The sequence below is a fragment of the Canis lupus genome, chromosome 28 (assembly GCF_011100685.1).
Source record: "Canis lupus familiaris isolate Mischka breed German Shepherd chromosome 28, alternate assembly UU_Cfam_GSD_1.0, whole genome shotgun sequence".
Lineage (NCBI taxonomy): Eukaryota > Metazoa > Chordata > Mammalia > Carnivora > Canidae > Canis > Canis lupus.
This window is the reverse complement of record NC_049249.1, coordinates 38,970,985-39,089,815: the sequence shown is the minus strand read 5'-3', so window position 1 is coordinate 39,089,815 and position 118,831 is coordinate 38,970,985. Positions and strand designations below refer to the sequence as shown.

The 118,831-nt window shown below is 50.7% G+C and overlaps 1 protein-coding gene and 1 long non-coding RNA gene across 12 annotated transcripts; one reads left to right on the top strand and one right to left on the bottom strand.

Annotated features, from left to right (window-relative positions):
- Positions 1 to 13,075: 13,075 nt before the first annotated feature.
- On the bottom strand, positions 13,076 to 14,359 carry LOC119866622. The gene is made up of 2 exons (XR_005380790.1): positions 13,915 to 14,359; positions 13,076 to 13,616 (listed from the first exon to the last, which is right to left on the bottom strand). It is a non-coding gene; the product is annotated as an uncharacterized LOC119866622 (long non-coding RNA).
- Positions 14,066 to 111,371, top strand: C28H10orf143 (chromosome 28 C10orf143 homolog). 11 transcript variants are annotated; one of them, XR_005380789.1, is made up of 8 exons: positions 14,076 to 14,491; positions 35,705 to 35,812; positions 35,919 to 35,981; positions 85,523 to 85,771; positions 87,120 to 87,192; positions 91,442 to 91,607; positions 107,510 to 107,629; positions 108,310 to 108,702. XR_005380789.1 is itself a non-coding variant. In XM_038579138.1 (6 exons), exons 2-6 carry the CDS (start codon positions 15,209 to 15,211, stop codon positions 49,873 to 49,875), a joined length of 510 nt encoding a protein of 169 aa, XP_038435066.1. In that variant the 5' UTR covers positions 14,066 to 14,491; positions 15,163 to 15,208; the 3' UTR covers positions 49,876 to 50,425. The 11 variants fall into 11 exon arrangements, 4 of the variants coding, with proteins under 4 accessions (XP_038435066.1, XP_038435065.1, XP_038435064.1 ...); XR_005380788.1 differs by lacking the exons at positions 107,510 to 107,629; positions 108,310 to 108,702 and adding an exon at positions 109,725 to 111,371 and having other exon boundaries at positions 14,077 to 14,491; XM_038579138.1 differs by lacking the exons at positions 85,523 to 85,771; positions 87,120 to 87,192; positions 91,442 to 91,607; positions 107,510 to 107,629; positions 108,310 to 108,702 and adding exons at positions 15,163 to 15,298; positions 49,186 to 49,423; positions 49,865 to 50,425 and having other exon boundaries at positions 14,066 to 14,491.
- The last annotated feature ends 7,460 nt before the right edge of the window (positions 111,372 to 118,831 follow it).

Below are 118,831 nucleotides of genomic sequence, written 5' to 3'. Positions count from 1 at the left end.
CTTTAAAAAAATAAAATAAAACCCAGAGATTGCAATGCAAAGATGCAATAGGAAGTGGGGGGAACAGCGCCTTGCAAAAGAGGATGCATACTCCAACGGCTGTTTTAAACAGAATTATATGTAAATAAAATAGCATAACTATATATAGCTGAACAGTAGCATTTAAAAAGAAAAAAGTCGGGATCCCTGGGTGGCGCAGCGGTTTGGCGCCTGCCTTTGGCCCAGGGCGCGATCCTGGAGACCCAGGATCGAATCCCACATCAGGCTCCCGGTGCATGGAGCCTGCTTCTCCCTCTGCCTATGTCTCTGCCTCTCTCTCTCTCTCTGTGACTATCATAAATAAATAAAAATTAAAAAAAAAATTTAAGAAAAAAAATAAAAAAGAAAAAAAAAAAAGAAAAAAAAAAGAAAAAAGTCTTCAGAAGGATATGCCCCAAAGTGTGAGGAGAGCTTGCCCCCAGAAAAGAGGGGAGTCAAAGGGAGGACCTTCCCTTTTACATCTTACACTTCTTAATGTCATTTGCATTTTTTCAAAGACAGGGACTGGCTTTGTAATTTAAAAAATAATGAAATTGTAATGCACTAGGGAAATGTGCTATAGTGATTCTTTTTCAAAAAGCAGCAGTAATCAGCCCCTCTAATGTGGCTGTTTTAAAAATCCCGACTTTCCCTTTAAATGGAATTTGCTGAGAGCAGCACACACCAGCTACAGAGCACTTCTCCACTTTAGAAAAAAGCGTGTCAGGGAAACTCCAAGATTACATTTCTACTCTTTTTTTTTTTTTTTTTAATTTATTTACTAGAGACAGGCAGAGAGAAGCACACAAGGATCCCAATGTGGGACTCGATCCCGGATCTCCAGGATCAGGTCCTGGGCTGAAGACAGCACTAAACCGCTGAGCCACCCACACTGCCTCATATTCCCACTTCTACCTCCTGCTCTTTCTGCAGCTCTCTCTATTGACATCAACAGGCCTAATGGTTAGAAGCTGACCTCTGAGCTTTAAAATGCTCTGACCTTGGCAACAGAGACCTCTGGGCTGGGCCCTAGCCCAAGCAGTATTTGGCTGTCGCATTTGGCTCTCCCAGGTCTGCATGTATATGTACATGTACATGGTGCTCTTCAGCCTGCCAAGGCCTTCAAGCACGTGTCTGTATTTGCCACTCAATGCTTCCCTTCAGCCGCTGATGTAAAAACATCACCGCCTACCTACACTTTATAGCTAAGGAAACACCCCGACCCACCCCGACCCCGACAGCAGGGAAAGGGGTAGCACCAAAGCTCACCCTAGGCTTTCTCTGATCACCTCAAGCCCACTTGGAGCTCCACCACTGCACCCCGTCTCACCTATGGGCTGTTAAAACCCTGTCCTCTCTCTAAGCATGTTAAGGGAACACTTAACAAAGGAAAAAACTCCTCCTCATGTTAAACTGGCTTGGCCTGTTTCAGAATACTCTGGACTTGGCTCTCCCATGAGCCTCCCCCCCACCCTGTTAGTGCACAAAAGCTCAAAAACTCAGGAAAGCAAGGTTTTGGGGCTGATTTTGGCCTATGCTTTCAATGTGTGTTCATTTCAGGCACTAATCTACTGACCCTATATGTAAGCATCAATTTAGCGGTGTCCTGTTCCCTGAGGACGTCCCCTTTGGGAACCCAGTTAAAATTTACCTTACATGTACCCTGGGCAGGGTCCTCTCCTGGGCTCCCAGACCCTGCTCAGTGAGGAACCAAGAACAACTCTCCCAGGACAGCAGCACAGCCCTGAAAGGGATGTTATGCTTCCCCAAGGATGCCATGTGTCAGGGGCCTGGAATATGGGGACCAGGGAAGCTGAAGTCCTGGCCTGGGAGAGCCAAAGCTCAGACCTGCAGGGGCCTTCCTGGTAGCAAAGTAGCTCTACCCTACGTCTGTGAATTGACCCCGTTTTAAAGGGTATGTGTGGGGGATGCCTGGGTGGCTCAGTGGTTGGGCACCTACCTTTGGCTCAGGTTGTGATCCTGGAGTCCCGGGATCGAGTCTCACATCAGGCTCCCTGCGGGGAGCCTGCTTCTCCCTCCACCCATGTCTCTGCCTCTCTCTTTCTCTCTCTCTCTCTCTCTCTCATGAATAAATAAATCTTTAAAAAAAAAAAAGTGTGTGTGAGAGAGATTGAGGTGTAATTATTTTCCCAGGTAATGACATTACCTCCTAAGTAGGTAAGGAAATATTTTAGCCATGCATTTTTTAAAATATCTTATTATTTATGTATTTAACAGAGAGATAGAGCCAGAGAGCACAAGCAGGGGGAACATTGGAGGGAGAGGGAGAAGCACACTCCCCGGCGAGCAGGGACCCTGATGATGAGGGTTCGATCTCAGGACCCTGAGATTATGACTTGAGCCGAAAGCAGACGCCTAACCAACTGAGCCACCCAGGTGCCCCTAGCCATGCATTTTTAATGACACATCATTCCTTCCCAGGGCCAGGTGATACTCCCTGGCAGGCACAGGGCTGAGTGCTAGGTGGAAACAATAAGCCATGGTGGAGAGGAGTACCTGGTCACTGTAGAGGAGGATGAGGAATTAAACCTTTGCAAACCTCACCCCACGGAGCTGAGAGACACAGGAGCACTGAGAGGGCGAGAGTGAGCCAGCGTTTTTAATGGGCAAAGCATGGCATTAAAAAGTGTTGTTATTCAAGTAAAACGGCCAATGTTTCCTTTCTTTTAAGAGAGACTCTTAAATTCCAATTACTCCGCCCCCAAAGACCAGTTGAGAATAACCCCAACTGGAGGGAATTAATTTCCTTAGGAATTTCACTGTTACAAGATTAATGGAGCCCCCCTGCAGAGAAACAGTAAAACTGTAAGTACAGTAGATTTGCACCTGAAGGATACATATTTTAATTTCTGTTCTCAAGCTGGGATAACATCTTCTGGAGCTACTATAAAAAGCATAAATGAGCACCCGCTTGTCTGCTGAGAACCTGCTAACACGGAGCTCCCCAGGAGGAGTCGGCACCCGGCTGGGGAGGCCCCGGAGCCCCCACCTGCGGCCTCACACTCTGTCCACACGCACTGGTGGCCAGGGCTCCCAACCAGGGGCACGGTGACCCACTGCAGGGCGCAGGGCTGGGAAGGGCCCCAACAACGCGCCTTCCAGAGAGCCCTGATGGGTGGGGACTGGAGGTGACCAAAGTCCAGAGCAAAATCCCTGGAAGATTCCACTAAATCCACCCAAATCCCCAAGCCCCAGCCCTGCACTCACCCTGGCACCGCCCTCTCGGGAGACCACAAAATAGAGAGAACCCTGTCCTCCAGAGCCCTCCCAGGAACTTCATCCCACCACCCATCAGCGTTGCTGGCCCCTTCCAGAATGGGCTCTGGGGAGGGTGCCTCACCAACCGTGTTGGAATACGCCAGCAGTTGGGATGCTCCAACCGTCCCTGACAGCCAGGGACTACCCCGATGGGAAAGAGGGAACAGGCTGTGTGAGGGTTTGTCTGTCAACCCTTAGGAGTCAAGACTTTGATCTCAGCACCCGTCGGCCAATTTTCTGTATTCCTTTCCTTACCAGAAACTGCTTTTATTGGAAGAACTCTATGTATATGCTGGCTATAAAGGTTGTTTATGCTGTCATAGCTAGATTTTTATTGGTTGTATTTTTGCTGCACTTGCTTGAAAAATAATTATTTTCAAAGAAAAGAAGAATTATATATCCAGTAAACTAAATAAGACTCATGTTTATTAGGGACCTCTGACAGCTCCTCAAACGTGAAAAAAGATTTCGAAGCAGTGAATGGACAATTTATGTGCAAGTTTATTTGTAAAACAGATTTCAAGACATACTTCATCTTGGCTGTGCCAATAAAAATACATTCCATTTCTTTTTAGAAGTGTGTGTTATCTGATGGTTCCACAGCAATCTGGTTTCTCCTAAGATACAACTATGTGGATAAGCATGTACCCACTAACCTAATCTAGAATTGGGTTGAACGTTTTGGGCTTGCTACACACGAAAAAGAAAAAAAAGACACAGGCATATCTTATAAGGTGCTCTCACGTATTTATGAGAAATGTAGCTCACAAATCGTAATCCAATTACTGAAATCTCCAAAAACACTTCAGTCGGATAATTTTTAAACTCAGGTTTAATTACTTACATTTTATCAGGAAAAAAAAATTCATCCTGAGAGTTGACTGCCCATTCTCCATCCCAGCATAAATTCTAATCTCCTCTCTTCCACCGGGACGGAGGACCCGGCAGGGTGGCGGATCGGCTGCAGAGCTAGTTCGCAGGCTGTAGGTGGCATCAGCGGCCTCCTCAGCCAGGGCAAGGAGCATCCTTTGTTGAGTGGTTTCTTTATGCGACGTCGAGAGGCCACAATTCAGGATTCACACAAACTGATTCTGTATCTGTAGACCCTCTGCTCACCCACCAAACACGTGCTTTTTCCCTGACCTGCCAACTTTTAGCAGCTTCTGCTGCCCTTCTCAGTTTGATGGGCTACATACTTGACATCCTGAAGCGTTTACCAAGTCTGTAGGGTAGTGGGTGGACACGCCAGTATAGGCTGGGGGGAGAGGGTAGCTGGTGGTGGGGACGACGTTGTCACTTGCACGCACACTGCCACATGCGTGTTTGTTTACCTGAAGGTCCAGGTGCTGCTGTGATCACCCCAGGTGCAGAGTCCAGGGACCCTCGGTTGACAGTGAGTGTTCGTAGTCACCCTGTAGGTTTCTATGCAGCTGCCTATTGTCTGGGGTCAGCCTTCTACATGGAAACCGTATCGTGCGCACCCACGTGCGTCCGTGTATGCATCCTTTACATCCATCTGCTGTTAACTCTCTGCTCCTATTTATGATTCTTGCTTCGATTTTGAAAAACTAAGGACACAGATGAACTTGATATGGTGTCACAAACAAAATGGCTTGGCAATCAGAAGTCATTCTTAAGAAAGCTAAGAAGTCTGGGCCAGGCAAGCTCCTACGGGCTGTGTGGCTCCGACAGCTCACCTCTCGACAAGCACCCTTCCAGAACCGGCTCCCCACCAGCGTTGTCTCAGTGGAACACACAGGCCTCTCTGTCCCGCCGACCTTGGCCTTCTCTGGCAGTCTGCTCTGGCACAGGGATGTCACCACACAGAGCAAACGTCTGGAGTGTCCTGTGGGCACTGTGAGCAGAGTTGGCCCTTCCTACCCGTGGAAGGAACTCAGGGCACAGCAGTCTGGCAGACTGTGGGAACACACACGCGTTCCTTAAAGACGCAGCTCCGCGACACGCAACTCACCGTGACTCATTGCTTCTCAACACACAGCAGATGCCATTCCAACCTGGAAAGCTGATTGGCTTGATTTTGGTTAAATCAATGACCACAATAGTCTTTACCCTTGCCGAAATTCCTCGAAAATCTGCCACAACCACGAGGGCTTCCTGTACCTTCTCTCTATTCTGTGAAAGAGAACAATGACATTCCCTCCCATCCCCAGGTGCAGGGCAAAGGGACACCAGGATTCTGCTTCTAGTCATCTGAAATGTGTATTCTTGAACCTTTTCCAGAGTGGCTGTGTGAATGTTAGCCCAGCACAACGCCCCCCACTAGAGTCCAGTGGGCCGGGCAGAGCAAAAATGCATGATGTTCAAGGCACCTGTACTCAGCCGACTCGGGATTCTCCGCACCTGCTGTCAGCAGCTGCTCTCCAGGAAGTTCAGGGGCAGCTTCAGGGGGGTGGCAAAATAATGACATGATGCTGGGTGCTGAGAACAAATCTGGATTTGCTTCAAATCTAGAATGGAGTCCCAGTTTGGACGGTCTCCAAACTGGCTTGCCCAGGTCAGATTTCAATGGCTGGGACAGTTCTCTGTGAAATCACCGCCGACTTGAAATCTCTTCTTCCAGAACCAAACAAGCAAAAAGGAAAGGAAAGAAAAGCAAACCTCTAATTTTCACACGATGCTTGGGCCCTGTTGCCCTGCGGTATGTGTACAACATAAGCAGGTCAGTATTTCATGATGGAGCAGCTAAGTTTATAGCTCCAGGGGTGTGTCCTTCCATCAGAGTAAAGCAAACTTTGGTGGTAACTCCGTCATTAGCCTACAGTGAAGTTAGTATCTATTATTCACTCATCCATATGAAATATGCTTTATTTTAATTCGAGGAAATATCTCATTTAAAAATTTCAATGCCAACATCCCCTTTCGACTTTCCAACCAAGACATGCATCCTTTTCTCAGCTCGATTGTGTTGAACTACAAAATGTGTAACAAGAGGTAGAAGGGAAAGTCTCCTTCCCACGAGAAGAAGAAGAGGTGTGGGGCCCCAGAAAGAGTAGCCCTTCATGCCATAGGTCTGAGGGAGATGGTGGCGCTAGGTCACATCTGGCCGGTTCTGCAGACTCCAAGGACAGCTCTGCCGGGTGCTGAGCCACAGCCGCCCTAAGGGCTGAGATGGAAGAGGCACAGAGCTAGCTGGCATCCTCGGCCCCTCCGTGGGGGGAGCCCTGGCAGCCCCACCCTCTATCCTACTGTGTTTCATTCCTATTGTCCCCGACTCTCCGGCCTTCTCTCGGGACTGGTGCAGACCGGGAGAGATGCTTTCTACCATTTGGAAGAAATCCCAATTTTCTAGTTTTCCACACAATTTTTTTTTTTTTTTTTGTCCCTGAATCACAACAAGCAGTGACTGGACCCCTTGTCAGGATGCACAGTGGGTTTCTGGCCGCCCAGTTTTCTCACCCCTTAAATCATCATTGCTACACAGGACCGAGTTATTATTGGCCATAACCATATTTACCCTACAGAAATAGGTCCTTTTATGATGGGGCATAAATATGAAATGACACTGTTCTAGAATACCTGGTCACTAACGTGGCAGGATGAAGCTGAATTCCAAAAGAATCCCGAGGCCTAATGATGTCCTTAAAGGGAATGTTCAAAGGGATGGCTGTACAAACCTTTAACGCTATTTAGCAATCTTTATTTTTTTTGGGGGGGGGGTGTCTGTCTCTTATTTACCAGAAGATGTAGTATATGAGCTTCCATGCCTCTGCTTTTGTTTTGTAATTTCAAATTGTATATAGTCAGGAAATATTGCATTCACTGGCAATCAATTTATTTTGATTGATAAAAAGGGGTTAATAAAAACCTCCTTAGAAATAACAAGAAGGGGACAGTAATATATCTCTCGTGGTGCCTTCTTTCGCGGTGCATAAAGAGAGCAAGCTTCTTTACTTCTCCTCGATAAGTCTTCTCCTTTATTTTCTATACCTAGTGAGTCATTTATAACCCTTATTACTTCCAACCCACACAAAGTCATATTTCCACATGCAGGGGTTCTCCTCACTATGTCGTGAGAGCCGAGAGGCCAAAACATCCTATAATTTATATGAAAATACATGCCAAAAATGGATTATCAGACATAACCAATGTGAGCTCGCACACTTGCAAATAAAAAAAATTTAGGATGAAATATAAAACATCATGCTAAAATTTCAATCTATTGTTGAACATAGCATAGCACAGAAAGTACAGAGGTGTCTGGCCCTTGACAAACATCACCAAGTGATTAGAAGCAGAGACAAGTTGAGATGAGATACAATTAATACTTCCATTCAAACAGCAAGTTATTATTGATTTTAGGAGGCACAGTTGTGGTTTATTACTATTTTTATTTATTTACAGCACCTGAGAAGAAAATGCAAAACGACAGACCATGAAATGCTTGTCTTCTGTATGTAGCAAGTGCCTGCACTTACATTATGGGATGGGTTAGGGCATATACACTATATAGCATCATATAAATCTCTAATTTGCACTGGTCATAAAGTCTTTAAATATTAAATAATTATTTGTTGCTGGTTATCCCTGAAGAGCACATTTGCAATGTCAGGATATAATTTAGGGAATTGGCTTAGATCACAAAGGTCTCCACGTAGAGGTATTATTTTGAAAGTTGAAATTCAGTGGGTTAATTTTTTTTTTTTTTTGCCTCAATGAAGTTTTTTGTTTTGTTTTTGTTTTTGTTTTTGTTTTTTTATTCAATGAAGTTTTCTTGGATCATTATAAAGACTGCATTTAGGGCAGCCCAGGTGGCTCAGCGGTTTAGCGCCGCCTTCAGTCCAGGGCCTGATCCTGGAGACCCAGGATCGAGTCCCACATCAGCTCCCTGCATGGAGCCTGCTTCTCCCTCTGCCTGTGTCTCTGCCTCTCTCTCTATCTCTCTGTGTGTGTGTGTGTGTCTCTCTCATGAATAAATAAATAAAATCTTAAAAAAAAAAGACTGCATTTAGAGAAATCCTATACCAAATCTTGCTGTAAAAGAAAAGATAGCTCAAGATAAAATAGCATTAGAACAAAACCATGAGCTCCAGGAAAACAAACATGTGCTGATCTAGAGAGAGGTACATCTCTCAAATTTGGATCCTTTTGGAACAAAACAGCCCGTCCACAGTGAGAGGGCCTTACGAGTGTCTGCACACTGAAGGGCTAAAGACCAAGGCTAACAACGAGGGCCTAGAGGTAAGAGAGCTTGTCATTTCACTGAACATCCCGGCGACAAGAAGTGTCTTTAGCTGATAGCAGCCCAGAAGAGGCAAGAGGGCAGGGGCACCTCTCTTGATGCCGCACAGCTAGCTCTGCTGCACTCACTCGTTCACTGGCTTGGCTCTGAGTACCCGTCCTGGGTCCTGTCCATGCTGGGCGCTGGGGACACACAGATGAACACACTCATAGGGCCTCCAGCGAACAGAGGGTCAGCACTGAGTTCTTGGACCACAGCCCTACACCGACCGACTCAGAGACCCTTCCACTTTCTAGGCAATGGAATGTTTCTGAATGCGTGAGAGAGAGCGAGCGAGCCTCAGCACCCCCATCAGCACTGAACTGTCGCCCTTCCAGGTCTGGCTTTGTGGTGTGCCCGAAGATGGTCTCACTTATAAGATGCTTTCTTGTCACGGACTGAAAGGAAAGCATCATACCGGGGCTTCCATAGGCAGCACACCTTCTGTGTGGGCCCGCAAAACAGGACATCTGCCATATGGCAGCTCTATGCAGGAAACATGGAAGTCACGGTCCCCTGGCCAGTCCAGACAGACGTGGATGGGAAGATACGGATGGCACGACTCAAGGAGGGTGGCTTCTGTGGAGGCCAGGCCAGTCAGAGGGGCACACCGGGAGCCACGGAGGGGAGGCCCCAGGGGACAGATGACAACAGCTGTACCTCCAGCAATGAGGAGAGAAAGGAGGAAAGAGAGAGGCCTGACGTGCCCAGGGCCCTGGGTCAGTGCAGGCACCCGATCAGCCCAGGCTGTAGGGGAGGCGGGAGCGAGGAGGCCGAGACCTGCCCGGTGCTGGCGGGGAGAAGGCCCGTGGCCACACAGTCTGGGGCATGAGCCACCTGCAGCAGAGGTAGGGGTGCAGGGTGAAGACTGCTCGTGCCGAGTTCAGCACAGGTTCACCTTGCGAGGGCCAGGCGGCCTCGGGGTCCTGCATCCTGCAGCAGGGAGCCTGGGAACAGCGGGGAACGAGGCCCCCCGGGAACCGTGGACTAGCGCCTCGGAGCCTGGTCCCTTGGTCTGAAGGTGGGGACAGCCCTGCAGCATCGCCGAGGGAGTCACCGATAGCGGGGACCCCAACCCAGCCCTCAAGCCTCGGAGCCCAGCTGTGGGCCTGGCCCTGTGGCCCTGGCCGGTAGAAAGGGAGCCCCAGGGGAGGCAGGACATCAGGTGTAGGCAGGCGGTGGGACAGCCTGCAGGCAGGGCGGCTGCTTTAGGCCAGGGGGTGGTGCGGCCCCTCTGAGGGGGGACAGTTCAGCCACTGTCTGAACAAGAAGTGAGCCTTTGCGGATTAGGGGGAAGTGTTTCCAGACAAAGATGATGATTGCTATTGTTATAATAATACCTAAAAACAGTGGATTTCAAAGAAAAAAATATAACCCTATACCAGTGCCCAAGAAAGTGCCAGGTATTTCTTTTAACAAGACAGAAATATGGAAAAGAGAGGGGCATTTATTAAATACCTACTATGTGCCAGTCTCTGTGCTAGATGCTTTACGTGCACCGCCTCTTTTACCTCCCAGCAAGATGAGCAGAGGTAGTAATTTTTAAAAGAGGTCATTGGAGGCACTTTGAAAGGGGGGACGATTAAATCCATGGAAAAACAGGCACAGCTTTGCAGCAGCGGAACAAAACTGTTACTCAACCCCCTCCCTACAACACACACACAGACCTCTCTTGGCCAGGCTAGGCATGTCTGTCTGTCTTTATATATTTTCTTTATATAGTTTGAGAGTGAGTGAGAGTGAGTGTGTGAGCAGGGGGGAGGGGAGAGGGGGGAGAGGGAGAGAGTGAATCTCAAGCAGACTCCATGCCCAGCACAGAGCCTGATGCAGGGCTCTATCCCATGACCCTGAGTTCATGACCTGAACTGAAACCAAGAGTCGGATGTCTAACTTACTGAGCCACCTAGGCGCCCCTTGAGCATATTTTTCAAGGTAATCTGCAGCCACTCCTTGAAGCTCCCTCTTTCCTAGAAGGCAATGGATAGGATCAAGCTATTTTATTCCTACTTTACACATGGGGAAATGGAGGCTCAGAAATGAACACTTGCCCCGGTGCACATCACTAGTTAGGTTTTGCAGCCATAGATAAACCAAACCTCCAGAAACTTCCAGTGCTCAGATGGGGACAGACTAGAGGTGGCCGGGCAGCTGCGGTGAATTGTGAGCTGACCATGTACTGTACATCATGCTTGACACTCTGCAGACAGTACCTCACAGTAACTCACTGTGCCTAGGCAGTTCAATGGGTTAAGTGTCTGCCTTCAGCTCAGGTCACGATCTAGAGTCCTGGAATGGAGCCTCAGATCAGGCTCCCTGCTCATCCAGGAGTCATCTTCTCCCTCTGCCCCTCCCCCTACTCATGCTCTCTTTCTCTCTCTCAAATAAATAAAATCTTTTTTAGAAAGGTTTTATTTATTATTCATGAGAGACACACACAGAGAGAGGCAGAGACACAGGCAGAGGGAGAAGCAGGCTCCACACAGGGAGCCCAATGTGGGACTCGATCCCAGGATCCTGGTGGTCATGCCCTGAGCCAAAGGCAGACACTCAACCACTGAGCCGCCCAGGCGTCCCAATAAATAAAATCTTTAAAAAGAAAATAAAACTCCCAGTACCCCATTGAGGTAGGCACCACTATTAGCATCTCAATTTTATACCCAGGGAATGCCTGGCAGTGGGAGATGAGCAGGGTGGAATTGGAACTCAATGTACATAACAAAAGTCATCATTTTAAATATTTTTAAGTGTACAGTTCAGTGGCATTAAGTGACCATCACCACCATCCATGTCCGGAACTCTTCATATCTTCTTAAACGGAAGTCTGCAAGCATTTACCCTAACTCCCCACTCCCAGCCCCTGGGAACCACCATCCATCTGCCTCTGCAAGTTTGATCATTCCAGTACTTCATCTAAGTAGAATTACACTTTGTCTGGTGACTGGCTTATTTCGTTGAGTGGAACAGGTTCCAGGGTTGGAGCAGCTGTCAGAGGCTAAATAATATCCCATTGTATGGATGGAGCACATCTTACTTATCTATTCATCTATCTATGGACACCTGGGTTCTTCCTACCTTTGGCTCCTGTGTCTAGTCCTGCTGTGATCACAGGTGTTCGAGCCCCCTGTTTTGTGTTATATACACAAGTGTAGCTGCAGGATCATAGTTTTATTCTTAATTTTTTTGAGAAAAACCCATACTGTTTTTTTTAAGTTTTCAAGTTTTATTTTTTAATTTATTTTTAAAGATTTTATTTATTTATTCATGAGGGACAGAGAGAGAGAGGCAGAGACACAGGCAGAGGGAGAAGCAGGCTCCATGCAGGGAGCCCGATGTGGGACTCGATCCTGGATCCTAGGATCACGCCCTGAGCCGAAGGCAGATGTTCAACCACTGAGCCTCTAGGTGTCCCGTAAGTTTTCAAGTTTTAATTTAAATTCTAGTTAGTTAGCATATAGTACAATATTGGTTTCAGGAGTAGAATTCAGCCAGTTATCACTTTCATACAACACCCAGTGCTCGTCACAAGTGCCTCCTTCACACCCGTCACACATCTAGCCATCCCCCTCCTCCCTCTATCAGCCCTCACTTTCTTCTCTATCGCTGAGTCTCTCATGCTTTGTTTCCCTCTTTTTTTCCTCTTCCCCTATGTTCATCTGTTTTAAGTTCCACATATGAGTGAAATCATATGGTATTCGCCTTTCTCTGACTTCGCCATACTGCTTTTAATAAAGGCGCACCATTTTGCATTCTCAGCAGCAATGGTCAAGGGTTCTAACTTCTCCACATTTTAGCCAACACTTGTGTTTTTTTTTAATATTTTATTTATTTATTCATGAGAGACACAGAGAGAGAGGTGCACAGACACAGGCAGAGGAAGAAGCAGGCTCCATGCAGGGAGCTGGACGTGGGACTTGATTCCGGGTCTCCAGGATCACGCCCTGGGCTGAAGGCAGGCACTAAACTGCTGGGTCACCTGGGCTGCCCAACACTTGTGTTTTTAGGATAGGCCTCCTAATGGGTGTGAGGTGGTATCTCGTTGTGGTCTTGATTTGCATTTACCCGAGGAATAGTTGATGTTGTGCGTCTCTTCATGTGGCTTTTGGCCATTGTGTATCATCTTTCGAGAGACATCTATGCAAGCCCTTTGCCCATTTTTTAATCAGGTTGTGTGTTTCTCTGATGTTGAATTGTAGGTGTTCTTTTTGTATTCTAGCTACTAACTCCTTATCAGAGACACGATTTGCAAATATTTAATCCATTTTGTGGGTTGCCTTATCGCTGCTGTTAGTGTCCTTTGATGCACAAAAGTGTGTAATTTTGATCTAGTCCAAGTTGTCTATATTTGTTGCTGTTGATTCTTTTAGTCATATGCATGACTCCGATGTCATGAGGATTTTCGTTTTTTTCCCCTAATAGTTAATGTCTGTTTTAATATATGAAAATAATGAGCACCATAAACATCATTTAACAGATGTTTTGTATTTAGCTTAAAAAAATTTACGATATTAATTTAAATAAATACACCAAGGAATAGCAGAGTTTTGTAGACATCTTGTAATTGGCACCCAAATGATTGATGTTTGGTACATAGTGTATTACACCAAATTGCAACCCATTAGATCTATTCCTGTGCTCAGTGTTAAAGAAAAAAATCATCCACGGCACCTGCTTACCCAAGGCCGACTTACCCAGGGGGGCCATTGCGGCAGCTTCTTCCTAAGGGGAAAGCCCCAGTGTTTTGATGTGAGGCTGTCAGCTGGTAGCAGTTTTGGAGAAGGAGGAACTAGTAGGAGTGACACACCATTTTGCTGAGTATTTTGTGCGGTTCTAAGTTCTCCGTGTGTATGGACCTCGGCCTCGTAACATCCTGACTCATCACCACCTTTCACAAGGGAGCACACTGTGGTCGATGAGCTGCCGAACTCCCCGCAGATCCTGCAGCCTGTAGCCCAGTGGAGGGGGCGTCACCCGTTTCTCCAGAATGGCTGGGACCAGGGCTGAGCATCACAAGACACCTCCGCTTGCAGCGACTCAAACAGCAGAAACACAGCCAGAAGTCTGCAGGCTGGTAGGCACTCAGCTGTGGGTTGGTTCAGAAGCTCAGGGCGTTAGGGCCTCGGGGCTTTCCGAGCCGCCGCCCTCCTAGCGGCAGGAAGGCTGCAGCAGCTCCGCGATGCTGATGCTCGGGCAGGAGAACGCCGCGCCCACGCCTCCCGGTCCCTTCAAGCCCACCACTCGGTCCTGGGGCCCAGCCCTCCGCAGCCCCGCTGCACCGCCCGCCCCGCCCAGCCCAGCCCAGCCCAGCCCAGCCCAGCCCAGCCCAGCTGCTGCACCGCCCTGCAGCCTGCATACAAGCCCCCGCCCAGGGCAACACCTACCCGGAGATCCCGGGGCCGCCTCTCTGGGACTACAACTCCCAGAAATCCGCTCCCCAGCCGGCTCGCCGGCGCCGATTGGCTCGCTGCGCCATCCATCAACCACCAACCACCGGAAGACGGCTGCGGACGGCGCGCCACGGCCAATCACGAGAGCGAGGGGGCGGGAGCTCCCCCAGCCGGTCCGACGCTCGGAGTGCAGGCGTGGCGGGACGCCGAAGGAGTCGGTTCTTCGGAGAGCCACGGCGAGTCAGTGGTCGGAGAGTTGACAGGCCGGCCCTGCGCGGAGTGATGGCCTGGGGCAGAAGCCCCGTTTTGCCCAGAAGACTCCGGAGTCCGCTCCGCGGCTGCTGCCCTCGGCGCCAGGCCCAGCGGCCTTCGCCCCGCCCCCCGTCTCTCATTGGCTCCCCCGGGACACGTGGGGGGGGAAGGAGGCGTGGCCACCGCGGCTGGGGCTGGCGGCCTGCGGCCGGCGGGGATGAGAGGCCCGCGGACTCGGGCCTGGGGCCGCATGGCAACCGTGGTGCCGGGCTGCTGGCGACGGCGGAGGGCGGAGGAGCTTCAGGTTCCGGGGGACGCGGTGAGCCTCTGCCCCCCGGGCCTGGGCGAGAGGAACGGGATGGCGGACGCCCCGGACGTGTCCCGCGGGCCTCTCGTCCGCACCCCGGGAGCCTTCCAGGAGGAAGCCAGGCCCGGGTCGCGCCGGCGCCCTCTTGGAGGGGTGGGCGTGGCCAGGGCCCAGGGGGCGTGGCCGCGATGCTGCCCCGCCCCCTCCGGGCCGCGCCTGCGCAGAGGTGCGGGAGCGGCCGCCGTGAGTGCCGCGCTGTCCGGAGGCCCGGAGCTGCGCGCTCGCGGTGACCCTGCCCGGTGCACGGGCTCGGGGTGCAGGCTGCCCCGGGCTGCTCCAGGTGCCGGCGCCGGGCTGGGCGAGGTAGGGCTGCCTCGTGAGCAGACCCCGCCCGGGTGGGTGGAGGGCTTTGAGCGGAGAGCACTGGGGTGAGGCCAGGTGGCTGGTGCAGGCGCCCGGGGTCAAGGGCTGCGTGAGCCTGGGCGGGAACCAGGTGGGAGACAGGAGGTCCTGTGGGGTGGAGCAGCGCTCTCTGACTCCCACCTCCGCTGGCCCGTTGGCTGCTTGTCACCCACCGCCTTTCTTTCGGGTCCAGCTCCCGAGTTCTTCTGTTTCTTCTGCACCTGCAGGCTTGATAAGCCCGGACTCCGGCCCCCCAGCTAATGCAGGCACTGCTTTCTCAGGTGTCGTGCACAGCGCCGCAAGAGTGGGGCTAGTCTCGTACCCTGCATGTGCTGCCTCCCCCCGCACTGCGGGGCCCGAAGCCTGTGTCACATCTGCCCTGGAACGGAAGCTTCAAACCACATAGGCTCCGACAAGGTGGAAGCATGATTCTGCTGCTCATAATGTGTGGAGGGGAGCAGGCCAGGGCAGTGGCATGGGGACCCTAAATACAGGTATGGGGCTGGTGCTACCCAGACTCCCGTGTCCTGCACTCCCCAGTGTTGTCCTCTTATGTGAGGTCAGCGCTAGGTCATCAGTACATCGCTCACATTCCATACAGTGTGAAGTAAATAGTAAAGTGACATGATCGTACTGACATTTTAAGAGCTTATTTTGGAAGCTCTGGGGAAAATGCAGGGTATGGTGGTCAGAGTGAAGGCGAGGAGGCAAGGAGCGTATGGATTACGAGAGGTGAAAGGCTTGGACAGAAAGGACAGGAAGACCGTGAATGTCGGGCAGAAGGCTCTGTATGTTGGAGGAACCATGGACAGGTCAATGGACAGGCCTTGCCGATGGAGCAGTCGCAGGAGGTCAGGGAAGCGGAGTCGTCTGGGTTGGCTCCCAGGGCTGTGACTTGAGCACTTGGGTAGGCAGTGCTGAGAGAAAATTGGTGTGGAACTGGGGGAGAAAAGGAGCTCCTGGCGGGACACACTGTGTTTTCCATCTTTGGGTCGTTTAACAGAGAGGTTACGGATTGAGTGGTTCCAGGTGGATCATCTGAAGTTCACAATAAACTGTTACTGTTCCCAGATTACAAGTGAGGAAGCTGAGATCCAGAGAGGTTAATCAGCGGCTTGAGGATACACTGCTAGCAGGGAAGTAGGGATTAAATGGCACCGGCTGCTTCGAGAGCCTGTCCTCTTAGCCACCGGGCTCTGTAGCCTCCCATGTGGGGCTTTGCAACAAAGTCCTAAATTGGCCATAAAATGATGGAAAGTGTAATGCCACAGGCTGTCAGGGACCAGGCACCAGAGCTCATTATTATTTTTTTTTTTAAGATTTTATTTATTTATCATGAGAGACACATAGAGAGAGGCAGAGACACAGGCAGAGGAAGAAGCAGGCTCCATGCAGGGAGCCCAACATGGGACTCAATCCCAGGTCTCCAGGATCGCACCCTGGGCTGAAGGCAGGCACTAAACCACTGAGCCACAGGGGCTGCCCCAGAGCTCCTTATTGATCAGAGAGAAAGAAAGGCTTACAGGAGAAACCTTGAAGGATCCTTCAGATTGCAATCCTGAAACTTAAGTACCCAGCTTGAGGCTGCAGTACTTCCCGGCTGTTATCCAGGAGTAGTGAGTTCAGAGTCTAATCGCCAAGGTGTGTATGGCCTCCTAATCTGATAAAGTCCTTGTATATATTGCGTTGTGCCTTTGGCCTTTGCTCTAATAATCCAGATTGAGTTCAATAAAGTATCCAAGTCCTTGTCCCGAGTTTTCCGTTCTCTTTCTCTCTCTCAAACACACATGCCCTCTTCCAGAATTTGGTTATGAGAGAAGTACAACCCATTTCCGTCCTCTGCTCACAGATTAGTGGCGCTACACCTTGTGCATTGTAACCACCTGTGGGGTTTTAGAAACTGCAACTGTCAGGACCATCTCTGCAATAGCTTCGCAAGTGATTCTCAGGCAGAGCCAGAGGCAGCCACCTCCTGTGATCCCGAGTGTCCTGATTGTGAAGGGTACCTGATATGGTGACACGTGCTGCAGTTAGGTATCAGTGGGGTCTGGGTTGACGCGTTTTGAGGACCCGTCGTAGAGCAAACACTGTTCTAGGCTCTGCAAAAAGAAAAAAATGATATCTTTGGTTAGATTGACCCTGAGACTTGAGGACATCCAGCGCTTGGCTCTTGCAGGCCCCCTGCCCACGGCACACTCACCACACTACCTGTTCCAGAAGAGAGACGTATGCCCAGAACACCTGGAGTCATGCATACTCACCCTGTGCTGTCCATGAAGTTGCTCCTTCCAGACCGCTGTAAAAAGCAAGTTCTTTGGGGGAGCAACACCCGCCATGTCTGGGCTCACAATTGATTTGGTATCTTTTCCAGTTTTCCCTGGGTTGATCCAAGTTTTCCAGCTTCTGATTTCCTCTATTATACTTTTCTTTGATTCTTTGTCAGTATCCTATAGCAATAGCATATTAGGGTGCATTAATTAATTGGGTATTGACAGGTTTTTCTGTTTATTCTTTTAAAAACATTTTTACCTTTGCGTTTCTTTTTTTGATATATACTTAATAGTTGAAGCATAATGTACAGTGTTATATTAGTTTCAGGTACACAGTGTAATTTTTCATCAATTCTGTACATTACTCAGTGTTCATCATGGCAAGCGTACTCTTCATCCCCTTTGTTTTACCCATCCTCCCACCCACCTCCCCTGTTGCAACCGCCAGTTTGTTCTCTTTAAAAGGGTTGTATTTTTTTTTCCTTTGGTCTCTTTTAGTTTGTTCCTTTGTTCTGTTTCTTTTTTTTTTTTTTTTAATCTTTTTTTTTTAATTTTTATTTATTTATGATAGTCACAGAGAGAGAAAGAGAGAGAGGCAGAGACATAGGCAGAGGGAGAAGCAGGCTCCATGCACCGGAAGCCCGATGTGGGATTCGATCCCGGGTCTCCAGGATCGCGCCCTGGGCCAAAGGCAGGTGCCAAACCACTGCGCCACCCAGGGATCCCCTTTGTTCTGTTTCTTAAATTGCACATATGCAAAAGCATAGAGCATTTGTCTTTTTCTGACTTATTTCCTTTAGGTCAACAGTCTATTCCTATAGTCTGACTGACTATATTCTTTAGGTCAATCCATGTTGCAAATAGCAAGACCTTTTTTGTGGCTGAGTAATACTCCATTGTGTATGGAATCTTTAGCCATTCATCTGTGGATGGACACTTGGGCTGCTTGCATTATCTTGGCTGTTGTAAATGATGCTGCTATAAACATAGGAATACATGTATCTTTTTGCATTAGTGTTTTTGTTTTCTTTGGGTAAATACCCAATCATGGAATTATTGGATCATAAAATTTTATTTTTAATTTTTTGAAGAACCTCCATACTATTTTCCACAGTGGCCGCTCCAGTTTGCGTTCCCACCAATGGTGTACAAGGATTCCTTTTTCTCCGTATCCTCACCAACACTTGTCATTTCCTGGGTTTTTTTAATTTTAACCATTCTGACAGGTGCAAGGTGGAAGCTCATTATACTTTTGATTTGCATTTCTGTGGTGATTAATGATGTTGAGCATCATTTCACATGTCTGTTGGCCATCTGTATGTCTTCCTTGAAAAAATGTCTACTCATGTCCTGCCCATTTTAATTGGATTATTTGTTTTTTTTTAATTTTTTAATTTAATTTAATTTATTTATGATAGGCACACAGTGAGAGAGAGAGAGAGGCAGAGACATAGGCAGAAGGGAGAAGCAGACTCCATGCACCCGGAGCCCAACATGGTATTCGATTCCGGGTCTCCAGGATTGTGCCCTGGGCCAAAGGCAGGCGCTAAACCGCTGTGCCACCCAGGGATCCCTTATTTGGGTTTTTTGGTGTTGAGTTGTAGGAGTTCTTTACATAGTTTGGATGTTATCCCTTTATTGTGCGTATCGTCTGCAAATATCTTCTCCCGGTCAGTAGGTTGCCTTTTTGTTTTATGGATGATCTCCTTTGCTATGCAAAAGCTTTTTGTTTTGATGTATACCCAATAGGTTATTTTTGTTTTTGTGTCCCTTGCCTCAGCAGACATATATAGTAAGAAGTTGCTATGGTCAATGTCAAAGAGGTTGCTGCCTGTGTTTTATAGAATTTTTATTGTTTCAGATCTCACATTTAGGTCTTTAATTCATTATTTCATTATTTTGCACGTAGCTCTCCAGTTATCCTGACACCATTTATTAAAGAGGCTGGCTTTTCCCCATTGTATACTCTTACCTCCTTTGTCATAGATTAATTGACCATATAATTATGGTTTTATTTCTGGGTTATCTGTTCTGTTCCATTGATTTCCATGTCTGTTTTTGTGCTAATACCATGCTATTTTGATTACTACAGCTTTGTAGAATATCTCGAAATCTGAGGTTGTGATACCAGCTTTGTTCTTTCTTAAGATTGTTTTGGCCATTTGGGGTCTTTTTTGGTTCCGTACAAATTTTAATATTATTTGTTCTAGTTCTGTGAAAAATTTTTTGGTCAAGATTGTATTAAATTTGTAGATTGCTTTGGGTAGTATGGACATCATAACAATATTGGTTCTTCCAATCCATGAGCATGGAATACCTTTCCATTTTTTTGTCTTTAAATTCTTTCATCAGTGTTTTAGAGTTTTCAGAATACAGGTCTTTTACTTCTTTGGTTCAGTTTATTCCTAGGTATTTTATTATTTTTAGTGCAATTATAAATGGGATTGTTTTCTTAATTTCTCTTTCTGCTACTTCATTATTAGTGTATAGAAGTACAACAGATTTCTGTATATTAATTTTGTATACTGAGACTTTACTGAATGTTTTTGATACTTGGCCTTTGTTTAGATGTAAGTAAATGATAAAGTTCCAACCTATCATTTTCACCAGTTCTTGGTATTATGAATAGTTGCCCTTAAAATCAAGGGCTGAGGATATCTTTTTTTTTTTTTTTTTTTTGGTGAGGATATCATATTATCCACTCTGCTCTGTTTATAAATTTTAGACCTGCCTTTACTAATGCTTGAAAAATTATCTAGTAAATTCAGCTAGCAGACCTTGTCAGCAAAACCACTGAGACATGTTGATGACTTTACCTCCATTCAAGTGACCCTATGGGGTCTAACTTGTAAAGAGAGAAAATTCAGAGTTAAATTTGCTTGTTTTGGGATGCCTGGGTGGCTCAGCGGTTGAGCATCTGCCTTTGGCTTGGTGTGATTCCAGGTCCGGGGATCAAGTCCCACATTGGGCTCCCTTCAAGGAGCCTGCGTTTCCCTCTGTGTCTCTTCCTCTCTCTGTGTGTCTCTCATGAATAAATAAATAAAATCTTAAAAAAAAAGAAAGAAAAATTGCTTGTTTCATCCTGTAGGATGTAGATTTTATAGCTCATCTGCTAAGCAAGATCCTTAACTATGAGAACTTTATGTGTACTGGCCATGGTGCCAATCCTAGCAAAACCCTTCACTCTGCCTTTCTCTGGTCACTCTTCTCATTCAAGATAATTGCAACCCATGCCTCAAAAACCAAGTTATTTAATTCTCACTCAATTTTAGTTTTAAGGTGAATCTGTGGAGCTACTTTTACTGTCTGTTCTACTCAGTTTAATTGTATTCAGCCACCTTCCCATCTAGATAAAGGGAGGTTTACCAGTAATTCATTTTTGGTTATATCTCTAATACACATGTTCACACCGCCACCTGCATATGGCCTTGATCATTTCTAGCTTTTGGCAAATTTCCTAATATATGACACAGAAAAGTCAAAATGAGGTAACAGTCAGGGGTTCTTTACCATGCTTGGGGGGCTTTTCAGGTGTGTTTGTTGGGCTCAGTAGCCATGGCTGGAGGATCATGATGTGGCTTCTGCTTCTTCAGTTTTCATATGCCCAGAGTCGAGCAAGGCATGTAGTAGGTGTTCAACAAATACATTTTGGGTGATTAATATGTTGAGGGTGTGTGTGTGTGTGTGTGTGTGTGTGTGTGTGTCTAACTGGAAAGAAATGAAGTGAGGATTACACTAAGGCATAGAAATGTTGGTGCTTTCAAACTATCATTTATTTAGGGAAAATTATAATTTGGCTGGCAAAGCCCCAGCAGTGTGCCTCATCATCACCCTCATGGTCACAGCTCATGTCTTCTCAATTTCTTGTGTGTTTATTAGCAAAGCCGTGCTGTTTAGCTGGATTTTTCCAAGTGTACAATGAAGTGATTTTTTTTTTTTTTTTTTGTAAATCTGCAGTTGTGCAGACGTCATCCCCAGTTTTAGAGCATTTCCATTGCCTCGTTTGTACCTGTTTTGCAGGAACTCCATCATCTCTCCCTCAGCTCCAGGCAACTACTAATCTACTTTGTATTTTTCTAGATTTGCCTTTTCTGGACTTTTCATATAAACAGAATTGAATGTGCTTTTTCTTGCAGCTGGCTTCTTTTAGGCAGCATCTTAATTTTTCAGGTTCCTCCATGGTGAGGCATGTATCTTTAGCTTGTTCCTTTTTATTGCTAAGTAATACTCCATTGTACCAATATACCACATGTTGTTTATCCATTTTTCAGTTGATAGACATTGTGTTGTTTATTCTTTTTGGCTATTATGAATAATGCTGAAAATTCAGAAAAGTTATGTGCAGATCTTGGTGTATATGCATGTTTCCATTTCTCTTAGACCAAGAGGACTGGGATTGCTGGTTCCCAGTGCCAGAGAAGCTGCCATGCTGTTTTCTGAGGGGGCACATTCTGCATCCACACTGGCAGCCTACAGAGGGCTCCGCTGAGTCCCCTTCTCTGTTGTCCAATTATCCTCATTCTAGTAGGTATGAAGTTAGGGGTCTCACTGTGATTTTAATCTGCATTTCCCTAGTGACTTGCTGTTGAACATCTTTTCATGTGCTTTTTATTTATTTTTTTTTATTTTTTTTAGAAAAACTTAAGTTTCTTGTTTTTTTTTTAAATTTTTTTTAATTTTTATTTATTTATGATAGTCACAGAGAGAGAGAGAGAGAGAGAGAGAGAGGCAGAGACACAGGCAGAGGGAGAAGCAGGCTCCATGCACTGGGAGCCCGACGTGGGACTCGATCCCAGGTCTCCAGGATCGCGCCCTGGGCCAAAGGCAGGCGCCAAACCGCTGCGCCACCCAGGGATCCCTTCATGTGCTTTTTAATCACTCATAACTTTTTTGGTGAATTATTCAAAACTTTTGCTCATATTTAAAAACAGCTTTGTTTATAATTTACATACCATAAAGTTCACTCTTTTAAAGTACACAGGTCAGTGACTTTAATGTATTTACAGAGCTGTGTAAATATCTCCATAATCTAAATAAAGAACATTTTCATGACCAAAAAGAAACCCGGTTCCCGTGGGCAGTCACTCTCTTTCACCTTCCCCTAGCCCTTAGCAACTACTGATTGACCTTCTGTATCAGAAGATTTTTTATTCATTCATGAGAGACACACAGACGCAGAGACATAGGCAGAGGGAGAAGCAGGCTCCTTGCAGGGAACCGGATGAGGGACTCAATCTCCTGTGACCCCTCAGGATCATACCCTGAGCCAAAGGCAGATGCTCAACCATTGAGCCATCCAGGTGTCCCGAGTCAAACTGTTTTCCAAAGCAGCTGTGCCATTTACATTCCCACCAGCATTGAATGAAGGTTCTAGTTTCTCCACATCCTTGTCAACACTTGTTACTATCTCTTTTTGATTATAGCCATTCTAGTGGTTGGGAACTGTATCCCATTGTGGTTTTGATTTGCGTTTTTCTAATGACAAATGGTGGTAAATGTCTTTTTATGTACTTACTGGCTTTTTATATATCTTTGTTGGAGAATACACTATTCAAATCCTTTGCCCACTTAAAAACTTATGTCATCTTGTTGAAAGACTGCTTTGTATATTCTGGACATGTCTTTTTTATTTTTTATTTTTTTTAGGATTTTATTTATTTATTCATGAGAGACACAGAGAGAGAGAGAGAGAGAGAGAGGCAGAAACAGGCAGAGGGAGAAGCAGGCTCCATGCAGGGAGCCCTACACGGGACTTGGTCCCGGGTCTCCAGGATCATGCCCTGGGCCAAGGCAGGAGCCAAACCGCTGAGCCACCCAGGGATCCCTGGATACATGTCTTTTAACAAAGGGATGACGGGCAGCCCGTGTGGCTCAGCGGTTTAGCGCCGCCTTTGGCCTAGGGTGTGATCCTGGAGACCCGGGATCAAGTCCTGCATCGGGCTCCCTGCATGGAGCCTGCTTCTCTCTCTGCCTGTGTTTCTGCCTCTCTCTCTCTCTCTCTCTCTCTCTCTGATAAATAAATAAAATCTTTAAAACAAAATAAAGGGATAATGTGCAAATATTTTCTCCAAGAATGTGGCTTGTCTTTTTACTTTCTTAATGGTGCCTTTCAAAGCCCCAAAATTTTAGATATTGATGAAGTCCAATTTTTCAATTTGTTTCCTTATAGATCAAGCTTTTGGTATCACATCTTCAAAATCTTGGCCTAAGATCACAGAGGTCTTGTCCTATGTTTCTCCTCTAAAAATTGTATGCTTTTAGTGCTTGCATTTGGCTCTCTGATCCCTTTTGTGTTAATATTTGTGTGTGGTATGTAGATAGGGCCCAAAGTTCCTCTTTTAGTGCATAGACATTGAATCGTGCCCATGCCATGTCTGATGAAGACTGTGCTTTCTCCATTGAGTTGTCTTGGCATCTTTGTCAAAAGTCAGTTCACCATAAACTTAAGGGTTTATTTCTGGATTCTCAGTGCTGTTCCATCGATCTGTGGTTTATCCCCATGCCACTACCACACCATCTGGATTAGTGTAGATTTTATTAAGTTTACATTAAGTTTTGAAATCTTTTTCATACATGGTTTGGTTTTTAGGGCTTCCTGGTTGTATTTTTCAGTTTTGTCTCCCCAGCTGGACTGAAAGCTCACTGAAGACCCAGCTCTGTCATTTCAGGTCACCCGACTTCACCAAGTTAGTTCAGGTTTGGGGATTTCATTTTTTGCATCTACAAAATAGAAATAAAATTCTTACTCTTCCTACATCATGGGGTTGTTACAAGGACCAAATGAAGTAACAAATGTGGAAAGACTCCTAAACTGTCGTTTTTATCATTGTGACCTGACCTATGTGGTAAGTCCATTTGTGTACCTGCTTTCCTGAAGATCTTGGCTTTAATCAGGATGTATCTTCAGTTTATAGAGGACATCATGAAGCTCATGGGCCTATACGTGATCCTCATTAAGTCTACTCTGTTCTTTCATGGTTTTTAATTGGAAATATGAGCGTGGCGTTTCTTTGCTCTGTTTTCTTCCTCTAGGTCGCTAGCCCGCTTGAAATTTAGTTGTCACTCTTGCTTCTGACTGCTGTCTCAGAACGCTCCTCTTCCCCTAAGCCTCCTTGTTTCCCAGCCAGGCAAGGTGGGGTGTGTGGGCTGAGAAGCCCATATAAAGTAGTTTGATAAGTCTTCCAAAGGTGGTCACAGCTGAGTAAAACACAGCATCGAGCTGTAAGATCCATGTGCTGTGAGAGCGTGGAGTGCAGACGAGTCCTAACTTCTGGTCTCTGTCATTGACACTGTGTCAGGTTTCATTGTCCTGAACCTTCCAAGAAAGTGAGCCTCCCAAGAGTGCAAGGTCATTTTCCAAGTGACACTGTTATTGAAGAAGAATCTGTGCTTGATGGAAACCATGCTCTCTCTAAATGACAGTCTATAGGGCCTTATTAATCTTGCTGTTCCAGCTTTCATGGTTCTGTATTTAGGGCTGGTGGACATCCATATCAACCCCTCCAACAGAAGTAAGCTGCCTTTACTGAAGTATATAGCCTTACTCAGCAAACTGTTCCTGGTAACTAGGACTCAGTTAACCAGCATATATATGCATTTCTTTTTTTTTTTTTTAAGATTTTATTTATTATTTATTCATGATAGAGAGAGAGAGAGAGAGAGAGAGAGAGAGGGACAGGCAGAAGGAGAAGCAGGCTCCATGCAGGGAGCCCGACGTGGGACTCGATCCCGGGACTCCAGGATTGCGCCCTGGGCCAAAGCAGGTGCCAAACCGCTGAGCCACCCAGGGATCCCCAGCATATGCATTTCTAATACAAACGATCTTTAGAAAAAAAGACCATTAGTCAGTAAAAATCCCCACTATACCTTCTTAATGAAAGATTAGGGGTGCGCGTGCGTGCGTGTGTGTGTGTGTAGAGACTCACTATCAATGGCATTCTGAGTTCTAATGATTTATGTTGGCATTCTCCAGAGTATGTATGCTTAATTCATGTACTAGTGTATGTATTAAAAATGCTTACTTCAAGGTATTTAGTTTTTTTAAGAACATGCCATTTTCTTGCTGTGCTGATTGAGAGAATACGTGGTGCTTTTCTGTTGAGGTGTTTAGGAAGTTGGCATCTGTTTTTTTTTCCACATTCCTCTGGAGCATAGAGAGCAGGAACAGGTTTCCAGAGGTGACTGCATGTCTCAGCGGCTGAGCTGGCAGCGGGCCTGTACTCTGTGCACTCCTCCTCCTCTTCACTGGCTTACCAATGTGTTCCCGGTGCGTCCCTAAGATGTCCCCAGTCTGGTTCCTACAGTTCTGTTGATTCGTGAAGCCTGTGACACTCCTCCCTCCCCTACGCCCCACTCACTCATCCAACTGGGGCCCATCACTTCTAATAAAGGAAAAAGTCCACAGCAACAAAGGTGGGATCGTGCCTCCTCAGTGGAGGGCACCTTGGCTTTCGGAGACCTGCCAGACTTTTTTGTTCTGTCATTGAACCGACACAATATGTGTTTTATATTTTAATTTATGCATCTTATCAAATGTCTTCTCTCAGCCAACCATGTTCCTATTTCAACTGTTCTCTGGTGAGGTTGCTATTCGATTGATATTCAATTATTGTTAAGTAATGGGGTGTTTGTGTATACTCAGGATTTTAATTTTGTTTATACAGTACAAGTGTCTTCTTAGTTGGCTGGTAAATCTTCATCTGCCTTTATGAAGGCTGACATGTCCTCTCCAGGAGGGAGTAAAAGTGAACCATGTAACACAATCCCAGAGTTAAATGCCTCTGCAGGCTTCATTTTCCTTTGGCCCAGGCCAGTCCATAAAAACTGGACAATTTGCCAAGTAAGTGTACAGGTCAATAGCATACGCAGTCAGCTCTCAATAATCCACAGTAAATAGCAGACAACATGAATAATTTAATCCACTCAGCTGGTCCAGAGCTCCCAAGCAGGTAAGCCCCACATCCCCTAGAGGAGCCCAGCTCTTACCGACTACCTAGGTACCAGCATGACTCCCCCTTTCGCCTGCCATTGGGTGTGGGGACCCAATTCCCCAACCACCTGAGCCACTTAAAGAATGTCAGCTTGTCGCCATAGATGATCACAAGTCTGCTGATTTTACTGTGCCAAATGTTATTGACTCCACACAGAAACGGTATAGAATGTACTTCCACGGTGTTTTAGGTTTCATCCAGAAAGTATGGGTTCTAGCTCAGAGTCACCCATCTGTGCCCCTTTGCTTTTCTTTTGGCATGTCTGATGTTATTCAGAAAGGAGCGGGGACATAACATTGCTGTCAGGCAGCTGTGGTGGTACTGATGGGGGAGGTTGAAGCCTGTGTATAAGATGACGTGGGGCATATTGGATATTTCCGCTTTTTCCCTTTAGTCCAGATTGTGGGAAGTTGGCAGTAAACCAGTTTTACACACTGTGCTTATGTTTACAGTGTGAAGATTGGTTACATCCTGAATAACCGGAGGTCTAGGTCCTTGATCTTCCTCACTGTGTTCATCTGTGTGGGCAGAGGCACAGAAGGCTGCATTCTTTGCAAAGATTTTGAAGATGATGAGTAGGATTCCTTCAGTGTTCAGGAGAAGAAGGATTGGATGTTCTCCGATAGACCAGGAAACCACACAGATGTCAAAGTGAGGTTAATGAGGGAGCGGGGAGAACCCTCCCAGGTGAAGAAGAACACACAGAAGACTCCAGGACTGGGGCAGCTGCTTCACACACAGAAGACTCGGGGGCGGCAGAGGATTCCCACCTCTCTTGGACCTGCCACCTGCGTGACTCTGCCACGCCACATGGCCACTGGGCCTGCTCCACAAGGGTCAGTTTCTCCCGTGCAGATGTGCTGGCTGAGCCACGGAAGGAAGCCTTCTGCTGTGGGGGCCACTTGGCTTTGCAGGTCTTTTTTTTTTAAGATTTTATTTATTTATTTATTTTTTAAAAGATTTATTTATTTGTTTATTCATGAGAGATACACACACACACACACACACACACAGAGAGAGAGGCAGAGACACAGGCAGAGGGAGAAGTGGCCTCCATGCAGGGAGCCCGATGTGGGACTCGATCCTGGGTATCCAAGATCAGGCCTTGGGCTGAAGGCAGTGCTAAACCGCTGAGCCACCCCGGCTGCCCAAGATTTTATTTATTTATTCATGAGAGGCACAGAGAGAGAGAGAGAGAGGCAGAGACACAGGCAGAGGGAGAAGCAGGCTCATGCACTGAGCCTGACGTGGGACATGATCTCAGGTCTCCAGAATCACACCCCAGGCTGAAGGCATCACTAAACCACTGAGCCACCGGGGCTGCCCTATAGGTATTTTTTTATGGTTTATTTTAAGAGGGATGCTGACAGTTTAGAAACTCTGCCACAGAGTGTGTGGGATAGGAAGAGTCTGGAAAGCATCTCAAGTGTGGGATAGTGAAAGGCAGTAGGAATGGTTGGTTGGAGAGGAAGCCTCAGAAGTACCTGAGTGCGATCTGCAAACATCTGGAAGGATGTTTATCTCCTGCATGAGGGACTATTTATTTTATGTTGCTCAAGAGGGAAAAATTAGAATCAGTGGGTGGAGATTATGGAAAAGCAATTTGGCTTAAATCAGTATTTCTTGAAGTGTGGTATACGTACCACCAGGGGTATGAGAGATTTTTTTTTCCTTCATTTTTAAAAACCTTATTTCAAAATAGTTATAGATTTACAGAAAGGTTTCAAAGATATATAGAGAGAATTTAGGTATAGCCTTCAGCTAAACAACTTACGTAATCATAGTACAGCGAGCAAACCGTGAAATTAGCACTGGTGCGGCCCTGTTAACTCAACTGCACCCGACTCCCATCTCGCCAGTTTGCCCACTAACAGCCTTTCTCAGACCCTGACGGGATCCAGGGTCCACATTGCACAGACTCCTAGTGCTTCTTGGTCTCCTCGGTCGCTCGTGACCTTGACACTTCTGATGAATAGTGGGCAGCTGTTTTGTAGAGTGTCTCTCAACGAGGGTTGTCTAACGTTTTCTGTGATCAGATGAAGGCCGTGCATTTGGCATGCAGGCCGCAGAGGTGACGTCCCGCCTTCTCAGTGCATCAGATCCGGGCATCACGGCATCACCATGCTGGTCATGACTGCCGTTGGTGACCTTGTCACTCCATGAAGGTGATTTCATCCACTGTAAAGCCACTGTCTTTTTCTTCCTAGTTAATAAAAGTTTGGAGGAGATGCTTTGAGGCTGTGCCAGTATCCTGTTTCTCCTTAAACTTGCTCACTGATTTTAGCCTCTATGGGTAAATCTTGTTTGAAATGACATTTACTTAATGGTGCTTTTGTATTTTCCTTATTCCTCTTTCATTTGCTAATTAGAATTCATCTAAAAAGAACACTATACGCCCACCCCCCACCCCAGTTGTGTATTCATTTGTTGACACCGTGGTCAGACTCACAGGTACACAGGTTGTTCTCTGCCTCGCAATCCACTGCTGTTGTTACTTATTCCATTGCCCATGTTGTTCCAGCTTTGGCGATGGGGTACTCCTTCAGGATGGGGCGCCTCTGTCTTTTTGATGTGTCCTCATCCTTTTTTTAAAAAAACTTCCTTATTTGGGGTTTCACAAAATGTCTCAGGCTCATCTTGCACTGTCCCCGTTCCGTGCCTGAACTAACCCCTCTCCATGGAGCCTAGATCCCTTCAGCGGGAGGATGGTAGCTAGAAAGCAGTATCTGTGTGCTGGGTGTAGTCTCGCTACTACTAGGATGCCACCATCTCAGTAGACACAGCTAGAAGTGTACGTATTGGCGTATGTATATGCACTAGTGTATATTTTTATTTACACTTCCTATTATGTGCACATGCACACGTCTGTATGTGGTTCCGTGCTGCTGTCTGGATATGTATTGAAAACTGGGCATTCATGCTAATACTTCCAGTCCTGATCCAGCCCCACTGGGTTCTTTTTTTTTTTTTTTTAAGGATTTATTTATTGGATGGGGGAGGGGGAGAGAGAGATTCTCATGCAGACTCCACGCCCAGCGTAGAGCCTAACGTGGGGGCTCCATCTCATGACCCTGAGATCACGACCTAAACTGAAATCAAGAGTCAGATGCTCAACCAGCTGAGCCACCCAGTCCCCCTCGACCCCATCTTTAATAGCCTCCTCCTTCCTTATTTGTAACTTAACCTTTTCAACACAGAGAAACCTGGCTCTCCTTAGTTACCACATATTTACTTACTTATTTAATCCTGGTATGCCAATAAAATAGTTTCAGACGAGATCGGGCGCGTTCAGGGTGGTATGGCCGTAGACAATAAAATAGTTTCAAAATTGCTAATCTTCGAGAAACAGATTTGCTGACTAGATTCAGTATTTCCAGTCTTAGAAATAGTACTTTTCAGAGTGAATGAGGATAGTTCTGTATTTCAATGTAGCTAGGTTATTTGTTTGTAAAATATTTTTATTTGCTATTTTTTGTGTTCCATTTGGGTCTTCTCTCTCTGACATCCTGGTTGATTTAAATTTGGTACTCACTTTTGGGCAGGTGAAACGTTACTGTGGTTCTAAGACTAGAGCTTCCAAAGAACTTGTACCAAGTGTCTGTCCCCACTTTATACCTGTTGTCCCCCTTCTCTCTGACCTTTTCCCACCCACTCTCCGCAGGAAACCAGTGTCTTTAGTTCCTGGCATATCCTCCTGTGTTTCTTTTGTACAGATGAGCAGACAGGTTTGTGTTTTCTCAGACTCCTTCTTTCTTACATGGAGGGCAGCACTGCAGATGTTTTTTGCACTTGGTCACTTCCCCGTATGCCCTGGAAATCACTGCGAGCCCGTCCACAGAGGACTTCCTCTGGTTTTCTCAGCTGCCTGGAGCCGCGTTGCTTGGATGCTTCTCCTGCCTGTGCCCATTTAGGTGGTTTCCAGTATCTTCCAGCCTAACCAGTGCTACAGTGAGTAACCTTGTACAGCCTTTTTTCCCCCACATTGTTGTGGGTGTGCCTTTTGGGTAGGTTCCTACAGGTGTATTTTCTGGGTTAAAAAGTCTCTGTAGCTTTTGTTAGGTATCACCAAGTTTCCTGCAAAATTTGAAGTGCAGGAGAGGCCCATTTCCCTACAGCCTTGTGGGTAGAGTCTGCATCACACTTCAGCATCTTGCCAAGCTTATGGAAGACAAGTGACAAGTGGGGTCTTTTCCTTTGATCTTCTCTAAACGTGAGTGAGCTTGAACTTGTAAACTTGTTTGTTGTCTGTTCATGTCTTTTTCCCATTTTTCTTTTGTGCGTTTGTTCCTTTGTTTCATATATTTAGGGTGGTAGCCTTTTTTCTGTGGTATAGGCTGCAAATAATATCCTCCAGTTTGTCTATTATCTTCTATTTTGTCTAGGACACTGTTTTGTTTCATTTTGCCCTGCAGACATTTTGGTTTTTATGTAGTCAAATTTATCAACTTCTGTTTCGTTGCTTCTGGATGTGGAGTCATTGTGAGAAAGTCTCCCTCTACCACCAATGGCTCACCCATGTTTTCTTCCAGGAATTCTATAGTTTCATTTTCTTCCATTCTTAGAACCTTGATCTATTTGAGGTTATTCTTATATACAATACAAAGTACATGTCTGATTTCATCTTTTTCCAAATGGCTACCCAGTTGTCCCAGCACCATGTATTTATTAAAAGGTCCATGTTTATCACAGTGACTTGTGATAGCAAATTTCCATATACATTCAGGTTTATTTCTGAACTTTTTATTCAGTCCCATTTGCCTATTTGTCTATTAATTATAGAGTCTTAATAGTATAATGTCCAGTAGGCTTAATTTTATTTTTTTATTTTTATTGGTTAAAATATTAATTTAATGAATTTTTTTCTGATTATTGCTTTAAAAGCATTCCACAGATTCTGATTTATTCCCTCAGGGTTTTCTTGGCTATTCTTGCATGTTTGTTTTTCCACGTGACCTTTAGTATCAACTTTTGTAAGTCTGTACCATAGTCCCTTGGTATTTTTATTGGCATTACATTGACTTTATAAATTAACTTAGGGACAGCTGTCATCTTTTTAATGTTAAGTCATCCTAACCAACAATAGGAGATGCCTTTTCATTTGTTCATTTCTGCTTTCATATCTTGCAAGAATGTTTTAAATTCTCCTTGTATAGGTTGGGTGCAATTCCTATTAAATTTATTCCTAAACATTTAATCTTCCCTGTTGTAATTATCTAAAATGAGGTTTTTTCTAACATCTTATTATTTTATATTTCAAGGCAATTTTTGTATGTTAACTTTGTGTCCTATTATTCAATTGATTCTTTTATTGTTTGGGTTGTTTTATCATTGATTCTCTGGGGGTTTCCAGATATATATTATGATATCATCTACAAATAGTGATAGTTTTACTTCCTTACCCATTCTTATGCCTTGGCTTGATTTATCTTTTGTAATTATATAGGGTAATGTAATACCTCTAGGGTAGGGCAGTGGTAAGCAGAAATGGAGACCATGCATCCTTGCTTTGATTTTAGTGGAAATGCCACCAGTCTTTTCCCATTAAATAAAGCTATTGGCATTAGGAATAAAGTATGTATATTTTGTCATGTTAAGAATATAACTCTTGGGGCATCTGGGTGGCTCTGTCAGTTAAGTGTCTGGCTTTAGCTCAGGCCATGATCCCAGTCCTGGGATCAAGCCCCCCATCAGGCTCTCCACTCAGCTGGAATCCTGCTTCTCCCTCTGCTTGCTGCTCCCCCTGCTTGTGCGTGCTCTCTCTCTGTCAAATAAATAAATAAAATCGAAAAAAAAAGAAAAAAGAATATAAACTCTCAATTTCTTTTTTCTGTAATTGTTATAAGTAGGATTTAAATTTTGTCAAAGGATTTTTTTCAGTATCTGGGTAGATAATTGTACATCTTTTCCTTAGGTTAATTAATATGAGGAATGATACTGGATTTCAAATATTGAACCCAGCTTTCATTTCTGGAAAAAATCCTACTTGGTCATGGTGTGTGACTTCTTCCTGTGGTGCTAGATTCTGTTTGTTAATGTTTTATTTAATATTTCTGCATTGATATTTGTGAAGGATACTGGTCCATGGTTTTTTTTCTTTGTTCTTCTTTATCTGGTGTTATCAGCATTACACTTGCTTCATGAAAGGACTTGGGGACTTTCCATCCTCATCAGTGCTCTGGAGCAGTTTATGTAGAGCACCGAACTGTCTGGTCTTGAGGGTTTGGTAGAAGCCTCTGTGAAGCTGTCTGTCCTGGTGCTTCTTGGGGACGTGCCTGCTTAGGAACCTTTGTCTTCTCTGGCTGTCGTCTGGTTCAGCTCTCTAACTACAGTGGGTCCAGTCTTGGTCATGACCTTCTGAGTTCCTTGGGAAGTTGTCCGTGTCAGTGACATGTTAAGTCTGTTTGCATAGAGGTCTATAAGGAGTCTCTTAGGATGTTTTAGATTTCTTGTTTTATTGGTCACTTCCCTGTGTCATTTCTTATTTTATATATTTGTGCTTTCTCCTCTTTTTTTCTTGATCAAGTAGCTGGTAGGTTGTCTACCCTGCTAATTTCCACCCCAACTCCAGCAAAAAACCCGTAAGACTTAGAATTACTAGTTAGCACTGCTGTTTTTAATGGAAAACCTACCCTCCTTAGTCAGATTTTCCCTCAATTGTTTCTTTCTTGAATTTTCTTTTGGGTCACTGTTCTTCTTTCACTAGTGTTTATGAGCTAAGGCTTATTGACAGGGTAATTTTATTTTTTCATTTTTTTATTGGTAAAAATATTAATATAATGAATTTTTTCTCTGATTATTGGTTTATTTTTTTAATATTTTATTTATTTATTCATGAGAGACACACAGAGAGGCAAAGACATAGGCAGAGGGAGAAGCAGGCTCCCTACGGGGATCCCAATGCAGGACTTGATCTCAGGACCCCAGGATCACAACCTGAGCCAAAGGCAGACATTCAACCACCCAGGTGGTGACCCAACTACCCAGGCGAACCACCCAGGTCCCCCTGATTACTGCTTGTAAATGCATTCCATAGATTCTGATATGTAGTGTTTTCTGCGTAATTATTTTTTAAAAATTCTATACTTTTAGTTTGTCCTCTTTCACTAAGAGTCAGTAATAGAATTTTTAAATATCTAAGTAGAAGTGTCTTTCTGTTTTGTTGTTGTTGTCGTTGTTAATAATGTTTACTTTTATTGCATTGTGATCAGAAAATATTATTTGCAGTATTTCTATCTTATGGAAATTGTTAATGTTTTCTTTGTGCCCTAATATATGATGATTTGTAGGGAGGTGCTATAAATTCTTGAGCAAAATATGTGTTCTCTATTATCAGAGTGTAGACTTCACTATATATGTATAAACTCTACCTTGGTTGATGGCGTTGCTTAGATCCTAATTTATTTCTTGTGCACTTGCTCTGCCTTGTATGGACATGGTGTATTCGATCTCCCATTTTTAACATATGCCTCTACACATCTCCTTTGGTGTCCTGTTACTTCTGCTTCGTAAAGGTGGTAATTGTATTTCCTGGTGCCTAGATGTACATGAGCATCATCTCTTCATTGCAGGCTGAGGCTTTTAACATTAAATACATCCTCTTGTGTTTTACACTTTGGGACTTGAATTCTACTTGGTCTGCTTCTCTCTTTTTGTTTCATTTACTTTCGTCCAGCCTTTCACATTTTTAGCCTTTCTAGAATGACTGTTTTAGGTATGTCTCTTGTATACAGCATACAATTGGGTCTTGTTCTGTGAGCCCAATCAAGAACCTTTTTCTTTAAATAGGTAAATTAAGGCTATTAATATTTATATAACCTAAGGAAAAAATGTACAATTATCTACCCAGATACTGAAAAAATCCTTTGACAAAATTTAAATCCTACTTATAACAATTACAGAAAATAGAAATTGAGAGTTTATATTCTTTTTCTTTTTTTTTTTTTTTAGATTTTATTTATTTATTGGACAGAGATGCGCTTTGGCGTTTCTTCATGTTTGTATGGATTTCTCACCCCTTTACTGTGCCTGTCTCTGTTCTGTAGACTTTCCTCTTGGCCTGGCTCGCCGGAGTTTATGACGGCAGGTGTGAGCTGGGGGCACAAGGGGCACATGCCAGGACCTAGTGGCTTTTCTCTTACCTTTTTCTTTGTATTTCACATTCTCTGACTTCATGTTATGACTGGAACATGGTTTGAAGTAGAATTTGTAGTTTCGTTTGGGGGTAACCATAAGAAAGGCAGTGACTGCCTCACCTGCCTTGTCTTCAGCCTCTAGGAGGTCAAGCACTGACCTGAGAAATTCTTCTCAGTGGTCTGGGGGGGCATGGAGTTCAGCATTTTCCAGTTTAATCTCAAAATGCCGTGTAGTCTTTAAGGTGTGTAAAGACAGTAAAACTAGCACTCTAAACCCATGGTATATTGAGTGAATCCAGTAATTAAAAAAAGAAAAAAGACAAGTCAATTTAGAAAATACAAATAAGTATAGATAAGAAACAGATTTGGTATAAACCATGATGATGGTTTGCAGGAGACCAGAGAAGCAGAGGGAGCTGCCGTGCAAGGGCTGTGTTTTCTGAATTGGTGGGAGCTGTCCAGCAGCAGGGCCTGCAGGCGGGCCTGGGGACAACGGATGGACTTCACGACCACTTGCAGAGGTCTTCCTACTTCTCAACTTTGTGTCCCTGAAAACACTATTACCCTTCACAATGCTCAGTCTTGTTTTTTTTTTTTTCTTTTTTTCTTTTTTTAAGATTTTATCTATTTATTCATGAGAGGCACACAGAGAGAGAGACAGAGAGAGAGAGAGACAGACAGACAGACAGACAGATGCAGAGACACAGGCATAGGGAGAAGTAGGCTCCACGCAGGGAGCCTGACATGGGACTGTATCCCAGGTCTCCAGGATCACAACCTGGGCCGAAGGCGGTGCTAATCCACTGAGCCACCGGGACTGCTCAAAGTCTTGGTATTTTGAGAGTGAAAAAAATTTTTTTTCCTTTAGCATTAGAGGATTGCTTTTGTGATTTATCTTCTTTAGAAGGTTCACAGGGAAGCAGAAACCAAGTGCTAACTTTCCCAAAGGTTATTAGTTATGGAGCATGTGTGCAACCTGAAAATAAGTAAAATTAATTTGCTCTTCAGTGTCAGTAAGACAAAGAATTACTTACATGTGAATTGTTTATATTGTATTAAGAAAGCATGTAACTCGAAACTAGGCAAAATGTGTTGAAGCATAGAGCTAGTTTCTTGAACAAAATTGATAGGTTTTGTATATTTCCAATATCACAATAGTTTATTATAAGAGTTGTGACCAAAATTGTTTAAAATGTCTATATTAAATCTATAAAGTGAGGTAAACCCCAAACATTGCTAGAAATAATGAGGTTAAATGTAACTGATGGAACGTGTTCCTGAAAGACGATGTTTAAAGTCACCCCTCAAACGTCCTATAAACTCATCCAGCTCCACAGGGGTCTGTGTTTGCAGCTGAAGTTTGCAGAAGGTAAATCCAATTAGTGCCGAGTGCTCCAGGAGCCTCCTCAAGTGACGTTTGGTGTCTTTCAGAAACGGGCATGCAGGAGAGGAGAAGCAGCCGGGCCAGAGTGGGGCCGAGCCCCTGTGAAGCTCAGTGCCCCAGTGTCCTGCAGCGGCGAGGGGCTGCCACGTGTGGGGGTAGGTTCCTGTTCCCACTAGGCCAGCTATGACCCATTTAAATATTTTAATACAAAGTGTAAATAATCACTTTCTGATGCATCTGCGGCTGTGATTTGTTAAATAGATTCCTCAGAACGGCGGAAGGAGCTGGGCCCAGCCTTGCCCGAGATGTATGGCGGGGGAGTCTGTAAGTGCATTAACCTTCTTGCTGTGACATAAAAGACAGACTTGTTCTTAAATATTAGATCCATAAAACAAAGTTAATAAAAACGGCAATTACATTTCTAAGGACTGAGGGATGTAAATAAAAAGGTGCAGATTGATTTAAGCTTTCCTTGGCATTCTGCTGGGGTGCAAACTGATTTGTTTCCAGCTTGAGATTGGAAAAAAAAAAAAAGAAAATGCACTTAAAATTTTTTCTTAACACAGGGTTCAGGGAAGGGAACAGGGCACCGGATACAGTTAATAGAGGTCATTTGAGGACATCTTGGAGAGAAGCCTTGACCTCAGTTAATTATCCGAATAGGGATGGACATTGTTTTCTTATTTCCCTGTTTGAGCTAGTTTTCGTGTCCCGTAAACTTCACAGAAACCTCAGATTTCAGAAGGAGAAATGCAGTGTTCACACCATTAATTCAAAGTAAAGGAGGTCTAACATGGCGAGAGTTAGATTCTCAGTTTCCATATTGGGCAGGAAATTGTAAAGTATACATGAGTTACTAATACCTGTAATTAATATTTATTAATACTAATAAGTAATACCTGTGTTACTAATTTTGGACTTATTCTAAGAACAAGTTAATGTCTTTGATAACCTCTGTAATTCTTGTTTGTTTCTTTAATTTTAAATTTAGGTTCTTAATATTGTCATAAAATAGAATTACATTTAACCGTCACATAGAAACCAGGAGAATGTGGGTCTGTGTGTGTGTGTGTGTGTGTGTGTGTGTGTATCTGTGTATGTGATCATTTCTTAGATTCCCCCTAAAGAATTTTAGAAAAAAGTATCGCTCTGTTTTTGATGAGCAAAAGGTTGAGTTGGTCAGTTCTAAGATTTTGAATGGGCATATTGCAAGCTACTGTGTTTTACAATGAGAGGCAATGATTTTGTTTCAAATGAAGACCTAACACTGTGCCAGTTATTGCCCATGTGAACCTCTGATCATCTGAAGTCACTGGAGAAATATGAAAACAGAGCTTAGTGTCTGACTCCTTCAATGAAGGCATGCTTTTCTTACGCTTATCTTCTGGAGAATTTCTGCATGTTATGCTGCATTCCATGGTGCAACCCTAAACAATGGTGAAGTCAAAGATTGGCAACTTGAACTTACTGTATTTTAGATTGATTCCTTTAACAGCCAGACATGCCCTGGAATACAAATCCATAATGTTTACCTTGAGAAATATGGCCTCATTATGAGTAAATTGTGTTAATGCTGGTTACTAACTGGTAACCTTCCTGGTTCTCATCCCATTTCCATGGAATGTATCTTTCAAATCCCCCCATCTGTTGGGCAAACACTTGGAACGTAATATGGATTCTTAATGCTCTGAGACGTTGTGTTCTGGCATGAATGGCTTAAAGAAAAAAAATTTGGCTCAAGCAACTGATTGGATCATTTTAGCTAATATTCTGTTTGAACAACAGTTTCTATTTGATTAGGATTTTTCCTTCCTTTGTAACTCCCCAAGCTTGCCTCTGTTCTGTTTCATAGGAAATGAATCTGTGAGCAGAGAACCTATATTGATATGTAAATACATCATTTTTTCCTTAGTGCTCGATATTCTTTTTATCTAAATTTCAGAAACTGACTTTAAAAAATCAGTTTCCCTTTATCTGTAGTTATTCTCAATAAAATTTCACCCAGGCTTGGGTGATTTAATATTTACACCTACTGTTTCTAAAAGTCCTATGTAAATAAAGATTGAAATGTGAATTTGAAAAGTCACACCTCTTGATATTTGAACAGACTATAGCTGCGTATATCTTCTTTTTCTAATAATATGGCTAGTTTCTCTCCTAAGCTTTTAAAATAATAAGACACTATTTTTGTATTCTGGAACATCAGGAGGTTCAGTGTTAAATAAAAAGCAAACAGTATTTTTAGAAATGCAAGATCCCAGGGAGAAGTGCTTAACAGTAAATCACTGATGGGCAGCAATTCCAAATTTCAGAAGACTTTATTAGACACATAGGTCCATTCACAGATGTGCACCTGTGTGCATGTGTGTGCCCTGTCCTGTACCATTGGTCCTGAGTGGACCCAGGGTGGAGACCTGGGGTCAGAGAAGCAAAGGTTGCATCCAGGGGTCTGTAGATCCCTAAAGGGAAACTTGGGTATGAGTCTCACCTTCTTTGGTCCTCCCTCTGATAACCTCCCTGGGAGGTCCCCCCATAACCTCCCTGAGTGTTCCCCCCGGAAACTCCCTGGGTGCTTGCTTCCCCAGGAACCTCTCTGGATGCTTCCCCCAGAACCTCCCTGGGTACTCCCCCCAGAACCTTCCTGGGTACTCCCCCCAGAACCTCCCTGGGTACTCCCCCCAGAACCTCCCTGGGTACTCCCTCCAGAATCTCCCTTGGTGCTCCCCCTGGAAACTCCCTGGCTGCTTGCTCCCCCCAGAACCTCCCTTGCACCTGGTTTTCCGGTGTGCTGCTGACTGGCCAGTCCTGCTCTGAGTCCCCGCGCGGCTGTCTCAGCTCATGCCTGGGCACCTGCTGTCTTTCTCCTCCGGAGCGTTTCCTCGTCTTTAACATGAATTGTTTCTCACCAGTGCAGGGTCTTGGCTTCTCAGGTGCACGAGGACTTTTTCGATTGAATTCGTCCACCTTGTTTCCAGGTTGGCGTGTGGTCCCCACCCCACGTGGTCCCCTCTGTGCTGACTGCCTTTGCGGGGACCGCTGCTCCGCCTGGCAGGAGGACCCCGCCGTGGCGCTCGCTGCTCGTAGGGGCGCCTCCTCTTAGCCCTGCTTCCCCCCGCTCGGGTTACTGACGACCGCAGGGAGACCGTCCCCGTCCTTGCCACGGGATGTGGCGCTCCATCCTCCCGGGTGTCCCCGGGGCCAGGCTGCCCTTCTCTGCTGCCCTGTCTGAGGCTGCGAGCCCAGAGCAGTGCCGATGGCCGGTGGCCGCCCGCGGGACCCTCCTTCCTTCACAGGGGGCGCTGCTCAGCGGGGCCCGGCCCGCCAGGGCGCTCGCTGCGTCGCCGGGTCACTCAGCCTGCTGGCCCCGGGGCCACGGTAGCCCAGGGCCAGGCGGACGCCACGTCGTCTTCTGCAGATTCATTTAATGGGAGACCTACCGGGGCTTCGCGGGTGCTCTGCGGCAATCCAGTGAAGCTACGCGGTGCGGTCGGTGCGGTCGGTGCGGTAGACGGCCGAAAACTAGAGCCAGAACAGATTTCCCTCATTTGCTAAGTGGAGATGCTGTGTTCCCGCTACCATGTTTTCCCAGTCATGTCTGGTCTCTTTAAATTTTTTTTTTTAAGATTTTATTTGTTTATTCCTGAGAGAGGCAGAGACAGAAGCAGGCTCCCTGCAGGGAGCCTGATGCGGGACTTGATCCCAGGAACCCCAGGGTCATGTCCTGAGCCGAAGGCAGACGCTCCACTGCTGAGCCACCGCTGAGCCACCACTGAGACATGGGAAGGCATCCCATGTCCGGTGTCTTGACACCGCACCCCGGCGCAGGAGCCCTTCAGGGGCAGGCCACCCTCAGATCTTACCGGGTTGGCATGATGGTCACCTGCCTGTCTTTTCTCAGCTCTGTTCCCCACCTTTGCTCTGCTCTGCTGGGTGTTGGGGGGACTCCTTGGCTTCTGGTTTCTGACCCTGGACGCTGGAGTGGGGAGGAGGGCGAGATGGAAGCCAGAGCACCTCTCCCTCTGCCCCTTCCTTCCCAGGTACCAGCTCCTGCAAAGCTGTCCCCCTTGGTCCCAGCTCCTGCTGGGCGGCATGAGCTACTGGGCTCTGGACATGCCACTGCCTCCCTCCGCCCTCCCCACCTGGGGAATAGTTGGTGGCCTTGCCCTTCCCCATGTGGCTCTTCTGCTCTTCCACCATTTGTGTGCTTGAAGCCACATTGAATTCGCCACATGGAATACCTAGGTTCCTTTCTGACTGGACCCTTCCTGGGTTAATTACCTAATGAGTGGACAAGTCCTCTTGGGTTTGCTGTTTTAAACATGGGCCTCTGGTTCTTTGTTGCCCTCTCTCCGGTCCCTGGGTCTAGCCCAGCAAGCTCTGTGTTGGGGAGCGTGGCCAGAACCTGCTCCCCCTCGGGGTCAGCTGGCGGTGTGGTGTGCCTGGGCATTAGACTGAGAAAGAGTCAGGTCCTTAATGTTGCTCGCTGGTGTGTGTGTGTTCTGTTACCTGGGGTTAACTGTATTTTATCACCCAGACTTGTAGAGAATTGTCATATAAAGGCCAAAGTGCAAAACATGACATTTTTGTTTTAGGGACCCTTCACCCCACACAACCCAACAAGTTGATTTTGGATTACAGCCCGTTAATTGGTGTTGAGGGCAAATACTATGCGAGTGGTCTCAGTGAGCTGCTGTTCTACTCACTTTTTGACACTGAGATGCCCCGTCTGACTGCGGGGACTAGGGGGTGGGAGCAGAAATCGAGGGCCTGACATCGGGGCCTTGGTCTATGCCTGCTGCCTGGCACCCCTGCAGGGATGGCGGGGCAGCCCACGTGTGATTATTTTGATTCTAAGTGGATACACTCACTTTCTTTGCACTTTTTTATCTCCAAATGGTCGACCTTTAAAATATTTGTTTTATTTTACTTACCTGTCTTATTGATAATTCTCCCTACGTCTGTAGCATCTCTAAACAAAGCACTAAAACAGGAACAGCCCCAGAACCTGTGTGCACGAGCGTCTGCCTTTCTCCTGTGCCGGCGTCGCATAGGGCGATGGCTGTGGCCAAGCTCAGCGGCCCAGGTGTCAAGCCGCGGATGAGACTGAGATGAAAATGTAATGTCCTGACACAGATGAAGGAAGATCGATGTGCAGTGGTCTGGTCTTTGTGTCCTGTTTCAGCAATAGCTAGTTCTTGTCAGTCTTTTATTCTTATGTCCTGAGAGGAGAAAACACAATCAGGTGGATCAAGTGAATTTCATTGATTATTCTGTGAGAATCAATTTATGCTTGTCCATTTTCCCCGGGTTTGTCGGGGACCCTAGATTCATTGAACCCCGTCCATTTACAGATAAGGAGAATCGGGTTCTCCATGGTCGAAGGGCAGGCTGGGGCTCCAGCTCCCTTTGCAGCCCGCCCCTCTCTGCCCCTCTCTGCCCATCTCTGCTCCTCTTGGCCCGGACGTGTGTTGACTGCCAGGCTCCCTGCCCCACACTGGGTGCAGCGAGCAGCTCTAACCCACTGGGAGGCATGCCGTGAGGGCCCGGCTCTTCGCAGACATCACGCCCAGACGCAAGGAGAGCTCCTTGGTGAAGGCATGGCACTGAATTATTATTATCTGGAAGAGTGGCCTGGCCAGGAGAAGAGTTCGGCTGTGTCAGTACAGCCAAGTGTGAATCCCAAAATAGAGGGGTTTGAATAGACTTTCTTACAAAATCTTCAGATTTAGCTTCTGGCAATAAATGTTTTCTCTAGAGTATGGGAACCAAGAAAATAGTTTTTTTTTTTTTTTTTTTAAACTATGTTTCCAGACTCTGAAGGATCCCAGAGCTTTTAGATGACCAGAGAAACAAAACGAACACTTCTTTCTCTATAAATAAAGTAAGTGGAAGTATGAGGAGATGGTGACATGGATTAAAAGTGCTTTAAGGAAAAGGTAATTTAGACTGTCTAGGAGCCTACCAGGCTGTGCTGATGCTTGTGTGCTGCCTTCTGCTCCAGGTGAGAGCGTCAGGTACATGGTCACTTTGGTGAGTGCAGAGAGAAGACAAGAGCATCACATACGGACCCATCCCTGGTGGCTGTTACGAGGTCCTCCTTTGTTGGGGTTGGTCCTGGAATGGGCGGGGGGAGGGAGGCTGGGGGCTGGAATTCTAATGCCCAGAGGCAGATGTGACTTTGACCAGTGGAGGCATGGGAGCCAGAACCTGGAGCCTTGCATAAAGTCTTGAGCCCAGATCATCTCTCTGTACCTTAAGGGGATTAGACATTAAAATAGCAGGCCATACATGGGTGTGGGCTCCAAATCTGTTCTGTCCCCGTGGTACATGAACCAAAAGAAAAGCACGGACACAAAATAGATACAGACTCTTGAAGTCCTTTAAGCCTTGGACAGTGGCAAATGCAGAATCATCCTGCGAGTGCACCTCCACCATCCGAGGCACACAGCATTCAGAGCTGAGACCGTGTGCGTGGAGGATGTCGCCTCAGCGTATAAACAACATAAACAGATCTACCACTGCGGGGCGTGGGGGGGCACCTCAGGAATTATAACGAGAATACAAACCTCCAAGATTCTGAAATATAAAAGAATCTCACTGTGTGAAGTTCACTATAAAGATAATTGTTTGAAATTTCAAAAAAACTGATTAAGAAGAAACAGCCAGGGGTACCCCGGTGGTACAGTCGGTTAAGACTGACTCTCAGTTTTGGCTCAGAGTCCTGAGATTGAGCCCCGTGTCGGGCTCTGCACTCAACAGGGAGTCTGCTTGAAGTTCTTACTCACCCTCTGCCCCTCCCCCGACTCAGGGACTCTCTCTAAAAATAAAACTAAATCTTAAGAAGACAGAGGCATAATGAAAGGAGAGCACAGTGTGGAAAAAAAATTGGAAGGCCGGAAAAAAAAAAAAAACCCTAAAAGTGAGTGATACAATCATTGAAGTAACATAGTTAAAGACAGAATTAGTGAACTAGTTTATCTGGGGAAGTCATCCCAAACAGCTTGGGACGTAAAGAGATGGAAAGTATGAAAGTGTGATTGAGAGAGGAAAGAATGGAAGGTCTGTCAGGAAATCCAGAAGAACAAATTTAGAGAACAGGAGAGGAAGAGATAATGAAAAGGCCTGACTTGAAAAGACTCGTGGCTTTTGAAAAAACAGCAGCTGAGAATTTCCCAGAATTAAAGAAAGACATGTGTAGCCGGATAATTTTGAAGAGGAAGAACAAGGTGACAAAGATCACCCACCTGTCAGATGTCAAGATGCATTACCAAGTTGTAAGAATTCAGACAATGTGCTGTTGGCCGAGGGTTAGGGAAATAGACCAGTGAAATAAGTTTGAGGGCTTTAAACTTGGGTATAACGCAGCTTAGTGCATTGCAGAGAAGGCAACTCAGGTGGGAGCCACCAGGTCCTCTAACTGCTAAGACGTGTGGCCATCTGTATGAGGAAAAATCAGATTAGATCTCTACCCTACACACAGATCAATCCTGAGAGCTGGAGAGAAGGTTAAAGACCCTAAATGTGCAAAGTAAATAAACGGAGAATTATAAAATCTCATAAAGCCACAGGGAAAAGATTGATACACTTGACTGTACCTAAGACATTGCATTACCCAAATTCCTCATCACTGTTCAAGAAGATGCCGTAAAGCAGGAAGACAGTTGTGACATACCAAATGGACCTAGCAGGTTCATGGACAAAGTCTATGAATTGGCATTTCAGAGAAGAGGAAACCAAATCAGCCAGTGAACATAACGGACATTGAGCCTTGCTAGTGATTAAGGGTATCAACTTAAATCATCAAATTAGCAGAAAAAATAGTCACAGTAGCTCTGAAGTGTGGAGGAGGATATGAGACATCCTCTATTGTCTAGTCCACCTCCCCTGGCTTCAGTCCTGCCCGCTTATCCTTTCCCCGCATCTAAAGCATTGCTTCCCAAACTTGAACTCTTTAAAGATGATCGGTAGGAGACTGATGGTGAACAGTGTGCTGAGTCGCTCATTAGAAGCTGATGATGAAAATGTGGGCAGGAATGCGGAGTGAAAGGATCTGCCCACCACCTTGGAAGCCGTGTACCTTGGGATGGTGACTGGGAGATCAGATACCAGCTAAGGGTGGTGACAGGCACTCCCTGGGACCCAGAAGATTCCTTCCTGGGAAGGAACCCTAGCAGATGCCTGAAGAAATGTCAACAAAAAATTATAGTAGCATTGCTTGCTTAGCAAAAATCCAGAACAACTCACCTGTCCAGTAGGACAATGGACAAGTGGATTTGGGTATATTAATTCAACAAAATATACACAATAAGAATGGATGAATTAAGGTAATGACAGGAGGCTGTGTATAGAATGGTACCATTTAGATGCAATATTAAACATGGAAAACGTTAGTATTAACTGAAAGAGTAAGTAATGTTCCTGAGAATGAGAGACCTCAAGTTCAGGACGATGAGCTTATTTCTCCTTAGGGTGCGAGGGCTCAGGATCTGCAGGGTGTATCTCCTGTTCTCCCTCCCAAGCGATGCGGTGCTTCATGAGGGTGTGGTACATTTTTGTACCTTTTTGTACTCCTGGAATCATGGTGGGCGGGTCTTGGGCTTGATGTCTCTGCACATCTGTCATGGATGCGGAAAGACATGGAAGTGGAAAGACAATACAGGGGAAGTCCTGCGGGGCTGCTGGGGAGACGTAATGGATTGTTCTGGGGGCGGGGGGATGATGCTTTCACCGCACACCTCTTGGTGAAAACAGACACCAGAAGACCGTGGCAGGACATCTTTGATGTGGTCAGGGGGTGGGGGGCAGTGCCTGTGTGAACACGTGGGCTGGCTGTGGTAAGCATAGGGTAGGATGGCCGGTGCAGTGGGAGCCCTCCCCACACCCCACCCCCCCGCGGGAAATGTGGATGTCCACCAAGGTGGACTCAGACCAGTAACAGATGAATCGGGAAAGTTATCAAAAAGCTGGATGAGTTAACGTTAGAAAAACTACTACACTGGTAAAAGGAAAAAAAAAAAACCAAATGATTGTCTAAATAGATGCAGAAACAACATCCAGTTACTCCAAATCCCACTCACAATGAAAACTACGCAAACCAGAAATAGAAGTGTTTATCCTGGGGAGGCGTAGGGTTTGTCCTATTTAGTGGAAGCATTTCTGTTGAAGAGGGAAACACAAGTTTGCCTGCTGTTGCCACTTCTGTTTAGTGCACGAGTGTGCGGGTGTGCTGGGTTCCTGACTCTCCAGGGAGGGATAATGCTCTGACCTTTGGCACGTTAAGAAAAAGAAGCAATGGTGTAAAAATTGGAAAGGAAAGAAGTAAACTTATTTCCAGATGATATAATTATCTGCATAGAAAATCCAAGAAAAGCTACAGATAGTGCTAGAACTACTATTCGCCACGCTTGCTGGATAGGAGATGAACACTCAAGCATAGGATGGATGAATGGATAAAGAAACTGTCGTATATATACATAGTGGAATGTTATTCGGCCATAAAGAGAATGAAATCCTGCAACAACAAGGATGAAGCTTAGGGCGTGACGCTGAGTGAGAGAAGTCAGAAAAAGATTCCTCTCATACGATCCCACTTACATGTGGAATTTTTTTTTTTTTTAACATGTGGAATTTTTTTATTTAAAAAAAGAAAAAGCAGCTCATAGATACTGAGAGCAGATTGGTGGATGCCAAAGGCAGGGAATGAGAGGTCAAAAGGTATAAAATGAAAAAACTAAAACAAAAATTTAAAAAGACAGCAGCACCCAGTAAGTAGGTTCTTTAAAGTCCTCAGGCTCCTCACAGGGAAGCCTGCGTGAGACCCCAGCATCCGCTCCTAGTGCCAGTGGCCCTCCACTAGAGCCCACATCCGGAGTTTGAGATAATGCAATGTAAGAGAACAATCTGGGAACCGGATTTTGGACCGTCTGTCCTCCGTGCCTGCTTTTAAAGTCCAGGAAAGCTCTGCGTGCAGTTTGTTTTTTAGTTTTGAACTCAAGGCTTTTCCTAGAACGCGCATTCCTCCGTATCCCCTATTTTCAAAATGACCTGTTTGTCGTCTTAATAAGCTCAACAGTATTCCTCTGTGATCCTCGTGCATCTGGGGCGTGAGCGCTGTCGGTTGGCCTGCTTGGGGCAGGTGGAGCTGCTCCCAGCACAGGCCCGAGCCTGGGTGCAGCCCTAGATCTTCCTCCCCAGCACGAGCACCACTCAGCCTCAGAAGTGGGGAAGGTTATGGGATGCCACCTGGCCTGACTCCACCTCCCCTGACTGCAGTCCCAGCCACTTATCCTTTCCCCCAGTCTGAACAGAGTGTTCCTCAAACTTGATCCCTTCGAGGATAATCAGTGGGAGACATTATAAAGTGCTCATTATTGTTCCAAGTTCCTCGTTCCAAGCTATTGCTGAGTACTGCTCAGTACTGAGCTTTGTTCCTGTTGTCCACTCCCACCCCCGGGAAGGGTCTTACAGCGGTTAGGCTAGGGCAAGTTCCAGAGCCTTCGAGCTATGGGAAAATCTGAAACAGAGGCAAAAAGAGTGATCTTTACAATGCAGTGCCCTTTCCCTTGATATGGGCCCTGCTCTCCACAGCTCCTTCAGACTCAGGCTGACAAGTAAGCCTTCATAGCAAGGTGGAAGGCCAGTTCAAATACAGACTTCTTGGATTTCTTGGAGTTCCATGCTGGGATCTGCTGGGATGAGGGAAAGCTGGCTCCTGGGCACAGCCCAGACTCTGTCCTGCATGACATGGGGCCTTGAGCACATTAAAAGGACAGTCCGGGCTCCTTGTCATCCCCACTCCCACCTCACATAACCCTCTCCAACAAGCAGCTACCCCTTGGAGTAGGGCAGGAGTGGGGTGGTCTGTCCTCAGGAGAATGTACCTGGAGAAAGGCTGGCCCGGGCCCAGGAAGTAGGCTCTGGAACGGGGACAGGGGCTTAGGGTCAGAACATCCCACTGGCCCTGTGGATTCTTTACCCCATGGAGAGGCACAGCCAGAGGGGGCCCTCTGATGCAGGAGGCCCCAGGCGGTGGGCTCACTGGTAAGGTAGCTTGGATGGAGGGAGAGAAAGGTGAACTCTTACTCAGTGGTAATAATTAGGAAACAAACCACATTCACGTTATTTCTTCCGGATGAGAGGAGCAGCGCATCTCGGCTGACTAGAAGAACAGAGCAAAAGCTTCGTGAAGAGTAAAATCTGTTCCATCCCAAGGAGAGGGTGAACTGTATTAAAAGGCAAGTTAGCACTTTCAGAAAAATGTGACTTAGGCTTCCTCAGGTCCGTCCAGTATCCTTTCAGATCAGCCTGCAGGATTCTCTCCGGTATTTGTCACAAGCTGGGTCCGCTAGTGACAGCCTGTCTGTGTACCCGGGCTGTTTCAGGAGCGCCTTGGTTTCTGGGGGCTAGTTTGGTTGGATCTAGAACTCTCTAGGGATTGTCGGTCAGCACTTTGAATAGCCCTCTCACTGCCTTCTGACTTCTGTGTTTGACGGGAAGGCGGCCCGTAATCTGCAGGATCCCTCGAATGCGACACGATGCTTCTGTCTCTCTGCGGGCGAGAGGATTCCTGCTTTGACACTGTCCTTCTGCTGTGTCCACGTGCGGACCGTCTGGGCCCGAGGCCCTTGTATCACAGTATTAGAAATGAAGAAAAGCTGTCTTTAACAAACGTCTTTCTCATCGTAGAAAAATGTCAGAGTTGTATTTTATCAAAAGCCATGTGTTCCCACTGTTTCTTACAAGATGACTTTCCAGCCTGATGGGGCAACAGGGCATCGTCAGTGAGCATGAGACTTGGGGGAAGGCTCCTGTTGAGTCAGAGACGCGGTCAGCGCCCAGACCCCACCTGTCACACTGCAGAGTCCTTGGACCCCACAGCCTCCCTCTAGATCAGGGACAGGATAGGCTCCTCTTCGGGTGTCACTGTGGCTCCGTGCTGCAGAAGGGACCTTGATAATTAGAACGCGTCTAGAAGAGTGAATGGGACGATGTGGGAACCTGACCCGCCATTGGCTGACAGGCTTAAAGGAGCAGGTTCTGCAGGTTCTTTTGTGCTTAAGATCCTGGGTCTGGGTTTTCATAGTGATGTGGCTCTGTCTGTCTCACTGTTTCCAGTCTGGTCCGTTCTGCCTCCAGCACGTCTTCACATAACCCCATTGCGCCACAGGAGGGCGGGTGGGGCCAGACAGAGACCTCTCAGTGAAGACCTTTTTATTTATTATTTTTTAAAGATTTTACTTATTTATTCATGAGAGACACAGAGGCCAGCCAGAGAGAGAAGCAGGCTCCCTGCGGGGAGCCCCATGCGGGACTCAATCCCAGGACCCCGGGATCCTGCTCTGAGCCAAAGGCAGACTTTCAACTGCTGAGCCACCCAGGCACCCCAGTAGAGACCTTTTTATTTTATTTTTTTAAGATTTATTTATTTATTTATTTATTTATTTATTCATTCATGATAGACATAGATCGAGAGAGAGAGAGGCAGAGACACAGGCGGAGGGAGAAGCAGGCTCCATGCCGGGACCCCAGTGCAGGACTCGATCCCGGGACTCCAGGATGGCATGCTGGGCCAAAGGCAGGCACTAAACTGCTGAGCCACCCAGGGATCCCTAGTAAAGGCCTTTTTAAAAAGAAAATTTAGTTTATGAGCCACATGGTGGTGGTGCTGTTGGCAACAGTGTTGATGATGATGATGATGATGGAGGAGGAGGAGGAGAAGATGACGATGAAGAGCATTGTCTGGTCCCCTTCCCACCAGGCCATCCACTGTCCCCCAGAAAGAGGCCCCGTCCTCTGGAGTCTGGCCTCCTGAGCCCGTCTGCTGCATTCCCTGTCCCACAGCATCTCACAGGGAGCTTTGCCAGCTCTAACCTCATATCTGCTACTTCCTGTGCCTGGAGCAGAGCGTCTCATTGGGTGCCTCTGCCTGGAGTCTCACGGCAGGAGCTTCCTGGCCAGAGACGTTTGGGAAAAGCTACATCCCCTCCCCACTTTTTGGAGATTTGATGCATAGATGATCAAAGAACAAGAATCATGGTAAAGACACTCGTTTGATTTTGTTCAATCCAGTGTTTGCAAAACGTCCTTTTGTAAAGGATGCCTGTTACACATGCATCTCTGGGACTGTTTTGGGAAACACAGGCCTGTTGAATCCTTGCCTGTATTCACAATCAGGGTACAGCCTGAGCTTCCAGACAGATCTCCTGTCCCTGCCTGTGTGTGCTGTGAACCCTGGCTTCCCTCATCCCAGATGACTTCTCTAGTTCTGGAACATTCTGACCTGCCGTTCCTATTACCTGGGAGGCCCTCCCCAACCCTGAAAGATTCTTGGTCCTCTCCTATGTGAAGCCTTCCAGACCCCTCAGCAGGGAGAATCAGCGGCCTCCAGACCATCCCCTTCCAATCCACCTGTATGATCCACCCTTGTGACACGGGGGCTCACAAGCCTGGGTGCCACCTTGCCTCCTGCTCACCAGTCCCAGGTCTCTCAGGCTGGGTCCCCATGGCTCAGGGCAGCACTGCCTTCTAGGAAATGGACACCATCGTGGACCAGCCCGCTGGCATCATGATGTGGTCTTGGAGAGCAGGGCTCCCCTGCCGGCTCCTGCCACTGGGCCACAGATCCACACCGCTCTTTGCCGGGATTGTGGCCAAGTGGGACAACGGTTTCTACATGCCGGACAAGACCTCGTTTCACAGTGGCACAGCGTCTGGCCACCTGTCCGCCCCTAGCCATCTGGTCCTCCCAGTTATTTCTGCGGGTGAAGGTGAGGAGGCATGAGGTGAGGTGGGCAGCAGTCCTGGATGCTTACAAACCTGGGTCATTTCCAGAGCCTGGTCCCCCTGAGAGGGGCCACTACAGCGCCTTTGTGATGGATCCCTGTTCAATATTTAGACATTGTACTTTTTAAATTCTGTTTTATGAATATATAAATTATATTTTCACTCTTTTTTTTTCTCATAGCACTGTAGGGGAGAACAAAAATGATGTTTATTGAGAACGTTCTATGTAACAGGCACTGTAGGAAGTGCTTTAAATATCTTTTATTACATGCTAATATATAGTCTGTAAATGTGTATTTACTTCATAAATAAAACATCCTTTACAAGTGGTAGCCCTGTCATCTTAAATGCAGTACTTCGTTCATGTGGGTGAACAGACAGCCACGATAAATTAATTCCCACGATGTATTTTTGTATCATCGTAGGGACATCTTAACCACACCGAGAACCATTAAGGAGCAAGCTGGAAGGTTCCAGTTTGGGTCTCAAGACGTCCATGTGCCAACAAGTGTCAATCTCACAGATGGACCTGGGCACCCACCTGTTGGAATCACCGGTTCAGGAGATCCCATCGCCTACCGCGCTAGAGCCAGGAGGACCCCCATCACCTCATAGGAGCCTTCGGACTGTTGGCACCTGCTGCACCCTTCAGATGTATCTTCTTGACAAGGAAATCATTTGCATCATGTAAAAGTTAAAGAACATTTCAGTGTCAAATTTCCTATGAAGTTAGAGAACCCTGTGGCTCATGGAACCATATCCAGATGTAGCTCTGCTTTCAGACTCTCCAGTAGTTTTGTGGTTGTACCCAGGGCTCCTTATATGCTCATTTTTAATTAAAAGATTTATTTTTATATTTAAAATACTCTATAATCTTAAACTGAATTTTACTAAATGTTGGTGTCCATTCCGTTCTGTGTAATTCCCCAAATGAAGTTATCGGGCACAGGGCCTCTTTTATATTAAAATTGAAATTTCTCACTTTTCTTGGGTTTTCAATGCATCATCTGACTGTGGAGACGGGTGTCACTTTCCCTGGATCTGAAGGCTTCCTGAGATGTCCTAGTACTTACCAGACACGGTCCTCACAAAATCACTGGGTTCCAGCTCCACTCTCAGGCTCTTTACCCTTCCAAGGCCAGGGTGGTGGGCAGAGGCCCTGCACTCCCTGCCTGGTCATCTCATGCCCATGGCCTGTTCCCTGCCAGCGGCTGTCCCTCAGCACCGACATCCGCAGGGCCAGCCCGCCAGCGGTCACGGCATGTGGTCATGGAGGGACTTCACGTGGCGCAGAAGGGCAGACCGGGTGTTGGGAGGAAACCCGTACGACACCAGCTGTGCTGTGGATTATCCGGGATCACAGGGCACTGCTGTGTCGCAGGAAAGAGGAGACTGCCTCCGGCATCCGGGGAGGTCACAAGTCCTGTGGCCCAGAGTCAGGTCACCAACTGCCGGGGATGAGCCAGCCGTCCTCACCAGGATGACCAGGCCTGGAGCGGCGAGCCTGAGGTCTGTGGCCGTGAAACAGGTGCCATCAGGGAGCTTTCTTGTGCTCCTCTCTGCTAAAGGAGACGCGTCGTAATTCTTAGAGAAACCGTGGGGGCGCAGAGCTTCTTAGATTCACAGCATTCCTTTTTGTGCGTCAGCCCGTCCGTTTCGCCCAGATTCACGGGGAGAGGAGGAGGCCGCACGTTTACTTAGTTGTGCTGGGGAACGAGCGCACACATCGCCGCGGCTACTTGGTGAAGAAAGCTTGTTCCGTGGAGAGTAAGCCCCCTGCCCCTTCCTGCCTGGTGGGAGGCACCCCGTGCAGAGCCAGCCAGATGGGGTGCAAGGCTCACGTCCCCCAGGGTGTCTGTGGGAGGGGGTGATGGCCCACAGGGTTTGCTGGGAGCAGAGAGAGGCATGCACGCATGGCCTGGGTGACCCTCGGTGGTCGCCCCTGTGCCCCAGTGCGCGACCCCTCAAACCCCAAAGCGGACACCCCTCTGGGAAGCCAGAGGACAGGAAAGCTTAGAGCAGCAGGGACAATGACAATGGTGGGGTGATGCTGGACCGGCAGCTTTCCCATGAATCCCTCCAGTTCCCCGACTGGGAGGGAACGCTCACGGAAGAGCGAGTCGGCGGGGTGCCCGCAAGGTGCGGCTCCGGTGTTAGCTCAGCATGTTGAGTCTGCTCAGGCCGGGTCACAGACTAGACCACCACGGGGTCCCCGTCCCAGGGCCCATCCTAGCCTGGCCTCCCCCGGCCGGCCTCCCCTGCCTTGCCTCCCCAAGGCGGCCTTTGGCCTCACCCTCAGCTCTCCCGCCTGCCCAGTCCACCTGGGCCCTGCAGCTTGGAGCCTCTGAGGGAAATCAGTGTCCAGGTAAAACTTCTTGTTTGCTTGGCCGTTTCATGACTATACGAGTGATGCTTGTTCGCTGTAGAAGACATGGGAAGCGGAGACAGGGAAGCAGGTGGTGGCTGTGGGCCCGTGTGGCCTGCTGCGGTGTGACAGTAGGGGCCCCCCTGCTCGTTGCAGGAGAACGTCGCGTGGGGTAGTGGCAGGTAGTCCGCCCTGGAGCCCAGGCCCATTGTTTTGACAGCTGCGACACCACGTCTTACCATTTTGCCAGAAAAGGTGGTTTATAAAGTCTGTAGGTAAGTGTGGGGACGTCTTTTCTGTCTTCAAGGTGAAGGCCAGGCCAGGACACCCAGCGTGGCAGGCTCGAAGGCCGCCCACGAAATGTGCTCATCCCTTTAAAGGGCTTCATCGGTGTTTACTTGTCAAAAGAGGAGGGAGAGAGCTGCCCTCGCACCCCGAGGAAGCGGGCTCGTGTTTGTGTGTGCGTGCTGCCGTTACACAACCTTTCGGTTTGTCCTTTAACCCACAATCCGCCGTTGTTTGTATTTGGTGCAGGGACAAAACATGACCACGTCCCTCTTATCCTTTCACGAAATGGGTTTATGGTGGCTTCGACACTGAGAAATTCTAAAACGCCCACTTCAGAGAACTCAAAAGCATGGTTAAGTGGTTAAGGAAGAGATGGTAACATTATTTGAAATGTTTTGCCTCCTTTAAAGATATATTTACAATTTTCTTTCTGAAACATTTAAAGTTATGCCTCAGACCATGCTTAGTACAGGAAAAATTATCCATCACTGAAAATGAAATACAAATATGGAAATCCCCAGAACCCTGTCATCCCAGTCTCGCCACTGACGGTGGCAGTTCCATGTCCGTCCCTGTAACACCGGCTCCGTAAACGTGTACGTCCATAGACGTGTACTTTTTGGTGTGAACGTCATGTGCATGTTTTCTTGGTGTGAATGTGTACGAGGTCCCCTCCTTCCAACGGCTGCAGATCGTCCCCTTGAGCAGAAATGCCCCAGCGCCCCGTCCGGTCCCCACGGAACGTGTGTGTCGCTGCTCCTCATTCCTCCATCCGTTTACTGCTCATCTATCTACTTGCTTTTTACAAAAATTACTGGATAATCATTCTTACACGTTTCCAGAAAGTTTTTCAATTATTTCCACAAGAGAACTTTCAGTGAGACAGAGGGTACATTCTGGTTGTCTGCCCTCCAGGACGTTGCTCCCAACAGCCCACGTCCCTTCTCTTTCACTAACACTCGGAAGAGTCTACTCTGTTCTTTTTTTAAACTTGGAACATTATGAACACGTCTGAAAGTCAGCAGAAGAAACAGTGCTGACTCCGGCTCAGCCCAGGGCCGGCTCGGCCGCCCACCCCCTCCACGCCCCGGAAGCAGGTCCCACACGTAACGTCGGGTCACCGTGCTTATTTCCGTGTGCTCTAGTCTCTAGGCTCTGGTTAAAGCTCTGCATGCTTTTGCAGTTTCATAAATGATTGGTTTGGTTTGGTTCAGTTTGTTTTTTTACGACTTGTACAAATTGGGATCCAAATAAGGTCTACCCATCCGGCGAGTTGATGAGTTCGGTGTCTTCTGATCAAGCATCTCCCTTCTGTTTACCCCCCTTGATTGTGCTTTCAAGAAACTGGTTTGTGTGTAGAGTTTGTGTCAAGATTGTGCTGATCGTGTCTCATGTTTTACCTACTCTTCTGACCGCTGTATATCCTGTAAGTTGGTAGTTGATCTGAAAGCTTGATCAGATTCGATTTTGTTTTTTGGGGAAAAGTTCTTTTTTGATCCTTGGCTTTCTGATCTTTGCCGCTGACTTTTCATTCTTTTAATCTGGGTGTCCTGCAGCCCATTTCTGGTACATTTATTGGCTGGGTACGTATCTTTTGTGTACTTCCCGTCTTCCCACTTTTCTATTGGAGCCTGCATCTTTTTGTTATTTATTTATAAGACTTCTTTATATATGAAGGCTAGTAAGTCTGTTTTTCTCTCATATGTTACAAATATTTTTCCCACTTTATAATTTTTATTTACCATCAGCGATGCTTATGGTACCCGTGGCCACATGGAGGATTACCTGTCATGTCTGTCAGCCTCTTTTTCTCTGGTTTCTAGCCTGAGAGTCACTCAAGAAAGGCCCTCTTTCCCCCAAATTCTGTACATTATTTGAATTGATATGTCGCTATGCATCTACAACTTTGCAAGATTTTTATTTCATTCTTAACATTTAAAACTGCTCTAGGTAGGGGCGCCTGGGTAGCTCAGTGGTTGAACGTCTGCCTTCAGGTCAGGTCATGATCCCAGGGTCCTGGGATTGAGTTCCACGTGGGGCTCCCCGCAGGGACCCTGCTTCTCCCTCTGCCTGGGTCTCTGCCTCTTTCTCCGTGTCTCTCATGAATAAATAAATAAAATCTTAAAAATTAAAAACTGCTCTAGCTAAAAATTTTGGGGGGCAAAGGATGATACATTCAGCTTGATTTCTTCCCCAGATATTAGCCAGTTATTCTAACCACATTTTTCTCCACTGATTGATTGTAAATTCCATGTCTACCATATATGGGATTGCTTCTGTGCTTTCTCTTCTGTTCTTTGATCTTTCTCATCTGGTGGCTGTAGCACTGCGTGTGCCTGTGTGTGTGTGCACACGTGTATGTGTGGGGGGTGCATGCATGTGTGTGGCTTTTTTTATTAAAACATAACACATGCAGAAAAGTGGAAAGTTGGGGTCTAGGCCCAGTGCATGTTCTGGTGTGGACGGGCTACTTCTCCATCGTCCTCGGTTTTTTGTCAGAATGCTCCTGGCTTTTCTCACAGGCTTATTCATCCAAACCAACGTCAGAATCATTTTATCAGATTTCAAAAATAAAAGCCACGTGAGATATCAATTGGATTTCTGCTGAATTTACTGATTAATTGCAGGATAAGCAGTTGCTTTCCAGCACTGAGACTTAACCACTCAGAGACACGGAGTATTTTGCTACGATAAACACTTCTTACATATAAGGGCTTCCTTTATATATAAGGGCTTCCTTTTCTTTCTGTTTTTGGTTTTTGTTTTGTTAGTACTCGCAGCTCAATCCTAGGTTATCTTTTTTCCATTACATTTTCTGATTATAAGTGATTCCAGATCATTTCCTGGAATCTTGCTGTTTAAAACTGAATAGTGCATTTTTTCCCCCAAATGCCATGAGAAGGAAGCTTCTCTGTACTTAGCGACGTCATATGTAAGTGTACCGAATGATCATTTTTAACAATTTAAAACCCTTGGAGGGAATGATTATCCTCACCCTTCTGATGGAGACAGTGGCTTGTGCAAACCAGACTTCTCAGACCCCAGCACCTGCCCCCGGGGAACGTGCTCCTCCAACCACAGGTGGGTCCCGGGGATGGGAGGGTCTCACTAAGATGCAAACACTAGTTCTGGGCGGGTCCCTGAGTTCTGCCTTTCGATGAGCTCCCACGAGATGTGGCCACCACGTTCTGAGAACCTGGGCATCCCTGAGTCCCTGAGAGTGTGAGCACATGGGGCCTCTGTGGAGGCGCAGACAGCTCCCTGCTTCTACGTGGAAAGTATCTCCAGTTTTCTGGAAGAATTTGAATAGTTAACTTTGCCAGATGAGGCAGCCCTCAAACCCACTACCGGGGGTGGTGGTGTCTGGAGGATTGCAGGGTGGGGGGCAGGTGCCCGCCTGGGACTCCTCTGCTTCTCCCAGCACTGACCCTGGGCCTCGGTTTCCTCTTCTGGAAAATGCTTCAGGACCCACTGTGAGCAGTGAGCGGTGGAGTGATGCACGTGAGATGCTCTGACGGCCTGGCGGTAGTGACCGTGACTGCACGACTATGCTCGGGGCCTCAGAGTCCACTGCCCTGAGTCCCAGGACGTCAGTAACGGGGCCTAGCAGCCAGGGCCCCCTCCCCAGCAGGGCAGGCCGCGTGCAGGGCACCAGCCAGACCTCGCCCCGGGCTGGCTGCCCTCTGCACAGGACTGGCACTTGGGATTTCTGTGCACATTTTAAAGCACCTTTAGAAACTTGTGGCCTGGTTCTTTACAAATCCTTATGCCAATTTGGTGAGGATTTCTGGCCAGCGTGCACACGTGAGCTCGTGGCTCTGCAGCCCGCAGGAGGGCAGGGCTGTGCGCGCAGACTTGGCGGGGCTCAGCAGGGCACCGGGGGAGGGGGGGCTCCATGGGGACAGACTTCCAGAGCCTGAGAAGATAAAACAGCTCTTGGGAGTGTGGCGGTGAGAGTTGCGCGACAGCGTGAGCATGCTTAATGCCACTGACGTGGATGCTTAAAAAGAGCACGGTTTAGGTCATGTGTATTTTGCCACAGTGAGAAACCCATCCAGTCAAGGCTTACCAGGACTTTGTGCGAAGTGGAGGCGGTTCTTCCCCTCGCCTCCCAGGATCATCGGCAGTGGCTGGTCCACATGCTCATCACTCATTCTCCACTTCTCTTCCTCCAGCCACTGGAAACCCGGGGATAATCTGGGGACGCAGACACCCGCCCCCCGCCCTAGGTTCCATGGGCAGGTGGCCGCAGAGAGCTGGGGATGAGTCTTCGATCCCCACGTTTGGGGGCACACGGCGCCGGCAGGCGTTTGGACAGGCTCCACTCCCGGCCATGCAGAGCCGTCCTGCAGGGGGTGGCCCTCCCGGGCCTCCCGCCGAGTTACAGGCCGGGTCAGGGGACGCTGGATGGCAGAGCGCTGGGCAGTGACCCGGTGTCGGCCAGGACAACTGCATTGAATGAATCGTGTGGCGGGGGCAGGTCTCGGAGCAGCAGCAGCAGCGTGTGTGGCTCTGTCGCCCGTCTGTCCATCACCGCAGGGACAGCCCAGCTGACAAACGAAGGAGGACAGGGAGTCCAGTCTGGAGCTCTGGGCCTCACGCTGCGTCTCCGCTGGGAGTCTTCCTCAGACACCGGACTTCCTTCAGCTCAGGCCCCTCGGAGCCTGCAGCTTCAGTCCCACAGAGGTGCCCATCTGTGTCCAGACCTCAGCAGTCATGACCTCAGCATCCGGTCCCCAACCGAGCCCCTCAGTGCCCAGCCCCCGTGGAGGACAGCGTGGCGTCAGGTGCAGCCCGGGTGGCAGGTAGGCTTGACTCACGGAGCCGCTCTGGGCAGCCGGGCACGGGGCTGCTGGGTGGAGGCCGCGTGTGTCCCTGACCGGAGGCCGCAGGTAGCGGGGCCCACCGACGGGGCGGGGGGGACGGGCCGCAGAGGGTGAGCTTGTGCCTCCCGCCGCCCCCGGACCCAGCGGGCCTTCTGGCTGACCATCGCTTTCCTCCAGTGGATTTTGGGGCTCACATCTCCTTCCAGAGTCACAGGCACAGTTGTGCTTCGCCTCCGGTGGCTGCCCCACGTGCCCGGGGTCCCTGCTGGCCGTGGGGTCACTGCGGCTTCAAGCCGAGCCCGTGTGGGCCTCCAGACACCCCCCGTCCTCCGAGGACGGCACCCAAGCTCCCAGCCTCCCGGTAGACAGGAGAGTCGGGGGCTCTGGAGGCGTGGGGAGCGCCTGCCTCCCGGAGCAGGAGCCCCGGCACTCGGCGCGCCTTGCCCGGGTCAGGAAGGTTAATTGTGCATCTGCAAATACACGGTGACTCTTTAGCCGAAATTCAGGACAGACCAGATTTGTTTACTGACATCTGAATTTACTTACATGAAAATAGTTACACAAATACAAACTTAAATCACATTTAATCAAGACCTTCATAAAAAAGAATAAAATGACAAGAAAAGTTGGAACCATCAACCGCAAACGTACACATCAATTAGAGCGGTCTTTCTGGTGTTCTGGTGAGACCCACTTACTCGTGTTGCAGGAAAGCCAGTTCAGTGATGATCTAAGTCTCTTTTTTAAACATTCTTGGGATGTCTGGGGGTCTCAGTGGTTGAGCGACTGCCTTTGGCCCAGGGCATGATCCTGGGGCCCGGGATCGAGTCCCGCGTCGGGCTCCCTGTGTGGAGCCTGCTTCTCCCTCTGCCTGTGTCTCTGACTCTCTCTGTGTCTCTCATGAACAAATAAAACCTTAAAAAAAAATAAAATTCTTGACAAGCCTCTTAATGGTCAATTTGAATTAGAAACACATCTTTTCCGCCGTCCCACAGCGTCCCTTCCCCCTGTGCCCACACTGTGCTTTTGGCGTCCTGCCTCCGTGACCTACGTCACTGCCGGAACCAGTGTCATGATGCTTTTCCTCCATGTTCTCTTCTGGAAGTTTGGGTTTCAGGCCTTACCTGTAGGTCGATTGCTGTGTGCTGTGAGACGGGGTGCCGTTTCATTCCTCTGCACGCGGCTCCAGTCTCCCCAGCGCCCCTTGGTGAAGAGACTTTCCCGTTGTGTGCTCTTGGTGCCCCTGTCGACGCCCCTTGACGGCGGATGTGTCTGTGTCTGGCTCTCTATCCTGTCCCACTGGTCTGTGTGCCAGCACGTACATTTGTAGTCGAGAACCGTGATGCCTTCAACAGGCTCAGGAGAAGATGCTCAGCATCACTCGCCATCAGGGAGGTGCAAACCCAAACCACGGTGAGATCTCCCCACACCTGCTGGAATGGCTGTTAGTAAAAAACCAAGACACTGAGTGTTGGCAGGTTTCGTGGAACAATTGCAGCCCCTCTGTGCTGTTGGCGGGGACCCGAACTCGTGTGGCTGCCGTGGAAAACAGTACGGAGGTTTCTCCAAAAATGAGAAATATAGTTACCATGTGATTTGGCGACTCCACTCCTGGGTATTTGAAGTCAGGATCTGTGAAGGATGTTAGCACTCCCACGTTGATAGCGGTATTATTCCCAAGGGTCTTAATGTCCACCAACAGATACACGGGTAAGGAAAACGTGGTCTGTACCCACAGTGTAATATTATTCAGCTGTAAGAAGGAAGCCCTGCGTTATCAGACAGCATGGAAGGCCCTGGAAGACACTATGCTGAGTGAAATAAGCCAGTCGCAGAGGACAAATAGCGCACGATTCCGCCTGAGGGAGGGGTCTAAACTAGACTCCTAGAAGCAAAGGATGAAGTGGCCGGATGTGAGGAGTTGTTGCTCGGTGTATGGCTCCAGCTGCACAAAACCAACACGCTGCACAATGGCCAACAACACTGTATTGCACACTTGAGCCTCTGAGAGGCTAGAGCTCACGTTAGGTGTTCTTATCACAATAAAATTTACAGAAAACAAAACAAAACAAAACCCCCAAAAGTTGACCTGTCGCTACAGCACCACTCTGCTCCTTCTCCCTTTGGGTCCAGATAGCGCTGCCCCGCGGGGAGGGTCGCTCGAGGGTTTTCTGCTGCTCCCGGGGCAGCAGCTCCTTGAGGTTAGGGCAGCACCCTGACAACAGAGCAGGGGGAGGCTTCTCACAAGGACCCTTTGTCTCCCCAGATGGTTCCACTTACAGCGCGGTTTCACTGGCATCCCAGCTAATTGATAGATGCGCTCGAGACCTGTGGTCCCAGAGTCCAGGCTCCAGAGAAGCCCACGTTGGCTGCTGTCCCGTGCAGACCGCAGATCCCCACGGCTGGCTCCGTCCCCTGTCCCCTTGAGTCTCACGTTCCACAGCGAAGTCCTGACACAAGTGGAAATGCTGCCATGTGACCCCCATGCAGCCCCCATGCGTTCTGAGTTGTCTTCTGGAAAACACCATCCTGGACATGGAGGCCAGACCCAGAAGATCTGACTCAGTGTCCCCAGAAGCCCCAAGAGCAGCAGCTGTGGCCTCCACGGCCTTCACAGCCTCCAGAAGTCCCGCGGCAGCTGAGCAGTATTTCATGCAGTCACACTCCACACTAGTCTGAGAACCTCTGGGTAAAAGTGACATTTTGGGACAATTCGTATAGATGATAAGGTCGTACAATTTGCCTCCAGATGTGGTTTTCAGATATGATGGTAATTGTTTATCACACACAGGATGTCCACCAACATCCGACTGGTGTTAACAGACATGATTGGAAAACCTTCTTAGGATGTGTATTTTTTTCCTCAAAGTCACTGCAAAAATTTTGAAATACTCCACTGATACTTAATTTCTCCATGAGGCCGTTGGGGCTCCTCTGATCCTCCAGCGTCCTGGTCTGAACTCCTCCTTTAATCCTGTATTCTCGTAAGAATGCTCATAATAGAATACGGGTGGTGTCCGGATTTACCTGCGCCTGATGAGACCCGGCAGACCTGAGGCCGCTCACTGCTGGCCTCCCTGCGGCCAGGCCAGGCCTGGGGCTCCGGCCCCTGGTCGCTTCCTCTGGGGCATTATGTCTTTCCCCTACCTGTCCTGGGGAAGCCCCGAATGTCGGGAGGCTGTGGCCGGTATCCCACCTCCCCCCAGAGCTTGAGCCCACAACTGGCCTGTGTGCAGTCCACAGAGCCCCGGTGCCTCACCTGCTGGTGCTCAGATGCCAGAGCTGCATGCCCAGCTCCCTGTGGGATGGGCCCTGACGGCTCCTGCTGCCCCTCACCTACAGATGCTCAGACTGCAGTCACCTGCAGGTGCTCAGACTGCAGAGCTGCATGCCCAGCTCCCCATGGGATGGGCCCTGACGGCTCCTGCTGCTGCTCACCTGTGGGTGCTCAGACTGCAGAGCTGCACGCCCAGCTCCCTGTGGGATCAGCCCTGACAGCTCCTGCTGCTGCCTGGGACCAGCTTCTCCCGTCCCGCCCGGCCCCTATTCCCACAGGTTCCTCCCAAGGGGCCGGGCCGCTCTCCCTGGCACAGGTGCCCTTGCCTCGGCCTCTCTCCCCCTGGACCTGGCAGACGTCAGGACAAAGCAAGTTCTGTAGGGTGAGGAGGATGCTGGTGGCCAGGCAGAGAGAGGGTGGACAGCAGGGAACGAGTTCCCGTGATTAAAGGAACCTCAGCTGCTGCTGTCATGATTAACTAATTTAAAAATCTAACACAAATATAACCCGGCATTAACACTTAATTCTGGTGAGAACGTGCGTGTTGTGATTCTCTGTATTTTTCTTTTGCTTTTAGGTATTTCTTAAGATGTTCTTTCAAAATTAACTTAGAACAAGGAGCACACTGGCTTAGTAGTACAACCCAGGGTCTGTAATTACGGCCACGCTGGCTCTGTCCATGCACGTCCTGGACGCCTCCACACAGCAGCTGGGGGAGTCCCCTCACAGTCCCCCGAGGCAGGTAGGGTCACCCGCTCCGGAGACAAGGAGGCGGGTGCCTGGCTGGGGCCGGGGCGCAGGTTGGTGCTGGAGCAGGGCTTGCCCCTGGCCGAGGGGCTGCACAGCTCCCGCCTGCCTTCACACCGTCGTGGTTGCCGCACGCTCTCTATGTTGAAGACACTCTCTGAGAATAATTATTAAAAGGGAATCTGAGTGCTAACTCCTGTTTCTTTGGTAGCTTATGTGGACTGAATTCAGATGTCCCCTATGTTATTTGAGGTAGAAAATGTCAAGTGTTGGTTTGCAAGTTTCTTTAAAACACATTGTAAAGCTTTATTACGGTTGCCTTTTTCTTTTCCATATTTTGCCTTTATTTGGTGGCTGACGTGACTTTTGTATTTCAACGATGATGACAAGGTCACCGTGCCGTTGCCACCGTATCCAGTCACACTGGCTCAGCCTTCAGCCTAGCACTGCCCCACGCCCATCCACGCAGGTGCTCCTCCCAGATGCCCTGGGGGAGGCTGGTGGCTCCGTGACCCCCCACGGCCCCGAGGCAGGTACTGTTACCCATTTTGGAGACAAGAAAATGCCAAACGTAAAACTGAATAGTGTAGCTGAGCAAGGTTTGCACTGGGCTTGAGTGGACGGCGGGGATGGTGCTTTGCTCAGTGGTACCCAGTGCTGGCACCCAGATGGGTTTGGTGCCCATCTGCAGGGTCAGTTTGAACGGATTTTAATGACCTTTGAGAGTTTTGAGAGCTCCTGCTGCCATGAAGCCTGCGGTGTGCTTGGGCTGCCAGGCCCTGTGAGGCGTGTGAGCATCCTGAGGGGGTGGGGGGCCCCGAGGGTCCCCTTCCTGCTCCTTGGCCCTGTGCCCACAGCTTCCCGGGAGGCATCTTTCCAGGTCAGGGTCCACCACCTGCCCCTGGTCCTGAACTCAGCCCTAAGCTGTGTCTCCTGTGTCTAGAATGACCCTCTCCTGGGTGAAAGCCATACATGCAGGCTGAGAAAAGTACGGAACACCTGCCGCAAGATTTGAACTCACCCCTAATTTTATCATCGATCATCCCTTTCTAAGTGTTGCTGTTTCCCTCTTTCTCAGCTTTGACCCTGAACAGTAAACAATCGAATACCTGAATTTTTCATTTAAAATTTTAAGCATTTCTTATGACTTTCAGATTCTCTAAATGTTCGGGTTTTTTTTTTTTTAAGGATTTTATTTATTTATTCATGAGAGACAGAGAGAGAGAGAGAGGCAGAGACCCAGGCAGAGGGAGAAGCAGGCTCCATGCAGGGAGCCCGATATGGGACTCGATCCCAGATCACACCCTGAGCCAAAGGCAGACGGCCAACCACTGAGCCACCCAAGTGTCCCAGATTCTCTAAATGTTATTTTAGAGATGCCCTCAAGGTCAAAAATCCCAGACTCGGCTCAGCCAGAGGAATGCTCTCACTCCCAGAATTGCAAGTGGTGCTTACTGTGTGTCGCCTGAAGACTTGTCACTCCAGCAGCAGAAAACCCAAATCCCCCACCCCCCAACGATGTCTGCTGAGTCAGCAGCTGTCTCTGGGGTGCCAGGGGGGCTCAGCTCGTTGGCCATCGGACTCTTGGTTTGGGCTCTGGTCACAATCTTGGGGCCATGGAATCGGACCTGGCATTGGCTTCGCGCTTGGCTGGGAGTCTGCCTGAGATCCTCTCCCTCTCGCTCCCTCTGCCCCTCCCCTGCTCGTTCCCTCTCTGTCTCTCTCAAATGAACAGATACATATTAAGGGAGGGAGGGAGGAGGGGGAAGGCGGAAGGAAGGAAGGAAGGAAGGAAGGAAGGAAGGAAGGAAGGAAGGAAGGAAGGAGGAGGAGAGGAGAGGAGAGGAGAGGAGAGGAGAGGAGAGGAGAGGAGAGGAGAGGAGAGGAGAGGAGAGGAGAGGAGAGGAGAGGAGAGGAGGAGAGGGAGGGAGGGAGGGAGGAAAGGAAGGGAAGGGAAGGGAAGGGAAGGGAAGGGAAGGGAAGGGAAGGGAAGGGAAGGGAAGGGAAGGGAAGGAAAGGGAAGGATGGTCAGTCGGTCTTTGGCCACCATGAGAGCCAAATGCCTCTGCAGCGACTGCAGGCTGCCTGGGCACCTTCCTTCCAGCGGCTGGGGAATAGCAGATCCCTGGGCAGGGCCCCCTGGCCCAACGCGGGCAGACCTGGACCTGCCTGCTGTGTCGCCCACCACCCTTAGGGAGTCACCGCTGGCCTGGACAGCACACTCCGCGCATGGGAATGAAGCAAGCAGCAAAGACAGGGCACAGCAGGGAGAAGGGGGCTCCCGCCCTGGGCCTCCTGCTGCCACTGGCCGAGGGCTGGTGGGGCCTGGGAGGGACACGGCCATCGCAGCCCGTACCTACCCCACTGTCCTCCAGCATTGACACAAACTATGTTGGCCTGGAGAGGAGGCAGCGGGGCCAGAGAGCCGGCCACCAGACTCAAGGACGACCTTCTCTGGCCTCCGAAGGACAGTCTGATGCATGTCCCGGCGGCCGGGGGAAAGGAAGCACGCTTGTTCTTTAGGAGAAACTGCCTTTTCCCCTGGAGCTAAATCAGAAAAAATACTTCCAGTGGGTCTCTATGTACACGACCTCGAGGTGGGGAGCATCCCTGACTTGGGGGTCGAGGCCAAAGCCACAGCGTTGTAATATGGGTGCGTGAAGGCATGTCTCGGGGCCGGGGTGACGTGGCCGTAGCGTCAGCCATCTCAGCGGAGGCAGGGACAGGAGTTAGAGGAAGTGTGTGGTCCTCTCCCTCCCTCTCCCTCCCCCGCGGCCCTTCCCCCAGCTCTGTGGGGGTCTGCGCTGGCTTTGCAGTGGGAGGGCCTGGACGCCTGGGTTGCTCACTGAGGGAGATCAAGGTTCTTGAGAAAGACACTGCGGGCTGCGGAGCTGTGGGCACTGTCGAGGCATCAAGGCAGCCTCTGGAAGGGCCGGGGTTCTGGAGGCCCCAGGCTGCTTCCCCATCAAGCACCCAGGACCTCCGTGCCTTGACAGACGCGCAGACATCCTGAGTTGACACTCGGATGAGAGGAAGCAGGTTGCCTTTATTCCATATACAACAGGGATGAGATTCACAAGGTAACAGTCGTGAGCACTTGTGCACAGCCAGTCCTTCTCTGGCACGTTGCTCTGATGGGCTCCCGGCCCCCACGACGACACCACGGCCACATCCCGGCCTTGTCTCCACTTTACAGATGAGAACGCCAAGGCAGAGAAGCTGCGGCACGCACACAGTGCATCCCCTGGGGTCACGCAGTGGCTGCTCCCAGAGCCCCCCCAGGTGTCCGCAGGCTTCTGGGCGGCTGCAGAGTCGTGTGGCGCCCAGCCAGGTGGCCATCTCCGGAGACGGACGCGCGTGCCTCTCCTTGCAATCAAGAAGCAAACACCTGAGCGGCGTCCCCCACACCGCCCCCCGCAGAGGGAAGGGGACTGTCCCTGGGAGATGTCACTGGCTCTCAGGGAGATGTGAGGCCCCACGCGGGGCGGAGGCGCACCGATCAAACGCGCCTGGAGTCCACTGTGAAGCTCCGAGCGGGGCTGGAGCAGGTGGGGCTGCCCGCGGCCTCGCTCCCCTGGAAACACGCCCGGCCCACGGCAGGGGCGGCCGGCAGCGGGCACCGCCCGTGGCTCGCACGGAGATGGCAGCTTTACATATTTAAAAGGCGCATGGCCGGCTTCCTATCTGAAGGATGTTTCCCCGGAGAGACCACCACCATTTGATCTATTTTTGATTAAAATGTAAAAATTAAAAATTAAATCAAATGGTAGTAGAACTCCTTGGGGAAAACACACTTCGGTTATGAAGTATTCCCTACAGTAACCTTGAGACTCTTACAGCAGCGTTGTCTCATCCGTAGGTGGTCTCTTTATGACACACATAATTAAAATGAATTGCAGCGAGAACCACCAAACGCCTCCTTCGGCTGTGTGGACTGCGGGCTGGCGCTCCTGGAGCAGGTCCTGGGCGAGGGGACAGGTGCGGCTGCCCGGCCAGGACGGGACCCGCGGGTGCCCCCCGGCCCTTCCCCCTGCCCGGCCTCCCTGCAGTCTCGTCTCGCCCGCCTCGGCCACGGGGACCTCACCTGCTTCTCCTGCTCGAGCAGCCGACACACGTTTCGAGTAACGTCACTGAGTGACGCCCCAGAAGCCAAAGTAGGCGCCGTTGGATTGCCCAGGAATATGTGCTTTGCAGAGTCGAATCTGCAACTTATTTGTTGGCAGGTTGCTTTGTCGGCCCGCCTCGGACTGTAGGAGAGCACATTGGAGAGGTCGAGGGGTGGCCCGAACCTCGCGGCTGGCTGGTGGACACGCGCCACCTTCTGAGTCACCCCTGCCTCTCTGCTATGTGGGGTGTGGCTGGACATGCCGTGGCTGCCAATCCACAATTTCTCGTCTGCATTCATTTTTTTGAAAACTGCTCCAGATGAGAATTCCCAGACCAGAGGTCTGAACAGAGCTGCCTGTGCCGCTGTGCCGTGGTTTCGAGGGTGCCAGGCCCAGACGTGTCTGCAGACACCCGAGGCTGGGTCAGAGGCACGCAGGTGGGGCCTGTACCTCTCTGATTACCTGCTAGGTCCAGACTGCCAACAGTGGGCGCGTGGTGATTCCCCTTCCTGTTCGCGGAGGTGCGGCAGCCGGTAACAGGTGCAGTGCCGTGGGGCCCTGTTCGTGGCTCTGTGGAAGCCGTCACCACAGCGGGTGTGATGTCTCCCACAAGCTCCGGAGGGGAGGGCGTCACAGGTAAGAGCTGGGTGCCTGGGGTCTGCAGGCTGAGAGGCGCTGGTCACGGGAGGCCCAGGAGCTCCGCGCCTCATGTGGCTGATGTGCCGTCGGGTGCTAGGGACCGTGAGGGCCCACGGGGCCAGGTGCCCACGAGCCCGACCCTCGGAGTTTCAGATCCATCCTGGGTAAACTAACAAATTGCTCACCATCTACAAGCTGCAAGCAGGTCCTCCCTGCAGGAAGGAGGCAAAATCTGAAAAGACAGATGCCCTGGTTATGCAGCCGCAGGGCTCGAGCATCCTCTAGTTCAGAGGCAAGGGGGTGCGGTGTCTTCTGGAAGGTCACGAGCACTGAGTGGGCTGGGGCGGCAGGGGAGCCGTGTCTCAGCTGCTCAGGGACCCCGAAGGCGGAGGTCGGTGACACGGGTGGGGGGGTGGGCTTTCTCCCACATGCACACGAGACCCAGCACTTATTATAAATGGCATCTTGTTAAAAATCTGTCTTCCGGTGGTATTTCCCGTGGCTGGCATTTGGGAGGAGTTGTAGATCTTTACAGAGTGTGTGATCTGGCCGGCTGATAAGCCTTCTTATTAGTTTTTAGTATTTTAACAAATTAATTCTCCTGAATTTTCTAATACCAGCAAGTTTATAATGATAACTGATTTTGTTTTGAGTATATTGGCCCTTCAACTCTCTTATTTATTTGTTCATTCATTCATTCATTCATTCATATTTTACTGTTGGTAGGTGCTCTCAAAAACTGTGTGTGGGGGGAAATTCAGACGTGCCCACAGGTAGAGCAGGAGATCAGGCTTCCAGTACGTGGTGCCGCTGCATCAAGCCCTGACTCTGCCTGTCTTGCTGCTTCCCACTCGGGGGATTTCAGTCCTGGGATGTAGGAAGCAAAACCAGGGCGCTGTTTTATGTCATCCTAAAGAGTCCAGCGTGTGTCTTTAGCAGGTGAGGGTTCCTTGGCATCACTTTTACCATCCCCACGTCTCACAAAACAGGTGACTCCCTAATATCATCTGACACCGCTTCAGGCTCACTCTTCCTCCAGGCCCGAGGTCTGCCCGCCTTCCTGCCTGGACCCTCTTCCACTCCTTCCATTGCTGGTTTCCTGCCTGTCCCACCAGCTAGATGTAGGCTTTCTACCTTTGGTTGGAAGCCGGCCTGTGTCCCCCGTAGTTATGGGCATGAGGACGCAGGAGTAGACACAGACCAAGGAGTGGATCTCAGGCATTCGGGGCGAGGTGGCGAGTGGAGGGGCCGGCGTCGGAGGCTCCACATGGAGGGGCGGGTTATGGTGGCTTCGGCCTGAAACACACCAGCCCTGAGACACGCAGGGCCAAGACTGTTCTGGAAAACGGAGAGTAAAATGGATCAGTGGGGGGGCGCCTGGGTGACTCAGCGGTTGAGCGCCTGCCTTCGGCCCAGGGCATGATCCCGGGGTCCTGGGATCTAGTCCCCCATCAGGCTCCCTGCATGGAGCCTGCTTCTCCCCCTGCCTGTGTCTCTGCCTCTCTCTCTCTCTGTATGTCTCATGAATAAATAAATAAAATCTTTTTTAAAAATGGATCACAGTGTTGCTTCTGGAAAAATGAGCTAAAGATCCCACTTACCCATTTGCGAACTCTTCTGAGAATGTAAATTCAATCCAAGCAGCAGAGTTTTTGTTTTCTAATATATTTCCTTGGTCAGTTAATGTAGTTCTGTCCAGACTTCCTGAGGGGCTAATACTTGCAGAATGATCTTTCCATTGACCTGGCGACTAGGCGACTACGCAGTGTCTGATTTAGCACAAACCCTGGTCGGACCCTGAAACCCAGTGCTTTCTCTCCTGTCTTCCTCCCCACCTTTAGCCCCCTCCCGGATGCCCACAGCACCCTGCCTGGTGGGGTGTGTGTGCACGTGTGTGCACTTAGGTATACATGTGCACCTGTATGCATGGGAATGTGTGTGGAAAGCCTGTTAAAATTACACACAAAGGCTTGAGCTTTCACCTCACTCACCCTGTCCTGGAGGCCTTCCCTGTGAACACAACTCACCAGCACAGCTCTGGCTCATCATTTTAGGACAATCAATGATTCTCATAGCCAGGATACTATCGATAGACACTTGGGTTGCTCTTGAATTTCTCCTACAACAAAAACACTAAAATTCCTATGTTAGGGGCCCTTGGTGGCTCAGCGGTTGGGTGTCTGCCTTCAGCCCAGGGCGTGATCCCAGTCTGGGGATCGAGTCCCACATTGGGCTCCCTGCATGGAGCCTGCTTCTCCCTCTGCCTGTGTCTCTGCCTCTCTCTCTGTCTCTCTCATGAATAAATAAATAAAATATTTAAAAATAAATAAAAATGAAATTCATATGTTAGAATATGCAGATCTAATTTACATAGTTACTCTCACATTGGCAAGAAGTTTTAAAAAGCGTAATACTTAGTGCTGGGGAAGAGCTGGAAAAGGCACTCACTCACTCTCGGTAGCTGTAAACGGAGTTACAATCGTTTTGGTCTTGCACGGCAGAGACGAGCAGGTGTTATGACGCAGTTATGGGAGCTTGTCCTGGGCGGCCTGGCAACCCGCTGGCTGGCACAGGGCACCCTTAGCCGGGTCAGGGTGGGGTCTGGGGCTCCCAGCCCGGGGCCTGCTGGTGCTGCCAGCAGCCCCATTTCCTGGTGGCACCCAGGCTCAGACTCTCCAACAGCAGCCCCTGGTGTCCCCACCGAGACATCCACTCTCATCATCCCGGGAGAAGAGACTGAGCAGAGGATGGAGGTTCCCTCCTGGAGCGCACCCTCACAGCCTACCGCCGACTCTGGGGCCCCTTCTCCAGGCGGGCCGGTTTCTTATCTCACACCCTGTGCCGCCGATGCCACGTCTCTCCGTGGATCATCTCTGGGGACAGCAAAGTCAGGTCATCTAGAGTGCCTGGACCCAAACAAAAGAGGGATGAGAGGCCATGAGGTTTCCTAGGGGTAAATAGGCCTCCCGTCGTCTGTGGTTTACGAGTGAGCAAACAGGCCCACGTTGGAAGCTGACTTGAGGGGTCACCCAGATGGGACAGAGCAGCAGGGGTTAGGCACTGTCACCATCCGTTCCTGGCTGCTAGGTGACTAGCTCTCCCGATTTAAGGGTTTCCCAGGACAGGTGATTTCCAGCGCTCACATGGGACATTCCAGGCAAACTGGCAGCAGTTGCTCACTGTGCAGCCTCTCCCAGGCTTCTCCCGGGCACCCCCCTGCCAGCCAGGACCCTGTCTGCAGGCCCTGCTCTCCAGCCCCAAGCCTGCACTCCGTAGTTCACGCCTTCCACCTGGGTTGGCACACCCGCCTCCCCCCTTTGTCAAGGTCGACGCTCCGTGGTTGTGTCCCGACAAGCACTGAAAGGGCGGCAGCCAGGGCCTGCAGATGATAATCAGGACACAGCCCAGGGCCACCCTCATGAACTGGGCAGCCCGAGGCCAGGGCAGGGGGTGGGGAGGGGCTGGGGCTATGGCTGGTCACCCTCTGAGCAGTGGACCCTGCCCAATGCTCCCCTCTGCCCTGGCTGGTCTTTGCATCCCATCATTTAAACCGAACAAATACTAATTAAGGAAAGAATCCCCGCCGCCCCCCCCCCCAAAAAAAATCATTTTCCTGCCAGGCTACATGCCTGCATCCAGAGACAGAGTCTGGAGGAAATGTGAATGCAGGCTAATGAAGACCTTGACTGTGATTATAAGGACCACCCTGCTGGGGCAGAAGCCTGGGCAGGGGCCGGCAGCCAGCATGGACACTCCTGGATGACTTATGACCGAAGTGGGGGCTGTGGCGAAAGTCGGGGGGCCAGGCATCTTTCCTAACCTTATTCTCCAGTGAACGTGTTTCTCTTTCCGCGACAACACGCAACTGAGGATTTATTCCCAATAAACGAATGAGAAGTTCTGAGCTAGAAACCCGAGTCAGTGCTGAGCCTCCACCTGGGGCGCTCCCGCCGCCCACCGGCCCAGGCATCTGGGGACCCATGCCGTCCCTCCGTGTCTGCACCTGCTGGAAGCCAGTGCCGCACGTTTCTCCCTGTCACCAAAGAATTAAAGACAACATCTCGGGTAGGAAGCTATTGTGGAGGGTGGAAGTTTCTGACCAGGCAAATAAATTGGATTTAAGTATATTACAGTCATAATCTTTTTCTGCCTCTCTCCAGACGGTCTCTGTACATGGAGAAATGAGAATGTATTCGCAGACAAAGCGTGACCTGAGGGAGAAGCCTGCCGGAATCTGGATTTTCAATAACATAAGACAATAAAGCTTAGACTTCTAACCTGCTGCAATATGGTCAGAGTATAAAGAGCTTAGCTGCTAATAAAAGGGCAGGGGCTTCCCCTCATATCTGAAGATCCGGACCCCCCAGAAGGACACTTCATAAAGATCGTAACGGGTTAGCCGGGATCACACAGACACGAGGCCTTGTTGACTGATTGTCTGACAGTTGTCACCTATGGATCTGATATTAATAAGTCCCGTGTTGATTTCCTCGGGGTATTTTTGTCTGTGTAATTGCACATCTTCCTGTTGTGACCCTACACTGGGTGGCATGTTGCATGCATGTCATTCCCTTTTTCCTGGGGTTTGCCCACTGTGAGGTGGCATCTCCCTGAGTGGGGGAATGAACTCGCAGCACCTGGACAGTGGTAAGGGCGAGCTCTTGGAACCCAGGACAGAGCACTGAGCCGCCTGCTTCTCCCTGGGGGGGGGGGGGGTGAGCCCCCTGACACCTTCAGCAGGAGGGGAGCTGGTGAAGTTCGGGATTGTCAGTTTTTCGGGATTGTCTTCTCTGAATTTGTTTGCCAGTTGAATACTTTGCCAGGGGATTAATGGGTTGTCACATGGTTCCCCAGACGGTGTAATTGAGGCAAAGTACATGAATCTACTGCATGAATATAATTACATGAATGAAGCTGAGGGACAGTAGCAATGCTTGGTTAAAAATCTTTGACATGTAAAATTCCACTGAACCAGCTAGAGAGCTGTGGAGAATTGTAACAGCCAGCAGCCTTTATGACTACCCATCCTTTCCCGTGGTGCAGAGGGCATTACCCTGACCTGCCCCCTTCCTTCCCACCCAGACTTTCTGGTGGCCCCAGGGTGGGTCCATGCCATGCTCTTTGATATCATCTCACACTTCAAAATGACATTGAGGCCAAGTGTTCCAGAAGATTTCAATTCTGCTCATCTCAGGTGCTGCTTTCTTCCTCTGGCTGTGCCTCAGAAGAGCCCACACCTTTCATATGGGACACATCTCTGCAGAAGTTTTCATTTCTGGGGCAGTCCCCAGTGGGGAAAGGCAAGTGTGGGAAGCTGGATGCTCTAGGACAGGACTGTAGACTCTGCTGGGCACCATCCTTCTGTGGGAACCCTGTCCAGGTCCATGTAGAGAAGGGCTACTCAGGGAAACACACACTTAAGTAAGCTGCATACCTGTGTGCATCCAGGTTGTACTTCGGGACCTCAGAACACTTTCCATAGTGGTTAACACCAATTACAAAGCCATATCTGCTTCTCCCTTTGATTGTTGAATCAAAGACCATTGAAATGTAGTGTGTTTGCAGTAACACAGCCATGGGGAGGCTGATGATGAGCAAGGGGCCACACCTCAGGTGAAGTGCTGGATAAAGTGTTGGGGGCCTGAAGACAAGCCTGCTGACCTCAGGGCCAGGCTCTTTTGGCTGCCAGGAGCTGATACTGAGCCACAGATCAGGCCCACAAAGACCATCTGGTGCCCTCCATCCAACATGGAAACTGCTCTTACTGGTGCTTATGGTCCTGTGACAGGTGGTCCTGGAGCCTGAGTGGTACCCATGACCTATTGATCTTGGAAGACTAGAGTTCAATACCCAAATTGGTTCCTGGTCAGACAGGCCTGATGTACGAGGTTGGTGTCAGACATGCAGCTCACTGGCTCCATGTATCTTCCTTAGCCTCAGGTTTCTCCTCAGAATATGGTAATGACATGGGTGCCATTGGGGGGCAGGTCAGCTGAATTAATCACCGTAAGAGTGTGGTCCTTGGCCTTTACAGGCAGTGTTACAGGATTAATGGTCTTCATCCCAATTCATATGTTGAGAGTCCTAACTTCTAGTGCCTCTGAATATGATTGTATTTGGAGATAGAGTCTTTAAAGGTAATTAAGGTTAAATGAGATCATAGGGTGGTCCTAATCCAATATGACTATTGTTCTTATAAGAATAGGAAATCAGGATACAGACACAGGGAAAACTGTGAAGACACAGGGAAACAATAGTCATCTATATACCAAGGAGAGGGGCCTCAGAAGAAACCAAAAATGTTGACACCTTGATTTTGGACTTCTACCTTCCAAAACTGTGAGAAAATAGATTCCTGTTGTTTAAGCCACATAGTATGTGGTATTTTTGTTATGGTAGCCTGAGCAAACTAATGAAGGCAGGATTGCTCACAGCTGCCTCTGCCCTCAGCCTGGAGAGAGTTGGCCTTTTGTTCCTGCCCAGGGGCCTCCTAGCTTTGTGACAGATGGGCAAAACACTGATGTGTTAGAAAAAAGCATAAGTGTTTGGCCAAGTGAACTCCTATGGACCTAGCCCTCTTGTAAATAAAAACTACAAACTTTGGACCAAAACAAACAACCAAACAAAAAACAACTGTACCCAAGTCTCTGGTCAACTCCTGAACTACACATGCTTTTAGGCAAACTCAGAGCAGCTGAAATAAAGCAGTTCTGAACTATGATTTGACCTGACATGAAAGAGACCAAGTTTGTGGTTTAAGTTCAGCGAACACAAAAACAAAAACAAACAAAAAAAATCAACATTCTCTGGAGGATTAAAACAGCCCAGAATCTCTATGACGTAACATTCCCAATACATGACATTCCAGGATACAATCAAACTTGCTTGAAAATGTGATCCAGCCTCAAGAAAAAAGTTGACTGAGAACAATGCTAGATGATCTTAAGATGTTGGAATTAGAAGACAAGTATTTTAAAGAAGTTATTATGAATGTATTAGATAAAATATGCTGGCAATGAAAGAAGAGATAAGAAATCTCAGCTAAGAACTAGAAGTTATAAAAAAGAATCAAATGGAAATTCTAGAACTGAAAAAAATACAATATCTAAAACTAAAAATTCAGTGGATTGTCTTATTACTAAAATGGAGATCATAGATGAAAAAGTGCATAGACTTGAATATAAATAAGTATCAATGTCCAATCTGAAGAAGAGAGAAACTAGATTAGAAATAATGAACAAAATGTTGGGAACAGCATCAGAAGGTCTAATATATGTGCAGTTTGAGTCCCAAGAGAAGCAACAGAGAATGTGGTAGAAAAAGTATCTAAAATTATGTAAAGATCTACAGGCCAAGAAATTTTCTAAATTTGGTGACACGTAAACTTGAGTTTCAAAAAGCTCAGCAAACCCTTAACAGGATAAATATATGTAAAACCACATCTAAGCCTCATAATCAAACTCCTGAAAGTCAAAAGAAAGAGAAAAACTAAGTAGTCAGAAACAAACTATACATGTATCTGGAGGAAGATGATTTGGAAATACTGCAGACTTCTCTTCCAAAACTATGGACGCCAGAAGGCAGTGGAATGACATCTTCAAAGTGCTTTCTACCTAGGATTCTATAATCGGGAACAATATCCTTCAAAAAGGAACATAGTTGTCAGATTAAAGAACACATTGAAAACGTGTTGCTATTCATGAGAAATTCTAAAAGAAGTTATCAAAGGGAAGTGATGACAGTTGAAAATTCAGATTTTAGAGAACTAAGGAAGAGTATCAAAACTGGGAAATATGTGGGTGAATATAAAAGACTTTAAACTCTTAATTTCTTTAAAATACATAAACTGTTTAATACAAAAATCACAACATTGTCTTCTAGGATTTATTATGTATGTAGATATAATACCCATGATAACTATAGCATAAAAGACTGGGGACCAAAACAAACAACCATATGGACCTATTCAGTTGTAAGTTTTCTACACTTTACATACTCTGATGGAACAGTATCAACTCTAAGTAGACTGAAATGCTGAATTTGTATGTCTAATCCAAATTTTAATCCCTAAGCAACCACTAATAGTGCCATGTAAAGAGATATAGCTAAAACACAATAGATTAATTAAAATGGAATTTTAAACAATATTCAAATAATCCAGAAGAAGGAAGAAAATGAGGAACAGAGAAACATGAAACAGAAGGAAGAAACAGAAAACAAATAAGAGATTAGCATACCTAAATCCAACCGTATCACAAATTACATTAAATGTTGGTGAACTATATATGCCACTTACAAGGCACAGGTTGTCAGAATGGATCTTGAAAAGCAAGACCTGCACCTTATACTCATTAGGAGGCTACCATTAAGAAAAACAAACAAACAAACAAACAAACAGAAAATAATATGTGTTGACAAAGGTGTGGAGAAATTGGAACCCTTTGCACACTATTAGTGGGAATGTAAAATGGTATAGCTGGTAATGTAAACGTATGGCAATTCTTCAAAAGTTAAAAAATAAAATTACCATATTATCCAGCAATTCCATTTCTGAGTACATACCCAAAAGAAAAAGCAAGCAAAAAGAAAGCACAGACATGAACAGACATGTGTACACACATCTGTTCATTAAAGCACTGTTCACAGCAGTGAAAGCATGGCAGCAGCCCAGATGTCCATCGTGGATGAACGGTTAAAGGAAATGTAGCAAATGCATACAATGGAATATTAGCCTTAAAAGGAAGGAAATTCTGAAGCAGGCTTCAATATGTATAAACCTCGAAGATATTATGCTGAGTAAAATCAACCATCCAGCCACAAAAAGACAAAAATACTGGATGATTCCACTTATGTGAGGTACCTAGAGTAGTCAAGTTCCTAGAGATGAAAGTAAAATAGTAGTTTCAAGGGGCTGGAAGTGGTGGTGGGGGTGGAAAAATAGGAGTTGTATTGTGGGTATAGAACTTCACTCTTGCCAGATGAAATCATTCTGGTCATTGGTTGTACAACAATGTGGATGAATTTAGCACTACTGAACTGTACACTTAAAAATGGCAAATTACATTTAAAGATAGTAATGGTACATTTAAGATGGTAAATTTTATGTTATGTGTATTTTACCACAATTAAAAATTAAAAATAGCAAGACCCAACTGCAGTAGTTATTTTAAATATATTACTTTAAAATAGTTACTTTAAACATGAAAACCCAGATAGGATGAGCATAAATACATGGAAAAAGGTATATCATGCAACCAGTAGGGCATAAGAACTCTGGAATAGCTACACTAGTATCAGACAAAATAGACCTCCAGACAGAGAGCATTAAAAGAGATAAAGAGGAATATTTCATAGTGATAAAAGGGTCGATTCATCAGGAAAACATGATAATTATAAATGTATAAGCACCTAGTAAGGTAAGTGGATATTCTATAATCATGGAGACTTTTTTTAAAAAGATTTATTTATTTATTTATTTATTTATTTATTTATTTATTTATTTATTTATGATAGACATAGAGAAAGAGGCAGAGACACAGGAGGAGGGAGAAGCAGGCTCCATGCCAGGAGCCCGACACAGGACTCGATCCCGGGACCCCAGGATTGTGCCTCGGGCCAAAGGCAGGCGCTAAATGGCTGGCCATCCAGGGATCCCCTAATCATGGAGACTTTAACAGCCATTTCTCAGCACTTGATAGAAATAGAGAAAAATTCAGTTAAAATGGGTGATATGAGGGACGCCTGGGTGACTCAGCGGTTGTCTGCCTTCAGCTCAGGGCATGATTCTGGGGTCCTGGGATCAAGTCCTGCATTGGGCTTCCTGCATGGAGCCTGCTTCTCCTTCTGCCTGTGTCTCTGTTTCTCTCTCTGTGTCTCTCATAAATAAATAAATAAATAAATAAATAAATAAATAAATAAATATTTTTAAAAAGTAAAGTGAGTGATACGAAAACATTACCAACTACCTTGACCTAACTGATATTTCTACCATATGGGCAGCTTCAGAATACATGGTCTGTTCTGCAAGACAGATGACCGCTCGCTGGGCCACATAACAAGTCTTACTAAATTTAAGGAATTAACGCAGGTGGACACTGACAAGTACGGAGTAAGATTATGTGTCAAGAGCAGGAAAACCCTGTGGTAGACAGAAAGACGTAAAAACCCACCACCTTAAGGTATCCAGGTCCCAATGCCTAGAACCCATGATTATGTTTGTTATGTGAAAAGAGAAATTCAAATTCCGGTTGGAATTAGGTTGCTACCTGCTGACCATAGGGTGGGGAAATAATCCTGGACTGTCTGAGCGGGCCTGATATCCCCACCAAGGTCCTGTGGAGTGGAAAAGGGAGGCCAGAGAGGAAGTCAGAGGGGTGTGATGTGAGGAGGACTCAATCTGCCATTGCTGACCTTGAGGAAGGAGGAAGGAGCCACAGCCAAGGATCACGGGCCACCTGGAGAAGCCAGAGGAGACACATACGGGGATCCTCCCCTAGAGCCTCCTGAAAGGAGCCCCTCCCTGCAGACACCCTTTCACTGTGGTCCACTGAGACCCTCACTGGCCTTCTGACTTACATAACTATAGAACAGTTTGGGTGGTTTTAAGCCACAAGGTGTGTGGTCATTTACTACAATGGCAACAGAAAACTAATGAAATCCTTGATTTCGGTCTAGGGTTCTTGCAATAATTGGACTTAATTATAATGAAAATTGAGGAGGTTCTAAAACAAAGGGGAAGTCTGTGTTGGAGGAGAGCTGGATCAGTGTCCTCGTGGGCCCCCTTCCCCAGCCCTGGGTGGGTGTGGACACAGTGTCCATACTGCTCACAGCAGACTAGACAAGCAATCCCCATACTGCCCCCAGGGGGGTGAGTAGTGTGCCCCTAAAAATTGACTTGCACTCAGGACCTCAGAATTCAGCCTGATTTGGAAATAAGGTCTTTGCCAATGTGCTTGAGGATCAAGGTGAGATCCTGCTGGACCAAGGGAGGCTCAGAGTCCAATGAGGGTTGTTACAAGACCTGAGGAGGGACTCAGGCAGAGAAGACCACCTGGAGACAGAGGCAGAGAATGGAGGGAAGAATCTGTAAATAGAGGACGCCAAGGATTGTGGGCAGCTGCCAGGAGCTGGAAGGAGGTTGTAAGGTGGACTCTCCCCCGGAGCCTCCAGAGGAACCGCCCCTGCCGACACCTTGGTTTTGGACTTCTGACCTCAAGAGCTGTAAGCAGACCCAATTCTGCTGTTTTAAGTCACCCAGTTGGTGGCAGTTTGTTGTGGCAGCTCCAGGTCACTAACACACCCAGAGTGTGGATCCTTTGAACTATTACAACTGGAAGCAGGTGCTCAGAGACTCCAGGGAGCCCTGGCAAAAGGAGCAGCTGGCGGAGTCGGGCACCAGGAATCAGACTTATTTCCTCCTTGTGCTCCTCCGGACTCTGTCTGCCCCGGTGGGACCGCTGTGGCATGAGTGGGAGCTGGCCTGCCTTCCGCCTCGGTTCTCTGCTGGGTGCTGGTCCATGAGATCTGCTCTGCCTGGGGCGTCGCACCTGCTGTGAGGAATATCGTCATGACTGGGGCTCAGCAGCGGCCTGCAGTCCCCCAGGTCTCAGGACATGTCACGTGGACTCTGGGCCCACACATGCGGTCCACACGCCGGGTCAGCCCGTCCGCAGGGAGGGTCCTCACCTCTGGTTCCCCCGGGCCAGGCAGGGCCTACTGCTCCTGAGAGACCATCTCTGCTGGCAAGGACTTGCCCGTAACCCACCTCTCACACCCTCCAGGCCGTGTGTCTGGGAGGGACGGAGGGCGATGCCAGCGGGCTGCGGCACTGTCCCTGGGCTGGTGACCAGCCGGCTGCCCCAGGCAGGGGCCACACACACAGCACAGGCAGCAGAGGCCTCAGCACCCGGCGGGGCTCGGGGGACCTGGCCCTGGCTTGTCAGCTGGGAGGTGGAGTCCCCATCTTCTGTCTGGGGTCATTGTTTCGGTTTCTTGTGAAAGCAGACGAGCACAGAGGGCCTCAAGTGTCTGGCTCTGGGAGGAGACAGCTGTCATCATCGACATCATCAGTTGTTCTCAGGACTCCAGACCTTCGGGGCCCGGGACCCTGCTGGGAGGGCCGCGTGGGGTGCCCTGACTCAGGACCCTCGGGGCTTGTGGGCCATGACTGAATGTCCACTCATTTCCTCTGCTGCTCTAAGGCCGAGTCTGCAGAGCTATGTTGGTGGATGTCACATCCCCAGGTGGCTGCTTGCACAGGGCTCTGCTCCCTGGGGCACCTTGGGCCTGGGTTCCTGGCCCCAGGCACCTGATCCTACTCAGTGGTCTCAGGAGTCGTAGGACCTGCTTTATGACTAACAAGCACCCGAAGTGTGGACGGCCCCAGGCACTGCTCTCAGCACCCAGGAGGTTGGGCTGAGAGGTGGGAGCCCCAGAGGATCACACACCCAGTCCGGGCTCCCTGGGGTCACCTGCCTAGGCCCCTTCAGTGCACCCATCGGGCCAGCGGCCTATCTCCCATCGATGTCCCACGAGCAGGTGCGTCACGCCGCTGACTGCGGTGCCCTCCCCCCTTTTGTATATTTCAATATGCAGAGAGGTTTTTATCGCCTTAATGGGGCGTCTAAATTGCCTGCTCCACCTCTTGTTGCAGCCGCCAGTGCTGGAGCTCTGGTCCAAACCTGAACAGTGGGATCGTTTGTGCAAATTTTTGGGAGCCATGAGAGGAAAACATTTCAAATTAGGGAGAACATTCCAGTAATTGGGAGCAGTCGGAATCCCCAGGTAACCAACACAGCCATTCCTAGGTACGTTTTGAAAGGCAGGAAAAAAATCTCCCTTGGAACTGCCCAGTGGAGACTACTGAGCTGAGGCGTGTGGACAAGTCCCAGATGCTTTGGGAGAAGGGTTGGAGGAGCTCGGGTGTTGGCTCCCTCTACGTAGCATCATCCAAGCAGCGTGAAGCGAGGAAGCCCCGACGGGGCTCTGGACACAGCCCGGTGTCCCACCCGCTGAAGACGTCGCCGCAGCTTCCCAGTGGCCCCCATCAGCGGTGCTGCAGACCGACGCCAAGTCCCAGGCCCCGTGGACCCGGAGCCTGCAGAGCCACGTACCGTGATGTGAAAGGCCCGTCCTCACAGGACCACGGCGGGGACCGCTGACCTGGAGACACAGACTCCGAAACCCTTGCGTCCGTCTTGGAACATGGCAGGGCACCAATCAGGGAGTCGAATTTAGAAACGCAATTTTGAAGACAGTAAGACCAGGGCTGCCTGCTGTGTTTGTCTGCTAGGGCGGTGGACCGGAGTCCCGCACCCCGCAGGGTCTTCTCTTCCACTCGTCCCGGCGCTGGGGGCTAGACGCCCAGATCACGGGGTCGCCTCTTCTGAGTCCTCTCTCCGTATTGCAGCGGCCGTCTGCTTGCTGGGTCCTCCCGCGGCCTGTGCACACGCGTCCCTGGTGTCTCTCCCGTGAGGACTCCCGTCCCGTGGGAGCGGGGCCCGCCCTGCCGACCTCCTGCAGCCTTGGTCACCCATCTCCAAAGACAGCCCCGGGAGGCCGCGGGCTTCACCCTGTGAAATCCAAGGGGACCCCGTGTCCACCTGTAACGCGCTCCTCCCGCTGGTTGGAATCACGGTTACGGTTTCTTGCGTTGGTTTGCTCACAGGTTCCCGGAAGAGAGGCAAGACTGAAACAGGGCGTGGACTCTGTTCGCAGGGTCGCCTGTGCACCGGCCCACCGCCAGGGCCTCCTCACCCATCTCTGATCCTCAGGGCACCTACGAGGAGAGCAGGGAGCTGGGGCTCCAGCGGGCGAGGCTGTTTGCCCGGCCACCGGCCAGCGTGCGCCAGGCTGGAGACGATGGGCTGAGGGCCACCCTGGCCTGTCAGCCGGAGATGGACGTCAGAGGTGTTCTCACGGCCCCGGAGGTGGCCTTAAGTGACGATGCCGGGGGCATGAGTTGTCTGGATGCCTTCTGTGGACACCCCGCGTCTCAGTTTGCATTTGTCCCTGGCCCGTGGAAGACAGCAGGCATCGCTTACACATGGATCTAAAAGTCCATGAACTTGCAGCCACCTCGTCCACGTGTCCCAAGCGACCATCACCAGGAGCAAGAGTGTCCTAAGCGACCATTTGGTCCTCTTGTGAGCTAAGTATGCTCCCGAAATATGGTATCTGATTGTCCGGCTTTAGGGAGGTTGGGTTTACATCAGAACGCCCGAAATCATGGATGGGAGTGGCCGCTGCCCGCTGCCCACTGCCACGGTGAGGGGGGTGCTGTGCTTCAGAGAGGAGAGCTCCCCTTGGCCTCGTCCCACGTGTGCCAGGAAGATGGCTCGGAGGGCAGGGGTGCACCTGGAGAGGCAGGTGGGACGGGGGTGCAGCCGCCCCTGGACACAGCGCCCCCCATCTCCTCACCCATCCGACGGGACCAGGAGCGTATCCGTGGTGTCGTGAGGAGTGAGTCCATCCGGGTGGCAGGAGCTGGAACTGATAACCGCCAAGCCCGGTCAACAGCAACGGTGCTTTCTCGCGTCCCTGCTCTGCCAAGCCCCAGCTGCTGCTGCTTCGGTGCACGTTCAAGGCTGGTCTCAACTGAGTGATCGTACCTGGGAACCCACTCGCGACGTGCCTGCCTGGGCTGGTGTGGGGCTAGCAGGGGCCCGGGTGGCCACCAGGAGCTCGCCGTGGGAGCGGAGCCGGGGGCAGACACAGGCACCAGCGTCCCCTGAGCTCCTCGTGGCAGAGGCCTTCTGCATGGACAGGGGACCCCGGGAAGGAGCGCCCCGGGCCTGTGGTCCCCCGGGATGGGAGGGCGTCTGCATGCGGGTGAGGGGCCGAGAAGCTGGCCCCCAGGAAGGAGCAGGCCAGCGTGCAGGGGGCGCTGCGGCCCACAGAGGGCGACCACCCGACTCAGGGCTTTCTTTCCCCTGGGTGGCCCTCTGCATCCGTTTCTTGGGGCTGCCGTGACAAATCAGCACAAATTTGGGTGGCTTAAAGCAACAGACATTTTCTGTGTCGGAGGCCGAAAGTCAGAGGTCAAGGTGCCAGCAGGGCACTTGCTCCACGGGCCCCGGGGAGGGGGGTCCCGGCCTTTCCCTGGTTTATGGTGTTTGCTGGTGTTCCCTGGCTTGTGGCTGCACGCCCCCGACCTGCGCCTCTACCTTCGTCCCTGTGTCCTGTCCTCTCCTTGTAGGGACGCCAGTCACTAGATGTGGGGCCCACACTCACGCCGGCATCACTCGTAACTAAACACACCTGCGAAGATGCGTGTCCAAGTAGCGTCGCAGCGCAAGCTTCTGGGTGGACTGCTCGACCCTTTCCAGGAAGCTGGTCCCGGAGTGTTGTGACTTCATCGTTCATGCTCCACGTCGTTCCTGGAATGCCCGAAGCCGCACGTGATATTCAGAGTCACAAGTGTTTTGTGGAGGAAGGTGCTGGCGAAGGGATTTCTCTCCAGGTCGCCCGTCTCGCTGGGCAGAGTTCCAGCTGGCCCAGCCCTCGGATTCCCAGACGCTCTCTGCCTGTGAGTCAGCAAGCCTCCTGCTCCCTGCAGCTGGCAGCCCCCCTCGGGCACCCCCAAGGGGACCAGCAGAGCAGCCTGCCCAGCAAGACGAGCAGGTGCTTTCTCCCCTGGGCGAGGAGGTGCTGCCCGCAGCTTCACTAAGCCCCAGACAACGGGACCGTGGGTGGTGAGGGAGCGCCAGGGCCTCTGGGCTCAGGTAGGCTGAGCCCGCCGGTGTCCCTGGCCTTTCTCACGTCAGTGCGTTCACGGTGGCTCCCGAGCCCTCTCGTTGGACCCGGCTTACTGAGTAGGACTCAGCAGGACTCATTTGCTTGCATTGCTTGCACACACTGGGCAATGCTTAAGCAGAAAGGGGCTTCCAGAGACACTTGGACATGTCCCCATGAGCCACTGAGCCACTAGAAAACCAAGAGTGGGCCAGATCTGGATGTGAGATCCAGGGACGCGCATGCCCACGGGTCCCCTGGCTATGTCCCCACCAGCTTCACTTGGCATTTCTGCCACTTCCTTCACTCTCACTGCAGACTGGCCTTCTCCAAGTCCAGGGTCCTCAGGGCGATGACTCAGTGGTCTGGTGTCCCCCAGTCATTGGAGGCCAACCAGGGACAAGGAGTCACCCGTGGGAAATGGCGGGATGGGCAGGCACAGCCTCGGAGGTCTGCTACGTGCCTTGATTACATGACAGTCGCTTGGCTCCGAGAATGGCGTTTGGAAACCACTGGGCTAATGCTTGTCATTTGGAAATGGTTCCCTGTGCGGTGCTGGGCCAGTGCCTCGCCTGGAGCCGCAGTCGGATGCTGGGGCCATTTGGCTGACACCATGCTGAGTCCGTGAGATGCTACGGCCCCAGGCCCCCCGAGGAGGTGGTGACCAGGAAGGCAGGGAGGGGAAGCTTGTCTGTAGGCCCTGGAAGCCCGTGTACGTGGAGGGCCCTTCCGCCTGTCCGGCCAGCTTGCTCTGAACCTGCCTGACAATTGTCCCTACTCCCTGGATTGGGGGGTTCCAAGTCATGAAGGACGATGCCCGCTTTTCACGGAAGTCAACCTCCCATCCCTACATGCTTTGCATTTTTTAAAAAAGATTTTATTTATTTATTCATGAGAGACCCACAGAGAGAGAGAGAGAGAGAGGCAGAGACCCAGGCAGAGGGAGAAGCAGGCTCCACGCAGGGAGCCCGATGCGGGACTTGATCCCGGGTCTCCAGGATCACGCCCTGGGCTGAAGGCGGTGCTAAACCGCTGAGCCCCCTAGGCTGCCCCCTACATGCTTTTCAAATGCAAGAGGCCCCAGCTGGCGCCTCAGAGAAGAGAAAGGGGAATGAGTGGAGGCGCCAGGCTCTCAGGAAGAAGAGGACGGGCAGCGCAGGCTGAGACGCGCTCCCAAGGAACGAACAGGGAGCGGGTGGACAGGGACTCAGGACCTCTGAGAGCCGCCCCGCAACCCTCGGTGGGGCAGGGCCTCCGACGGCAGCCGTCTTCACCGGGTCATCAGAAGCGAATGGAAGAAGAGGGTTTATTGGCTTGAACCAGAGGGTCCAGAGGCACTGATGGCTCCGGGCACAGAATGACCCACATCGGAGGGCGGCAAACGCCAGCCCGCGGCCAGATCTGTTCTGCTGCGTGTTCTTGGAAATATACTTTTATTCAAACGTAACCGCGGCCATTTGTTGAAGCGTAACCTGTGTCTGCGCGCCGAGGGCGGATGGAGGGGGAGCGCCAAAGACCAGCGCTGGCAGAGTCTGAAATGGGTATGATCTGGGCCTTTGCACGAGAGGTTTGCTGGCCTGGGCTCTGGAGCTGTGCTGCTCAGTGTGGTGGCCGCCGGCCACAGGCGCTCCGGTCCTTTAGACCCGAGAAGCGTTGTCCGGTGCCAACTAGGATGGGCCTTGTGTAAGCGATGCACGATTTCAAGGCTAGTGTGAAGAGAAGGCTGTGAAGTGGCCCATTAAGGACTTCTGCGTCTTGATGGCTTAAGGTGATCTTCTTTTAATACGTTGCACTAAATAAGACGAATCATTAAAATTGATTTTGCCTTCTGCTTCTCGCACGTCGCATGTGGCCACCGGAAGATGGTCGGCTGCGTGCGCGGCTCCCGCCCTGTCCCCGGCCGATGGCGCCGAGGTAGCGAGCGCACGACGTCAGGCCTCCCCTCCGCCTCCCCGGAGGGCTTCCTGCACGTGGCAGGCGGGACGGCCGCCAGCCTCATCCCCTCAAACTGCAGGTCACGGTCCGTTAAATGGGCCGGGAAATCAATGGTGTAGGTCATGGCCAGAGTTTCTAAAAATGAAATAGAACACAAAACAGGAAATGTTCACGGTGACTTGCACACCCACACATGAGTACTGGTTTGCAAAGCGTGTTCCAGTCGTGCGTCCTCTAGTTCATTAGTAAGGGCCGTCATCCGTAAGATGTACTTTGATTCTTATGAATAAGAAAGAAAACACACAGCCCGTCACACCACGAGGCACGGTGTTCACCGGCAGCCCTTGGAAAGCCCCGCGTGTGCCACAGCAGCTTCCTGGCACTTGGAGTTCCTCACCCGTCCCGAGAGACGTGGCCGCTTCTCCTGCCTTTGTGTGGCTGGCTGCGGCCGCCTCCGTCCTTGGGGGACACTCTCCTTCTGAAGGCTCGTAAAGCACGTGCTGCTTGTTTTGGAAGAAACCGACGCGTGGCCCCGAGGCCAATCTCCCAGTGACGAACCTTTGCTCCCCTGACCCTGGATCTGGGTTTTGTTACCTGGTGCGCATTAGCTGCCCGGCTCTGGTATTGTTCTGCACACTCAGACTCCTTTCATTTCGACGCAGAGTCACGGCGACTCCCGGTCAAGACGGTCTAACAAAGGTGAAGTCCCACCCACGTGGTCCCTACAAGGTGGACGATCCTGAGGAGGTACAGAGGGCTCAGGGAACCCCTGACTGCAAGGCTACACTTTCAGAGACGCTGGAAGGTGAAAGCGTGCGTGTTAGGACGCACAAGCGACGTGCACGTCTGCGAGGGGTGGTGCACCGCACGGTGCCTTTCCCGTAGTGGGTCGTGGTGAAAAGCGTCGGGAAGCACCAACCTGTGGACCGCTCCCCTGGGGAACCCCAGGCTCCCTCCCGCACGCAGGGCTCCACACCTCCGCGGGCTGGAGGCCGAGTCCCACGCACGGTCCCCCGAGGTCAGCCAGGCCCACGCCACCCAGGGGGCTGCGCAGGCTGACGGTGGCCCCCGGGGTGCCAAGCCCGGGCGGGGCGGAGCCTTGTGGGGGGGCCACGTGGACTTCACGGCGGCACCTCCTTGGCCGTCTGCGTCCCACGTCGTCCTGACCGTGGCTGGACGGAAGGCGGGTGCTGCGTGCTCAAGCGATGCCCGAGAAGCACGCCGTCCGCGCACCTGTTCTCTCAGCAGGTGGGAGGTATCCACGGAGCATCTCCACCTGCAGGGCTGGCACCAGATAAGAGGGCAGCACTGGGCATGGGGGGAGGGAGAAGCCCAGAGGGAAGCAGCCGTTTCTGGAAGGTTCTCCCAGGCATGGACTAACGAGAGCGAAAGCGTCACAGGGCTGAAGGCACCAGTGAGTGGAGGTCATTTCCAGAGAGATACTGGGGTGGAAGCAATGCTGTGCCCAGAGGGGAGGGAACGTACTAGGACCAGCTGACCGCCCAGCCACCCGTCAGCCGCCAGGAGCTCTCAGAGGCCCTGGCGCCCCGCCCGCCCCCTCCCTGCCCCGCTGCGCCTCCCCCTGAGTAGCGGAGGGTCGTGGCAAGGGTTCGGGTACCTCTGCAGCAGTAGGGATGGCTGTGAGGCTGACCAGCCCCCGGCCCTCTCTCCTTCGTCCCCGCACTCCCCGCAACTCGCACACGGTGAGTTGACCCCTCGGGAGGCTCACAGGTCTGGGCCAGCGGTGCCCCGGGTGCCCTGCCGCGGGCTGTGGGAGCCACCGTCATCTCAGGCACAGACACAGCCGGCTTAACTTTGGTCCTCAAGCCTCGACGTTTTGAACCGAACACACGGCTTCTCCTGGGGACGCACAGCACCGGCAGAGCTTTATTTCCCCCTTCCCCTGGTTGGCAGTGGCAAATCCTCCCGTCCCCCGGCATCTCGCGCGTGCCCGCAGCCTGCATGTTGCAGCTTCAAGAAGGGGCTGCGGAGAGCTACGACTCGACTTTGGTAGCGAGGGTTGAGCACACAGCTTTATAATGAGGTTGGAAAGTTTGGGGCTATGCATTTAATGAATTTTGTATTAAGATATAACACAGCTGCTTTCATTTGCATTTCACAGCGCTATTTAGAACAGATGTTTAATACTTAATGAATTGAATATTTAGATACGGCGATGCATTTGACACCTGCCATTAAAGGAGAAGCTTCAAATGCGCTGAAGTCCTCCTCAAGCAGTGGTTCTGGGGTTTAGGCACTGAAATCTCCAGATGGGCCCAAGGGGAAATGAAGATCTCGAAGGAGACGCCCCCCATCCTGTGCACCCCGGCTTCTTGTGCCGTCCCAGCGGCTCCCCGAAGCACCTGCAAGCCACCTCCCTCCCACCGACACGCCACCTCATTCGGGTGAAGCATGGGGTGAGTTTTCCTCTCCAACAGATCGTTCTAGAAAGGCATCCATCCCTTGCCGACCCATTCAGGAAGTTAAAACACAGTTGGGCTCTCCAACGGCCCCCTGTGTGTTATGGTGTCGACTGAGCTCCGTGGAACACGGTGGTGGCTTGTCGTGGTTTCTTCTATAAGTAGATGCACCTTAAGAATCATTTATTCAAATATTAATGCCTCTTAGGGGAGACGTCGGGCTGACTAGAAAACATTATTATGGTGAAGTTCTCCCAGAGCAAGTCAACAAAACCAGTGAGCGTCCCCCACATGTAGCACATGTGATGAAAACACGAAGAGTGTTCCCCTGCTGTTGCCGAGTCTCCTCGGGGGTGGGGGGCGCACAGACCTGCCCCCTGAGCCCCCCACCCCTGCCTGGGGGGCCGCTGCTCCCTACCCGGTGCCCGTGGAGACCAAAGCCAGCCTGGGCCCAGCTGGGCAGCAGGATGGGCTCCGCCTTCCCGGGGAGGCGGCTGCTGGCCTCGGTGGGGCCCGTGCGAGGCCGGAAGGAGCCTCTCCAGCTTAGCGGCCACCTGGGTGGCAGGTGGAGGGTCGGGGTGGGAACCCCGTGGAGGGCAGGGTCCGCCGACAGCCCTCTGCCGGGAAGGTGTCTGGCCTGCACTTCTGGACACAGGAAGCTGGCGCCTCGGGCCAGTCTCTCCAGCCCCTCCCTGTGCCTCAGTTGGGGGATGTGTCAGAGGCCTGTGCAGGGTCCCACGGGTGGTCCCACGGGTGGTCCCACGGCGCCGGGCATAGAGGAAGCACGAGGGAGGCACTTGTCGCTGTCGCAGGAGCAGTCACTGCCCACTTCGCACTTCCTCTCTCTGGCTTCAGGTTCCTCATCTGCACGACTAACAGCAACAGTAGGAGCAGCAGCCTCATAAACAAGATAAATAGGATGCTGGGTCGTGGGGCCGACACCTGGCCCGCGGGGACACTGGGCTTCTGCAGTGGGGCCCCCTCCGCTCGCCGCCCACACCTTCGCACTCACCTGCCGACAAAGAGGCAGGCCAGCTGCCGCCTCAGCTGATAGGCTCATCTGGACGACGGAAATGTGCGTCCCGACCGCCATCGTCAGGCTAGCAGCGCTCGTGACAGGCGCATGGTACGATCCAAAGGAAAGATTTAGACCTAATGGGGAAAAAAATCAGTTAAAATCGACATATCCATTAGAAGATTTTAGAACTGGAAACATATTCTTCATGGAGCGAAGGATGACTTCTTAGGTGATGCTAAATCAATAGCTCATACTTGGGATGAATTCATTATTTTGTTTTATGAGAACTGTCTGGTTCCTAAATTCTCTCCTGTTCCGCCTTTTCAGCAGCGCCCCGGGAAAGCCGCGGACGAGTCCCGGAGACGCCAGCGTGGTTCCAGCCTGAACACTCTCGGAAGAGGTGGGAGATGAGTGCAGGGACGTGGTTTCAAACAGGCGCCTCCCCAGCCCAGGGGGCCCTGCCACCAGCCACGTCGCCCCCGACCCCGGTCCTGGGTGTGATGCCGCCCCGGGGGCCCGGGGCTGGGCTCCTTGCTGGCGTCCGCCCCTGCGAGCCTCGGATGCATCGCAGGCCGCGGCCCCTTCAGCCCCCCCCCGCCCCCAGTTGTCACCACGGTGACACACAGGGGCGGCCGTGCCCACGGCCAGGATTTCCCCGGCCTCTGAAATGTCGGGGTGATGTGACCCAGGGCAGCAGAGGGACGCGGGCGGGGGCAGCGCCCGGAGGGAGGGGTGGCAGCAGCAGCCCCCAGGGCACAGCGTCCCACCTGGTCTCGGGCCCACCCACGACCGTGCCCCGGATTCGGCGGCTGGGCATGATGATTGCCCTCACGGGGGAAGCGGAGGTTTCCTTGTGCCGTGCGTGCCGAAGCAACGCTCCCGTTCACACCTGAGGACACAGCACATCACAGGAGGAACGTGAAACGGGGTACACAATAGAGGCCGTGGGAGGGAGCCCTTCCCTGGGAGGTAGAAAATAATTCTCGGGGCAACAGCGCAGGATGCGGCTGAGCGCGTGGGCCCCGGGAGCGCCGCCCTGGGCCGCGTGTGCGCCAGTGTGTGGTCTAGCTGCGGGCCGTGGGAGGTGCCCCTCGGTGGCGGTGCCCCTTGGAGATGGGGCCAGAGTCCCTGCTCCTCGTAGGGCTCAGAGCACGTGGCAGCTGGTGGCAGGGGCAGAGACTCGCCAGCGCCCCCGGCCCAGCGGCCCCTCCGATCCCGCGGCCCTGTCCTGCCAGCCCCTGCCCCGGGCCCCACTGCCAGCGCTCGCCCTGGACGCGCCATCGTCCCCTTCATGTGCTAAACATGACCGAGGTCACCCCTGCAGTGGTGGCACCTGCGGAGCCCTGGGTTTCAGGGAGGACACGCCCCAGGGAAACCTCAAGAAGACCAACCAAAAGTAGGTCAACACAAAATAACCAGGAGAACCTTGGTTGCTCTCTAGGGCTGCCTTGCTCCAAGGCTGCGCCCCCAACCCCGCCCCGACCTCCGCTGGCCCTGCTGCGTCAGCACAGTTCGGGGACTCCCAGGAGGGAAGGACGGAGCAGAAGCCACCACCAGGTGTGACGGCAGCGACTCTGTTGGACGCGCCCGGCTCTGTGGTCCCCAGCAAGGTGATGGGCGTGCGTGGGCGGGGCGTCCTCACGGCGATGGGCCCGGTGACCCACCTGCACCGCTTCCCCGGCTGCCGTCACCAGTCTCTGCGAACTGACTTCATGTACCTCTGTTTTAAATCAACAGAGACTTTGCTCCTCACGGTTCTGGAGGCCAGAAGTGTGACATCGAGGTGTCCGGGGCGTGTTCCTCGCGGGCTCTGGGGTAGGGTCCGTCCTGCCTCTTGGAGCCTCTGGAGGGGCTGCTTGGCCATCCTCGGGGCTCCGCGGCTTGTGGCCACGTCACTCCAGTTGCCGCCTCCTGTGGCATCTGTGTGCCCCTCCACGAGGACACCCGGTGGTATTCAGGGCCCACCCGGGGAATCCAGGACCAACTCGCCTCAAGAACCTTGACTTAGGGTCAGTTATGACCTTTTGCTGTAAAGGTAACAGTCGCGTGTTTGCCACGTAAGGTCACACTTGAGCATCTGGAGGTTAGGGTGTGGACACACTTTTGGGGGCCACCATTCTTCCTGTTGCCCACCCCTCGAGTGGGGTGGGGATTGGACAGTGTCATCTGGCTTCTGCTCAGCCACCACGGCCGTCATTGTTCGGCCCGCATGAGGCCGAGCCTCCAAACCAGGGCAGGAAGTCCCGGGGACGTCACTCCTCACTCCACGCCCCACACTGCGCCAGGAGACCCCATTCCTGAACCCCATCCCTGAACCTGGGGCCTGCTAGGCAGGCGCTGGTCATGCCAGGAAGGTGCCACCACTGCCCCCTCCACTTCTCAATGCCTCCTGCCTGGGGTACTCACCCGGCCGCCGTGCCTTCCGTCCCCACGGGGCAGCGACTGGCGCACACCCTCGGTGGGACCCAGCATCACCACTCCCCCGCTCCATGCACACCAGCAGAGCCAGCCCCCTCGGGCTGCACCTGGCCCAGGCGGAGGTGTGGTTTGGGCCACTCTCTGTCCCCGAAGCCACCGTTCTCCGTCACCTCTCGGGTCTCCTGCACGATGGGCGAGCGAGCTCTTGGCGTCCCCCCGGACACATGCTCATCTGCCTCCAGTCCCCTGATGTCTGGAGCATCTGTGAGATCTGCCCCGCCCCTGAATCCTGTGAGCTCCTGACATCCTGCCCACGAATGGCCCGCCCTGATCTGTGTCTTGCGACCAAAGCCCACCCGGAGCAGTACAATAACCACCATTCCTTTAGCGCTTGAGGTTGAGTAGATTCATCTTTTTTAAGATTTTATTTATTTATTTGGAGAGCAAGTGGAGGGAGGGGCAGAGAGGGAGAGAGAGAATCTCAAGCAGGCTCCCCACTGAGTGTGGAGCCTGATGCAGGGCTCGATCCCCCAACCCTGGGATCATGACCTGAATCAAAATCAAGAGTCGGATGTTTAACCGACCGAGCCACCCAGGCGCTCCAGGTTTGTTTATTTATTTATTTATTTATTTATTTATTTATATTTATTTATTTATTTATTTGGCAACGAAAGAGCCCTGTCAAGATGCCTACATCTAGAATTCCCGGGGATTCTATCCAGTGGATGCCATCCCACTCACTGTGGCCAGTTGGGGAGACAGACACATAAAATGGCCAATGACAAGGCATTTGCACTGCAGCAGCGTAACGGTCCCCATAGTCCCAGGAGGGTCCCCATGGTCCTCAACTCATGGTGAAGACCAGGCACAGGGTCCTAGAAAGGAGCAGCCCCTGCCCAAAGGCGATGTCATGGGTGCGAGCACGGTCCCGCACCCCCAGGCCTGGCCCTGCCCTCCGGGTCCCCGTGACCACCCTGAAAGCCCTCTTGACAGTCTTTGCGGAGCCAGGGATCTCCTGAACCTGTCCTGCCTCTGCTCTGAGCTGCACTTTAGGGCTGAACACGCCAGCCAGGTGTTTTCTTCCAAAACAGGAGGAGCAAGAACGAAGCAGGACGGGGGCCCAGATCCCAGGGCTGCCGCACGCACGTCTGTGCGGCTCTGGTCAGCCTCCGGCGGCGGGACGCACAGGACGTGGGGCCATCCCAATCCCAGGCGTCCCGCTCTTACTCCACGGGGCCATCCAGCTGGCACCTGTCATGCTTTCCTTGAAGTCTCACTTTTTAAAAAAATATATTTTATTTATGTATTTGACAGAGAGAGAGCACAAGTAGGTAGAGCTGCAGGCAGGGGGAGAGGGAGAAGCAGGGAGCCCGATGCGGGGCTCGATCCAGGACCCTGGGATCACAACCCAAGCTGAAGGCTCAGAGCCACCCAGGGGCCCCTCGAGGTCTCACTTCTAAGGACCCAACACCCACACGCGACGCAGGCCCAGCTTTGGAAGTAAAAGTCTGTTTTGTCAAAAGTGGACGACTCCGAATCCACGTGAAGTGCTGCTCACATCCGCGCCAACCACGTTGGTCCCGCTAAGGCCGTGGCCAAGACCCATGGGCCGGGGTCGTGCTGACGGGGCCGCCTCTGGTTCTCGGCGGCAGGAGCAAGCGGCACCCCTCCCCGCCTAACCCACCTTTCACTTACCCTGTGGGCGGACGCGGCGTATGACCAGCCCGTCGCGGGAGTGACAGCATCGATCCGGGCCTCCGGGGTGCCGAGCCCGCCCCGCCGACCCAGGAGATCGTGTGTTTTCCGGTCGTGCCCAGCGAGTTTGGTGTTTGCCGTGGTTCCCAGCCCGCCCTCGGCCAGCCGGCAGGGGGCACGGAGGTTGCTCACGGCAGCGGACGGCGTCGGGACCCGCAGGCCCTGGGCTAGCGGACGTGGGCCGCGTCCCTGTCCTTCACGTCTCCTGCCTCCTCCTCCTCGTCAGCCTCCTAAGTAACAATTGCTTATCGCAAAAACTCACGCAAACACAGAAATAAAACAGAGTTTCAGGTTCAAGGCAAACACACCCCCTTCCCCCTTCTTCCTCCCACGTCGGTCCGCGCCGGAGCAAACGCCGTTGGCAGGTCCCGTCTGCGCACGTTTCTCGCTTCGGCTGCCCACGCCAGGCTCGGTGCGCACACCGCACGAGCCACCAGCAAAAGCGAACGATGCCCTGGCTTGTGCTCTGTTCACAGACGTGCAGCCCTCGCGCCCATCAAGCCTGGAACATTTCATCAACTGCCAGAGAAGCCCGTGGCCTTCGGCTGTCGCCCCTACGCGGCCCCCCACATCCGCCGTCCCTCAGCCAACTCATTTTCGACCACCTTCTCCCTAGAGACTTCCCTGCTCTGGACCTTTCACGTAAGTGGAATCATAACGATATGCGGCCTTCTGTGCCTGGCTTCTTCCGCGAAACATCGTATTTTCGAGGTTCCTCCATAGTAGAGTGGGTGTCAGGGCTTCGTTCCTTCCTGTGGCTGAATTACCTCCCATCGTACGGAGACACCGCGGTTGGTCGAGGCGTCATGGGTGTGCAGAGACCCACATTCCTTTATCTGTACATGTGCTTTATTTTTTTTTTTTTGCTTTATTTTTTTTAAATGATTTTATTTATTTATTTGAGAGAGAGCGAGCATAAGCAGGGAGACGGGGTAGAGGGAGAGGGAAAAGCTGAACAAGGAGCCCAATGCAGGGCTCGATCCCAGGACCCAGAGATCATGACCTGAGCCCAAGGCAGATGCTTCACCGACGGAGCCCCCCAGGCGCCCCTGTGCATAGGCTTTATTTAAATGGGATCCTACATTCCTGCTACTTGCGGATATTGTGCTGCACTGGCACATGCAGGTGAAGCCTGTTCCTCTCCTGGCCCCGAAGCACCCCCCTCTCCCCCGCCACGCATGCACCTTCTTTTCCGTAGCACTCAGATTCCAGCTGGTGGCCTCCGGGCCACATCTGGCCCACCACCGTGTGTCGTTCTGCACGCACCGTGCTCAGCAAGCACGCCGGATCCGCAGCCTGGCTTCTCTGGAAGAGCTCCAGGGCCAGGCGCCTGGCCACGTGGCACCGGGCACTGAGCAGCAGCTCTGAAGGGCCCGCTGCCCGTCACCTCGGTGGTGGCACTCCTGACCGTGTCACCCGCCCGCTGCCCTGTGTGGTGCACCGGGCCCCTTATGCACGGGGCTGTCCTCTTGACTGAGATGCTCCTCAACTGTCCCCGTTGCCTGTTAGGCTGAGCCACGTATAACAACTCCCACCCAGATCGAAGTGGCTTAAAGTAACTCACGTTGTCTCTTGCTCACATTGAGTCCTGGTGAACCCAGGATCCTCCTGGAGGGTCGCAGACCAGTCAGGCCTCCTGCATCAGGCGCCCCAGGTCATGGCCCGTGACTCCAGACCTTGGCCCTTGATGCATTCGCCAGGAAGTGAAACGTGCGGTTACCCTCACACGGCCATGGCAAAGGGCAAAGGGACGTGTTCACATCTGAGCCTGGAAAATTTGCCAAATGGCACCCGGGACTCCCTTGGAGCCAGTTGGACCGTGGTGACACCCCAGGACACGCAACTTTGGTGCCTTCTGGTTAGATGCAGCTAGAGTGTCTTTTATTTTGCCTTTCTCGCCAGAGCTAAGAATAAATGTATCACCTTCTATATATGGTATAAAGTTCCTATGTGACCTATTTTTAAAAGAAAGTAAGAAAAGAGGGGTGCCCAGGTGGCTTAGTCAGTTAAGTGTCTGACTTCAGCTCAGGTCATGATCCTAGGGTCCTGGAATTGAGCCCTGCTCAGCAGGGAGTCTGCTTCTCCCTCTCCCTCTCCCCGACTCATGATGTTTCACACGTGCGCTCTTAAATAAATAAATAAAATATTTAAAAAATAAAAATAAAAAAGAAAGTAAGGAAAGAGACACGGGAGCTTTAAGATACTCCTTGAATGCTCTGAAGCATCACCGTCCGCTGGGCTTATCCTGCTCTCACAGCGCTGACTTGGGAGCCCTCCTTCCTCCAAGGACTCGAGCCCCCCTTCCCAGGTGGTCCCCAGGAGCCATCACCTGGGCCATGGTTGACTAGAGGGGGAAGGGAGCAATCTAGATGACGCAAACCAGCCCCGGATCCATCTTCTTTCCTGGAATGGAAGCCTGGGAGTTCCAGCGGGGACACAGGCCCCTTGTCACCAGGGTGGTTGGGGCCCAGGCGGCGGGTCTGGGCAGCCTTGATGGTGCCACTGCTGAGTAGGCTGGTCATGGCCAAGCAGCCCCTCCTTGCCTGTCGACCCAGAAACAGACATCAGTGGGGCTGCTGTGGACCAGGGAGGTGGCCCAGCAGGCCGGTGTCTGGATGTCCTGGTCCAGCCCGGGACTGTGGGCCCAGCTCAGCCTCAGGGCCATTGGTTGGAGAAGAGCATCCATTTCCTGGGGCTGTGTGACCAGGTCCCTCTGACTGGTGGCTGCAGTGACAGAGGTGTGCCCTTCCGTGGTTCTGGGTGGCAGGGACGCTGTCCCTCTGAAGCTCTGGTGGACATCCCGTGTGGCCTCTGGCCTGGCACGTGGTGGCGCCCTGTTCCCTGGTGCTCCCAGGCTTACAGCTGCGTCTCTCCAGCTCTGCCTCCTCTGTTTCCTCTTCTGATAATGACACCAGTCGTTGGTCCAAAATACAGCTTTGCAGGCCCACCCAGCTATGTCCTTAGCCTAAATTCCAGGAGTGAAGCAACCGGACTTCTGATCACGCTACCCAGGTGGCCCACGGGAAGTTGTGCCTCCACCTGCAGAGTCTAGGGGGTCAGGCTCCCTGTGCACGCCCCCCCCCCCCCGCATCATTATTAGTGGCTCTTCTCCCCTTCCTCTGCCCCTGTTACTCTACTACCCCCTCCCCCTCCCCTTTCTCCCTCCCCCTTCTCCTTCCTCCTGCTCCTCTTACCCCCTCTCCTGCTTCTCCTCCTCCTCCTCTTCTTTCTCCTTCAATTTTGCAAGCCTAAAAGTATTAACTCGCTGTTTTATTTGACTATTTTTAATTCTTCTTTGGGGAGATACTTTGTATCCTTTATCCATTTTTCCCTATTGAGGTATTTAGGAAGTTTTTTTGGTTTAATATGGTTTTTTTTAAAGATTTTATTTATTCATTCATGAGAGACAGAGAGAGAGAGAGGCAGAGACACAGGCAGAGGGAGAAGCAGGCTCCTCACAGGGAGCCCCACGTGGGACTCGATCCCAGATCCTGAGATTATGCCCTGAGCCAAAGGTAGAGGCTCAACTGCTGAGCCACCCAGGTGTCCTTTTTTTTTTTTTTTTTTTTTTTTAATTTTTTATTTATGATAGTCACAGAGAGAGAGGCAGAGACACAGGCAGAGGGAGAAGCAGGCTCCATGCACCGGGAGCCCGATGTGGGACTCGATCCCGGGTCTCCAGGATCGCGCCCTGGGCCAAAGGCAGGCGCCAAACCACTGCGACACCCAGGGATCCCTTTTTTTTTTTTAATTTGAAGAAGTTTCTCTATATAAAGAATGTAAATCCTTTTGTCCTTCATATCTTTTGTAGCTACTTTTCCCTGGTTGAGAGAAACTTTTTTCAGGTGTGAAATTCCGAGAAAAGTTTGTGGCATGAATCCTTGTACTGGGAACATTAGGTGACATAATAGACATAATGTCTTTTATTGCAGTTTTCAAACAATATAGATACACTCTTCAGATGGCCATTTTTTTATGTTGACCCTCTACAAAGTCCAGTGGCATGAGACTAAGTCATAAATAAGTGAAGACATTTTTACAGGAAACAAGGACATTGAAGTCTGTGTACATGGCTTTTTTCCCCACATTTTTTAAAATTATAAAAGTAATAGACAAAAAACAAAAATATTAAAGCAGTGTAGACTGATATTAAATAAAAAGGAAAAGTTTCTCACACCATTACCACTCTCAGGAGAGAACCATTTTAACAGTTTATGTTTTCAGATCTTGTTGTTACCACCATAATTTTAAATAAAATGCCTCTGCTTCTGTTTCTGCATTTGTCAATTTTAAACAATTTCTATTTGACTTTTCAGTATAGAGAAGTTTAAGTCATTTCCACTTTCTATATTCTCCCTTCAATTTTATTACATTATTTTTCACTCTCCCATTTTCCCGTTAATGGCTTAGAATCACGCACACAGGCCTCTATTTCTGAGAGCAGCCTTGAACATGGTCTCACCACCCCCTTCTATGTCAGGTGATGAGGTGAGGGCTCCTCTGCTCTAGGTCATTTCCTTCACACCAATCTGTGTCGACAATTCTCTTCCTTTTAGATTGTTCAGATGTTGTTTCTCCACAGAGTGGGGTGAGCACCTGCTAAAAGGCAGGCACCGTTGTAGGCAGCACACAATACTGACAATCCCTGGACTTACAGGGCTCACTTTCTATTGGAGAGACAGACAGTGAACAAAGGCAATAAATAAAATCTACAATGTGTCAGATGGTGAGAGCTATGAGTAAAAAGGAAAGGGAGATGAGGAGTCGCATTCAATAAATGGCCAGGGAAGAATTTATAACATTATTCTCTCCTCTAAATCTGTAACCATGTCTGCTGTGTAAATGCCAATATGTTTAGTCTATAATTCTAAAGCTAGTAAACATATAGTATGACTTCGTAAATATTATTCCTTTCTGTACTCAGGAAGGAAATGAAATTTTATACTGCTAGGTATAGCTGCCAGCAGGGGTGAGGACCAGTGTTAAAATGCATATTTTTTTTTACATTCTATCAGTTGCTCAAATCATGTGGTGATGTTTTACCTGGGCCTACGACGCTCTTCCACAACTCTTTGTTTATCCTGGGATTGCTAATTGCCTTTATGTTTTCTTATTGATGGTATAAGTATACTTTCCTCACTGCATTAGGAAGATCATCCGGCTTCTTCATTGCACTATTCTGAATGGTTAATTTGTACCAGCTGCTTTTTAAGCTCTCAGACTAGAATTTCTTTTCATACTGCACTCTTGGGTTAATGCAACTGTTTCTCAGATCCTAGGTTTTTCTTTTTCTTAAAGTTCTTTTATTGCTGTTGTTGGCTATATGGGAGTACATCCTCAAGCAATTTTTCTCAGAAAGAGCACAAAAGGTGACACAAGAGGTAAATTTCCCCAAAACGTGCATATCTGGAAACTCACTCCCAAATATAGTTGCTGGCTTGTCTGGCCATAGATTCTGAATTCAAATACTCTCTTCATGACTCTAAAACTCCACTCCATTGTTTTCTGGTGTTCATTGTGACTGGTGAGCTTGTTGTCAACCGTATCCTCATTTCTCTATGGTTAACTTGTCTTTTCCTTCTCTAAATGCTCTAGAGATCTCTCTTTAATCCTTGGTATCTTAGAATTCCACAAGGCTGGTATTGAGTCTCCTTTTTGGGTGGAGGAATCAGGATCTCATAGGACCAACAGGGTTGAGTGGGTCTGGAGCATGAGTGCAGGTTGCTATGACTGCCATGCTGTGAGAGGAGCTGTGTATAGGGTAGACAAGTTCATACTAAGGTGTGAGTGGCTGATAAGCTGTCAGTTCTCAGGAGAGGTGTGAAGGGGGTACTGTTTGTGGTAAAAGGAGAGTTGTAAAATTCAAAGAAACTGTTTTTTCTATTTGTTTGCTTGCTTCGGTTTTTTTGTTTTGTTTCATTTTTTTTGTATCTATGTGGAGCCTTTCTATATAGGGAGCCCCCCCTTTCACGCCACCCCTCACCTCCCATCGGCACCCTAGTGCAGTCACCCACAGAATGGGAGTCAGCAGTCTGGCACCCTAGTTCTAAAGGCATGCCAGCCAGCCATGGTTGATTAATGAAGGAGGAGCTCAGACCATGAAGTCAAGCTCACGACATCACACTTACAGCTGTGAAGTCAGGATCACGTTTGCAGGAGCATGTCACAAGGTCCAGTCAACCCCAGGATCTGGGGGTGGGCTGGACACCTCGCCTTGTGGTATGAGCCCACCTGGCCGACATTCCCACACACTTCCGTGGAGGGCCATGCCCTGGCCTTGTCTCTGCAGGCAGCTAAGCTGACTGGCTCGGCGCTGCCCACCACAGGTGTCTGGAGGCCAGCCCAGCCTCAGAATCCAGCCTGGGCCTGAGAGTCTGAGCCAGGTGCTGGCAGCGTCTGGCATGCCCGGCAGGACAGCCCGCGCAGCTGGCCTCCTTCCTGTACCAGCCTCTCCTCCACAGAGGCCAGACATGCCCACCTCTCAGCCAGCCATGGGGCTTCTGGACAGGCCGATGACCCGGGCGTCCCAGCTCACACATGTGGCCACCGCCTCCTGGCAGGAAAGCTGGTCCACTCCCCACCTGTAACCAGGTGAAGGCGGTGTCCCTGATCAGGGTCACAGGGAAAGGCTGGCAGGGCTCATGGCAGGAGGCAGTCAGCCCCAGGCCAGGGACAAACCCCTGGGCTTGTAGTCTCTGTGACAATGGCCGTAACGTTCCCTCTGGCATAGGCCGGGGAAGTGCCCTGCTGGCCACGTGTTCGTGAGCGTTGGTCAGTGGCTTTTGTTTCAATGAAAGCAGCTTGTCCTGCACCCTCCCTGGGGCGCGGGCCTCTGGGAGTCACATTGGTGGCAGCACCTTCCCCACAGGCTCAGGGCCTGAGCTGAGCCTCCTGTCTCCCGGGAGGGGGGCGGGCCCTCACGGCCTCAGCCTATGCCCTGGAACGCTCCGCAGGCCACCCGAGCTATGACACCGCGCCCCACGCAGGTCCACTCCGACCCACACCACAGTGCGGATGAGCTTTGAGGACACGCCTGGGAAGAAGCCAGACGGCACTGGTACCTAGTGTAGGATCTCGTGTGTTTGAAACGTCTGGAACAGGCGAATGGACAGAGGTGGGAGGCACGTGGGCCGTGATGAGGGGCGGCCGGGAGGGGTGGGGAAGGTACACTGAGGCACATTGCAGTCTCTCAAGGGGTAGATCGAGGAACCAATTTGAATGTGGCAGCGCCGACCTGGAAGTGGTCGTGAGCTCGGGGGACAGGAGCTAGGGGAGGGGTTTCGGCAGAGACGGGGCGGGGAAGGCAAGCAAGGACTCGCGGGGCAGCCGCAGGTGCGGCAGCGGCCTTCTGGGAGGAGGCCTCGTTGACTCTTGGGACTGGTTGTCTTCATTGCTCGTCTTCTCAGGTTCCTGCGTGAATCTGGCAGGTGTGGGTAGTGGGGGCGCAACGGCCACCCCAGCCTAATGGCCCTCCTGTTCCGTTGCTGTACCAGGCGCAGGGGGGCAGTCGCTCATGGGCACAGGGTTTCCCTCTGGGGTGACCAAAGCGACAGAGGGAGCGGGCACACTGACTCTACTAGATGCTACTGAATCGTATGCTTTGAAAGGCTAAAATGGTTAACTTTCTGTTACTCAGACTCTATCTCCAAAAACCCGATCCCAATTGCCCCCCAGAGGCTTGGGACAAGCATTGGGCCTCAGGAACGTGGCCTCGGGGTTCCCGGACACCGGGCATGAGGGCGAGGGGGACAGCAGCTTGCAGAGAGGGCGAAGGGCCAAGGCCCACCCCGTGGGCAGCTGCCGTCGAGGCCGCCCGGGCCTCCCATCGGAGCCGTGGCTCGCACCCTGGCAAGGGGCCGGGGCCCACGCAGGTCCCTGAGCCGCACCCCAGGGCCAGGCCACAGGGCACCGCTCAGGCCCAGCAGGCAGAGACCCAGGCGCTGTCATCCCTCCTGCCGGGACAGATGGCTCCCGGGCCGCAGGCAGGACAGGCCGACGGCGCCGGGGTCCGAGGCTTTTCGTTCACACCCGCAGCAGCTCCTCCGCCAGCTCAGCCCCTGGTCTGAGCCTCTGACCCGACTCAGTGAGAGGAAGGCGCGGGTCACTGAACCCAGGGCACAGAGAGAGCGGGATCCTGTGGGGGGCCCAGGAGCAGGGCCAGGGAGGGGGCGCCCCCCACATGAGGCCCGGAGGGAAGGCCAGGTGGAGGTGAGGGGCAGGGGCTGCGGAGATGGGGGCAGCGAGGCAGGCTGGCGTCCCGTGTCTGAATCCCAGCTCCCACCCCGCTGGCCGGCGGCCCTGGGGGAGCTGTCTGTTGTCCTGCTGAGCTCCACTTCCTTATCTGTGAAATGGGATGACACTGGCGCCCACCCTGCGGGGCTCTGGCGGGACCTCGAAGGGGATGCCTGGCGCATGCCATCGTGATTGTCGTGGCTTTCCAACGCGATTTCTAATGCTGAGGTTACCGAAAGATGCACAGGCAGGTGTAAGAGTTAACACAGAGTGGCCCACGCTCCCTTTACTCAGTTTCCCTCAACGGTAGCATCTCACACAAGCGTCATTGTCGGGGGCTCCCCGGTGATGGAGCTTGGGCGCAGAGCACTTCACCACCAAAAGGCTCCCTCCTGTCACCTTGGACAGCCACCCTGCTCTCCCGCCTCCGCCCCCACCCCGGGGACCCCTCACCTGGTACCTCTCTCTATAGCTCTGTCCTTTCGACGATGCCGAATAATTGGAATCCATCTGGTGTGTCAACCTGAGGATTGTTCCTCACTTAGAATGCTCTGGAGACCCATCTGGGTTGTTGCGTGTATGGACAGTTTCCTTCCTTTCCATGGCTAAGCAGCGTCCATGTGTGGATGGGCTACAGCTGGTCCGAGCACCTGCCTGTTGAGGGACATCTGGGCTTGTTTCCCATTTTGGGCTGTTATTATAAAGCTGCTACAAACATTTATGGACAGATTTTTGTGTATGAATATAAGTCTCTGTTCCTCTAGGATAATGCCCAGGGATGCAATTGCCCAGATGTATGGTGGCTGCATATTCAGTTGGTTGCACCATTTTGTATTCCCACCAGCGGGACACCAAGGATCCAGTTTCCCCATGTCTGCAGCAGCATTTGGTGGTGGCACTATTTTTTATTTTAGCCATTTTGATAGGAATGTAGTGGGATCTCACGGTGACTTTAATCTGCATGTCTTTAACGAGTCTGCTTTTTTAAATCTTTTATGTGTTTAATTGCCATCTGTATACGCTCTACTGAGGTGTTTCTTCATGTCATCAGTTCATCTCCCAATTAGATTATTTGCATTCTCGGGATGCCTGGGTGGCTCAGCATTTGCCTTTGGCTCACGGCGTGATCCTGGAGTCCCGGTATCGAGTCCCACATCGGGCTCCCTGCATGGAGCCTGCTTCTCCCTCTGCCTGTGTTTCTGCGTCTCTCTCTGTGTCTCTCATGAATAAAAATAAATAAATAAAAATCTTTAAAAAAAAAGATTATTTGTGTTCTTACTATTGAATTTTGAGAGTTCTCTTTTTTTTTTTCAGTGTTCTTTATATAGTCTGGATACTAGTCCTCTGTCAGATATTCAATTTACAAACATTTCCTCCTCGTCTGTAGCTTATCTTTGCATCTTTTTACCAGCATCTTTTGCAAAGCAAAAACTCATGTTCATTCAAAAACCTGCCCAGGACTGTTTGTAGCAACTATTTATTCATATAATGGTCCCAAACAGAAAACAGCCCAGATGTTCTTCAACAGGTAGGTGCTTAGACAAAGTGTTTTTTGTTTTTTTGTCAAGCTGGTGACGTCTGCTGCCTACTACCAGGAAGGGAAGTCTGAGGCCTTCTGCCTACTGCATCTTGGTATAGGAGGTGCCAGGGAAAACAACACAAACAAGCACCACACGAAACAATGCTTTCTCCACAGAGAGATGAGACTTAGAAAAATCTGCTTCAGTGGTAGGATCACTCCCGTCCCCCATGGCCAGCAGGTGCCTCATGGCAGTTGGTGCAGGGCCATTGGCCTGAGTGTGCACCCCTTTTGCGCAGTATCAGATGGACTCTGGTCCCTCCCTACAGGGGACCGATACAGCAGTAGGGTTGGCTGGGTGCTGTATGGTGCACACATCTAAGCAGAACAGAGGAGGACACGTCGAATCTGAAATAAAAAGCTGTCCCACACAAGGTGACAAGTCCAGTACAGTCAGCACAGGCTCTTTATCTCGTGATAAGGAAATGTTCCAGGCCCAGTGCCCCTGTGTATGCCATGGAGTGTAGGGATCGAAAGACTACAAGTGGGAGACTGCCTTTCCCAGCATATTTTGATTAAGCCCAATTTATCCAAGTTTCCTTTTATGGATTGTGCTTTTGTGTCAAGTCTAAGAATTCTTTGAGTAGCCATAGAGCCCTAAGATTTTCTCCTTTTTTTCTCCTAAAGTTTTGGAGTTTTACATTTTATATGAAGTCCATGATCCATTTTGAATTAATTTTTTGGATAAAGTGTGAGACTTGTTTGCCCGTGAAAAACTGTTATTCTCTGTACATTTGCGTACTATGCCTTTTCCTCTCAGCACTGCATTAGCTGTATCCCCGGATCTGGATATGCTGGCTTTTTGTCTTCATTCAGTTCATTTCTTCTTTTTTTATTTCACTCAAGACTTCTTCAACTCATGGGATTATTTAGAAGTGCCTTATTTAATTTCCAAGTGTTTGAAGATTTTTCTGTTACCGGATATTAGATTGATTCCATTGTGGTCGGACAACACACTCTATATGATTTTGATTCTTCTAAATTTGTGGAAATCTGTTTTATGTCCTGGATTATATGGTCTACATTGACATATATTTCATGGATATTTGGAAAGAGTGTGTATAATTGTTGTGTGGAATGTTCAATAAATATCAGTAAGATCCTAATCGGATTGGATTGTTAGTTGATGATGTAATTGAGTTATTCTGGATTTTTGCTGATTTTCTAAGAGTTCCAACAATTGCTGAGAAAGTCTAACTATAATTGTAGGGTTTTTTTCTATTTTCCCTCTCAGTTCTATCACTCCTGGCTTCACTGATTTTTGTAGCTGTTTTTGGTGCAAGCACATTTGGCATCACTATGTCTTCTTTTATCATTTTCTAATGTCCTTCTATCTGTGGTAATTTTCTTTGCTTTGGGGTCTACTTTATCTGACTTTAGTGAAAGCAATTGTGCTTTTTAAGATTCATGTCTACATGATATAACTTTTTCTATCCTTTTACTTTCAACCTGCCTGTATCATTACTCATTTGAAATGAGTTTCTTGTAGGCTATGTATTATTGAGTCATGCTTTTTAATCCACCTTGACAATATGTATCTTTTTATTGGTGTATGTAGGGCATTTACATTTAATGTAGTTTTTTATATGCTAGGGTGTGAGTTTGTCAATTTATGTTTTGTTTTCTATTTATTCCCTCTGCTTTTTACTTCTCTTTTGTATATCTCTGTCTTCCTATGGGTTACTGGAACACATTTTAGAATTCCATTTTGAGTTAACTGTTGTGTTTAGATGTTTATCCTTGTACCTTCTAAATTTCCTTCTTTTATTGTTTCTTTCTTGTTCAGAGAACTTTAAAAAAAAAGATTTTGTTTATTCATGAGAGACACAGAAACAGGCAGAGACACAGGCAGAGGGAGAAGCAGGCTCCCGGCGAGGAGTGCAATGTGGGACTCGATCCAATGACCCCAGGACCACTACCTGAGCCAAAGGCAGATGCTCAACCACTGAGCCACCCAGGTGTCCCTTTTAGAGAACTTCTTTTAGCCATATAGACTTTTGGAGTAGGTGTGCAAGTGACAAATTCTCTTAGTTGGTTTTCCTCTAGGAATGTCTTTATTTCCCTTTTATTCCTGAAGGACATTTTTACTGAATGAAGGATTCTGGGTTGACAATTCTTTTCTTTCAGCACTTGAAGTAATTTTTGCCACTTTCTTCTGACTTCTGTGGTTTCTGATGAGAAATCCACTGTCATTAAAATTACTTTTCCCCTATAGGTATATATATAATTAAACTGTATTATATATATATGCATATATAATAATATAATTAAATATGTAATAATATATAATTAAATTATATTATATATATAATTAAAGAATATATATATATATATATATATATATATATATATATCCTTTAATTTTCAGAGGCTCTACTGTGTTGAGCCTTTGTGTGGATTTCTTTGGGTATATCCTGTTTGAGATTCACTATGTTTGTTGAATATAGGTTTATGTCTTTTGCCAAATTTGGGGAGCTTTCAGCCATTATTTTTTTGAGTGCTTTTTTCAGCCATGTCTTCATTCTCTTCCTCTTGGGACTCCAATAACATGAATGTTAGATATTTTGTTATAATTCCACATGTCCCCAAAGCTCTATTCATTTAAAATTTTTTCTCTGTTTAGATTGAGTAGTTTTTATTGTTCTGTCTTCAAGTCCCTAGATTACTTCCTCTGACTCCTCCACGCTGCAGTAGAGCCCATCCATTGAGTGTTTTATATCTGTTATATGTTCACTTTTAAAATTTTCATTTGGCTCTTCTTTATATTGCCTCTTTTTTGCTGAAATCTTCTATTTTATTTCCTGATATTTTCCATCTTTTCATTTGTTTAAAGCATATTTGTAATTGCTTGTTGAAGCATTCATATGATGGCTGCTTTAAAATATCTGTCAGATAATTCTAACATGTCTGTATCTCAGTATTGGGATCTATTGGTGGTATTTTTTCATTTAATTTGAGAAATTCCTGGCTCTTGGTATAACAAATGACTTTCAGTTGAAACGTGGACATTTTGGTTATTGTTTTAAGAATCTTATTTAAACTTTCTGTTCTAGTTGGCTTTCTCTGGCATTGGTCTGGCAGGAAGGGGAGGTATCACCTCATTGCCACCAGGTATGGGGTAGAAGTCCTTGTTTCCCACTCAGCTTCTATTTGCAGCTATTGGGGGAACTCCTCATTATTGCTGGATTGGGGTGGGAGCCCTGGCTGCCCATGAAACCTCCACTACTACCTCCCTGGCTGAGTGGGAGTGCTTCATTCTGCTCCCCACATGGCCTTGCTGAAATCTTCTATTTTATTTCCTGATATTTTACATCTTTTCATTTGTTTAAAGCATATTTGTAATTGCTTGTTGAAGCATTCATATGATGGCTGCTTTAAAATATCTGTCAGATAATTCTAACATGTCTGTATCTCAGTATTGGGATCTATTGGTGGGTACAGGCCATACCCTCGTTACTCTTGGGTGGTAGTGAGAGCTCTGAATCCCCACTCGACCTTCTCTGACATCACCTGTGGCACCTCCTTACAGCCTCTTGAGGATAGGGGTCTAGGCTCCCCACTTCATCTTTGCTAGCACAAGTGGGGTTGGGCCACACGTTTTCTGTGCTGTTTGGTTGGAATAGAGCAAATATAATCTAAAAGTTCTCTGTTTTAGTAGAATGCTCCTTTCCTAGTCCTTTGGCTAGAGAGAGCAGGGATTTTTTTCTCTCAAAATCTTTACCACTGACACTTCTGGACTGCCAACATCATCAGTTCCAAATCTGGGATATATGAGGCAAAAAGAAAATCCAGGAAAATCACCACTATGTAGTTTTCTGGGTCTCAAGCTCCCGAGCTGATCTTTCTTCTCTGTGACAATTTGCAGTTCTTATGTATGTTTTACATGTAAGATCTGGGTCCAGGATTTTTGGTTATACCCAGCAGAAGGAAAAGAGAAAAGTTCATCTACTCCATCTTCCCAGAAGCAGAAATCTCTTATTGTTACAACTTTTTAAGAAAAAATTTAAAAAAAAAGAAAAAAAAAATTTAGGTGCACAAAATGCCCACCCAGTCATGGAAGAGGGTGCATCTCCAACTATCTTTTTGAAAAGATAGGATGGAGGCATTCCAAAGTTAACCAGTGACTCATTTTTTAAAATCTCCCTACTTTTCTGTAATTCCCATATTATTTATTGTAAGCAGGTACCATTTGTAATTTTAAGTAAACAATAAAACTTTCCACTTTGAAAAATAAGTTGCTGTGCTTTGCACTGCCACCTGCAGTGGACACTGAGTCACACATTCCTCAGGGAGTCTTTCCTTATGTCCTGTGGACTGAGGCCATGGTAGTGTTACATATGGGATCACTCCCAATGTACAGAGAGCCATTATGATTCGCAGAGCATGATTTTCTGGCCCAGGGTAGCACCTTTTCCACTAGGCCATTTAAAGCTGGGCACCACAAACACTGCATGAGTTAGTTGCTGTAGGTGAATAAGCTCCTAAGTTCAGCAGCTGAAAACAATGCGCTGCTCACTCATGTGACAGTTCAGTGAAAGTTTGCTTGGTGGGGAAACTTCCTCCATGTGGTGACCCAAGGGCCCAGGCTCTTTCTGGCTTGTGGCTCTGCTGTCCCCTGAGCCATGGAGACCTTGGACTCCAGCCAGGGGAAGGTCAAAGAGACAGGAGAAGGCATATGTCATTTCAAAAGCTCAATCCAGAGGACACACACATCACTTCTACTCACACTCCATGGAGAGACAGGGCCACACCACGATGCAAGGGGAGAGTCTCTCCTAGAAATACAACTAAAGATGCCCCCCAGCAGCTGTTGCGGCCAGAAGTGAATAACAGAATTCTATTGAAAGATACCTCAAGGCTCATCAGGGGGCAAGGCCTGCGAGTTTCTTCAGTGGACTCATCTTGTTGCTCTGCATCCTTTCCTTTGGGTCCACTCCTCACCAGACAGTTTTGAGATGGATACTGACCTAGCAAAGGACCCCATCCTCCTGGCATCACCGTACTTAGTTCGTGACTGGTCATGTGAGCCAACCCAGAACAATCTGAGCTCTTCTTGGGATTTTTAAGGTAGCCAGGAGGTGCTAAATTGAAAGCATATGAATTGGAGGCAGTCAGCCCTATGCTAGGTGCTGGAGGCTGAAGGCAGTAAACACAGGATACACAGGGCCTGTCTGGAGCTGTTCTCCATCCAGTAGGAGGGAAAGATGAGGGTGAGTGCCAGGGGCTCTCTCCTCTAGACCTTTGCAACCTCTTCATCCTTCATACCATCCTGAGAGAGTTAATGTGCATCTCCTCCCCACTCCAAGGCTCAGCTGGGTCGCCTTTTGCCCAGGTCCTAGAAGTGCCCACTGGCCTGCAGACCTCCAGACCACTGGGTCTCCTGCAGCCTGTGGACACCCTGGAGCCTCAGAGCCGCCAGAAGACAATCTGGCCCATCTACAGTTCTGCTGAGACAGTCTACGGCTCCCACCTGGATCATGAACAGGAGAGAGGTGCCCCTTACGGTTGGAGATACTGCTCACCTCATGGTAACCTCAATAATACCCACAGGTATTACAGGTGAAGCATCAAAGGGGAACCAGCCAAAGGGGAAGATGCACACAGTGGAATCGGGGAGGCATCCAAACACGGGGCTTCGGTCTTCCTTTCTCCATGGAGGCCTGGACGGTGCTCGCCCACTGGTCACAATGGGTGACAATAAGCGCTGAATATTGCCAACTGGAGAAGCCCATTGAGTTCAGGGTCCAGAGCTGTTACTGAGGCTTCAATACCCAGATATGCCCCATTGATTGATTTGCCCATGTGATTGAAGTGCAGCTACAGCTCCCTTCCCCCAAGAGGTGGGGCTGATACCCTGTGGCCCATAGCCCCCCGCACCCTGAAATCACATGGCTACTGTTTCTGGCACAGCCAACCCCTACCTTAGTCATCCCATTAGCATAAATGCTCAGATATGGTTCCAGGGGCTCAGGAATAATAAAGACACTTCTATCACTTTGTCCCATCACCAAGACAAAGTCCAGACCTTCCTTTGGAGACCAAATTCTTTCCTCTACAGGCTTACTCTGGTGCCCATCCTTGCGGGGCATCCTGTCCTTGGTTCCGAGCCCACTTGTTTGTCCTTCTCTCTTTCGAGGGGCATGGCTATTGGCCACAAGGGGACTTCTCCAGGCAAGGTGTAGGAATCAAGACTGGGGTGAAGTCACAGGCACCAAGAGGAAGTAGAAGACCAGACAGGAAAGAGTCCATGGGCCTCCGCCTCTGGAGATCAAACCACATTTGGAGGATTGGCCCCTCTGAAGGCCAAAGCTGGCTTTTTATGTCTTCTGGAGGGTATGGGATGAGGGACAAAGGAGCCCAGGACCCAGGAGAAGGTGCCTGCCCTTCTCAGGCCTCCGGCGCCAAAGGACTTGGGGTCCACACAAGCTTCTCAGGGTTCTTCTCCCTGTTCCTGTCCCAGTTCCTCCTCTCCCGTATCTATACCCACTGTCATGGGATTTTAGCTGGACCACATGCCTTGTTTGGGTCCATGGGACAGAGTCTTGAATGTGCTTGTCCTGTTGAGTTTGTCCCCCTGAGCTCCTGCCATCGCCATGGGAAGCATATTCCCAGGGGTGGCTGGTCCCAGAGAGACGTGCAGAGCTGACCTGAACAGAACTTGTGGTCTGAAGCCACACCTAGCCTAACGCAACCAGCGGGGCCCAGATCAGCGGGTGTCCCATCCGACCGGCAGGTGCACGGGGGAGGAAGCATGGCTGCTGTTTACGTTGCTGCACTGGGGATGGTTAGCAGCATCACCATGGCCAAACTGACCGGTACACAGTGTGAGCGGGGACCATTGACCTCAGCAAAGGTGGGTGCGTTCCTTGTCTACTGTTGTTGTAATAAATTGCCATGAATTTAGTGGCTTAAATCAACACCCACTTACTAGCTCATAGTTCTGTAGGTCAGACACCCAGGTGGGCTTGACTGGTCCCTGTCCAGAGGACCTGATGTCACGTTGTTTGAGTCATGGGTGCATGGCTTGTTCTCTCTTCTCAATGGGCATGGGAGGAGAAGGCTAGGCACTGCTTGCCTCTGCCTCGCCAATCTTTGCATGATCACTGGATATTAGAAATCTTGTTCATTTCCCAGGTGTTGAGCATCTGAACTTCTTTACCAAGTAGATTTGGCAATGGACTCCAAATTGTAAAAGAATATTTTGCTACAGGTCGCATGGGCATGAAGTGCCAGGGCTGTCATGTCTCCCCACGAGCCCTGGAGCCGGCGACCACTAGCCGCAGGAATCTGAAAGCCCAGCTCCCTCACCTTGGGCAGGAGACCTGAGAGGCTAACTTATACTCTGTCTCAAGGAACCAGGCTGAAGCCCATCTTATGGGTTATAGGACAGTAATGCTGCATAGCAAACCACCCCAAACCGCAGCCAAGAGTTGACTCTGGTGGGCGTTGGCCTCTCACATAACTGCCATCTGCTGTAGTTTGGCTGGAAGGCTCTGCTGACCCTTGTGGGCTCTCTCCCTTCTTCTCGGTCAGCTGATTCAGGACAACCTTGGTGGGGCCATTGGGCTCCATGCCACGTGTCCATTCCATACCAGTCGCTGGTTCGGTCTGTTCCTGGAGTGAAGTCAGAGGCACAAAAAGCAGAAGTGGTGACGTCCCACGTGATGGCTAACATCCAGAGGCCAAGGCAAGTCATACAGCCCAACTCAAAAGCAAGGGGTGGTTGAGGGGATTGGCTCCACCTTGTAATGGGAAGGTCTGGAGGGTCACAAAGTCAGGCCATCCTCTGTGGGATCCTAACTTAGCCTCCACAGCCTCCCTGCCTCCCCACTCCCTTCCCAGTCCTCCTGGACCAACTACTTCCACAAACCACCTGCATGCCAGTCCCTGCCTCAGGCAATGGTTTCATGCACTGACTGTTGTATTTAGATTAAAGGGTTCTTCTCAATTGATGTGTAATTCACATGTCATAGGTTTAAAAGAGTTGACTTTCAAGGTTTTAGGTAAATAGGATGAGAAATGAAAATATGGAGGCCTATCCTGAAAAAATAAGGAGTTGGATATACGTATGTTAGGGTGAAAACAGGCCTCAGCGGTCACAGGATTTTTCGCCATCAACATACGCATCTCAGTCTTTCTCAAATTTTGTTTCAGAGCCAAGAACACAGCAGGAGCTTCCAACCCTAGGATTTCCCTTCATGAATGATTGTAGGATGGCACCACCATCATATTCCCTTGAACACCAGCAATGGGGGCCGTGGAGGGCCAGGGGGTCTCGTGGGGTCACCCTGAGTGCCTCCCTTCACACCTTGAAAATAGTCTTGAATCTAGTTTCTGGAAAGCAGTCTGCCCTGAACATGAAAGGTATCTCCATAAATTGGAGGAGTGGGTGTCCTCCTGAAACCAACGTCCCAGGGCCCTACAACAGAAAGGGCCCCAGAAAGCGGTGCCTATCACCCCTGGCCTGGCTTCTCATCACGTGGGTTGGTGGGCCTCACTTCCCACCCTGACTCCCACAAGTGGCCTTTCCCTGGCTATGTTCTGTGGATGGTGGGTGGTCTTCTTTGCTACTCTCACCCACGTTACTCCTCTGAGATGCAAGAGCAAAAATGCCACAAAGCAGGTCACAGCATATTTGACCAAATCCACTGCTATTTATTTTATTTTATTTTATTTTATTTTATTTTATTTTATTTTATTTTATTTTATTTTATTTTATTTTATTTTATTTTATTTTTAAAGATTTTATTTACTTATTCATGAGAGACACACAGAGAGAGGCAGAGACACAGGCAGAGGGAGAAGCAGGCTCCATGCACGGAACCCGATGTGGGACTTGATCCCAGGGTCTCCAGGATCACGCCCTGGGCTGAAGGCACTGCTAAACCGCTGAGCCACCCGGGCTGCCCTCCACTGCCATTTTAATTAAAATGTTTTCTTCCTCATAGGCGGGAAGAGATGTGGACAGACCACAAAGTCCTGAGCAGAAGAGCCAATTCAGTCTTCCTGTCCTATCAACTTGTGTGTGTTTGAAACCATCTACAATGCAGTCTCGAATGTCCAATCACCTCTGTATTAATTCAACAGTTGTTTGCGGATCCCACATGCAGCGTCCAGCTCCATGCAAAGAACTCCTCAACCAGATGAGGAGAACAGGTGGATCCCAAGTTCAGGAGTTTCCCACAGGGCGAGTCCACATATGGAGGTGTTTCAGCAAATAAAGCAAACAATTGCTGAAATCGTCTGTGCTCTGAAAATGCCTAGGATTAGGTCTGACTTCTGGGTCCGGTGGCCAAGTTTTGCCTCTGCTGAGCGTCTGCGATGGGGCCCCACGATCCCCCGCACCCCTGGACTAGTGCTAATTCGACGCTGGTAAAAGCCCCAGCTTGTCTCACACCCCAACTGTTGGCTGGTTAGTAGGGACCACAAGGCATATTGCTTTTTATGGACAAAGAGATAAAAGTAAATATTGAAACAGTTTTGAATATTGATGTTTGTGAATTTGTTTCTGGGTACAGTGGCCAGTGACAGAGCATACACAGGCGGACGACAGAGGTTGGGATGGACGTTGACTTTTAAGTGCCTCTTACATGAACCGAATTCGGCCTTTCCTGCTGCCGACGTCACAGAGCTGAGTCCTCCCACTCCACGGCTGAAGGTCAAGCACAGCCTGCCCAGCCCAGTGAGTATCTGTGCCACCAAGGAGGGCGGCACAGGCAACCACTGGATCCTGTAAGGGACGCATGGAGAGTCAACGATCATTCCGTCTTAAGGGGACCTCGGCGCTATTAACTATATATGGAGATGAGGCCACGGGTCTCCTGTCCACGGCCAAGCTCTTTCCCATGAAAGTGATGGATTTCCTCCAACTGTCCCATCTGATTATGTCATCTCCTTCATGAACCTGCGGGACCGCTGTCGCTCCTCTTCCAGGTCTCTGATCAGGAACAATTACCCACATGGCTAAATGTTCTCCATTCGTTTCTCAGTCATATATATATGTAAAGTCCTCAAGGACCTACCAAGAGGAAGGCTGGGCCTCCATTCCCCAGGTACATATGGAGGAAGGGGGTTGAGGATGGCACCTTCAAAGGGCAGGGAAGATTGCAGAGGAGGAGGGCTGGAGAAGGAAGGGTCACCAACCCCACGTTAGAGGGATCCGACCCATCCTCTCAGCCTTTCTTGTCATCCGCCATCCCAGGGCTCCATGCATGCAAAGTGACTGTAAGACATCAGAGTTCCTCATCCTTCGCCTCTGAAGCCACATATGGCTGGACCACATAAGGGCCAGAGTTCTGGAGTCCAGCACTGGGGTTGGAGTCCTGACTTCCTGGCAGTGTGACCAAGACATGTCCCTTAACTTTCCTGAGCTTGTGCTTGTCTTGGGTGCCCAGCACAAACATTCAGTACATGTGAGCTGCTATTAAAAACATGGGTAATTTTATATCTTAAAATATTGCATATTGCTTAAATGGTTTCATGCTGGCTCACATTAAAAATGATTCCCAAGTGAAGATGACAAAGGGGAAATATTCCTTATTTAGTTCTTTTCTTACATTAAGCTATCATAATAAAGTACATTTCTGGGTTGCATTCTCTAGAGTGCTTTTTACTAAATAAATGGCCAAAAATAACTTTTCCCTTCCAGTAAGATTTCATGATTCAGCACATTCAACTTTCACTACAAAAGGTTGAAATAAAGAGCACAAAACAAATCTAGGAGCAAGAAACACGAGAGAAAGCAATACATGGCTGATGGTGAGTGTGGAATCCCGTGCACTGGTGCTTTCTGTTTGACGACAAACCTTGGCTACATGAAAAGTTGTCTTTATCCCGGTATCTGCCCTGCACTGGGGTCTGGAGGGAGCAGGTTGAGAAGAATTAGTAGGAGATAGTACTAGGTTCTCTGCAAAGGGACACGGGAAGGAGGAGCAGTCACTGGGTGGGGACAGGGCCTGCAGCCAGCCGCCCTGGGTAACAGCTTCTGCCGACAGGGCCAGCCAGCAGGTCAGCGGTGCGCATGCAGCCCCGGACCCCGTCCTTGCCTTCTGGCAGCAGCCCCACATGTTAATGGTGAAGGTCCCACATGTGGTCATTTCCTGGGTGACAGCAAAGACAGGAGAGGGGTGGTCCGGCCGCTTGGCCTTATCTCTCCCGGGCTGACGTTGCCCAGAACGCAGCACTGAGCTGCGGACCAGGTGTCTCGTCCCCTGAACAGTGGCTTTAGGGGGAAGACCCCAGCCCTGCTGTCTTGTGGGAGAGTCCTGCCTCGCCTGCCCCAGGTCATTATAACCCGCAGGGCAGTTGAGCGCTTCCCACTAGATGGCCAGCACCCAGACTCCCCGGCAGCTGTCCCCTCATCAGCATCACCAAAAAGGCCCAGGGGGACCCGCGCCATCCTCTGCTTGGGAGAGTGCACGAGTCTACACCGACGGCTGCGGCCCCCAGGGCCTGGGACCCCGCTTGGGGGCAGGTGTCTGCTCCCGGCCTGAGGTCACCAGAGCCACGGGGCCCTGCAGGAAGGAGCGGGGCTCTGGCGCCTGCGAAAGGCCTCCCGTGGGGGCCCCGCGCCCGGCCCAGGGGGCGCCCCGAGGTCCCTCCCCAGGGCGCCGAGAGCGGGAGCCGCCTGCGGGCACCTCCGTGCGCCCCGCCCGGCCCCCGCCCGGCCCCCGCCCGCCGCGCCGCCGCCTCCCGCGGTGGAAGGCAGCAAGGCGCGTGCGCACTGACGCGCTCGCGGCCGGCCCGTGGGCTCTCCCGGGAGGGCGGGGGTGGGAACGTGGGCAGGCGCCGCGCCGCACACCCTCCCCGCCCGCCGCTGGCGCTGGCGCCGCCGCCACCTCGCGGCCAGGGCGCCCCGCGACGCCCGTCGGGTGAGCCGCGCAGGTAAGCGCGCGGGACGCTCGCGCTCCCGTCGGGGGGTCCCCGCCCCAGCCGCGGCCCCCGGCCTTGAACTTGGCGCTGGGCGCGGGCGGGTCGGGTCGCTCCGCTGGGCCGCGGGGGCGCGGCGGGGGCTGCGGCGGGCGCTGCGGCGGGGGCGCGCGGCGGGGCAGGGGCGCGGGGTTCCGGGACCCGGGGCGGCCTCGGGCCTGGCCTCGCGGTGAACTTTTGCGCCGCGTCCCGGCGGCGTTTCGGCTGCGGGCGAGCACTGCCTGGGCGGCCCTCGGGCTGCGGGGGCTCGGTGTGCGCCCCTCCGGGCGGGACGGCGGGGGGCGCGCGCGGGGCCCGGGGGTGGGGAGGCGCGCGGGACGGGGGGGATGGGGAGGCGCGCGGGACCGGGGGGCGTGGTGATGGGGAGGCGCGCGGGACCGGGGAGAGGATGGGGAGGCGCACGCGGGACCGGGGGGATGGGGAGGTGCACGGGCCTGGGGGGGGGCATGGGGAGGCGCGCGGGGCCCGGGGCTGGGGGAGGCGCACGCGGGGTCCGGGGCGGGGGAATCACACGCAGGGTCCGGGACAAGGGGGAGGCGCGCCGGGCCCGGGGCGGGGGTAGGCGCGCGGGCGCGGGCGGAGATGGGGGTTCCGGGGGTTCCGGGGATTTCGTGGAAGGCCCCGGGCCTGCTCCATCCCCGCCGCTCCCCTCCACGCGGGCCTGAGACCCTTGGAGGGAGGGAGGGAGGGAGGGAGGGAGAGGTCGCAGCGCCGAGGTGCCTGGAAGAGAACGCAGGAAGCAATTAAAACTCCTCCTTTCGGATTAACAACCAAAAATTGATCGATGTGTCAGGAATACCGCTGATTTATGAAAGGTGCTTATTTCTCTGGTATGGAGAATTTTATGTTCTCCAGGTGAAACCGAGTTCACCCAGCTCCAGCGTAGATTGATGTTTTAATAAAAATAAATAAAGGTGGGGGGGGGCGCGCGGGAGGACGCTTGCCCGGTCTTTGGGGACGTCGAGTCTCAAATCGCAGAGTTAGACTAACAAATCAAATTGCATTATCTTAACGTTTCCTATGTTTTAATCGTGGCTTAAGAAAGAAAAAAAAAAAAAAAAAAAAGAATTCCGGGGCAGGAGAGCGCCTTCACATTTCGGAAAGTTTTCAGAGCGCGCGGAAAAGTTGGCGATCGGTAGCGGTGGGCGGCTCGGCTCGTAAAGGAGGCCGGCCCGGGAGCGCGGCGGGCGCGGCGGGGCGGGCGGGGGCGCGGGCGGGGCGCGGGGCGGGCGCGGGGCGGGAGCGGGGCGGGCTCGGCGGGCGGGCGGGAGGCGGCGGCGCCCGGAGCTCGCGGCGCCCGTAGGTGGCGCCCTGGCCCCACGCTAGGCTCGGGAGCTGCGCTGCGCCGGGCGCGCGCGGGCGGGGGCGCGGGCGGGGCGCGGGGCGCGGGGGCGCGGGGCCCGCACTGGCGGCGGACTTGGGCTCGGCAGGAAAAATAAAAGCAAAAAAGCAAAAAGCAAAAAAGCAAAAAAAAAAAAAAAAAAAGCTTATTGTTGGCGTTTTTAAATGTAAGGCCTGGGCAGCACTTGGAGAGCGCAGGGGGGCCCGCCCGTGCGAGCGGAGGAGCCCCTTTGGGGAGGCCCCAGGCGGGCCTGGTGGCGGCCGCGCGGCCCCAACCGCGCTCCCCGGGCGCGCAGACACGCGTGGGTGCGCGCTGCGGTGGGTGCGCGCCGCGGCAAGGACGCGGGGTTCACAGCTGCCCGGAGAGCACCCCGCGCGGGGCGCCCCTCCCGACCCGCGCCAGCCCCGCCGCCTCGGCTGCCGGGCGCGCTCCGCTTTGCAATGTAAATTTCAGCGGGACAAATTGCTTATTAATAGTCTAGAAGAGAAGCGGGTTTCTTTCTTTCTTCTTTTCTTTATCTGTTTTTATTTCTGCATGGCCCCTAGCTATGCCCTGGGCAGCCTCGCCGCCCAGCAGTTTGCTCTTCATTTCAATATCCTAAAGAAAATGCAAATTTCCACAGTGTGGCCTTTTTAAAAAGTTAAATTAGCAACAGCTTTAAGTGACTCCATTAGTATGGAAAACATACACATGTTTAATGTGGGAATAGCTTCCTTTTAACAGGGCTCATTCGGGGCTGTAAATTTAGCAGACCCTCCATGGGTAAAGAATCACGTCGTGGCCAAATGTGTCACCAGAGGCGCACACCCCCCAGCCTCCCCCGTGGCCTGCGCCCGGCTGACCGGGAGGGGCCGCCCGATCCGGCCACCAGCCTGGATCCCTTAGAAGTCGCGCGATCCTGGGCGACAGGGTTTGTGCAGGCGGGCACGGAGGAGGGGTTGACACATTTCTGTCCAAGGGCACTGTGCTGTCCCGTCCCTCCCAGCCTGGTCGTCGCGGTCCCTACAGCTGAGATAATTAATTCCCCGGGCGGACTGGCCAGGCCCCGCAGCTGTCCCCCACCAACCCATTTTTACGCACAGGAACGGGTGTGTACACACCCCGTTAGGGTGCGGCCAGGAGTGGCTGCAGAGGGGGCCTCCATCCTGTGCCAGTGCACCTGCCCCCCTCCCCGCCCCCGCCCCTTGGCTCTCTACCGCCCCAGCTCCTTGGCGGGTTTTGGCAAACCCATCTCCAACCCGAATTTCATTGGCAAACTTGTGCGCTCGGTTAGCTTTGAGATGAGGGTATTCAATTCTGTCGTGGGGTCTGGTTCCCCCCCTCCTTTACCTTTAAGTCCGTGGCAGGGCACTCCACCCCTTCCCAGGAAAGAGTTAAGATTTATGGTGTGCTGGAGAGGTCTTGTTAGGATGTAATCTGCATTTTTTAACTACTGCGTAATAAAAAGTGAGAAGTTTTGAGACACCTTTCTTGATTATACCTTTGGCGATACTTTAGGTTTTACATTTAATTTGCATTTTGTTCTTAGTGAATATTGAAGTCTTGAGTGGAGGATTGAATTTTATTAGGACATCTGGACTGACAATATCAAATCAGACACCAGTGTCCCAAAGCATGCTAAAATTTCAGAGTTAATTAGAACGCAGTGTGTTTAATTAAAGCCAATTATAATATTTGAAATTATCTGATCGATCCGTGTTTCTACGGTTTGGGTCTGGTTAGGTGTTGATTGGCGCACTCTGTGCGCCGTTCGATCTGGAAACTACTCAGGGGAAAGTTTGCTTTGTAAACTGGCGGGGGCGGGTGGGCGCGCAATCGGCGACCGGGCGCTGGCTCTGGCGCGTCCTGCCCGACAGCCTTAGGGCGCCGCCGAACGCAGCTCCGGCAACTCCAGCTCGTTGTTAAACCCGCTGCGCTTTTTCGGGTGCGAGGGACCCCGCCACGCACCAGCTGTCTTTCCCGGCTCAGGTGCTCCTCCCAGGCTTTTTGCGGAGAGGCAGCCTCTAAGGTTGCAAGGTGCGTTGGGAGAAAGCCCAGCTCGCAGAATGCGAGCGTTGGATTTGGGATTCTCGCTGTGGCTGAAGAGCCCCCGGGGCAGATTCAGAATGGTGGGGTCAGCCAAAGTGACCGGAGGAACCAGAGAAAAGTCAGGACAAGGAGACAGTAATTAACTGTTTCCTTTCTAATTTTGCACGCAGCAGGAACCGAGGTGTGCCCCTGCATTTTCCGCCCAGCTTGGAGAGCCCTGGATTTTCCAGGGAGAGGGTCAAGAGAATGCCGGGTGGCATCCGGTGCCCCCCACGGGCCGGGCACTTGGCGCGCATGTTTCTCTCGCCAGCCAGGGAGTGGGCGCGGCGCTCACTGCCCTGGCCTTGGTGCGGGTGCCGGGCCCGGCCTGGATTTTGCAGACACACGTGGGCGGCAGTTAGGACCAGGCGTGGCGTGGACGTTTCTGCGCGCTCCTGGGGTCACGGGGGCAGTGAAGCCTAGGTGCGCGGGAAGCGCGGGAGCCGAGGCGCAGCTGGTAGGCCGGGCGGGAGCCTCGGCAGCCACCTGCCCTGGGGTAGGTGGAAGCCTCCTCGGCGGCTTGGCTCTCGGCTGCGCGGCGACACTGCTCTCCCCACCCCAGGAGGCGCTGTTTGTCAAACTTGGCCGCTTAGGCGGGAGGTGCCTGCTTATTCCAGCTTGGAGAATCGAGCCTTTTTCGGTACTCAGGGGTCAGGCTTCACCACCCTTAACCTCACAGGATGACGGATGGGGGGCGATGCAGAGAGCTGAGGTCTGAGACCCTTCTGTGTTACTTTTTACCTGTGAATGCAGCCAGGCCTCCCCCATTCTGGCAGAGCGAGAGGAGCCCGTTGGGGCGCCCCGTGTGTCCTGGGCAAGGTGCCCAGTTACTTGCCTCCGAGAGCAGGCGGGATGCGCGGCCTGGCTTGGGTTCAGTTCACCCCTTGACTCCTGAGGGCCCCGCGGCTTCCGTCTCTGCCGGAGTGGGGGGGAGGGGGATGGCGAAGGCGCGCTCCCTGGCCCTGGAAAATCCACCCGGAAACCTGGCCCGGCCCACTTTGTGCGCCGTTTAGTAGGTTGGGGTGGCCGGAGACCGGAGCCCTTGCCTGCCTGGCCTCCCGCGGCCCACCAGAGAGCGTGACCCTGTGGCACCAGTGCAGGCCCTGGACGCGCGCAGGGGCTGCATGACACTGACTCGGGGTGTGCAGGGCTTGCGAGTGCGTGGCTGTTCCACCCTAACCCGCAGTTCACGGGACTTCCCAGGTGTGTCTTCCCACGATTTCCCTATCCTCCGGCCCCTGTGGCCTTCTTCCCGCCGGGGCCCAGGTTCTGTCTGGCTCTCCAATTTCGGGTTTGTACCCCGGTCGGCGCTGGGTCCTGAGCCCAGGCCGGAGTGGGCCTGGAGGCGGGTGGCTGGTGCAGGCTGAGCGTGACCCCGGGGCGCAGAGGACGTGGGGCGGGCCGTGCCTGCAACTCGGCACTGGTGGCGGGAACGCGAACGGCGGGCCTTGGGCGCTCCGGCTTCTGACCCCTTCTCGAGGGCCGAGGGGCATGTCGCGCAGCCTGGGCCCGAGGCCAGAGCCCTTGGAGGGCGCCGCGCCTGGACGCTCCCGCGGGCCCCCATCCCTCAGGGGGCCCGGCTTCCAGGAACACCCTGCCCGGGCGCCTCCACGCCGGAAGTGCAGTTTATTACTGTTTGGAAGGCCGGTAGGGAGGCCGGCTGGCTCCGGGCGTGGGCCGCGAGCGGGAAGGGAACCGACAAAGTACCCTGAGCGTTGGGCAGGGGCGGGCTCCACGGCCGGCCTCACTTGCTGGGACCCCAACTTGGCCCAAGTTTCTGGAGGACTCTGGGACTGGCGCCAGCCGGCCCCCAGCGCTGCAGGCCTCCGCGGCGCAGCAGTGGAGACCCCGGGAAGGGGGAGGTGGCAGGGGGACGCTCACTCCTGGAGCAGAGCGGCCGCTCGCCGTCCGACCGCGGGTGGGCAGTGGGTGCTGGCAGAGGGGCCTGGCGCGCGGCGGCCGGGGCGCTGGGCACTGTGCGGCCAGCAGGGAAGCCGGCCGGGCTGGGGGCCGACGCTGCCGGGTGGGTCGGCGGGACGCCTGGCTCGGCCTCGGTGGTGCCGCGGGTCAGCGGCCAAGCGCCGCCTCTGCCCTGCGCTCTGCGCGCCGCTCCTCGAGCAGGGCTCCAGGGGCGGCGGGCGCTGTCTCTTTAAGGTCACTGCCTGCTCCGGCACGACGTGGGGAGGACAGCTGGGCACTGGCCATCTGACTGACTCCAGCGTGACATCTGGGAGCCCACTGGTGTGTGGCACGCGAAGCGCTTGATGCCGCTATTTAAATGCAAATGTGAGGGGGCTCATTGAAGCCTCTCCCCGTAAATCCGCACAAAAGGAATACTTCCCACCCTCGGAGGAGGAGGCGGCGGCGGCGGAGAGGCGGCGGCGCAAGGGCCACCCGTGCAAATCGCGTTGAGCGCGGGCCCCGAGCAGTCGCCGTGGCGGCCCGCGGGGTTCCCCACGAAGGTCAGGCCCCGCCCGGCCCGGCCCCTGGGCGGCTGTCTGGCCCCTGGGAGCGCTCTGGGAGCGGAGGCTGCACCCGCGGCCCGGCCTGCGCAACTTCCAAAGTGTCAGCCTGTCTCTCAGCCCTCCCCACCCCTCCTCTCCCCACCCCCCTGCTTCCCTGCCAGGGCGCCGAGCGCCCCTAGTTTCCCCTGAAAAGGGAGAGAGGCGGGAGCAGGACTCTGGAGGGAGGAGGCCGGCGCAGGGACGCGCTCCCAGC

Bases quoted from the DNA above. Each gene is read 5' to 3' on its own strand.
- C28H10orf143 (XM_038579136.1), top strand. From the start codon at position 14,390: ATGAGAGGCCCGCGGACTCGGGCCTGGGGCCGCATGGCAACCGTGGTG. The intron at 14,492-35,704 runs GTGAGCCTCTGC...GGTGTCTTTCAG, and splicing joins TTCAGGTTCCGGGGGACGCG to AAACGGGCATGCAGGAGAGG. The intron at 35,813-35,918 runs GTAGGTTCCTGT...TTTGTTAAATAG, and splicing joins AGGGGCTGCCACGTGTGGGG to ATTCCTCAGAACGGCGGAAG.